The following is a 128,310-nucleotide window of genomic DNA, read 5'->3' as shown; positions in this document are numbered from 1 at the left end:
TTAGATTTCCGTCGCAAAGATAGGGCACCTTTAACATGGTGTAAAAGTACTCCACCATGTTAAAGTATGCCTGTCTTTCCCGCGTCGCTTTTGAATTTTTTTTAAATCTTTTATTTTTCCCGGCGTAAGTCTTTTTTCACGTCGCGATTCACAAAACGTCGGCGCGTCGTAATTTCGCGCAAAGCACGTCGGGAAATTTGCGACGGGAGCATGCGCAGTACGTCCGGCGCGGGAGCGCCTAATTTAAATGGTACCCGCCCCATTTGAATTGGGCCGCCTTGCGCCGGACCTGTTTACGATACACCGCCGCAAATTTCCAGGTAAGTGCTTTGTGGATCGGGCACTAAATCGGAAAAATTGCGGCGGTGTAACGTAAACCAGTTACGTTACGCTGCGCCCGCTGTACGTGAATCTGGCCCATATTTCTTATTTTATTTTCGATATAGTAAGTAAGTAGCTCAGGTACAGGACTCAGGAGGGTAAGAAATTATATTGGGTCTGGCACACACATATGAAACTGACTCTCACAGTGACAATGACAGCAGTGTGCACCAGCACAGATCACCGACACGACATGTCCCCTCCTGAGTCATAGCAACAGTCACTCTCCACGCCAGGTGATCCCTCCAGTCCACTTCAGCTGCCAGCCTGCCTTGCTCCCGACCCGCACATGTGGCTCTGGCCGCTCTGCTTAGCTCCCTTGCACAATGGCATCACAGGACATGCTCAGGCACTGCCTCCGCCAGAGCCGCCCGACAATAGTAGGCATTCGTATGGTCTCGGCTGGCTCCGGACCGAGCCAAGCGTCACAGCTATATTTTTTTACTGGCAACCTTGTCCCTTTACTGGCATTTACTGGCATGAGAAAATTGCTTGTTTTTTACTGGCTGCCAGTAAAAATACTGACGGTTGGCAACACTGGCAGCGAACAATATTTACTAAGCTCTGTACATTCAACAACATAAATACATAACAAAAATACAAGGGGGAACGTAAAAGGGCCATAGCAAGTAGGATGAACTGACCATGGTGTCCCCTATAAGTAGGGAGAGCAAACATATGATTAATAGCTACATCAAAAATGTGTAACCTCTATGAAGAGATATTCAAAATGATAGAACTTTTAGCTTATCTTATAAGATTCAAATGCCGCGTACACACGATTGGAAATTCCGACAAGAAATGTCGGATTTTTTTTCTGACGGAATGTTGGCTCAAACTTGTGTTGCATACACACGGTCACACAAAATTCCGACCGCCAAGAACGCAGTGACGTACAATACTACAACGAGCCGAGAAAATTTAAGTTCAATGATTCCGAGCATGCAGGTTTTTTTTGCGCGTTGGAATTGCATACAGACGATTGGAATTTCCGACAGGAAAAAACAGAGAACCAGCTCTTAAATTTCAGACAGAAAAAGTCAGATGGAGCCTACACACGGTCGGAATTTCTGACCAAAAGCTCACATCAAAATAATCTTGTCGGAATTTCCGATCGTGTGTATAAGATTCTCTCTCCATTGTCATACAGCATTTTAGTCATTTATGGGGGGATACAACTCCCCACTACTGGTAGTTTATTAAACATAGGTAAGGAAAGGCGAAAGGGGGGACTGGTCACAGGACTGACAGTGAAAAGAAGAAAGTAAGGGGAGAAGAAAAAGGGGAAAGCTAAATCTGTCCGGGGATCTATCACCAATTATTCCTGGAGTCAACACCGTGACTGCAAATAGGTGAGCCAAGGGGACCAATTTTTGTCGAAGAGGGGTTGTTTGTCTTGCAAGGTACTCACTATTTTTTTGTCTAACATAATCCATGTGAGTTTGCGTTTCATTAAAACTATTTCTAAGTCTGGACTTTTCCAAGCAGTTGCAATAGCAATTTTGGCTGCTAAAAACATGTAGTACGGTATTTTAGGGTCTGTGTGTGTCTCGGGACATTTTCGACTGGTTTGTTCAGCAGGGCAATGCCTGCATCCTTATTGACCATTGTAACTGAAAAGATGAAGGAATGTACCCTAATCCAGAAGTGGCGCACTTAGGGACAAGTCCACCATACTTTCAGAAACTAACCTATCTGGCCACATCACCTGAAGCAGGAGGCTGACGTGCCAGGATACATTTTTGCAAGAGCAATGTGTACCATGTGATAGCTGTGGGCCAATCAGAGCATCACAATAGTAAATGATGCGAGCCATTCATGACATTTCAAACCATTGCTCTTACAGTGATCATCAAAAAATAAAATAAAAAATCCCTGATCACCCCCCCAGTGTAGTACAGTGTCACTACGGTGACACTGAACTATTTTCATATAATGCTGTTCTGCACTGGTGGAAGTAAATTAAAAATTGATAGGCAGTCAGTATATCAGGATTGCTCAATTTTCAAATCTACAATTCATAGGTTGGACTTGATGGACTTGTGTCTTTTTTCAACCTCACCTACTATGTAACAGCATATACCATAGTTTGTAGACTCTATAACTTTCACACAGGCTAAATAATATACAGTGATTTTGGTTATTTTTATCAAAGAAATGCAGCAGACTACATTTTGGCCTAAATTTGTGAAGAAAGATTATTTGTTTGCAAAATTGCATACCAGAAACAAAGAAAAACAGGTTTTATTTTCAAAAAGAATTCTCTATTTGTGTGAAAATTTTAAATTTCTTTGTTGCATGACTGCGAAAGTGCCAGTTAAAATAGCACATTGCTGAATAGCAAAAAAAAAAAAAAACCCTTTGGAGGTAAAATGATTAACGATGACTGCACAAGTTAAAACACTTACAATAATTAACCATACTAAAATGGAGGCACTCACATTAAATATTCCTGAAGCTCAATTAGACCAACTTAGGCACACCTGCAAATACACAAGGCGCCTACATACATTTATAAATCTGGGAATCAGAGTTTGTCTTACCGCTCTCTCTATGCTGATAATTTCCCCTGTTTTCTGAAGAAAGTCTTTGAAGCAGTGGCCCAAATACCAGCTATGATGACTTTACCCCAAAATCTATAATATTATTTGATCCCTTTTAGCAAGGCCCACAGTTGCACAAAATGATCAACAAATTCATCTGAACAGTGGCGGCTGGTGCTCCAAATTTTTGGGGGGCGCAAACAAACGAAAACAAACAAACAATTGCAGCCTCACTGTGCCCATCAAACGCAGCTACTGTGCCCATCAATTGCAACCACTGTGCCCATTAAATGCAGCCACTGTGCCCATCAAATGCAGCCACTGTGCCATGCCAAACGCAGCCCCTGTGCCAACATTTATTGCCACTGTGCCCATCAATTGTCACCACTGTGCCATGCCATCAAACACAGCCACTGTGCCATCAATTGTCGCAACTGTGCCCATTGTCGCCACTGTGCCATCAATTGTCACCACTGTGCCATCAATTGTCACCACTGTGCCATCAATTGTCACCACTGTGCCATCAATCGTCACCACTGTGCCCATCAATTTTCACCATTGTGCCATCAATTGTCACCACTGTGCCATGCCAATAAACGCAGCCACTGTGCCATCAATTGTCACAACTGTGCCCATTGTCACCACTGTGCCATCAATCATCACCACTGTGCCATCAATCGTCACCACTGTGCCCATCAATCGTCACCACTGTGCCATCAATTGTCACCACTGTGCCATCAATTGTCACCACTGTGCCATCAATCGTCACCACTGTGCCCATCAATTTTCACCACTGTGCCATCAATTGTCACCACTGTGCCATCAATTGTCACCACTGTGCCCATCAATTGTCACCACTGTGCCCAGCAATTGTCACCACTATGCTATGCCATCAAACGCAGCCACTGTGCCATCAATTGTCACCACTGTGCCATGCCAAACGCAGCCACTGTGCCATCAATTGTTAGCTATGCATGATTGCCCTGCTGAATACTCATTCCAAACTTTGCGCTGTTAGTACAGTGCCAACAGGTTGCATCATCCTGGTAAACAGATGGCGAGTGTATGGTTGCATAAACATCTACACATAGAAGATGGACTTTACTGAATGCCCAGTACAGGCTTTTACAACTCTGCCAATTTTATTCTGCTTAAACATACAGAATTCCACATTCAGATCTTTAAACTGAAAAATGTGAACAGGAGTTCCTCCCATTTTCTTGAATTCCTTGTCACTCTGTCATTTGTGCATCCTGTGGAGACTATAAGCAGCCCTGACGATTGCACACTCATGTTCCAACATTATCACCAGGCATCAAGAAGCCAGCCCTGAGCAATGACATGCAACCACCACTGGAGTACATGCATGTAGATTGCTGACATTTAGGATAACAGCAGGACTGATAAACCCCCCAAAAAAAGTTTAAAACAATATTTAAAAAAAAAAAAAAGGGTATTTGTTAATGAAATACATAGAAATTTGATTCTGGAAATAAAGAGTTATCATTATAATTTGTATGTTATAGTTCTGTCACTTATGGGACAAAGTACATGTAGTACCTTGTGCCATGTTTACAAGGGCTTTCTGATCCTAGTTATGAGATCTGACATGCCCCCTCCTGCCATGGCTGATCCAACAACAGCTATGAAGGAGACAGCTGATTCATAATCACTTTGACAAGCAACGGCAAGCAGAATGCAAAGGCTGACACGCCCTCCTCCGTTTGCATCCCTCTTGCTGTTGCTTCTCTCAGGAAAGTACTAAAAATAAAGAGGAGTAAAAGGATGAGAGTGCAAAGCTGTAGGGATTAGTCTGGATCAGTGGTCTCCAAACTGTGGCCCGGGGGCCGGATGTGGCCCTTTGCTTGCTTTCCTGGGGCACCATTTCCTTCACTGACATCAACAAAGGAGCAGAGTTCCATCCAATGACACCAACAAGGGGAGCCCAACGAGACCAATGATGGGGGACCTTTCCTCCCAATGACACCAACAATGGGGCACAATTACTCCAAATGACACAAAAGATAGGGCACAATCCCTCCTAATGAAACAAACAATGGGACGCTATTCCTCCCAATAACATTAACAATGGGGCCCAATGACACCAATGATGAGTCACAATTCCTGCCAAAGACACCATTGATGGGGCACAAATCCTACCAAAGACACCAAAGACGGGAGATTGTTTACTCCATCTGATGCTGGCACTTTTTCTACTCCCGATGGCCACAATCCGGCCCCCCTAAAGTCTGATGGACAGTAAAATGGCCCTTTGTATAGAAAGTTTGGAGACCCCTGGTCTAGATATACAGTTTTATTTGGACCAATTAACCACTTCAATACTGGGCACTTTCACTGTCTTCCTGCCCAGGCCAATTTTCAGCTTTCAGTAAGTAGACTTGGTTTTTCCCTGGGCATTCCCAGGTTTTGTTGTTATCAATTTTCAGCTTTCAGTGCTGCCGCACTTTGAATCACAATTGCGCTGTCATGTAACATGTCATGTAACACTGTAACACTTTCTTTGTTTCTGTTATAAAATTGTGTAAATATTTTCTTTTTCTCCTTTACTGATGAGGCTGCACTGGTGGGCACTTATATGCATCAATGATGGGGCTGATCAACCAAATATTAAGTTAAGGGTGTCAAGAATTTTGACCAGCCCGTTTTTGGAGTTTTTGTGTGACATTATGTCCAATTTGCTTTTTTTCCTCCATATTTTTGTTTTGTTCCAACACACACAAAGGGAATAAACATGTGTATAGCAAAACATGTGTTACTGCAATACTTTTCTGTGAAAAATACTTGATTTTCTGGAAACATTTCTGGGGTGCCAACAATTTGGTCATGACTGAAACTGCGTTTAAAAGACCGCTGCGCAAATACAGCGTGACATAAAATATTGCAATGACTGTCATTTTCTTCTCTAGGGTCTCTGCTAAAATATATATATAATGTTTGGGTGTTCTATGTACTGTATTTATTGGCGTGTAACACTCACTTTTTTACCCTGAAAATAAAGGGTAAACTGTGCCTGCGTGTTATACGCAGGGGCTGTGGAAGGTTTTTTTCCTGAAACTTCCCTCTAAGGCTGCATTCACACCTGAGCGTAGCTTGTTTGGTAATTTTTTCCGGCGTTTTGTCGCGCGTATTCATGCGTATTTGCGCGTTTGCATACAGCGTCGTCCGGCGTTTTTGTACTTCAACGTTTTTTATTTTAGCCAATAGGAAAAATTATCATCTTTTCATCACTTGTTGCTATGTTGGTAGATTTTATTTATCTTCTGCCTAGGTGAAATGTTCTATTGATTAAAGCGACAAAACGCCCGTAGCAAACGCTCGTTGTCGCGCTAGTCGCTTGAATCGAGCGCTTCCATTACTTTCTGTGGGAAATACAAACGCTCAAAAGCGCCCATCTCCATTGAGAATAATGTATTTTTTCCCCTCTAGCGTTTTGGAGCGTCGCGCTTCAGGCGACAAAACGCTCAGGTGTGAATGGGGTCTTAAAGTTAGGGTGCGTGTTATACTCCTGTGCTTGTTATACGCCGATAAATATGGTAATTTTCCAGCGAAAAATACTGATTTGAACTTGTAAGCAACAAGTGTCAGAATAAAGCTTAGTCTTCAAGGGGTTAGTTTGAATGTAGTGGTTACCATGTACACCTGCAAATTAGTTATAGAGTTTATTTTATAAAACACAATTTAAAAAAAAATGGAGATCTGTAATATAATGTTCTTCACAACTTGAGAAAAAGGGGGTTGGTAGGTGGGTGGCGCCTGCTGTGTAGATTTAGATTATACCATAATTGTGCTGATGCTGATAAAGTGAAATATAAAGTGAAATATGTAAATACTTCTTAGATTACATTAAGTGAAAAAATATATACAAATAAAAATATGAAATATATATATTAGTAAATAAATGTGTCACATTTATTTACTAATATATATATTTCATATTTTTATTTTCATTTGTATATATTTTTTCACTTAATGTAATCTAAGAAGTATTTACATATTTCACTTTATATTTCACTTTATCAGCATCAGCACAATTATGGTATAATCTACACAGCAGGCGCCACCCACCTACCAACCCCCCTTTCTCATATTTATATTCCACCCCAGTGGGATACTTTTTTAGGGGCAGCCACTGTAACCGATATTCTTTTATACTTATTTGCATTTATTTGCATTCATTTCATTGTCCTCCCTGCAAATCCTATATACATATATTTTTTCCGTGGCGCGGATTCATACTACCTTTTCGTTCTTCACAACTTGTCTACACCCCTAGATTAAAACTAGCCTTGTTTATCTTGGAAAATGTGATATCTGTGTCAGCCTCCTACTAAATCCAATTAATACGTGAAGAATGCACACATAGCCATCACCTCACAAACATTCAGACAGGTTAGACAATCAAAGAGGTTTGCTAGACCTCTGCAGAGAGACCACAGCTTCCAATTTTTTTGATGAGCTGTTGCCTTATTTAATAACCTTGAAATCTCATTATATTATTGGATTAAAAAAAAAAAAATTACCAATATGTTTGAAGCATTGTCAATTGCATACTTTGATATTTTCCTGACAAATATTTTAATTTTTTAGCTTGAAAATTTCAGATTGCATAATTTTGTTTGCAAACAATGCAAAAAAAATCTTAACTTCTACTTTGTAGCGCACTGTTTATGATACAAAAATGTGCCTATAGGGACTCATTTGTATTATCTGCAGTAACTAGGCTGCTGACCTATTGTATATGAATCGAATAATTAGTGATGTGTTTTTGCTGCTAAACTCTGGGTAAAAAATGGGTCTCAAGCCTCAGCTGACGGTCGGACATTCCCAGACCTGATTCTCAGGTCCCAGGCAGACCCTAATGGGATCCATATTCAAACAGCAGCCCTGAGAAAGGGGGAGTTCTTTGTCCCCCGAAACGCATTGACTACATTCTACCATCTATTCTCCAAATAAAATGGTTTATTTTACAACTGCATTTCGGGCTCTCCTTTACATTCACCTCATTTGTTTGTTTTACAGACAGTACACAGGTACCAGATCTTGACTTCCGAATGTTTTAAACTCCTACAGGAATACTAGAAGCCAGGATTTGTTTACCATACTCATAACTGAAATCACTGATAGATTACTGTATTTATTGGCGTATAAAATTCACTTTTTTACCCTGAAAATAAAGGGGAAACTGGGCCTGTGTGTTATACGCAGGGGGCGGTGTAAAGTTTTTTTCCCAAAATGTCCCTCTTAAAGTTAGGGTGCGTGTTATACGCCTGTGCGCAGGGCCGCCATCAGGGGGGTACAGGTAGTACACCTGTAAGGGGCCCGGAGGTCCCCAGGGGCCCGGATGGCAACCCCCTTTTTTTTTATTATTTTTTATAAAAAATATATATTTTTTTTAATTATTTTTTATAAAAAAATATATATTTTTTAATATATTTTTTTTTTATTTTTTATTAAAGGGACAATTTTTTTTAGGGGTCCGGAGGTTCCCAGGGGCCTGGAGGCCCACAGGGCCCCAGATGGCAACCCCCCTTTTTTATTTATTTATTTTTTATAAAAAAATATATATTTTTTTTAATATATTTTTATTTTATTTTTTATTAAAGGGACAATTTTTTTTAGGGGTCCGGAGGTTCCCAGGGGCCCGGAGGCCCACAGGGCCCCAGATGGCAACCCCCCCTTTTTTTTATTTATTTTTTTATACAAAAATATATATTTTTTTTAATATATATTTTTTATTTTTTATTAAAGGGACAATTTTTTTTAGGGGTCCGGAGGTTCCCAGGGGCCCGGAGGCCCACAGGGCCCCAGATGGCAACCCCCCTTTTTTTTTTTTTTTTTATACAAAAATATATATTTTTTTTAATATATTTTTTTTATTTTTTATTAAAGGGACAATTTTTTTTAGGGGTCCGGAGGTTCCCAGGGGCCCGGAGGCCCACAGGGCCCCAGATGGCAACCCCTCTTTTTTTTATTTATTTTTTATAAAAATATATATATTTTTTAATATATTTTTATTTTATTTTTTATTAAAGGGACAATTTTTTTTAGGGGTCCGGAGGTTCCCAGGGGCCCAGAGGCCCACAGGGCCCCAGATGGCACCCCCTCTTTTTTATTTATTTTTTATAAAAAAAATATATATTTTTTTAATATATTTTTATTTTATTTTTTATTAAAGGGCCACATTTTTTTTAGGGGTCCAGTGGTTCCCAGGGGCCCGGAGGCCCACAGGGCCCCAGATGACAACCCCCTTTATTTATTTATTTTTTATAAAAAAATATATATTTTTTTAATATATTTGTATTTTATTTTTTATTAAAGGGCCAATTTTTTTTTTTTAGGGGCCCAGAGATCCCCAGGACCCTGGATGACAACCCCCCTTTTTTATTTATATTAATTAATATTTTTTTATATATTTTATTTCTTTTATTTTTTATATATATATATTATTATTATTATTATTAAATTTTATTTTATTCTGGGCCCCTGGGGACCACCCGGCCCCTTACAGGTTGGGGAGGGGGGGTTTTGGGTAAAAATGAATGTAAAAAGAGCCATGAAGCAGAGTGACCCCTGCTGGAAGAAAAGCAAAAAGCCTACAGGACCTGGTGGATTCCTTAAGGAGGTCAACAGCCGCAAGCGAACCGTCTCCTATTCCAAGTACTCACCCCAGGCTACCGAGCTTAGCTTCCGTGTACAGATCGAGAACGGGCATATTCAGGGCGTTTTACCCGTAGGCAGATATTAAGTTCGCTCTCAGCCCTATTTATAGCAGGTGAAAATTTGTTACAGTCAAGTTATGGAGAGAACATTTTTTTTTTTTTTTCCGCTGTCATTGCAGGCGATATCTACTAAACTATTACTGGTTCTACTCTCCCCCCTCCCAGAATCATTGTTTTATTATTTATTACTAAGAAAAGATAAAAATTCAAGGAATGAAAGTGTTTTCCTGAAATATGCAAATTTACAATAAACAAGCAACATGATTGGATAATACAGACTCCTCCCCCTATAGATATGGTAACTCCTCCCACAGTTTTTACACTACATAGACAAGTAATATTTAAACTGCGACTGTGCCTTCAATTTTAATATTTCAGAGACATACTATACATCAAAATGTAGGTCTGGGTCTTGTGATTCACACAATATAAAGATATTCGCTGTACGATTTATTTATTTTAAAAAATATCGACTGAAGAAGGACAAGTATTAAAAAAAAAAAGCCAGAATTTCTGGTCTCTGCTCAGAGGCTGCATATCAACAAACATTGGTTTCCTAGGAAACGCTGAGGTGAATAACTTCTCACACACAGCTGTGAAGTGAGTTTTTAGCTCCTCCCACACAAGGCTGAAGGGTTTACATCTCCAGGGGCAATGTCTCCAGTCAGGAGTATTGGTGGAGGCAAGAACACGTCACACAATTTCCCCAGAAATTCTATCTTTTCTACTTGATATCTCAATTGCTGGGCTTTTTTTTTTGTCTGGAGGTAGGGTAAGGCTTTTACTGAAAGAACAAAGATGGGATTGGAATTGCAGATTGCTAATTTACTAGGGTTTGTTTATTCTTCTGTTTTACTATGTGTATATAATTTAATGTGTATTTTTTTATTTTATTTAACCACTTAACCCCCGGACCATATTGCTGCCCAAAGACCAGAGGACTTTTTGCGATTCGTGACTGCGCCGCTTTAACTGACAATTGCGCGGTCGTGCGACGTGGCTCCCAAACAAAATTGGCGTCCTTTTTTTCCCACAAATAGAGCTTTCTTTTGGTGGTATTTGATCACCTCTGCGGTTTTTATTTTTTGCGCTATAAACAAAAATAGAGCGACAATTTTGAAAAAAATGAATATTTTTAACTTTTTGCTATAATAAATATCCCACAAAAATATATAAAAAAAGAATTTTTTCCTCAGTGTAGGATGATACGTTTTCTTCTACATATTTTTCGTTAAAAAAAATCGCAATAAGCGTTTATTAATTGGTTTGCGCAAAAGTTATAGCGTTTACAAAATAGGAGGTATTTTTATGGCATTTTTATTAATATATTTTTTTTACTAGTAATGGCGGCGATTGGCGATTTTTTCTCGGTACTGCGACATTATGGCGGACACTTCGGACACTTTTGACACATTTTTGGAACCATTGGCATTTTTATAGCGATCAGTGCTATAAAAATGCATTGGATTACTATAAAAATGCCAATGGCAGGGAAGGGGTTAACACTAGGGGGCGGGGAAGGGGTTAAGTATGTCCCTGGGTGTGTTATAACTGTAGGGGGAGTGGCCTCACTAGGGGAAACGCTGATCCTCTGTTCATACATTGTATGAACAGAAGATCAGCATTTCCCCCCCTGACAGGACCGGGAGCTGTGGGCCAGATCCACAAAAGAGATACGCCGACTTAACTCGAGTTTTCAAAATTTACACGGCGTGTATTTTTGCGCCCGATCCTCAAAACGAGAAGCGCCTGAAATTCCGGCTTTTCCGTCCTACCTAAAATAATTACACCGGCGCATTCTCGGGCGCAAATTACGCTAGGCACGCCGCTTTTTTTGATAGGCAAAGATGCAAATGAGGGAGATAGGGCGATCCACAGAATTAAGTGTGTGCGCCGTAGATTACGCCCTGTGCGCACCTGTTAGTTTCCCGGTGTGAATTTACACTTTATAAAAGCAGCCCTAATTTTACACATGCCGTCTGAATGTCTGCTGAAGCAACACCATTGAGGAAGAGCTCAGCACACACACACTTTCAGGACTACAATCTGTCTGCCAAAATGCCAGGACCATCAATGATCCTAGCTGCATTAGTGTCTTTAGAGGCGCAAAGAAGGAGGAGGGCACAGAGGAGGAGGAGGAGGGCACAGGAGAGGGTATACCGCCCACGCCAAGATGTGTTTGGCATGCCTGCTTCTGAGGTATTCCGCAACTTCAGATTCAACCGTGAGGCCATCCTGGAATTAACCACAATCCTTCAGGATGATCTCACCAGCCCAACACAACGCTCCCATGCACTGCAGCCACTCATCAAAGTACTGGCAACTCTGCATTTTCTTGCCACTGGCTCTTTCCAACGCACAAGTGGAGGCGTGGCTGGGATGGCACAATCCTCCATGAGCAGGTGTGTGCACCAAGTGGTCCCTGCAATCCTGCGGCGCATGGGAAATCAATTTCAAAAACCCACCCAGGAGGACCAGCGTTTGAAGACCATGACAGACTTCTATCACATTGCCAGATTCCCACACACCATCGGGGCCATTGATTGTACCCATGTGGCACTACAACCCCCCCATGATACTGAGCACATGTTCCGGAATCGTAAAGGCTGGCATTCCATAAATGTGCAGGTGATCGTAGATGCCCATGGCCTCATCTGGCACGTCTGTGCTAAATTTCCGGGATCCTGCCATGATAGTTATATTTTCCGGCAGACCCAGATCTCCAGAGATTTGGACCAGAACATGTATGGAGACAGCTGGCTGATTGGTGAGTGACATGTGTGTCAGGTATGTCCCCCCCATGATGCAGACATCACAAGGGGCACATGCATGACTAATATCCTCCTGTCTTTTCCCTTACAGGTGACTCTGGATATGCCCTGGGACCTCACATGATGACCCCATTCAGGAACCCCCAAACCCCAGGAGAGCAACGCTACAACCAGGCGCACATACGTACCCGGGGAGTGGTTGAACGTACATTTGGGCTTATGAAGTCCCGCTTCAGATGCCTGGATAAGTCTGGGGGTACACTGCTGTATTCCCCAGACTTTGTGTGCCAAATAATTGGGGCATGTTGTATACTCCACAACTTTGCCATGAGAAGGGGACTGCATATTGACTTATGTGATGACCTGACCCCCGACCCAGGCAATACCCCCCCAACCAACTCTACCCGGTCTGCTGAGGGCACAGCAGCCAGGAGACGCCTTGCAGAAGGCATTTTTTCCCAGTAAACGTACATGAATAATGTCACAATAAGAATGTATCTTTTCCCTGTAAATGAACATCAATAAAGTCACAATGATATGAATGTGCACACCACTGTGGTCCCTAGCACAGACACATCACATGCACATCGAATTGGATTAGATCCAAGTACCCCCCCCCCCCCCCGTTTGGGGGGGGTCCAATTATGTCACTGTGCATTCATACACCATTCAGGAACCTGGGATTGCACTTCTCCCTGGTCCTGGGGATCCCTACTCCACCAAAACTGAGGGTGACACCCTTAATTTATCAGGAATGCCACCCCCCCACATTCACACATCATTCACACACATAAATCAAATCATAAGTACAGAAGACCAAATCAAATTGTTGAAAAAAAAAAGTAACATAAACAAAAAAACAAAAGTATCCCTGCTAATTAATTAGCGGCGGCGATTGCTACGCCTTGGCTGGGCAGGGGCACGGGCAGGGGCACGGCCACGGCCACGCCGTCGCGGAGGATGTCCATTGGGGGGGGGGGTGAGCTGGGGAAGGAGGAGCTTCCGGGGGGGGGTGAGCTGGGGAAGGAGGAGCCTCCTGGGGGGGTGAGCTGGGGAAGGAGGAGCCTCCTGGGGGGGTGAGCTGGGGAAGGAGGAGCCTCCTGGGGGGGTGAGCTGGGGAAGGAGGAGCCGCCCCTGCTGGCCTGCCCTCCATGGCCCCTGCAATTCGAGTGAGACAGGCAGTGAGGGCAGCCGCATTGGCCTGGCCAGGCCTAGTATTGTCCTGCACAGCCTGGGTCAGGGCACTCAGCTCATGGGCCACGCGTGTTGTGGCGGTCTGTATGTCGTTCAAGCATGTAATGACCGCCGTTGAGTTGGTGGCCACATCACCGAGTGCCTCCATCATTTCACCCTGGCTGTGCTCCATCTGGGTAATTTTTTCGAGTATTTTCCCAAGAGTGCGGGTCTGCCGGGCATTGTCCTTCACCACACTGGCCGACAGACGCTCGCCCACAGCCACGGTCTCCTGGGTCGGCCCCCTGGCTGCCGCTGAGTCTTGCAGGCCTGGAGGAGGGGAGAGAGTGACCCTTGTGACTGGAGGCCTGTTGGGGGAGAAGTGGGAGGGGCTACCCCTGATGGTGGCCTGACTGGTGCCAGCCTCAGGGGTAGCCTCAGGGGAAGATTCAAAGGTCATCATATCAGTGGCCAGGAGGACTTCCCGGCCAATCTGCATATTTTCGTCCTCCTCCCCCTCATCCTCCTCCCCCTCCTCCCCCTCAACCTCCTCATGAGGGGAGGTTTGGCCAATCCCCTCCCCTGGGGAATCCTGCCCTTCTTGGGACTCATCATCAGCCTGTCTTGGGGGTGGTGCAACAGCCTGGCCCGATGGCCCTGCAACCTCCTGGCCTGCAACCTCCTGGCCATCTGTGGAGGACACAAAACAATCACATGTTTGAGGAACCACACACTTGGCACATCTTCCCTTCCCCCACCTACACATGCTAATCAACAGAGATAAAAAAAAAAAACTTACCTGTCCTCCTAGGAACATCTGACATATAGCGAGGCAGGCCCACCACCTGCTGTGGGTGGAAACACTGCCCATTCCTCCTCCGTCAGTCTGACTGGGCAGGGTCCCCCTCCTCCAGTGCCCCTGGTATGGGCGTCGATCCTTGCCATCTTATTCCGAACGACGCTCCTCAGGTCATTTATTTTTTTCTGTATGCCAGCGGGGGTCCTGGTCTCCCCCCCCCCCCGCCGCATTGATCTGGTCCGTGATCTTTTTAATAAGCTGCCTCCTCCTGGCCGGGGTGGTGCTCTGGCTCTCAGGGCCATGCAGAAATCGCCCATATTTCACAATGCCCCGAGCAAGAATTTGCTTCTCTCCCAGGGTGAAATTAAGCTTCCTGCGTTTGGGGGGCATCACATACACCACCCAGCAACAACAAACACACCCGACAATCAATCTAGAATACACACCCAAAAACCAGACAAAAATATACACCACAAAAAAATAACAAAAATCTAAACACACAAGGACACAGCTAATATAAATTCAAAAACAAACACGCACAAACAAAAAAACAAAAAACAAACACCAAAAAACAATCAGCAAAAACACTAACAAAAAATGTTAATAAAGACACTTCGCAAAAACAAACAACAACTAGACTCTCCAACTCCTCTAACACTTTTCTCACAAACACAACTTACCAACACACAAACAAACAGAGCAGAAGCAAATTGCTCATGGAAGGGAAACAATGGGATATACTTTTGCAAGGGAAGTGTGTGTGTGTGGGGCTTTTTAGACACAGGGCGATCCTCAAACTAAGTACACTTGGCCTTTTACCTATCTCACTGATTGCGCCGAGACCAGTTCTGCACATGCCCAGTGAGGTCCCGATTCGTGCGCGCATGCGCAGTACGGCTGGCGCCTCATTTGCATGGGGGTCACGGCTCATTACAATGAAGCACGCCCACTTCCTTCCCACTTGCAAAAACCCCGCCTTACGCCTCTGAATTTAAGTTACGCTGGCGCAAATTTAGACGCAAATGCGCTGTGGATACGGCACTTACGACACCAACTTAGGGCAACGTAACTTAAATGACATAAGTTAGGACAAACTAAATTTGCACCGCTGGCTGAGGATCTGGCCCTGTGTGTTTACACACACAGCTCCCGGTCCCCGCTCTGTAACGAGCAATCACGGGTGCCCGGCGGTGATCGAGCCCGCCGGGCACACGCACGGGAGTCTGGGGCGCGCCCCTAGTGGCGGCTTAAAGAGCGGACGTTATACTACGTGCTCTCGCCCAGGAGAGCCGGCCTGCCGCCGTAGAATGACGGTGCGTGGTCGGCTAGTAGTTAAATATTCTATATTAAAGCTTTTACATTTGTAAGACATTTAAAACATTTCACCAACATATTTCAAAAGTGAAGTTTTTCTTATATATCTTACATTTTTGTGTATTTTTTATATAAATACATTATTATTGGTAGCTGCCTTTAATGTGGATTGCTTCTTAAAATACACATTTACAGTATATCCCGAATTACAAGTGTGTCGCCGTGGAGATGAACCGTTACATGGAGATGAACCTACATGACTCATCTGGTCTACACCCTACTCTGCAGGGCGGCCATCAGGGGGGTACAGGCAGTACACCTGTAAGTGGCCCGAAGACCCACAGGGCCCCAGATGGCAACCCCCATTTTTTTTATCTATTTTTTTTTATCTATTTTTATTTTATTTTTTATTAACCACTTAATACCCGCACGCTGTCATATGACGTCCAAAACGGGGACCTGTTATCCCGGGTGGACGTCATATGACGTCTTGGGCTTTGCGGGGGGATATCTCAATGATGCCTGCACCCAGAGGCATCATTGAGATATCATTTTTTAGCGGCGGCGATCCTGCGCACCGTAAGAACGATCATAGCGGCGGTTCTGCCGCTAGATCGTTCTTACAGGCGGCGGACATCCCCCCTCCCGCCGCCATCCGGTGCTTCTCTGGACTCTCCCGTCCCATCGGGGGCCCGGAGAGATGATCGCCGTCCGCCGGATGTTTGCCATAGAGATGACTGGTGACCAGATGGTCACCAGTCATCTCTATGACCGTCGGAGGCCCGGGCGCGATGTGATGACGTCACGCCTGGGTCCCCGTAAGTAAACAAACCGCAATTGCGGCTAGTTTGAATGAGATCTGTGAATTTTTTTTCACGATCTCATTCTTTCCAGCCTGGAGGAGAGATGTGGGGTCTTATTGACACCGCATCTCTCTTTAAAGAGGACCTGTCACACACATTTCCTATTAGAAGGGATGTTTACATTCCTTGTAATAGGAATAAAAGCGATTGAAAAAAAAATGTAAAAAAAAAGTGTAAAAAATAAATAAATAAGTAAAATAAAAAATTAATAATAATAATAAAAAAATGTAAATGCCCCTGTCCCTGGTAGCTCGCGCTCAGAAGCGTACGCACACGTAAGTCCCGCCCACGTATGTAAACGTCGTTCAAACCATACATGTGAGATGTCGCTGCGTGCGTTAGAGCGTGTGCAACAATTCTAGCCTAGACCTCCTCTGTAACTCTAAACCGGTAACCTGTAAAAATGTTAAAGTGTTGCCTATGGAGATTTTTAAGTAACAAAGTTTGGCGCCATTTCATGAGTGTACGTAATTTTAAAGCATGACATGTTAGGTATCTATTTACTCGGTGTAACCTCATCTTTCATATTTTACCAAAAAAATGGGCTAACGTTACTGTTTTGTTATTTTTTAATTTATGAAACCATTTTTTTACAAAAAAAAGCCGTTTGAAAAATTATTGCGCAAATACGGTGCAAGATAAAAAGTTGCAATGACCGCCATTTTATTCCCTAGGGTGTCTGCTAAAAAAAACATATATAATGTTTGGGGGTTCTGAGTAATTTTCTAGCAAAAGAATGATGATTTGTACATGTAGGAGAGAAGTGCCAGAATAGGCCCGGGAAGGAGATGGGTTTTAAAGCCCGGTATTGAAGTGGTTAAAGGGCCATTTTTTTTTTTTTTTTTTAGGATTTCGAAGGTCCCCAGGGCCCCTTAATGACAACCCCCCTTTTTTATAAAAAAAAAAAAAATGTTTATATATTTTTTCATTTCTTTTATTTTTTATATATTATATTATTATTATTATTATTATTATTATTATTATTAAAGGGCCCAGAGGGCCCCGGATGTCAACCCCCCTTTTTTATACATTTTTTAAATTTATTTTTTATATTATTTTATATATATATATATATATATTTGTTTTTATTAAAGGGCTCAGAGGTCCCCAGGGCCCCATGTGGCAAACCCCCCTTTTTTTATTTATTTTTTATTAAAGGGCCCAGAGGTCCCCAGGGCCCTGGATGGCAACCCCCCTTTTTTTTAATAAATGTTTATTTTTTTATATTTTTTTTATTTATTTATTTTTTATTAAAGGGCCCAGAGGTTTATTTTTTTTATTAAAGGGCCCAGAGGTCCCGGATGGCAACCCCCCTTTTTTGTAATTTATTTTTCTAAAAAAAAAAATGTGTGTGTGTGTATATATATATATATATATATATATATATGTGTATTTTATTAAAGGGCCCAGAGGTCCCCAGGGCCCCAGATGGCAACCCCCCTTTTTAAAAATAAATACATTAAAATATATATTTTTTATATATTTTTTTCTTTTTTTTCTTTTTATTAAAGGGCCCAGCCAGAGGTCCCCAGGGCCCCAGATGGCTACCCCCTTTTTTATATATAATTTTCTTTATTTATAATTTTTTTGTAAAGGGCCCCCCCCACTTCTCAATTCGTGGCAGCCTCCCTGCTTCTCAATCTTAGGCGGCAGCACCCCCCCCCCCCCGGTTCTCTTCTCCAGGGGGCCCATGCCTGAAGCTGTGTAAGGGGCCCCATAATTCCTGATGGCGGCCCTGCCTGTGCGTGTTATACGCCGATAAATACGGTAAATATAACATTTCTTATTGTCAACTATAAGCATATGGCCAAAACTTTGGAAAAAAAATATGCAACAGACAGGAGCTCTAGTGTTCTAATACTTTACAAATTATATCTGTGTTACTATTTTTTCTTAAAACACGTCTAGCAAAACTGTTGCCGCCAGGACAGGAAGTGAGGGGAAATCTCTCTAGTGTTGCCTTGGAAAGCAGTAAAAAATCTATCAGGGGCCCTAACCTTTCCTTAATTAACTAAAAAATTTTACATACACATATAAATATATATATATGACATACCCTTAGAGCTGTTGTGAGTACTGGAAGAAAAAGTTGTTTGTTGATCATACCAATGTAACTGCATGTACTCACCTATAGGATAATCAAGAGCCACGTTATCTGCTGCGTTCTCATAACGCACTCTAAATAAAGTAAAGGTATCCTCATTATTATGCCAGCTAATGCACACACCCTGTTGGCTGAACTGCTGGAAATGGGTTGCATGCCAACACCATTTAAATTGGTATTTTTCCAAGCTCACATTTAGTAGTAAACTACATGTATGAATGACTGTACTGCAGTAAATATGTGAATACTAAGCCAAGGCCAATATTGAACCTCAAGAGCCTTATTTAGGCACAGAACCTTTGAGTGCTGTAAAACTCAAATGAACCCTCCGTTTATATCAACTAAATGCATTCCAGTTTCACATAAATGGTTGTACAAGTCTTAAAGCGGAGTTCCACCCAAAAGTGGAACTTCAGTTTAAACCACTCCTTGCCCTCTTACATGCCACATTTGGCATGTAATTTTTTGGGGGGGGGGTGGGGGCTTCAGTAGGAGTGGGACTTCCTGTCCCACTTCCTCCTTCCACCCAGGGACCGCTTAGGTGATACGTCATATCGCCTACGGTGGCCCCTCCCTGTAAGCGATCGCCTGGGACAGGTGACAGATCCCAGGCGATCGCCTGACCACTCAGAGTGTAGTGCTGATCGTGCATACGCAGTGAGTGCCCGGCTGTGAAGCTGAAAGCTGTCACGGCTGGGTGCCCACACTAGGAATGAAGACACCTGCCGGAGAGGGGGGAGAGGAGCGGAGATTGCACCATACCTATGCCATGTATTATCTATAAAATTCATATTTTTTTGGCAATAAAATACTTATGTAGCCATTGCCCCATAAGGGTTGCTGAATGTAGTGGTTCACCTGACACCCTGCCCAGCCAGGCATCCATCCCTCAGTCACACAGAGACATAGAACAGTCCATAAGCTTTTTTTTGTTTTTTTATTGACGGGATTCAACTTGGATGGGAAATTATGGAATGCCCAGGAAAAGCCAGTGCAACTTGCTTGAGACTTCTATATACACTCCAGTATAATACACTCCAGTCTTCTCTCCAGCACAAACTCTTGCTTAAAGTGGAGTTGCTGACTTAATAAACAGACACTCACCTGTCCCACTGTCCAGTGATGCAGACGCACGAAGCTTTGCTACTCTCCCCCTCTCCCTACGGGGCCGGTATTGTAACTGTGGGCGCCCAGCTGTGGCTTCACAGCCTGGGACGAGCCACGCTGTGCATTGTGAATGGCCAGGCAATCTTTTGGGACCTGTGACATGTCCCAAAAGACTGTGCCATCTATGCCCACTTTTTCTCTCCATATGGAAGCATTATTCTCTATTTCGAGGTCAGAGAAACCCTATGCTAATAATTAAAGCTAGATCTCACCCATTAGTAGGGAGCATTAGCTTTACTGCACAGCTATAGGTCTGGTTTAGGAAGGGTTATGCCACACCTCACAGAGAAACCAGTACTTGTACACAAGTATGGTTCCCAGAACATCTTGTATTTTGTAAATGGGTTCACAGAATACAAGGCACTCTGTAAATGACCAAGAAGAGTAGGGGGTGGACAGTGCAGTTTGTGTGTAACGGAAGAGCACGTTTCCGGTTGGATCACCTGGAAGTACAGAGAAAGTTATATTTACTGGCATGAATAAAAATGTCAATTGTAAAGAAAAGCCAGTGATCAGTGGCAAACACCTCATTACACATAACTATTTGTAGAAATAAAAACAATCATGGTATGTTTGATTAGGCAAATGATTCAACATTTCCAAGTTACGCTTTCTTATAGCAAAAGGTTAAGGTGTGTTTTGTTCACCTTTAGAAATAAGCTTTATTGTAAAAAGGGCTATTGACTATGGGTCCAGGTCAGGGCCGATCCGCCCTATAGGCTCACTATGCAAGCCACTTAGGGCCCCGCAAAGCTGCGGAGGGCCCCCAAATTACTAGAAGCCCCGCCTGGTGAGAAGTCATTTTCGGCCCCTCACCCAGCTTATCAACTTGCTGGCTGCATGGGAGAAGAGGTAAGAAGTCAGTACCCCCTGATTCTCACTTTAATGTAAGATGTCAATTCTGACAGCAGAACACCCCTTCCCCCGCTTCTCAACTTTAATCTTTAACACATGACATGTAACTGTCAGCGCCCCAAACCAGGGCCCCAGGGAGGTCAGGATCGGCACTGGTCCAGGTTTATTCGCTTCTTCGTACACCGTTTCACTCTGACATCAAAAGAAATCCATACGAAGCTCTTCTTTTTAAAACCTGTTGAAGAGTTGCTTCGACTGGAGTGGCAATTGACACATCTTTTTACAGCAACCAAAAACTCACCATAGCGAGAGCCTGGAAATCCCAAACCCTTCATTTCAAGGTAGTAAAACGCTGAATGAACATTATGAATAATGGGAAATTAACGGCCATTTTGCATGATATTCACAAAGAAATTCTCAGTTTGACAGCCTAGGATTTCACAAACCCAGCCATTGCACTTTGACAATCTCCTTTTGTCGATTTGATGACCATTGATCCCTGAGGCCCTTTTCTCTTTTTCTTTTTTATCTCCTTTCCTTATCATTTTTGCTTTCCATGTTTTTATGCTTTTAAATTAGTGTGCAAGCTTATTAGGCCATTAAAATAATGCCTGGTTATGACAGGGTTTGGCTTCTTTATTGTATTCTCACTGCGGAATTGACACTTCTCTTACTTGACACTTGAAACATACTTACATTTTGTATGTTGTTTAATTGTCTACTTGCCAGCTCTGTTTCTTATGTTTTACAAGTCAGTTTCCTGCTTACTACACTGTGCAGAAGTCAAAGTGCATAGTCATTTAGATATCTAACATTCTACAGTGGTGCCCTCTAGTGAAGGAAAAACATAATGCAACTAAATGCCAGGCCAAAGCTGGTGTGCATACAGGAGGCAGATAAATGTAACCATGTATTATATATAGGGCTGTGCAAGTTAACTTTTAATTACCGTATTTATCGGCGTATAATGCACAACTTTTTCCCCTGAAAATATGGGGAAAATCACGGGTTATACGCCGATACTGTACCTGTGTGTACCTCGGCTCGGAGGGGGAAGGAGGGGGACGAGTGCCGCGGGAAATTATCGCGCCGTCTCTCCTGTTTACTCAGCACACGTCACACACACATTCCCGCTTCCGCCACCGGCATTGGACCAGTGTTCTATCAATCACAGACTGTGTGTGTGTGTGACTGCCGCCGAATGAACAGGAAATGACGGCTCGGCTCGGGTGACGGCTCGGCGATTCCCACGAGAGAAGGTGAGGCTGCATAGGCTGCATATTTGGGCACAGGCTGCATTTTTGGCACAGGCTAGGCTGCATTGAGGCTGCCGATGAACCACAAAATTAAAAAAATGTTTTTTTTCCTGAAACTTCCCTCTGAAATTGGGGTGCGCGTTATACGCCGATAAATACAGTAATCGATTAATCTTTTTGATCGATTAAAATACTTTTGATTAGTACTCACCTCTCCGCCGGCTTCTGGGCCTTCAGGGAGTTCCTTTGGAAATCCAGTAACGTCACGGACACCGGCGGGGCTTGCCGTGTCCATCTGAAGGGCTCCTTTGATGTGCCTTCATATCTGCATGCCGGCGGGACCTTACTATCTGCCACACGCAAGGGCTGTTACACTTCCCTCTATCAACCTGGGATTCTAAAACCATCCACTGGGAGTTGTGATAGTTCCCTTCATGGGACATCTACATGCCGACGGACTGATGTTAACCTCTCCTCATCTGGATTCAGCAGTGGTATCGTTGTACACATTTTTATACCAGTATCATACTTAGCTACACATTTTTATGACTGCTTTTGATACCGTTTGGTATCACTCGCACCATTTTTTACAGTTTATGTAGCTACATCGATTTCATCTCCAGTGCAATATTTATTTGGTTAACTACTTGAAGACTATAAAAGTTTTAATGCTTTTCCCATTGAGCGCTGCCTTTGTGTGTTTTTGTATCCTGCTATCCATTTTTCCAGTTGTTTTGTAGCTGCACTGGGAATCAGCCTGCAAGGAGGAGATCAGCTACAAGTAGTTGGATCTGTATGTGCGTTATAATTAATCGAAATTAGTCGATTAATCGATTAAAAAAAAAAAAGGAGATTAATCGAACAGAAAAAATTTGATCAGTAACAGCCCTAATTATATATAATTGGTATTTTTTTGGCAATAAAATACTTATGTAGCCATTGCCCCTGAATAGTTGTTGAATGTAGTGGTTCACCTGTCACCCTGCCCAGCCAGGCATCCATCCCTCAGTCACACAGAGACATAGAACGGTCCATAAGCTTTGTTTTGTTTTTTATTGAGGGGATTGAACTTGATTGGGAAATTATGGGATGCCCAGGAAAATTCAGTACAACTTGCTTGGAACTTCTATATACACTCCAGTCTTCTCCCCAGCACAAACTCTTGCTTAAAGCAGAGTGCCACCCATTTAAAAGTCAGCAGCTACACTTTTAATATACAGACACTCACCTGTCCCACTGTCCAGCGATGCGGATACACGAAGCCTCGCTGCTCTCCCCCTCCTCTCCATGGCGCGGCATTGTAACTGTGGGCACCCAGCTGTGGCTTCATAACTTGGCGTGAGCCATGCTGTGCATTGTGAATGGCCGGGTAATCTTCCGGGACCTGTGATGTGTCCCAGAAGATTGCAGAGAGGGAGGGGGGGGAGAGATGAACTTCCCTCTGGCGTCAGGGGAGGAAGTGGGAGCCTATCAAAACTGGGTACCCACTCCTCCCCCCACAAGAATTGGATGTAAACCCACAATCATCCTTTCTAAGCTACTGCCATAGTGCTGATCTATAAGGATATACATGTCTCCTGCATGTATCCTTACCTGTCAAATGTTTCCCCTCTATCGGGTATAAGAACTGAAAAAATGCAGATTCTGTGGGTGGATCTGTTGTCTGGAGCTCTGTGGGTAGAGTCGTGATGTCAGTAGACTCCCCACCATCCTCTACACTCCCCTTCTCAACATGCATTTTTTCCTGTGTATTCTTTACACTAAATTCTGCTATGATCACTAACATCCAGTCAAAACCAGAAAAATAACCACACGACTTCAGAAAATGAGTGGGGGTGGGAATTTAAAAAATAATGCCTTTCTCCAGGGTAGTGCATGAGATATGTAAATGAATGAATGACTTGTAAATGATATGTAAATAACCTGTCACTCACAGCAAGGGGTGGAACGGACGAAGGTTTTTCTCTGTAAGTCCGTTTTATTTCACTGAATAAAAGAGGATTGCTCAGAGCTGGATTAACTCTGTGTGGGAAGACTGGGCACAGATGATAGGAAATCTTATACTGTACATTGTGACATCAAAAAAATAAAACATTTCGGATTTACATCCACTTCAATTTCATTGCGGGCTGCATCAGCATTATGGTTGTGCTCAAAGGGCTGGTTGTATCTCTAAGACGCAGAGTTCAGGAGTACATTACAGAGTTCAGGAGTATGCTACGTACAGAGTGCAGGGTTTAGAGGTGCTATGCACAGAAAGCAGGGTTTGGCTCTTTTTCACAGGCTGTCCACATCTCACTTCCACCACTTTTCCCCATCCCTCACCTCTGCACGCCCCTTCCTCCACAGCCCTCACATCTCACCTACTCAGCCTAGCTTTTAGGTGGCTCTGCATTTCTCTCTTGCAGGGAGATCATTGGTCAACATATGCCCCCACCCCCACCATGCCCCAGCCTAAATGTGTGCAGGGATCTGTGACCCACCAAGAGGAAAGCTGACCTTGTAAACAAAATAGTCACAGTGGTGAGGGGGAAGTGGAGGACCAGAGCTGCAGATGGCAGCAGCTGACATGGGGCATCTATGTATCATTAGAAATAGATGGAAGCCATGAAACATTTACTGATTGCAGAACATACAACAGATCACGAAGATCCAAGTCTCTAGACAGAAGAAAAACAAAGTTCAATATGTATAAATACGTTTATTTATTATAGCTCACGTCAGTTTATAGAAAAATCACATGGTCTAGGTTCCATAAAGGAGGAACTTTTTCCATCTAAAAACACCATAATGAATCTAGAAAGAACAAGCGAGTATATCCATTTGGAATAATTATGCAGATAGTGGCAGAACATCAGAGATGCATCAATCTATTATAATAACAGGGAACAGAGCTGCTATGGGCCCTCCAAGTGAAAACACAATCCTGAAACGGGTCACTCTGTGGCATAATGAATCATTGAAGATCTACAGAACATTATTTAAGGCTACACATCTCTGTCTTCTTCACTGACCTCTATGATTAAGGAGGGTGCACACGGCAGATGTCTTTTAGGCAGTCGGGATTCTATTGCTGCCTCTTTCCCCTCAGTTCCTGTGCCAGTGACTGCAGTTTTGGGATGTTACAAGTTTGCTAAATTATCAACCAGTTTTCCGAATCTTCTTTTTGGGGACACAGGCAAGATCTTTGCATAGGAGTTCTCTGCCCTGTCCACCTGCCTAAAAAAAAATTAATTGGCGGCAACACTCTCACTGCCATCCATTTCACATTGTAGAAAACAAGGATCAGGAAGAAGGAAGATTTGTTTCTGGTTTTCTTACAGGTCGTCACAGCTAACACCTCTAGTAGGGATGTCTTATTAACTCCATAAAAGATGTACAAAGGCACACAATCATTCATCCTAAGAAAACAGGTGGCTTAAACATTAATACTACCAACATCTCAACTTCAAAATATCTACAATACCATTGCTGTAGGCAAAACCCAAGACATTTTATCACCAGTTTGAAAAAAATTGCATAGATAAGTATTTGTAGTCTAGTAATAAATCCTAGCATGATCACATGTACATTAAAATTTGATGACGGATTTGGTAATCAGCTGTTATGCAACTGGACCAGTAATCTAATACATAACAGAGATATAGCCAAGTCCGTCCAAAAGTTACAAAGTTTCTGATGATCAAAATTTTTATTAGAAACATGTAAAAAACTGTTTTAGCCTCAATGGCAGATTAATAGAAGTTTGCATGATCAATAAGACACCTGCACAGGTTCTGAAAAGGTTGTAACCCATAGAAGCCACTCAGAAGGATACTCAGAAGGATACTCAGTGCTTGAAAAGGTTGTAACCCATAGAAGCCACTCAGAAGGATACTCAGAAGGATACTCAGTGCTTGAAAAGGTTGTAACCCATAGAAGCCACTCAGAAGGATACTCAGACTTCAAAAGACTGAATAGATGCTGTGGGTTACACATGACATTAATACTCTTGGAATTGCTTTCATAAATAAGCACCAAGAAAAAAAGACTGAAAAAAGTATACATTTCATACAGCCAGATCACAGTTCTAATGAATTGTAAACAGTGGTTTTCCAAAGTGCACAATGTTCATTAATTCTGTACAATAAATATTGCATAGAAAATAACATCATAATAAGTGCTTAGAACAAACTCTCTCAATCCTGTACAACAACTTCATTACACAGGGCACATTAAAGCTCCATTTAGGTAGCTTGTCATTGTAACTACACTTGTCAAAGCGATATGGTCTGTCTGGGCAGACTGAAGTCTATCAGGAAGACAAAGAAGACCCTCTGGATGGACCGGAGATCCTGCAGAACAATCAAGTACTAGGCTGATGTGGTGTCCACGTCTGACTGTCAAGCAATCCCGATGTGGAACCATAGCCTGACGGATATCCCTCAGACACAGCACTCTCCCTAATGTCACCAGAGCCAGGCGATCCGTAACAACACCAACAGAGGGATTTCAGCAGACGGTTTCTGATGACACGAGTGCATAAAACGAACATGATGCAGTTTGCGCCACCCTGGAAGCTATTTCCAATACCCTGCAAATGAGGAAAAATAAAATTGATCAGGACATAGAAAAGTCATAACATTTTACATTGATACATTTACACATGGGAGGAAATAGCTTGCAATTGTTGACTTATAATGTCCATATTATACAATATATAGCACCATACTACGCGTCACGAGTTTCCGAAAGAAGCCGAACGTTGGTGCGGGTCTATACGGCGCCTGCGCACCGACGTTCGGCTTCTTTCGGCAACTCGTGACGCGTAGTATGCGACAGTCGGAAGCCTGTCAATCAGATAGGAACGCCCAGTCCCGCAGAAGACATACCCGGAAGCGGCGGTGAAAATAAGGTATGTACGGGGGAAAAAAAACAAACAGTCGATTGTCATTAGGACAACTCGGATGAATGTAATGTTAAAAACAGATTTTTTGGGGTGAACCTCCACTTGAAAGGCTGTTAAGTCCCTCCCTCATAACATCTCCCGAGTCCCAGCCGAGCCAGCTTACTGGGCTTAGCCTACGGCGCCTCACCTGCACCATTTCTCCTGCACACTTCCTGGTTGCCGGCGCTCGGGCTCGGTACATGTGTATCGGCTGTACCCCCCTGATGGCAGCCATGTATAGCAGTTACCTATTGCGCAAAATCTATTTTCGTGTATCTATACATGAACGCTGGGATCAGTAACATTTGTGACTGATATTTTGTTTAGAAAACAAAAAATAGAAAAAAAGGAAATATACTTGCCTGATCCTCCACTCTTCCCTGGAGCAAGACTAGTCCTTGCAAGTTCTGCACCCTTGCGGCCCAGCACTCTAGGGTCCTGGCATCACCAAAGCAGGGTCTATAGCCCTGTATGGACGACATAGAGGGACAGTCCACCTACAGGAGGTTGGAGAGCCCTGTCTGCCAGGGGAGCAGAAGATCAGATAAGTAAAACTATTTCTCCTCTCCCCCAGACAAAACAAGCCTTTGTTTGCGGTTATTATTTCTCTGCCTGGAATTGGGCTTTGAGTAATTATTATTTTTATTTTTTTAAGTTGTGCTTTACAGCTACATTCCAGGGAATAATTAAAGCGGTTGCAAGGCAGAAGGTTTTTTATTCTATGCATTAGAATAAAAAGCCTTCTGTGTGCAGCAGCCTCCCCAGAACCCCTAAAAACTTACTTGAGGTCCATGAGTCCCTCGGCCATCAGAGACTCTACCTCCTGATTGGCTGAGACACAGCAGAGGCACTATTGGCTTCTGCGACTGTCAATCAAAGTAGGTTAGCCAATCAGAAGAGGGGGGTGAACGGCAGCTCTGTGTCTGAATGGACACACGGAGCTGCAGCTCGGATGTCCCCATAGCAAGCTGCTTGCTGTGGGGGCACACGACAGGAGGGAGGGGCCAGAAGCATCAAAGAGAGACACGAGAAGAGGAGGATCCAGGCTGCTCTGTGCAAATCCATTGCAACAGAGCAGGTAAGTATATCATGTTTGTTATTTAAAAAAACAAAAAAAAGACAGACTTTATTAACACTTTAAAATGCTGCATTTAACCTTCTTCAGACAGACAGCCTATCTGTTAAGGTGATTTCATTTTTCTCTTGCATTCATTTGTTCTTTACTATTTAAATGCAAATAGTTGCCAGTAGCCTTAACCAATCAATGGTCCTATATAGAAATCTTCTCAAATTTGGCTTTCTGGTAGTTTGAACCACCTTGACTGTAGCTTTAGGAGGAGGTTGCGCAGCACACCATCATATAAAAGAAGCTGCCCAGAAGCACTGAGAAACTTGATGGGATTTTATAAAACTCAGATTACAAGTAAACAGGACTTTCAAAAATAAAACAGCTGCAACATTCTCTGGATGTTATTAGTCCAATGATTAATTATCCTCGCCACAGAGTTGCAGTTTACACTGGAATAATAAAACATTACTTACGTGCAATACGACAAGGATGGGGTTGTGCACTGCTGGAGACTCACAAAGAGTCAGGATGAATCGGATGGTGCTCCAGATACGGAGAAAGATGAATATAACAGGGATGAAGACCAGCTTCTTGTCAGCTATCGTTCTGGGCTGGTAGACAGGCGCAGCGGACAGGATTGGACGATATTCTGATAAGGCCCTATGCTGGAGAGAGAAGGTCGCATCATAAATGATACAAACTTTACATGAACATGAGGAACAATCTGTATATGCAGGATGACAATTAAAGTTTTCATGTATAAACTGTGCTGTAGAAAACTGTTCTCTATTATTGCTCATAATTTACAAAAACAAGAAGCTCCGTGTGGAGTCTCAGCTAGTAAAGAAGTAACCACTAGGAGAAAAGTGCAATAACCCACAGCAACCAATCAGAATTCACAATACTGCAGTCAGTCTTTCAATATGTTCGCCTGTCCAGGTGTCAGAATGACGGATTAGTAACTCATAATTCGATTTAACCACTGTGGGAAACCTCACACACAATGATTTCTCCATCCACATGTCAGATGCATGGCAGCGATTGCGACATGCAATTAGTTTATATAACACAATTAGCTGCATAAATAAATCTGTACATTGACACACTGCAAGAGAATAGCAGTAGAAACTGAAGGCTTAAAGTGATTGTAAAGTAGGGTTACCAGACATCCCCGGTTTCAGGGGACAGTCCCCGGATTGAGGACACTGTCCCCAGACCAAGTCTGTCCCTGGTTTTGTCCCCGGATTGGATTTGAACAGGGGCTGGGGCAATTTCAAAGACAGTCAATGCAGAATTAAAAAAAAAAAATAATCTGAATAATCTGTATTTGTTTCCATTATCTGTGCCCCTTTCTGATGATCATGTACCGGTCGGAGCAGAGGGAATATTTCTTTAGTTTTGGGTGCATGCCCATTCAGCTCCGCTCGCATGTTCTTCTGCCTTGGCTCACGTCTCGGCCAGCCGCCTGCCTCTTTATCTCCTTGCCTTCCCTGGCGGAGTGATCTTCCTCCACTCCCCAGAGTGAGACAGGCTGTGAGGGGGGACGGTGGCGGGCAGAGAGTCGCTGATTGCCACCATTACTAGTAAAAAATAAATATGTCCCCGGATTTCATTTAAAAAAATCTGGTCACCTTATTGTAAAGGCTAAATGTTATACTTACCTGCTTTGTGCAATGGTATTGCAAAGGGCAACCCTGAACCTCCTCTTCTGTAGTCCCCCACTGGCACTCTTGGCTCTTCCTTTTTTCTGTGTGCCACCGTATAAAAGGCAAGTCCTATTAGGGCTCCTTCTTGAGTCGGATTACGTGTGTCCATAGACACACAAAGCATGGCTTGGCCTCGCCCCCTGCTTTACTCACAGGATTTGACTGACAGCTGTGGGAGCCAACGGTCTCCACTGCTGCCTCTGTCCTGTGCATGCAGGAAGACAGGAGAGGGTCTCTGCAGATGGGCACAGTGCTAGAGGACTGAGGTATGTATTTGAGGAGGGGGAATACATTAGGGTTAAAAGATGTAATGTCTTTACAACCACTTTAAGGCTAAAATCCAGTCTTGCACAGTTGTACGGGCTTCCTACTTTTACCGAGATAGCTTATTCCGATTTCACTGCACACTATAAGCCATTCAGTGTGTTGTGGCAAGTCAAATAGTGGCCAGCTCAGACTGCAGGAGGTCCCGCAGGGGCATATTTAATGAAAACAGTGGGCCCATGTGAAAGATCAAAAGTGGGCCCTAGGTATGAGAAAAAAATGGCACAGCGGCAAAACAGTGAGTGTGGTTTACATTGCGCTCAATTTTGGGCATGGCTTAAAGGGGGTCTGGACATTGTCAGTAGATCAGTGGATGGTTTCAGTAGTTATTTTTTTTAATTCACTTTTTTTGTGATTACTCTTTGCAATTTTTTTTTTTTTTGCTTTGCTGATATACCGGACATCTCCCCCTTTAAATGATCAGAAGAATGAACAGGCTACTGAGGCTCCGGTTTATTCATAAACTGAAACATCGTAAACACAGTTTACTCTTCTCAGTTATGAATGGACAGTCAGTGATTCATCCAGAAAAGGAAGCGGCCAGTAAATGACATGTTTACCAACCCCTTCCTCCGCTCTCCATCCTGACAGTTTGCTGTGGGGGAAAGAGGGGGGGGGGCGGAGAAGAACACAGGCAGACAGTCGGGGGTGATCGTTGCAGTGGTGAGGGCAGTTACAGGCACCAATCTCCCTGTATACCTTTCAATTAAGCAGCTGACAGCCGCAGGAATGAGAGGATGGGAAGTGGAGATACCGTGTCTGCGGTATACAGGGAGATCGGTGCCTGTAACTGCCCTGCACCGATTTTCCCGACTGTCAGCCAGGGACAGCTCATCCATAGGTGCAGGGTGGGTCAGAGCACAGTGCCCCCCCCCCAACCCCCCTCGGGGCCTGTGTGCAGTGAACACCCTGCACCCCATGGATGATATGCCACTAATGCCCAGCATCTTGTAGCCATTTCCTTGCCACCATTACTGCCCCTGGCCTGCCCTTTCATTTACTGGATTTAATTTCATTTAGTCATGAAGACTCAGCATCAAATGTCTAGAAACACTTACTCTTCCAGACTGACTTCAAGGCACTTTGATTTTTGCATAACTCCTCCTAGGATCCAACCCACTATGTACCAGGGCTGAGGACTCCTAGGAGAAATACTGAGTCAGTGTGCAGGGATGTTTTCACCCATGATCTGCCTGTATTGTATAGTGTAGTAACCCAGTGATAATCTCACTGAGTAGTAAAAATGTTATCTAATAAAAATACAAAGGTTTACATAACAATTTTTTATCAGCATGTTGAATTGGGGGGGGTGGTGATAACCACTTGCCACCTGCCATATAGCAAAATGACGGCGGCAAAGTGGTTTCAATACCCCGACTGGACGTCATATGACGTCTTCAGGATATTGAGCCGCTGCGCACCCCCGGGGGCTCACATCGCGGCGATCGTTGTTGTAGGGTGTCAGTCTGACACCCGGCAACACCGATCTAGGTAAAGAGTCTGACGGAGGACAGAAAGATGATGTTACGCCGCGGAAATCGTGATCTTTATTCTAAGCAAAGAATCGTGCAGCTCTTCCAGTAACATAGGTTAACACATGATGTGGTTCCTATTGATGACCCCTCTGTCACTACCGTGTCCTGTAGTAATGTAGCAGCAAGCAGGCATAGCACCTGCGGGGAGTCCTGACTACCCAACACATCTGGACACCTGGAAGTGGATATCAGTGGTGCTCATGATTATTCCAGAGATCCAAGATTTAACACAATCGTTTAAAATTTGAAGTATTAAATTATTTTCTTTTTTTAAGGATGCTTGTCGTTTTATACCTTTAGAATAGCAATAGGGTCCCTTTAGATTAAAAAAACTATTGAACAAACAAACCTTTCTATAGTTTTTAATGGCAGAGCAGAATGCCATAATTCCACCCTCTGACCCTTCCATCACTATAGGATACAACAGTGACACAGGCATTAGAAGAGCCACAGATTATAGGATCTCTCCTCTTGCAGTGGCCTGACAGTTTGAATTCTTCAGAGACATGCCAGGGTTCCTTTAAACATGTAGGCTTAGTGACTAAAAAGTTACACATAGAGACATTAAGAGCGATGAATGAAGAGTACTATACCGCTCTGCCAATGTGCTTCTTTATTTGGATGTAGAGAAAAGGCAAGACAAGATAAGCCAGGATCTCCCACACTTTTCCGGCCAACAGCATCCATGTGAGCCTGTCCTCCGCATCTATATTGATCCAGCACCACCCCACTGAAACATAGGATGCGTCATAGCCAATCTTCTGCAGGCATACCGCAGCAACGGTTATTACCAGCGGAACGCCCCAGCTGTGGGAGAGAAATAAAAGTATCTGTGAAGTACAACAATCAGCACATCACTATAATACCACATGCATGCTACATCACTGATGAAATAAAAAGTTTCCTAAATACCTGAAAATTCGATTTTATTTGGCTGTGGTACAAGATGGCCACAGCCAGAAATGCTGGGTAGGGAGATTTACAGTGATTTCTCAGCTCAATAAAACATGGATGGATGGATGGGTGAGTTTGCTTTAAATAATAAAAATGAATTAAAAAGGATAAGTTCACTTTTTGGAACATATTATATCCACATTTAGGGAGCAACGTGTAACACGTTATAGATGCCCCAGCTCCTGGTTTTGACATTTTGCAGGGGGATCTTCTCTTCCCACTAGCTGTCACCACCGAAAAAAAAAAAATATCCGGCCACGCCATTTATTCACAGTATTCTTTGAATGGAAAAAATCAAAGTCCTGAAATCCTTTGCCGTGGTCGGCTTGCAGTTCTCAATGGACTACCAGAGCGCTGTTTATTGTTTCTGGTAGTTCACTGAGCTGTCTGTCAATGTAACTGCCTGCCCATAATCTGCAGATCATTATGCAATGCTTTACAGGTGTGTGTGTGTGTGTATATGTATATGTAATATATATATATATATATATATATATATAATAAAATTGTGCGTTTGTTAGAGTGAATTTATCCTTTATTTTAAATAGTGTTTGTGGAGCTCAGATATAGTGTAGTTTGCTTAAATCACACTAGGGGGCGTGTGAACCTGTTATTTCACCATTTGACTATGGAACTGTCCTGTTGTTCCCAGTACTGACAAGGAGTGTACATGTCTTGATTAGCATTGAAAGAAAACAGGAATAGGGGGCTGCATGACAAAAAAAATGTCATGATCACAAGATATTTTTGATGTTTTAAACAGCATAAAAGAGAAAAAACAAAACAACATTAGCAGTCACTGATTTGTTTATCAGGACCTATCCAGTGATCCCGCGCTGTCCTCACCCGAGCCAGTACGTCACTGGTCTTCAGGTCCCTGGCACTGGCCCCATTCACTGTGGGAAGCTGGCTGTGACTCCTTGCAACTACACAACTGGTGTCCGTGCTTTGTGAATGGATCAACAGCCTCCTGGGACAATACGACATGTTCCAAGACGTTGCATGTGGTGGTGTGGGGGGTGAACTTCTGCTGGGACCGTTTAGGTGATTCCAGTGGAAGTGGGAACGGGTACCAGTCAAAACTAGGTATTCGCTCAGCAAAGGAGACATAGGTTGGAACTTCCCTTCTAGATGAAGTTCTGCTTTAACAGAAGTGCAATTGTTATTTAAGGCAGGGGTTGACAAATTTGCTTGGAATCTAGGAGCCAGCTAAAAAAGTTAAGAGCCAGAAAACGCGCCCGTCCCGACGAGCTTGCGCGCAGAAGCGAACACATATATGAGCAGCGCCCGCATATGTAAATGGTGTTCAAACCACACATGTGAGGTATCGCCGCGATTGGTAGAGCGAGAGCAATAATTCTAGCCCTAGACCTCCTCTGTAACTCAAAACATGCAACCTGTAGAATTTTTTAAACAACGCCTATGGAGATTTTAAAGGGTTAAAGTTTGTCGCCATTCCACGAGCGGACGTAATTTTGAAGCGTGATATGTTGGGTATCAATTTACTCGGCGTAACATTATCTTTCATAATATTAAAAAAAATGGGGATAACTTTACTGTTGTCTTATTTTTTAATTAAAAAAACTGTATTTTTTTTCCCAAAAAAGTGCGCTTGTAAGACCGCTGCGCAAATACGGCGTGACAGAAAGTATTGCAACGATCGCTATTTTATTCTCTAGGGTGTTAGGATAAAAAATATATATAATGTTTGGGGGTTCTAATTAGAGGGAAGAAGATGGCAGTGAAAATAGTGAAAAATTATATTAGAATTGCTGTTTAACTTGTAATGCTTAACTTGTAATACCAACGGCCACCACCAGATGGCGCCAGCTTACACATCTGGTGGTAATAACTTGTAATACCAACGGCTCACCACCAGATGGCGCCAGCTCACAAAGCCAAGTCGCCAGGACCCTATTTCTAGTCGCCATGGCGACCTGGCGACCGGGATTTGTCGAGCCCTGATTTAAGGCCAACATAAATCTGAGTTTACATGTACTCTTAGGCCCCTTTCACACAGGGCAGTGGAGGTGCTATACCGTCGGAATTGCCACGGGATTCGGCCGCTAGCGGTGCGGTATTAACCCCCGCTAGCGGCCGAAAAAGGGTTAATACCACCGTGGTTTCCCATCGTTTTAAATGGGAAGTAGCGGTGAAGGAGCGGTATACACGCCGCTCTTCTCACTGCTCCAAAGATGCGGCTTGCAGGAGATTTTTTTCTCTCCTGCCAGCGCATCGTCTCAGTGTGAAAGCCCTCGGGCTTTCACATTGAGAATGCTGGGCAGGAGTCTTTCAGGCGGTATTTAGGCGCTATACCGCCTGAAAAACTCCTCAGTGTGAAAGGGGCCTTAAAGATGAAGAAAAAGAGAATACTAATACCTACAAGCACCTTCCCAGTGTATATTTTTATTTGCACAACATTTCAAATGAAAAGAAAACAAAAAAAACTCAACGCCAACCAAACCTTTATTGGTTTTGAATGTGTTGCATAGGAAGTAGAGCCTCTGCTTTTTGTGTCCCTATTTGGGGGGGATTTCTCCTCACTTCCTGTTCTGGTAAAAAGTGGCGACTAGAACAGGAAATGAGAAATCTCTGACTTTATTATGAGTAATCTCTCAGAAATAGAGACACTGACAGCATCAATAACATTTTGTGGAGCAGGACAGTTAAGCTGGCCATACACTTGTAGCGCTACCCCCTCAGGAGCCGCTGGTTAGATTGGGACGGCATGATTATGTTACCTCTGCGATGTGTCTAGGGATGATGATGATGATGCAATAACGGAATGTCCAAACAGCAGGGTGTTGTTTTCTGTGCTTTTATTTCTCGCCCAACATGGCTAACAGTTAACTTGAGGTAGATAGAAATAGGTTGGTGAAGAAGAGAAATTGCAGATTCAGGCCTAAGGATAACGGAAGCAGTCCTGCCTCCAATTGGACTTTAACTCACGTCGCCACTCCAGCCGGAGTGGGTGAAGTGCACCTGGATAGGCCTCTCACACCGACCCGGCAGCCAGAATGTCGCTCAAACTTCTGAGAAGGAACAAGTCTCTGCCACCGACTTGGCTCTAGTGGAATTTTAATTAGGAGTGGAACCTCTGCCACAGGCCCTTTATTTAGGAACGAAGATAATAGAGCGAATCCTCTCAGTAAATACAATTTGCCTGAATCTCCCTCAGGTAGCTTTTCAAATGGTCACCGACTAACAAATCGACATCGAGCAAACTGTCAGTGTCCGGTCACCGTGATCCCCGATGGATTGTCTAGGCTCCGTTGGATCGCCTGCCTCCGGGCTCACCTCAGACTGACTCCCCATCGAACAGCACAACTTGGGATCTTCCTCATGAAGTGTAGGGACCCAGTAAGTCACTGGGGCCCCTTTGCAGCTTTAGTTGCTCCGGACCATGAGAGCCCAGAGTCCGGAACTCCGCACACCCTAAAGGTGAGTGAAGCACCCGGAACCAGGAACAGTCTGCCTAGAACATGGCGTCTGCTCTAGAAATACCCTCCCCCAGCATGCCCCACGAGGGAAACACTCCTCTGATTGGCTGCTGGAGAAAAGCGCCTCTGCCTGGCCTCCAATGGCGCCACCTGCTATCCAAAGATGGAAACGTATCTTTGGAACACAAGATTAAAAGCGGGGGTTCACCCGAAAAACACATTTTTAACATTAGATTGAGGCTAATTGTGGGAAGCACAATCGGGTGTTTTTTTTTTAATCAATGCAGTACTTACCGTTTTAGAGTTGGATGTTCTCCGTGGCTTCCGGGTATGGACTGCGGGACTGGGCGTTCCTATTTGATTGACAGGCTTCAGACCGTCGCATACATCGTGTCACGAGTTGCCGAAAGTAGCCGAACGTCGGTGCGTAGGCGCCGTATAGAGCCGCACCGACGTTTGGCTTCTTTCGGCACCATACCGCGGAGAACATCTATCTCTAAAACGGTATGTACTGCATTGATTTTTTAAAAAATACCTGATTCTGCTTCCCACAATTAGCCTCAATCTAATGTTAAAAAAAAAAAAAATTTGGGTGAACCCCCGCTTTAACCCACAGGACAGCCTGGCAAAACCCAATTAACTATAACAACGTGGATGAGAGCAAAGTAACTCTCATCACCCTCTAAATTTTAACATTACTGAAAGTACACAGGCGCTACACACTAATAGTTTTTATTTATTTTTTATCAGCCTGCAGGCTAACAGATTCCCGTATTTTTTACAGCCAGTTCCCCCAGCTATCAGAATACCCAAACAGTGACAGCATCCAACTAGAAGCAGTCTCTTTTTTTAGACGACAATTCTGCAGGGTTTCTTCAATTCTTCAATCAAAAGATATGGAACAGGAGGCAGCCAACATTGCCACCCACTGAGAAAAGTTTATATAGTGTATGGCCAGTTTTAGAACCTTTTCTGGGTTAGAATATTGATTGTAAAAGGCTGAAACAACCAAAGTCACTCTTGAATTCTAGCATGACCTTAAAACAAGACCATTCATAATTTGCTTTCCAATAATTGTTTTCTAAACAGAGATGTGAAGGATGGAATAGAAACACACAGAAGAGAACAAGCAGAAGGATTTAGGATTCTCAATGTTTTCCAATCAGATATAAATAGCCTCATCTCATCAGCCGGAGCATCTCAGATTGCGTCTGGTCACACCATTAACCTTGTGTCTGCCCCTAAATCACCTGATGTCAGGACCCGGTGCCAGCGCTGCTGAACAGAATGGACTGGGGCTCCTTTTAACCTTGCCAACTCTGCAACTCTGACCCCAATCGCAAAGACAAGCATTTTTGCTCTTCTAGCTGGCAAAATTTGTGATTCTGTTCAGTAACTTTTGTGATTTATACAGCTCTGTCCCAACCAGAGTTTCCAACCACTTTTTCTATTAGTGTTAAAGTTTATCTAAAACACAAAAGGAAAAATTTAATATATTGCAGGTGATCAGTCCTTCGTTGTGATGGCTGCGTTTTTTACCCCCAATTGGTGAAAATATTTAGCAGATACAGAAAAAAATACGTGTTGCTCTTCCTAGAATTAGTGTAGTTTTCACCTCTTAGGCCCCGTACACACGACCGGATCTGTCCGCTGAAACTGGTCCGACGGACCAGTTTCAGCGGACAGATCCGGTCGTGTGTAGGCCCGACCGGACAATTGTCCAGTGGTTCGGACAGTTTCCAGCGGACAAAAATTTCTTAGCGTGCTAAGAAATCTGTCCGCTGGAAACCTGTCCGTCGGACGTGTTCGGTCGTCGACTCACCGGACACGTCTGACTGACCGCCATCCCTCGCATGCGTCGTACTGATTCGACGCATGCGTGGAAGCTTTGAACTTCCAGGGACGGCGCGGCCACGTCCCCGCGTATTGTTTACGCGCGGATTTCTGTCTGATGGTGTGTACAACCATCAGACAGAAATCTCCGGGCAGACTTGTCCGCTGTCCGTCCGTGTGTACGGGGCCTTAGGCTGCATTCACACCTGAGCGTTTTGTTGCCTGAAGCGCGACGCTCAAATACGCTAGAGGGGAAAAAATACATTATTCCCTATGGAGATGGTTCACATCTCCACGCCAATACGCCTGACGCTGAAAGCTCAAACAAGTTCCGGACCTTTTTTGTCACACGAATCGCGCAGTTTGGGCGTATTTGAGCGTTTCCATTTGCCATAGAAAGTAATGGAAACGCTTGATTCAAGCGACTAGCGCGACAACGAACGTTTGCTACGGGCGTTTCAACGCTTTAATCAATAGAACTTTTCACCCAGGCAGAAGATTAAAAAAATCTACCAACATAGCAACAAGTGATGAAAAGATGATCATTTTTCCTATTGGCTAAAATAAAAAACGTTGAAGTACAAAAACGTCGGACGACGCTGTATGCAAACGCGCAAATAAGCATGAATACGTGCGACAAAACGACCAACGCTCAGGTGGTCTGCAAAAGCGATCTCTCTTTTGTAGACTACTAGTCCTATCAATCCGCCATGTAATGGAGAAAAACAAGAGATAAACATTTGAAGTCCAGCCTTTGTGACAACCATGGCTCCTTGCATAGATACCAAGGAGAAGCAAGCGGGGGATGTAAAAGGATGTAAAATTTGCTATTTTGCAGGTAATAATAAAGGAGAAAAGGCCTGAAAAAGAAAACAAATGCAAACACTACATATGAGGACTAACAAGCTGCAACCTATTATTTAGGGTTTTGGATTTAGATACACTAAGGGGGTCATTTATGAAAGGCAAATCCACTTAGCACGACAAGTGCAAACTAGAAGTGCAAAATGCACTTGAAATTGTACTGGAAGTGCGGTCGCTGTAAATCTGAGGGGTAGATTTGAAATGAGGGGAAGCTCTGCTGATTTTACCATCGAATCATGGGCAAGCTAAAATGCTGTTTTATATTTTCCTTGCATATCCCCCTCGGATCTACAGCAACTGTACTTCCAAGTGCATTTTCAGTGCAATTTCAAGAGCACTTTGCACTTGCAGTGGATTTTCCTTCAGTAAATAACCCCCCTAAGTCTGCATTCACACTTAGCATTGCAAACACACATGAAATTGCAGCGCACAAATTTGTGTTTTTTGAACCACACCCATAGGGCAGCCTATTCATTTGAATGGGCTGTTCTATGCGTGGCCAATTAGCTCATGCACCCCTTTGAGTGTTGAGCTTAGGGCAACTTTTTTGCCACATGTGTGTAAAAAACGCATCTTTTTTCCTGTGTCTGGGGTGCCTTTAAAGCCCTGATGGGTTTTACTTCCTCTTTGTTCCCCTGCAAAATAAAAGCATAACGGGCTAGTATGCATAATGTGGCACTTGCCTGCAAACGAAACCCGCGCTGTCCCTGCTGGTGGCCACATATATCTTCGCCCCTCTTCTTTCCAGGGTCGTGGACTCGGGTTCTGTGACTGGTCATAGCCACGTGATGCCACTCCTGCGCATGCGTGTGGGAGCCATCAGTCACAACACTTATGAGTGAAGAAACGGCACGGAGGGCCGTTTCTTCACAGCGCATGCACTAATTACATCATCGGCAATGTGTCCAGCAGATATTTTCTCCTAAATGGCGCACGTCTAGGAGATATTTCCACTACCTATAGGCAAGCCTTATTCTAGGCTTACCCATGGGCGTCGCTGAAATTTTTTCAGGGGGGGGCGTGCTTCGGCAGCGGCGATACACAATCGCATTTTACCCTTTCTTTGACCGCTAGCGGGGTTTAAAAGCACCACCCCCCACGTTAAAATGTAAAAACACCCCACTGTTCCCCCTGCATCTTTTAATATCTCTTTGTCACTACTGTGTACCCCCTCTCCACAACTGCACCTCTGGACCCCTTTACATTACACAGCACCCTGCACCACTGGATCCCTTTACATTACACAGCACGATAAGAGAGCCGGAGGACAGAAGGAGAGAAGCGCTGCAGTCGCCGCTTAAAGCGGCCCCAGGGCCAGTTCGGCCCTGCTCCTGGCTCTCCCTGGCGATTCCAGGGGGGGGGCAATTGACCTATGGAGCGGACGCCCATTGGCTTACCTATAGGTAAAAGTCACAATCAGAGGTACTTATTCTCTGCACCTGAAAGCATGTTCAGTGTGGATAGCTTACCAGTACAACAAAGCCCTGATAGGCTCAGAGTGGTGCCCCTGCACTGTCCATGCTGTACAAAAGGCTAATGTACACAAAGATTAGGTTGACCGCCGCCCGCGGGAAATGCAAAATGTGGCAAAATCTATTTCGCAGTGCTTTGTGGTCAGCAATCAAAAATGTCCTAACCTTGAACCTCCCGAACTGCAGCAGCTCCCAAACTCTGGTAAAAGCCTGTGTGCATAGAGTTGAGTTGAGTTTAGGAGCTTTGGCAAAAAAAAAAAAAACGCCAAAAGCTCCAAAACTCAAGTGTACCATGAGCCCTATCCTGGAGGACAGATCTGTGACACATACGCTAACTGTATTTAGAAAACTTGTTACATTATTTTACAAATACATAAGCAGATTGTTTTAGTTTTCGAATTGAAATGTAATTTATAAATCATCTAAAAATCAGGGCCGGTAAAAATAGGTGGCTGATCTGAGTTTTTACCGCAGTCTTCCACCCTCATACAAGAGGACTTTGTGCCGCAATTCTAATGTGACATGCAGAATTTAACAGGTGACCTGCCAAACTTTCCCCGCAAGTCAAGTGCTTGGCTCTCAGTTCCAGCATGGTCATGCAATGCAAAAATTGATCAGTAAAATAAAAAAGGCATTGGGAGGCAGCAGTTTCACCTTCTGAATGCCCGCAAATCTCTTTTCATCATCCTCTGAAAAGCAATCTACTGTGGATTGCTTTTTTTTGGGGGGGGGGGGGGGCAAATACTGCCACTAGTGGGAAAAAAGCCTTAGAGCAGGGGTAGGCAACCTCGGGGCACTCCAGCTGTGGTGAAACTACAAATCCCATCATGCCTCTGCCTCTAGAAGTCTGTGATTGTCAGGGTCCTGCGATGTCGCATAGGACTTGTAGTTTCAAAACAGCTGGAGGGCAGAGATTGCCTACACCTGCCTTAGAGTACAAAGAATTTAGATAACACTGTTCCTGAAGGACCGTGAAGTATATTGTTTCTATCACAAGCAGAGTGTAGCCCTGGAAGCTAAATAGTGGAACCTCGGATTGTGAGTAACACTGTTAACGAGCATTTCGCAAAGTGAGCAATTCTTTTTTTTTTTTTTTAAATCCTGACTCGGTTTGCGAGTGTTGTCTTGCAAAATGAGCAGGATTCAACCCTCTGAGGTGTGTAGTACCGCATTTAGCCAGAGGTGCAGGGGGCGCCAGTGACACTCAGCCATTTGGAAACACTCCATTCCTTTTTTTTTTTGGAGCCTTTCCGAAGGTTTCCGAGTGCAGCCGAGCGGTCTGCGAGTATTTCCAAGTCTCTACGGTGCCCCCCACCTCTGGCCACATGCGGTATTGCATGCCATAGAAGTCAATGTGGAACAAATTATTTTTGTTTCCATTGACTTCTATGGGAAAACTCGGTTTGATATCACTTCCGCAATTCCCAGATGGGGGATCCGGATACAGTCTACGCACAGGTTCCGGGGTTAGAATAGGTAAACAACATTAATGATACCCAATGGGAGAAAAAAGGGGAAACTTCCAATAGTGTAGTCGTTTTTTAACCCTTTCCTGACGAGCGAACGCACATATGCGTCTTCGGCTTTCGGGCGTTATACCGGGATGATGCCTGCAGCTGCAGGCATCATCCTAGTATAATTTATAGAGCCGGCGATTGGTTATCCAGGGATAACAACCAATGCTGTTAAGGCCGCTCGGTTGTTATCCCGGAGGAGCGGGAGGGGAATCCCCCCTCCCGCCACCTCCTCCGCCGCTCTTTTAGACCCCCGATCCCTCCATAAAGCGTACCCGGCACCACTTATTTTGCCGTCGTTTGTCAGTCAAAAGTCCGGTTCATGCATGCGCAGCAAGTGTGCATGACGCCCTACGACCGCTTCGTCACAACCAACGTCATCAGGGGCACCTTTGGAGTGCTTTTGATTACAAGCATTTTCCTGGAACGGATTATGCTCGTAGTCCAAGGTTCCAATGTATGAGCTGTGAAGAAACTGGCACTCCAAGAGAGAAGTCACAAAAGCACAGGGAAAACAAACTCCACACAGTGCATTGTTTCTAGTGGGTATTTAACCTAATCCTCAAAATTAGAAGGCAAGAATGCCGTTCTGCCATCATGCAGTTCATCCTTAGTAAGAACGACATTTTAGAAACAATTATTTACTTTTTTTTCAATAGAAAACTAAATGCATTGTATTAACATTCCATTCATTTCCAACAGCTGCAAAGAACTAGAGCTCTCCAATCAGCAGACAAGCATGAGCATTGCTGATTGCACTTATAGGTGTGAAACATCTGCAAAGAGACTACTGCCTCCACACAGAGCAGCAGGGATCCTGCTTTGCAGCATGCTGGCAGGGGACAGGCCTTTCTACTCAGACTGTGGCTGCTTTATGAAGAAAAAGAACTGTAAGCCTTTGTACACTTTTTGTTTTGATGCTTTTAGTGGATTTACACTGAAAGTTCTATTAGGCTTTGAAAATAGGCTTTGAAAATAGTTACTCAAAAACAACTCTTATCAGTTCAGGGTAACATTTCAGGGTAGCCCAGTAGAACAATAGGACATTATTTCCCATTTAGCACTAAAGAATGAATTACCACTAATAGGTCTGAAATCAGCTCCTTTCATGGGATAAATGGGCACAGAGTTTTATTCAATCCTGAGCTGGCTAATCTGGTCAAACGATCAAGCTACAAACCTTGCAAACAAATTATGGAAACTATAAGATCCAATAACAAAGACATCCGAATTCCCTCAGAATAATCCCCCACAGTCTTCCACCTAATGCCATTCTAAGCTATAAAGCAACAGCTGTACTTTAATGATCAATAATCTGAAAATATAAGAAAATAAAAGAAAATATTTGTATAATGTGAAATAGTTTTTTTTCTCAAACAAAGGTCTTTTATTGAGCATGTATAAAATAAATACAGTTTACATTCTCCAGAGCTTTTTAGAACATTGAACATTGCATGGGAGAGTACACATAAAAACCAAGCAGTGTATTACAGTCAAATCCCCAACACCTTGTAAGGATTCCAGGAGACAATTCCCTCCCTATCCCTTCCGAGGCCCGTAAGGGCGTCCCCTATTCAGCCGGCAGCGGCCTTAGAACAGTCTGTCATACACCAAGTCTATTGGGGCCAACCCAGGAACATCCAGCCACTTCGCCCATAACTTTTCATATTTACCGCTCGACCCTCGTTTCTGATATACCACCTTCTCTAATCTAAGAGTGACTCCCATTTGTGTAATCCATTCCTGCACTGTTGGGGGTTCAGTGTCCTTCCAGTGTCTTAGTATCATCAGACGGGCCTGGAACAGAGCCCTGCCTATAGCCTGTCTAGGGATAGCCTCTGCCAGGATACCCTCCGTGATCCCAAGAAGACAGACCTTGGGATCCAAAGGGACTTGGGCCTGAAAGGCCTTATTAATCGAATCCACCACCCCCGACCAGTACAAGTGGAGCTTCGGGCATCGCCACAGAAGGTGAATGAGGTCACCATGGTCCCTGCAGCATCTAGTGCAGCCGGGGTCCACCTCCAGTCCCATCCGCGCCAGCCGGGCCGGCGTATAGTGTACCCGTAGAAGGATGTAAAGTTGTGATAGTCTATGTGCCACGTTCAGGGAGCAGGCGGGGATCGCCTGCAAGGCCTCTTCCCACTGCTCATCCTCAAACGCACCCACATCCCGTTCCCACTGCGCCACCGCCTTATGCGGGGCACCCGGTAGGAAGAGGTTTAGCAACATAGCGTAGCAGTTGGATATAAAACCCTTATATGTGGACACATCTAATAAGTAATTAAATACCGGGGCTACATTCAACGCCCATATGTCATCCTCCTGCTGTGCATCGAATGCATGTTTAAGTTGTAGGTAATAAAATTGCATGGACGCAGGGAGTTGAAAGTCCTCCCTGAGTTCTGCAAAAGGTCTCAGCTTGCCCGCCCTTACAATGTGTGACATTGCGGATATACCATGCCCTTTCCATCTCGATCCGTACGGTATCTTAGCTATCTCTCGGTAGTGTAGGTTATCCCATATGGGGCTGTATTTTGTGAACCCTGTCACGCCTTGCATCATCCTGATCTTGTTCCAGACCTTTTGCATGAGGACATATGTGGGAAACCGTCTGTTGGATTTCGCATACTGCAATGCTTCCAATCCCTCCGCCACCTCTGCCCCGGTCGTGAACCTGAGCAGGCGAACCGAAGAGTCCTTCAGGTTCAACTGGAGGTCCCCTTGGGGGGCAGACACTCTCGCAATATGCTGCGCCTGGGAGGCTAAATAGTAGAGCCAGGGGTTGGGCAATGCCAATCCGCCGGCCTCCTTTGGACATTGCAGTTGTTCCAATTTGACCCTGGGAGGTTTTGCTAACCAGATTAATGAGCGGAAGAGGGAATTAATAATTCTAAATTTTTTCAGAGGGATGACCATCGGGGAGTTATGTAATATGTATAGCAGTTGTGGCATAAGGATCATTTTTATTAGATTCACCCTCCCAACCAGTGACAGTTTAAGTTTGCTCCACACCTTGACCCGGTCCCTACAGCGATTAATCAGCGGGGTAAGGTTGAGTTTAATGTAGTCTAGTGGGCATGCCGTGACTTGGATACCCAGGTACCGAAAAGATTCAGATACCGGGATATCTTGTATATTATTCACGGGCGGGATAGATCGTCGATCAAGCAGTAGCAAGGAGGACTTGGTCCAGTTAATAGTCAGGCCCGAGTAAACGCCGAACCGTCGGACCACCGTCATGGCCTGCGTCAACGACCCGGCCGTGTCCCCTAGAAGCAGCATGGTATCGTCGGCATACATCATAATTTTCTCGTGCAGGTCTCCAAAATGGAATCCCTGAATCAAAGGATCTGCCCGAATCATGACCGCAAGAGGTTCAATGGCCAGGGCAAAGAGGAGAGGCGACAATGGGCACCCCTGCCTCGTGCCCCTGTGCAAGTCAAAAGTGCGCGACACCCTACCACCCTCCCTTATCGCCGCCACCGGGGAAGAGTATAGGAGTCGGACCCAGGAAATGAAGCCCTCTCCAAACCCAAATTTTCGCATCACCGCCCAAAGATACTCCCATTCAACACTATCAAACGCTTTGTGTGCGTCAAGAGATAGTAGGGCTCTGTCTCCCATGTTGTCCGCCTGAGATTGCATATTGAGAAAGAGTCTCCTCAAGTTTATCGCCGTCGATTTCTGCGGCATAAACCCCGACTGGTCAGAATGAATAATATTAGAAATGGCACCATTCAGCCTGACCGCCAGGACCTTGGCGAGAATCTTTACATCGTTCTGTAATAGGGAAATCGGTCTGTAGGATCCCGGGTCAAGCGGGTCTTTGTCGGGTTTGAGGATCAAGACAATGTTGGCCCTGGTCATCGACTTGGGGAGAGTGCCCACCTCCCTTGCGGCATTAAATACCCTCAAGAGGTGTGGGAGCATCAGTTCCCCGTATTGTTTGTATACCTCCGCAGGGAGGCCATCATCTCCAGGGGCCTTGGAATTAGGGAAAAGGCTAGTCGCCATCTGCAGCTCACCCAAAGTCAGAGGTGCCTCCAGCATCTCCTTATCAGAGGTCGACAGTTGCGGTAACAGGACAGGTTCCAGATAGTCCCCCAACGAGTCCAAGGAGTATGTACCCCTGGACTCATAGAGGGAGGAGTAAAACCCGACCAGCTCCCCCAGGACCTGGTCCGGGGAGTTCGTCACCCCCCCACCCGAGGCGCGTAGCGCTCCAATGGAGGGAGACATCTGCTGGGCATGGGCAATGGTGGCCAGCATACGGCCTGTGTGTTCACCCTCCTCATAGTAAGCCGCCTTTTGGAAAAAGCGTTTCCTCTCTGCTCCCGAGGTCGTGACCCGGTACAGGGCATCCTGCGCCGACAACCACGCCTCCCTGTTTGAGTCCGAAGGGTCTGCAATAAATTTGGCCTCAAGGTTTTCCGCCATTCGTTCTACCCCTTCCCTAAGTGCATTTGTCCGCCCCTTAACGGCCTGGATCTCAGTGATAAACAAGCCCCTCAGGACCGCCTTGAAGGCCTCCCAAGTGACCGCCACATCATTAGTGTCTGCATGTAAGCGCCAGTATTCCTCAATGCGGGCCTCAATGTGCTCGTGTGAAGGGAAAAGGCTCAGCCAGAAGGCATTCAACTTCCACGGGGCCTTGGCCACCGTCGAAGGGGGACGCACCTCCAGGGACACTATCAACGGGGAGTGATCGGATACACTTCTCACACCATACCTCATTTCTGAAATATATTTCTCTGCATTATGTGAGCACAGACATAGATCAATCCTAGACAGGGATGAATAAGTTTTAGAAAAGCATGAAAATTGTTTATCCGCTGGGTGTCTAGCTCTCCAGGGGTCTCCCCACCCCACCTCCTCCGCTAATTTCCTAAGAGCCGTCCGGCGGGTCCCCCTCCCGTCCCCGCCCGGTGGATGTTTATCCACCAGAGGGTCCATGTAACAGTTGAAATCCCCGAAGGCATACAGTGGCACCTCCGGGAATCCCACCTGGAACCGAACCAGAGCCCTCAGTACCTGGTTGTTATAAGGGGGGGGTACATACACAAAAGCAAGAATACATTTGAAATCAAACAGCTTGCACATAATAAAGACATAGCGACCATCAGCATCAACCTCAGCCTGTAATTCCTCATAGTCCAATGAGCTGTGTATCAGCACACTCACCCCCCTAGAGTACGAGGTGTGAGTGGAGTGATACGCCCTCCCCACCCACCGGTATCCCATGCAGGACACAGAGTCAGGGGTCAGATGAGTCTCCTGAAGGGCACAAATAGCAGGTAGCTGTTTTCTCATCAGGGACGAGACCATAGTTCTTTTCAACGGGTCTTGCAGTCCCCTAACATTCCATGACAATACCGTTACCTTCGCCATCAGGGGGGTCGTTGCATGTCACCGGACTGGGTAAAAATTCCAACATTACCGCCTCCCACCGCCCCCCTATTAGAAAAAGATGGGTCGCCCCTCCGGGCTGGCAATTGAAACAGGCTGACATGCCAGGTGCAGAGGGAAAGGCTTGACCTCCCATGAGAAAAAAAAGAAAAGAAAGGTAAAAATAAGACAAAAAAAGCTCTGGAGTAATTTGAAGCAACGTAGAGAGCAAAGATAGACATCCGTGCATCCGAGCACTTCGCTAATTTCTTCCGCTGCAGGCCAACCGCCTGGAAAGGGTGTGTGCCCCCCTGCTCCCAGGACCTTTGCAAACTCAAACTGTGGGGTGCCAACGGGCAGCCCCTAAAACCGTGGGACAACAGGTCCCTGTGACCTTCCAGGTAAGCAGCACCAGTGGCCGCCGCCACTGCTCTCCTCAGTACTGGGTGCAACAATAACAGTGTTTCCGAACTCGCATTTCAGAGCAACAGAATAAAGGATGTTGTGTGTTTCCGGCATAACCCTCATCCAAGGGGCAACTTTGGTAATTCGTGTGCTAATGTGAGCAAGTATCAGTCCTCTTCCGCATGGGGCCTCCTAACCTGTCGTAGTGCCCCTTCGTTAGCATCCAGCCAGTCCGAGGCGTCAGCAGGGTGTTCAAAAAAGTGAGCCTGACCATTCAAAATGACTCTGAGTCTCGCAGGGTATAACATGGCATAAGGGGCCTGCACCTTCTGCAGGCGTGTCTTTATTTCTGTGAACCGGGCACGGCTTTTCTGTACCGCCGCAGAGAAGTCCGGGTAGAATGAGACCCGGGTACCGTTAAACTGGACATTCTTCTTTTCCCTAGCCAGCCGCAGTATAATTTCTCTGTCCCTGTAATTCAGCAGGCGGGCCAGGATCGGGCGGGGGGGGTTGCCCGGCGGGAGAGGCCTAGTTGGGACCCTGTGGGCTCTCTCAACCGCATACAAGTGAGTAAAAGAGTCTTTGCCGAACACCTCGGCCATCCATTGCTCCACAAACTGCGTGGGGTCACGGCCCTCCACCTTTTCTGGCAGTCCGACTATGCGAACGTTATTGCGTCTGAGACGGTTCTCAAAATCCTCTGCGCGCATATCAACCGCTCTGGCCAGTCTCGAGGTGTTCTGGGTTTCCCTAATCAATGGGGGCATTCTGTCTTCCAGGTCACTGATCCTCCCCTCCACAGCCGTGGTCCTCTCCCTCATTTTCTGTATGTCATGTCTGATCAGGCCTACCTCCTCCTCCAAACTTCCAAATCTGAGCCGCAATCCATTTACAGAGGCTGTACATTTATTCACTGCCTTTAGTATAGCAGCAAGAGTGGGCTGGTCTCCCCCCTCCACTTCAGGCTCCTCAGTATCCCACTGCAGCCCTGCGCTGCTCTCAGTATGATTCAATATGGCCCCTGCTCCCTGTACATTCTCTTCCTCCTCCATCTCAGTGTCACTGTGTGGGGCACAATCATCCATGGGCTGCGCGCTCGTTTCCGGGGGTTTCCCTGTTAATTTCTGGGCATAGTACCTCATATCTTTGGGGGGGTCACCGGAGCCCTCCTTGTTCTTTTTTGGGGCTTTACTCACAGTTTCTTTCCCCCTGTCCCCTCCGCGCGCTCTCTGGGCTGATGGCGTGGCGGCGCCATCTTGGATTTCCGGCCTCGAACCGTCTTGCCTCTGTCCCCGGGTCATCATGCCCTCCGGGAGTGAGCCGAGCAATGCAGGGTGCTGGGGGGAGGTTCCCCTACCGTCCAGGGTGAAAAAATCCGGGTGTTTGAGGTGCCGGAAACCGGATGATTACAGGATCAGTGCGGAGCTCTGTGAACCAGCGTCTGTTCACATGCCGTGCTGGCCACGCCCCCAATGTGAAATAGTTAGTAATAAAATGTACAATATGTAGTGGACCTGCCAAAAAGGCTCCTTCTCCTCTGTGGATGTAAACAGAGGAGGCGGCGGCTTCGGTCTGCGCCACTGAGGTACACAGCCGCGTGAGGCGAGGCAAGCCAATCAGAGGTAGTGGGCGTGTTAGAGGTGCATGCTGCTACCCACGGCCCCACCTAGCAAAGCCTCTGCTTAAAAGCCACCGTAGCTTCCCATAATTCCACTGGTCTATACCATGAGGTCTGAGAGACAGCCCCCAGTATCCATCTTTATTCTGCAGACATGCATCTGCTCCAAAGGAATCCACACCTATTCAGCTGCATTTCTAATGTCAGCCTATGGAAACATCGCTGGTATATTCATATCCCTGTTAGGGATTTTGTATATTGTGCATACAGATTGTATGTTTTTTCGTTTTATTCAGTTTTACTCTACTGCAATAAAAGTTGAAAAAAGGACCTTGCGCCTGCCTCAATGAGTTGTTAAGGGAGGAGAGTTAGCTGTCTAATTATACCTTAGCCACATATAGTGAGGGCAGAACAGTGACCCTCCAAAGGTCAGTGTGAAGAGGGGAAACCACTCTCTGTGAATCCAAGCAGGACACCACAGCTAACTCTGTAGTAGTGCTGACTACTTCAGTGATTTCCAGTTTCCCCAGCAGTCCATCAGGTATGAGATATCCAAAAAAATGCTGATCTGTCATAAATCCAGTGTGCACCCAACTTCCTGTTTGGGATGACAACACAGCACCTTTTTATGCATGAAAATATAAACCAGTGTCAGCCCTGCTATCTAGACTACAGAACTCCAGAGTCTACACACTACATGCAGGAAAGGAAGGGCTCATGGGTGAAAGTTCTGGAGGCATGCCTACATCAATAGAATTTGACCTCCAAGCAGCTGCCCCTGCTAGAAAATGTACAAGTATGCAGATAACGCACAGAGCAGGTAATAAAAGCGATTTTGTATACAAAGACTGGTGTTGCGCAAACTCTAGAGTTTATAAGTGCATCAAGAGTTATACTTGTAGGAACAGAGTGGGTGGCTGCAGCAACTCCTTTTAAATAATTGTACACTATTTTTTGGTTTAGTTTAAATCTCATGTACACCACATTTTGCACTTGGGTAGCGCAAAGGTACATATTTGACCAATTTCACCAGGTAATAAAAGGGGCCGTTTTAAAAAGGTTTATTTTTTTGGTGACTACAGGAGGGAGGGCTGCACCCGGGCGCCCCTATGGACGGGCCGCCACTGGAGGATGCAGAGATAAACCACCACCTCCCCTAGGGAACGACAACAAAGCCTCTCCCTGAATCCCCCCAGAGGTACTTAAAAATGGATCAATGGAATTAGAAGATGTGCTGTGCCTGTAGGCCCAACAATCATGAGTGACATGTTCCCAGTGGTTGTTTATCATCTATTTGCGTGTTTACCCATGGCATTCAAAGTCTATATTTGTTGCTCTGTGGTTCCACTATCAAAGAGCTCTATTATGAATCTCCAGTTTCAAAACACTGTAGAGTGGCTGTGTGTGCTTCGTACACTGTGTAATCACTGTCATGTGTGAGGTACATGCACTCCACACTGAGTACCACACAACACGGCAGTCAAGAGTCATCTTCAGAACTACATCCATTTCAAAACTTCAGCGCATCTACTTAATGCACACCTTACACCTTTTGTAACAAAGGATAAGTTCACTTTTTGAAAAAAAAAAGCGTTTTTTTTTTTTGCAGGTAAAAAAAAAAAAAGGGGGGGGGGAATTTATTCATTTATTGGAGCCTGTAAAGCAGGGATTGGCAACCTGCGGGCTACACCTGGCCCGCCACCGCTAAACATCAGGCCCGTCATTGATGAATTCACATGCACCCGACCCACGGACATTTAAACCTCTTCACAACGACTGTATGCAAATATGTGGCCTTGGCTTGAAGGGGTTGTACCGGGGTGATGCCTGCAGCTGCAGGCATCACCCAGGTACTGTTTTTTAGACGGTTGGCTTTCTTGGGATAACAACCGATGCGGCCTAAGAAGCTGTTATCCCACTAGGAGGCCTGAGTGACCAGCAGGCATGTCCGCCAGCTGGCCAGAGACCCGAACAAAGCCAGAATTGGCTTCAATAAGTTTTCGGCTCTAGTAACCCAGAAGCGATAGTGAAAATTCTGGATTGCCGCACTCCCATAAAATCACCTTTATGAGCCATGATAGAAAAACGACAATTCATACAGAAATGGGGTTACCAATACAGCACAGCCAACACGTTTCTCACCTGCCCTGGTGCTTAGTCACAGCCCAGCTATGACCAAGAACCAGGGAAGGCGTTAAACATGTTAGCTGTGCTGTATTTGTACCCCCATTGCTGTATGAATTGTTGTTTTTCATGTCATGGATCAATAAAAGGAGATTTTTTGGGAGTGTGGCCATCCAGACTTTTCACTGTGTTTTCTGATGCATGCAGGGCCAGCACCATTTCCATGTGAAGAGGTAGTGGTGTTGAGGGATTTTGTTTCCTGGAGCGATGTATGTCTTCCTCAAAGTAACTCAAAAGTGATGTCATGTGACCTGACTCTCTCTTTGGTCACAAGCAGGAAATGTCCAAGGATCCCGTCAAACATCTGCAACCAATCCTATGTTTTACGTGGATGTTTTGTGTTCACTATACAATGTGATGATCACCAGTGATGAGTAAGTCAGTTGAATTTCTAATAAAATTTGCCTTAAAACATTTGCCTTTAGCAAAAATATTGCAAATGGAAGTGACAAGTAAGCTATATGCAGTAAATGTTAATACAATGTTGACTATGCATTCCATCCACCTCCAAATGTGTGTTCAATATTAGCAGCGCTTTTGAGACTACATACTCTATTACCAAAAATATTGGTAATATGAACTTTAAAGTTTTTTTTTTTTTAAACCACTTAAGACCCGGACCTTTAGGCAGCTAAAGGACCTGGCCAGTTTTTGCGATTCAGCACTGCGTCGCTTTAACTGACAATTGCGCGGTCGTACGACGTGGCTCCCAAACAAAATAGGCATCCTTTTTTTCCCACAAATAGAGCTTTCTTTTGGTGGTATTTGATCACCTCTGCGGTTTTTATTTTTTGCGCTATAAACAAAAATAGAGCGACAATTTTGAAAAAAAAATGCAATATTTTTTACTTTTTGCTATAATAAATATCCCCCCAAAATAGGCCAATACGTATTCTTCTGCCTATTTTTGGTAAAAAAAAAAAAAATCTCAATAAGCGTTTATCGATTGGTTTGCGCAAAATTTATAGCGTTTACAAAATAGGGGATAGTTTTATTGCATTTTTATTAATTGCGTTTACACACAGCTCTCCCCGTTCTTCAGCTCCGGGGACCGATTGCGGGACTCCAGCGGCGATCGGGTCCACGGGTCCCGCGGTCACGGAGCTTCGGACCGACCCACGGCTGGGCACTTAAAGAGGACGTACCTGTACGTGCTTGTGCCAAACCTTGCCATTCTGCCGACGTATATGTGCAGAAGGCGGTCCTTAAGTGGTTAAATAACAGACATGTCATACTTACCTCCACTGTGCAGTTCATTTTTCATCAGTGGCCCCTGATCCACCTGTTCTGGGGTCCCACTGCGGCTCTCAAAGCTCCTCCCCACATTAGATAACCCCCTCTGGCGCGCTCGAGTCATACACTCGGCGTCCATAGACGCCGAGTGTATGACTCTGCCCCACCCCCACGTCATTGGATTCGATTGACAGCAGCGGGAGCCAATGACTGCTCTGCTATCAATCTATCCAATCAAAGCTGGGACTCCGTGGAGAGAAATATGGCGGGGACGCGCCAACGGAAATTTGGGGCTCGGGTAAGTAAAACGGGGAGCCTAGGAGGACTGGACACTGCAAGGTGTTTTTTTTACGGTGAAAAAACATGTAGGTTTCCAACACCTTTAGTGGCATCCCAGTCTTAATCCATAGGGTTCAATACAGAGTTGGCCAACCCTTTGCAGCTATAACAGCTTCAACTCTTCTGTCCACAAGGTTTAGGAGTGTGTCTATGGGAATGTTTGACCATTCTTCCAGAAGCGCATTTGTGAGGTCAGGCACTGATGTGGAATGAGAAGGCCTGGCTTTTAGGATTTGGACACAGCTGCAATTGATGTTCTAGCCAATGGAATCATGTTAAATGTCCGATGTAAAAAAAAGGGGGAGGTGTTAACTTCCTATGTACTGCCTGGGTTTTGTGGAGAGTAGTGTGTTGAAATTTGTACATATCTAATAATTTACATTGATGTCTATGGAGACTAAATTTGCAATGCAACACTGTAAACTCACACAAGACCCTTTTTATTATCACATTCGTAGAGGAATTGCAACGCATAGATGTGAACGACAGTCATTGAAAACAATGACTTTTTGGATGACCTTCAAATCTATTTTTTTTTTTTTTTTTTTTTAAATGCATCACATTTGTTATCAACTCGCACAAGTGTGAAGAGGGCCTAAAGGCAGGCGTCCCAATACTTTTGTTTATGTGTGTGAAATTATATATATATATATATATATATATATATATATATATATATATATATATATATATATATATATATATATATATATATAAATAATTTCATTTATTTATTATTATTGTGTCTTGTTTAGTGCCTGTTTAAAACTACCTCTCACATACTGCAACATGTTTTTAAACATTACATCTAACCTCAATATGTTCATTTTTTTAAGTGAACTTTTAAACTATTCGCATCAATGAAATAATTGTTTCTCATGAGTGGATGGCCGCATTCTTCCTTGCAGCACCAACAGTCAACCCACCAGTCACATGAAGCTCTTCAGATTTACTGTAAGCGATAATCTTACTGCTCACATTTTTTTTTTTTTACAAGTAAATCAAATAAAACTGTAGCTAATGCGTATAATTACAAACACCAACAAAAGTAAAATGTACACAAATTACACAACAAAGGTCTGTTTACAGAATGGATACAAAGCGACACTGTTCCACTTGCTTTTGGGACACACAATGCACAGCTCAACACTTCAGTCCCGAGTGGACTCTGCCGAGCACACTCACCTACTGACATTCATATATTTTTGGGAAAAACCAGCACAGATCTTGCCACGGGGGTTCTGAGCTTTTACCCACCCCCAAGTCTCACTCAGAAGATTCTGTTGTAGATATAAAAACTATCCAATATGTGTCCGTTTCATAAATGGGATCTGGATGACCTCTTTTAGTGGCCTGATTGGGGAAACACAATTCTAAAGGCTGCGGTATCCCAGACATAGAAAGTCACTGAAGGATTTTGTGAGACAAAAATAAATACAAGTGTTTGAAAAACTGTCCTATTAAAGTGTACATAAACCCTTACACAATTAGCCCATTGTTTGTTCCTTTTTGGTCTGTAAAATAAAACATTTGAAGTACATATCTGTTGATCCTGGCAGAAATCTAGTGAGGTGGTGGCTTCCAGGAATCTCTGCCTGTGCTCCAATCTTGCGAGTTAAATTGTTCCCAACTATCTCTATGGGCTACAGAATACACCACCCCCCCATTTTAGAAAGGGAGAAGGGGGTGTTCTGTAGTCCACTCCTATGCTGACACAAATACCGTCCAGGGAGTGAAGGTTGTCACCGGACAGGAAGTGTGTAACTGTCAGGATCACCTAGGTGACAGCATTGTACTGTCACACCCAGTTTATTACCTTTATGGTTATAAATAGAAAAACACTCTTCACACTTCCTTGCCTGAATTAAAGTAGAGATTTAGGCAAAACTTTTTTTTTGGGGGGGGGGGGGTTATAACCCCATCAGATTATTTTTGCCTTTGTGTCCCATTGCGAAGATTTCCCTTCACCTCCTGTCAGTGCCGATCCTGACCTCCCTGGGGCCCTAAGCAAAATGACATGGCACATTAAAAATGAGAAGCGGGGGGGCCCTGGCGACATTGACATGTCACATTAAAGAAAGTTGAGAAGCAGGGGGGAGGGGGTGTTCTGCTGTCGGAAATGACTCAGCCAGCGAGTTTAGAAGCGGGGTGAGGGGGCGAAAATTACTTCTCACCAGATGGGGCCTCTAGTACTTTGGGGGGCCCTAAGCGGCTTTGCGGGGCCCTAAGCGGCTTGCATAGTGAACCTATAGTGAGGATCGGCCCTGCCTCCTGTCCAATAGCCAAAAACAGGAAGGGAGGAAATCCCTGCAAAGTTAGGGAATTTCTTGGGGACCCCCAGGTCACCAAAACAAGTTTCCTCATTAGAAGATGGCCCCTCCATTATTTTTATGGGGACAATTCAAAATGTTGGATTTTCTTTTACTTTCAATGATAAGCGGATGATAAAAGGTACAGATCCTCACAGGGTCCATACATGTGAAAGGGCACTAACGCTGTCATAACAAAGACAACGTTTCTCTCTGGTCTCTGCAGTCACATGGTCATCACTGACCAATGAGTGCTCGCCATTGCTCACATTATGCAGTACATGGTACAAGCAGCAGGAACTGGAAGCAGGCCGCTGCTACAGGACAGGCAAAACAAACAATTGCTTGGGGCTGGCCTGGGGCCCCCAACTTCCCCTTCCCAGGATGTAGTGTGGCCGAGCTCCTCTTCCTTCCACCTGGAGTCCTCTCAGTCCGGCCGGGTACGGCGCGTGGTACAGGAGATTACGTTTCCTGTTCCCGGCCGGACTGACAGGAAGTGCACACTGAGTGCTCACTTCCCTTCAGTCCGGCTGGGAAGACAGTAAACTGAATCTCATGTACCGCATGGTACCCGGCCACTATCTGATAGGGGACTGGGGAAGAGGCAGGGGGAAGAGGAGCTCGGCCATGCTACAGCGGCAGCCTACAGGGAAGAGGGGGAGGTAAGAATAGAAAAAAAAATTGTGCAGCGTTAATGTAGGCTTTGCATGCGGGGGGGGGGGGTTGCTTGGGGGCCCCCCATTTTGCTTGGGGCCCCCAAATTCCTTCAAACGGCCCTGACTGGAAGGGTGTGGAAGATGTTGGGAGTTTATTTATTTTTTATGAAAAGTTAAACAATTTAAAGAGTTTAATTTGGCTTTTAATATGCCTCAATGACCCACAACGTGTTGTTCCTCCAAACACTCCCTGTTCCTGCTAGATTTACCGAGTTCCTTATGACAAAAACCTCAGACAACAATGAACAGCTGCAAGCTGGGCAGGCACCACGGTTCACTAACCCTTCTACAGACTTTTGAAATAACGAAACTGCACAAAAGGTTAAATACTATTGTGCTATTCTTTTTGCTGATACCTAATAGTAAGCATGCTCAGTCAGGAACTCGTGGCAAATCTTAGTGAGCTCACATACTGTAATTGGGTCACAAACACTCCAAGAGAACCTGTTGCCTTAAGAATGCAGCTCGTTATTTGTATTCACAAACATTCATAACATTTCATCTCTTGCAGTCTGCTATATCGAAGTGTATTTAAAGCCTGTTGAAAACCCTTTTTTTTTTTAAACTACGCCAAAATGATCTTACTCTTCAAAGATCCCATTCTCCTTGGTGGGTATACGCTGTACAACTTATGCGGCTCTCATTTACCATGCAACCAACTGTAGTTAGCTAGCACTAGTTCTAGCTTTTCTCTGCACTACGCACGTTCCTATCCATACCTTTTCACCATTTGCAACTCTTTCAACAATATGCAAATGCGGTGTGGCAGTACAGTGATCCAATAAAAGTATCCAGGAAACAAAACATTGTCGCACATCGAACTACAGATGGTACCCTGCTGTTTTTCTTGACACTAAACTTCAAATTCCACAGAGGAAGTATTCACTTGCCTTTCTGCCATGTAATCCTCATATTTTTGCCTTTGGATGCGCCAATTTCCTCCCCAAAAAGGGTAAGTAAATGAACATCTTTCCTAAAATGTGTCTTCACAGAGGCAGTAGATGACAGTAGACTGAACACTCCTCTCGGACTTGAAGAGTTTCTAATAGCGCAAGCATTTATAAAGCACTACGCAATATATCAGGATTATTTTAATCAAAGTCCAATTCCAATGTATTTTTTGTGTTATTAAACTAAATTGACAACCTGTTCTAAAAATGTAAAAGCAGCTCTGACTACAATAGTCCTACGCTCAAACCATCCTCCTCATATCACTGCATAGTCCAGGCCAGGGCTGGTCCTCTTGCTATGCCCATAGTTCAGTGGTCTCCAAACTGCAGCCCTTTGCTTGCCTTTATCTGGTCCTTGGGGCACTTTTCTTTCCACTGATACAAGACACTATTCCTCCCACTGACAATAATGGAGAAACATTCCTACTACAGATATCAACAATGGGAAACTATTTCTCCGAATAAAACAAACAATATGGGACTATTCCTCCACCCAATACCAAAGATGCATTGTTTACTACCATTAACTCCAGGACAGTTTGCACTCCCAATAGCCACAGTCCATCCCTCCGAAAGTCTGAAGGACAGTAAACTGGCCCTTTGATTAGAAAGTTTGGAGACCCCTGCCATAGTCATTCAGCCTACTTTCTGAGGTGCAGGGTATCATGGACCTGCCCTTTATGGGGAAGCATCACCAGGGCACCCTGTACTCATAGTATAAAGGAGCATAGACAATGGCACCGACATCACTGAGCCATTACCGCAGAGCTCCACCCAAAAGGGGAAATTCCGCCTGTTTGCACCTTTCACATTTTGCACTTTTTTGGGGGGGGGGGTCTGGTTTTGACAGGTACTCTTCCAGCTCAGATCGCTGTGGAAATCTACGAGCAGGTGCCGGTTTCCCTTACTTGTAATGCTGGAACCTGCACCCGAAGCCAACTAACTAATCGGCTCAGGTGCCTGGATCTCTGGACAGGTAAGTGTCCTTATATTGAAAGTCAGCAGCTACAGTATTTTTAGCTGCTGATTTTTATTTATATTTTATTTTTTTGGGAGACTGGAGCTCTTCTTTAAGCACCAACCAACCCTGGAGAGGAGGGGGAAGGGGTAAATGATTCTGCCTGTTATGCGATTGGTCGAAGACATCTTAAAAAAAAAAAACCTTGAGTATAAAAAAGACAAGAAATACAATTTCACAGGGGACTGAACTTTGAATAAATATCAGCTTGCCTTTTATTTATTTCTAATGAAGGCTGGAAATTAATATTAATTTAAACACAAGGAGTTTTCCTCAGCATGCAGATTTTTTTTATTGACTTTAGTTTAATGTATTTTTAAAATTCAGATTATATACTTTTACATGAAATAACACGAGTTGACATCAGTTTTACATCAGTTCAATTAATCACCATTAAAGTGGAGGTTCACCCAAAAAAAAAAAAATTTTTAACATTACATTCAGCCGAGTTGTCCTAATGACAATCGGCTGTTTTTTTTTTTTTTCCCGTACATACCTTATTTTCACCGCCGCTTCCGGGTTTGTCTTCTGCGGGACTGGGCGTTCCTATCCGATTGACATGCTTCCGACCGTCGCATACTACACGTCACAAGTTGCCGAAAGAAGCCGAACTCTGGTGCGTAGGCGGCGTATAGAGCCTCACCGACGTTCGGCTTCTTTCGGCAACTCGTGACACGCTGTATGCGCCGGTCGGAAGCCTGTCAATCAGGTAGGAACGCCCAGTCCCGAAGAAGACATACCCGGAAGCGGCGGTGAAAATAAGGTATGTACGAAAAAAAAAAAAAAAAAAAGCCGATTGTCATTAGGACAACTCGGCTGAATGTAATGTTAAAAATGTATTTTTGGGTGAACCCCCGCTTTAAGTATGCAACTTGCTTCCATGCGCAGTGCAGGTAAACATGTTACTTATTTTGTTACCATTATAAACCAAACCAGTTTGTTTGCAATATACTTGTTTTATTACAGCAGATATATAAATTCTTGTTTGAATGAGACCTGTGACACACTTCGACAGATCATACTGGTTTCAGAACAGCAGTTGTATAAAGAAAAAGGGGAAGAACTAAAATTAGACTGTTATTATGGTTAACAGTAAAAAGTTGATCTGTGCAGAGGATCCCAGCATAGCAGATTATGCAAAGATCCAAAACCAAAAATGCAATATATTGCAGCTCACGAGTCCTTAGGCCCCATACACACGATAGAATCCATCCGCAGATAAATCCCAGCAAATGGGTTTCTGCGGATAGATCCTATGGTGTGTACACGCCAGCGGATCTGTTTCCGCGGATATATCTCCCCTGGGATGGATTCCAGCAGATCGGATATTTGCTGACATGCACAACAAATCCATCTGCTGGAATCCATTCCAACGGATGGATCCGCTCGTCTGTACAGACTTACCGGATCCATCCGTCCAAAGGGATTCCCCGCACGCGTCGTAATGATTTGACGCATGCGTGGAATTCCTTATATGACAGCGTCGCGCCCGTCGCCGCGTCATAATAGCGGCGACGGCGCGACACGTCATCGCCAGAGGATTTCAGCGCGGATTTCAATGCGATGGTGTGTACACGCCATCGCATAGAAATCTTCTGAAATCCTCGAGAGGATTTATCCGCGGATACGGTCCGCTGGACCGTATCTGCGGATAAATCCTCTCGTGTGTATGGGGCCTTAGATATGGCGGCTGCATTAGTCTTCTATTTTCACCAGGTGATATTGCCAGCAACACATTTTCTGTACTAGGGTGGCCACACTATTCCTCCATAAATATAGTGGGTAAGTGTTGCCGACGTCTTTTTGCATAAGGCGGGCGGCAAGTGGTTAATTAGATGTCACTGTGTGACGTTTAATGTAAAAAAGGTATTCAAGCCTGAAATTCCTACTGTAGGGGGTGCCTAAAATTTGGCTTGCAGACTTCTGGGAATACGAGTGAGTCAATCACACAAGCAGCCATCTACAGCCCTCTCTCCTCTACATAAAGTACATGGATCAAAGGGATTTTTCTCAGCAATAGAAGGCAGGGACCCGACATCACACACAGCATAGTTAAAGCGCAGAGTTCAGCAGTGGTGGCCTTTTGTTGGTCCATTAGGGGTGCTGCCCCCCCTGTTCTATGTGCCCGACACCTTATCTCCATGCAGGGCACCGGACGCACAGATTTCAATTAGTTTTTTTTTGTTTTTTGGAAGCAAGCGATTAGAGCAAATATTCGCTAAGGTCTTCCTGCTTCTCCTCCCGGTGAATCAGGAAGCAGCTCATGAGTCCCGGGTTGGCCGGGAGTCTTAGGACGGATCTCAGGACCCGCCTCCTGTTCAGCCAAGAGGAGAAGCAACGCCCCAGCAGTCTCTTCTCCCTACCCCAGATGGAGCAGAGCATCGCCACCTCCTCGCACCTCTCCCACAATAAGGTATAGCCATCGATCACAAGGGGGGGGGGGGTTATGTAATGCCAGTGGATCACCCGGTTTTGATCAATCCACTATTTACAGCACCAGGGTGGCCTTGAATAAGCCATTTCTATGCATCGCTCAAATGCCAAGCCTTGATTTACCAATTATAAAAGTTGCCTCCTGATTGGCCATGGTGCTGGGAAGTGCTAAAAGCTGACCACCAGAGAGGACACTCAGGGCTGGATCCCAGGAGCGGTGAATATCACAATGCATATATTGGGTTCTTGGTCAATAACTTACCGAGAAGTGAAGAAAGGTTATGGTCGTCCCTAATTTTGCTATATTAATTGCTTGGTTTGGGAGCCTTTTCTATTGCCATCAACGAAAACCAAGGTTTAACTTTAATATGAAAAATGGTTCCCAGAGTGGACTTAGCACTTTAGCCTAGCAGCAAAAGGGTAGCTGGTTCGAATCCCAACCATGACACTACCTGCCTGGAGTTTGCATGTTCTCCCTGTGTGCAGGGCCGTCTTTAATATTGATTGGACCCTGGGCAAAAATTTTCTTGGGGCCCCAAACTTTCGCTCTCCACCTGCTCTGAGACATACAATAAATAGCATCTAGACATAAAATCAGATAACTGCATCAGAACAGGCAGCGATTGCGAGTGGCTGCAAGAGGTTACAGCATATCATTACCGCTTACTGACTGGTTGCTAGAGGTTTCAGCACATTTTATGTCTCACTGATTAGTTGCTAGAGGTTACAGCACATGATTTCTGCTTGTTGATTGGTTGCTAGAGATTACTGTACAGTAATACTGTTCACTGATTGGTTGCTAGAGGTTACAGCACATAATCTCCTCACTGCCTACACACCATGGACTGGGGAGGTGAGCGGACCCATTAATAGACAGAAAACTCCTAGGGATCCAGCAGCATTCAGTATAGGTGATGGCAAGGGTGGACTGACAACTCATGGGGCCCCCGGGCAATAGAAGATTATGGGGCCCCTGGGCTTACAGATGGCCACCACGCCAGGAGGCAGTGCAGAGGCTGGGCAGCTAAAATCTCAGGATTTTCACATCAAAAGCATGTGGCTTTAAGACATAGCAGGGACAGATGTAAAAAAAAAAAAACACAGATTTTTACATACTGTCCCTGGTTTTATTGAGCCTGGCAACCCTGATGGGGCCCCCTAGTGGCATGGGGCCCTCGGGCAGTGCCCGAAAGTCCCAATGGTCAGTCCGCCCCTGGGTGATGGTGGATATGACCTTTAGGGGGGCATGATATACATATGAATGCCGCCTTTATTTACATATCAATTCCACCAGATGCCACTATTTACATATGAATGCTGTCGCTGTTTACATATAAATGCTGGCTATTTAGATGTAAACACAGGGTCTGCAGGTGAGTCATCCCTATACAACAATAGGGCAGAGTCGGGCAACATTAGTAACAGAACTTCCCACTGAGCTTTCGGGACACAGCACAGAACAAAAACTTCAAGGGACAAGAAATTTCAAACCAAAATAGTTGGCAAGTATGAGGCAGCTTCTTTGGGCCTCAAAACAATGACAGGGCCCAGGGCAGCTTCCCCTTTTGCCCTGCCTGTGTGGGTTTCCTCCAGATACTCCGGTTTCCTCCCACACTCCAAAGACATGCTGGTAGGTTAATTGGATCCTGTCAAAATAGGCCCTAGTATGTTTATGTATGAATGTGTGTTAGGGACCTTAGATTGTAAGCTCCTTGAGGGCAGGAACTGATATGTGCAATACATGTGTAAAGCGCTGCGTAAAATTGATGGTGCTATATAAATACTTGAAATAAATAAATAAATGACAATAATCTGTCTACCACAAGTCATTATATTAACACTAGGTAAGTGTTTATATAAGGTAAATAGCATTTGCAGAATGAGAAGACAACAATGGCAGCATCAGTGGTTCTCCCCCCTTTAAAGGCAGACATATTATGGCTTCTACTAACCTGAATAGATGGAACCAGTAGATCATATGCTCAGCAAGGCTCTGTTGAGAGTGCACAATAGTGATGTATAAGTAGAGGGCAACCGCCATAGTCCAGAAGAAAGAGCTGGTGTTGGAGAAAGTAGACAGGGCACCCTGGGCCACGCAGTCCCATGTTGAGTCCTGAAAGTCACGCAGGACTCCATAGAAGTAGGAGGCAGCTGATAACAGGTCAGCAACTGACAGGAACAGAAGCAGTTGACGTGGACGACTCCGGAGCTCTGGCCAGCGGATGTGGGTAAAGATGATGAGAGCAGAACCCAAGAAGGACAGGGCACAAGACAGCAGAACAATCACTTGCTCGGACAAGTAAAGGTTTTCTCGTGGGATCCCCAGCCAATCCATAGAAACGTATTACAAACCCTAGAAAGGGACACAAAAGTATTAATCATACAGGCATCAGCCTTGGCGGCAAAATACATGGTTTTCTACTCCTACAAATATGGTACTTGCTCGTTTCTATTGATAATTAAAGGCCTCATGCTCACGGGTATATAAATTTATGCTCCAAATATTCAGATTATTTTGTGCTCACACGTGCTGCCACACCCTTAACCACTCAAGACCCAGACCTTAATGCAGGTAAAGGCCCTTGCCAGTTTTTGCGATTCGGCACTGCGTCGCTTTAACTGACAATTGCGCGGTTGTGCATCGTGGCTACCAAACAAAATTGGCATCCTTTGTTTCCCCACAAATAGAGCTTTCTTTTGGTGGTATTTGATCACCTCTGCGGTTTTTATTTTTTGCGCTATAAACAAAAACAGAGCGACAATTTTGAAAAAAAAAATGCAATATTTTTTTCATTTTTGCTATAATAAATATCCCCCAGAAATATATAAGAAAAAGTTTTTTTCTCAGTTTAGGCCGATAAGTATTCTTCTACCTATTTTTCGTTAAAAAAATCCCAATAAGCGTTTATTGATTGGTTTGCGCACAATCTATAGCGTTTACAAAATAGGGTATAGTTTTATTGCATTTTTATTAATATTTTTTTTTTTACTACCAATGGCGGTGATCAGCGATTTTTTTCATGACCGTGACATTATGGCAGACACTTCGGACAATTTTGACACATTTTTGGGACCATTGCCATTTTCACAGCAAAAAGTGCTATAAAAATGCACGGTTTACTGTGAAAATGACAATTGCAGTTTGGTAGTTAACCACTAGGGGGCGCTAAAGGGGTTAAGTGTGACCTCATATGTGTTTCTAACTGTAGGGGGCGGGGCTGGACGTGTGACGTCATTGATCGTGTTTCCCTATCAATGACACTGCCACTGTGAAGAACGGGGAAGGTGTGTTTACACACACCTCTCCCCGCTCTTCAGCTCCGGAGGACCGATCGCGGGACACCGACGGCGATCGAGTCGGCGGGTCCCACGGGCTCGGTCACGGAGCTTCGGACCGGGTCGCGTGCGCACGAGTCACGACACCATGGCTGGGCTTAAAGGACAACGTATAGGTACGTGGATGTGCCCAGCCGTGTCATTCTGCCGACGTATATCGGCGTGAAGGGGTCCTTAAGTGGTTAATACACTACCTCCTAACCACTTCAATACTTTGCCCAGGCCAATTTTTTTAATGACAAATGTGCGTTCATGCAACATCGTACCCATATTACATTTTTATCACTTATTTCACACAAATAGAGCTTTCCTTTGGTGGTATTTAATCAATAAAGACTGAAAACTGAGGGGAAAAACAAACAGGTTTTTCTTAATTTCTGTTATAAAATGTTGCTAAATATATATATATATATATATATATATATATATATATATATATATATATATATATATATATATATATATATATATATATATATATATATATTCACAATTCTTTTTAGCACACTGTGACCAGAGCAGTACAGTGTTACCATATTAACATTGTACTACTCTGGGAAACTGATAAGGTTTTATTTCATTTGTTTTAACACATGATTTTACTGTTAAAAGCAACCATTTTTACTAAATGTTGCTGCCATCAATTTCAAAATGACCTTATTTTTTTCCTAAAATTGTACATTTTCTCAGTTTAAACATTTGAGGCGTTCTATTTTCATGCAAATAAAAAATGGGTTTATGAATTTTGCAAATCATTGCATTATTTTTATGCAGATTTTACACAGTGTCCCAAATTTGAAATTGGGGTTAGTTTATTCTAGGCATAGGAATACATTTACATGTACATGCCTAAATTATGTTTGTAAGCTCCTATCCACACACAGCTTTGGTTAATTTCTTATGCTCCTAAAAACAGATCTAAATGCCCAATGTTCACGACCACCTAGGCCAACATAGAACTGTTTTTAAGGCATAAACAAATATACATGCTGCATGCCTGTAAAAGCAGTGTCTTTTATGCAAATTGTTCGGGATGCAAAGAAAAAGCCACGAATAACTTCAGGTGAAATACAGGACTCTCTGAAAACATGTGGTGTGGCCGTTTCAAGATGTACAATAAGGAGGCACTTATGATGGGCTGCATGGTCGAGTTTTCAGAATAAAGCCATTTCTACGCAAATGCCACAAAGTATTCCGCTTACAATACGCCAAACAGCACAGAGACAAGCCTCAAATCTTCTGGCACAAAGTCATTTGGAGTGATGAGACCAAAATTTAGCTTTTTGGCCACAACCATAAACACTTCATTTGGAGAGGAGTCAACAAGGCCTGAGATGAAAGGTACACCATTCCTACTGTGAAACACGGAGGTGTTTTGCTGATGTTTATGGGATGTGTGAGCTACAAAAGGCACAGAAAATTTGGTCAAAATTTATGGCAAGATGGATGCAGTATATTATCAAAAAATACTGGAGGAACATTTGCACTCATCAGCCAGGAAGCTGAGCATGGGATGTACTTGGACATTCCAACATGGCAATGATTCAAAACACAAGGCCAAGTTGACCGGTAATTGGCTACAGCAGAATAAAGTGAAGGTTCTGGAGCGGCCATCTCAGTCTCCTGACCTCAATATCATTGAGCCACTGAAAACTGCAGTTCATGCAATACAGCCCAAGAATTTACAGGAACTGGAGGCTTTTTGCCAGGAGGAATGGACAGCTTTACCATCTGAGAAGATAAAGAGCCTCATCCACAAATACCACAAAAGACTTCACGTTGTCATTGATGTTAAAGGGGGAAATAAAGGGGGTAATACACGGTATTAAGAACAGGGGTATTAAGAACAGGGGTATGTAAACTTTTGATCAAGGTAATTTCTGTAGTTTTTTGTGATTACGCTGGGCTGTGAGTAAAGCCGTGCAAGTTCAGCTGAACAATTTCACTCCCGCTTGTCAGTCCCCATTTCGGCCGCGATTACAGAGACATCTGTGTGGTTTCTGCACAGATGTCAATGTTAATTGTGGGCTGAAATCGCAAAAAGTAGCACAAAAAAGGACTTTTTGAAATCAGTGTAGCACCGGTATCGCACCGATTAGGACGGTGCCATTGCCAGCAAATGTCCCAGATTGACATGCGATTTGACATGTCAAATCGCACCAGTGTGAACCAGGGCTTAAAAAGAATAAACAGTTGATTAATAATAAATGGCTTCAGCCAAACACTAACTATGAGTTAAAAGTTTTTGTGTTATTCATATTCTCTGAAAAATGGCCAAAATGTTATACTGTGTACAAATAGCCAGGAAAGCATAAATTCTGCCAGAGTATGTAAACTCATGAGCACAACTGTATGTCCTTTATATTAGTGATGACATGTGTGGTTAGTCAAGGAAACCTTTGCAACCTCTAGAAGAACTCTGGTTGAGAAAGGCTGATCTACAGTTAGCCTGGGTTCACGTTAGATTGCGGTGTGTGAAACCCACTATCTTTGTGTGTTTCCTGTACCACATTCAAATCGCACTGCCTCTGCAATCTGCAATGGGTGTCAGTGCAATCTTATCAACATCCCAAATACAAGCTGCAAAAGCAGTGCGTTTGCCTGCACCAAATTGAATGGTACAAAATGATCATATGGTAATATGGTTTCAGCGCAGTTCAAAATTGGTGCATTCCTAAAAATTATTTTTATTATTACTTTAGGGGTGGGTTATTTTTTGCTTGGGGGGGGATTAATGGATGATGTTATATGTGTATGCCTACTGTATCTGGATTTTTCGAATGTATTTTGAATGTAGAATGCTTTCATTTGTATACGATGTTGAAAACAATAATATAAAAATACTGAGTTAAAAAAAAAAAATATGATTTTGGTGCGACGCGGTGCGTTTTGAGTCCATTCAAAATGCATGTGAATTGCACAGGAATGCAGTGTGGTTCCTGTGCGATTCATATAGAGTGAACTGGGGCTTAAAGTAGGTATTTTAGCTCATCACGTGAAATGCAGGGCCTGACCAATGACCAATCATTACACGGGGGAACCTGAATTTTATTTTAATTTTTTTTAAATCCTCACATTAAAAATTTATAGCAGGAGTTTGGAATTCACACACTGTGCCCAGCATAGAAACCATTACAGACAGTACAAGGGTACCAATGGCGGAGTATACTCTAGGCACAGGGTCGATAAGGGGATGAGAGACACAGGGCACGGGGATGAGAGACACAGGGCACAGGGATGACATGATGTCTGGATTTGTCAAGTATAATATAAAAGATCCATTCTTTATGCATAAATCAGTAAAACGTTTTCAACATTTAGAGAGTGCCTAAGGAGAAGTATCTACAGAAGAAGCCATTTCCAGTAAACTGGTCCTCCTGCAATCTCTAGTAGCGTGTGATCTCATGTGCTGAGCCAGCAGAAAGGACAAAAGGAAGGAGCAGGCTGTAGGAGATAAGTGGTTAATATCCTGAGTAGGGAATAATACACAAGATGGGGCGTCCAGCACACTAAGCGCATCACCTTTTTTTGTTATTCGCCAATTCCTCCATGGTAATCCCAGGAGCAAAAACAGACTCCTTACTGGCTGACAGATGACACACCGGACACAGAATGGAAGCTTTGTGTGCGTCTGGGCCATTTCTACACCGCTGATTATTACAGGCATTTATATAGTGCTGACAACTCACTCAGCATTTACATACTGCACATTCATATCGGTTCCTACCCTTAGGAGCTTACACTCTAAGGTCCCTTTCCCACATGCATACATACACATGGCCAGGGCCAGTTTTGATAAGAACCAAATTTACCTACTATATACAGAAAATAAGTTGTGAATAAATGTTAACAGGTGATAAAAGTCCATCCAATAAAGTGACATCCAACGTGACTGACAATATATATCAGTGCACTGCAAGAAAAGTGACGTGCAGAAAGATGGCTTCCACCTCTGGGCCTACTGCCGTTGGTACTTTGATACCGACGGAACAGACCTTGCACCAGAGTCTACCCCATCTGACTATCCAAGAGCTAGCACAACTGATGATTTTATGCTATGGAAGCTTTTATTCCTTCTTGGGGATCCTGTTTTCATTGTGCTCTCATTGGGTGGTGAAAGTCCATAAAGATGCTGTTGCTGTGTCCATTCAAGGCCCTGGCTGGTAATAGAGCCGAAAGCGCTTATGATCTCCCATAAGAAGAGATCATAGGGAGTCGGTAAGCGGCAGTATGACCCGAGGTGGAAGCCATCTTTCTGCACATTACTTTTCTTGCAGTGCACCGATATGTGTTTGTGGGAGGAGTCTCGGAGGGCTACTTAAGCCTCCTCCCCTGTTGGGTCTGGGTTGCTGTCACTTTCTGGGTTCCCACCCACTCGTTTCCCCCAGATTTCATGCATACTCATAGTATTTTTCTTATTCTTACATTCAGGGTATGCCCTCTTTTCAGGCATACCGACCAGCTAGGCCAAGGCACACCTCAGGCCTTGGTTGATTAGGATTATCGCATTTCTTACTTGAAGACTCTGATTTCAAATATATCGTCACGTTGGATGTCACTTTATTGGATGGACATTATCACCTGTTAACATTTATTCAAAACTGTTTCCAAGCGCAACTTATTTTCTGAATATTGTTTGTTACCATTTCACAGGTAGTTGCTGCTCTTTTTCGCTCGTTAAAGAATTTATGACAGCGCAGTAATATTTCCCTTTTACCTACTAGTAAGTCTTTAGAGCGCTGCAAGCTCTATGCAAATTGTGTCCTAGACAGGATTCGAACCAAGCACCTCAGTGCTGCACGGTAGACGTGCTAATTACTAAGCCAGTGTGCTTAGTCATGTACAAAGACTTTATGTTTACAAGATCTGATGTTTAATATGCTGCATGCCAGGAATCCCAGTATCACTGTATCAGAATTCAATATGCTCCACATTCTTCCACAGCAAAAAATAAATAAAAAAACAATTGTTGGATAATATTGTAGGAAATATAGGCGCACATTAATGACTTCCTTCTGAAAATGCTGGTGATCTGGCTGCTTTAGAGCTTTCTGAGTCACAGACCTAGAGCAAGCATGTAGCAAGTGAAGTCAGGCATACTTGTTGCAGGACAGACACAAACGATTTAACTCAAACGCAAATTCATATAGAGACGCAACAATATTAATGTTTTTATAGTAACATTTCTAATGATTTTCAATGCTATAATTCACACTGTGCATTTACCTGTGTTCAGGTGTATTAGTTCAGCTGCGTTTATATGATAAGGGCTCATTAACATGGGTGGTTTTTGGCTGCAAGGGGGGTACAGTGTACAGCTCACTGGGGTAGATTCAGGTAGCTGCGCTTTATGTTACGGCGGCGCAGCGTATTGTATTTACGCTACGCTGACGCAACTTACAGGAGCAAGTGCAGTATTCACAAAGCACTTGCTCCGTAAGTTGAGGCGGCGTAGTGTAAATGGGGCCGGCGTAAGCCCAAGTAATTCAAATGTGGAAGGGTGGGGCGTGTTTTATGCAAATGTGTTATGACCTGACGTGATTGACGTGTTTTACGAACGGCGCATGCGCCGTCCGTGTACATATCCCAGTGTGCATTGCTCTCAAGTACGCCGCAACGACGCTGAAAACGACGGTAGCGCCACCTAGCGGCCAGCGTGAGAATGCACCCTAAGATAAGACGGCGTAAGAGACTTATGCCAGTCGTATCTTAGGCTAATGTCGGCGTATCTTGCTTTCTGAATACAGAAAGAAGATACGCCGGCGCAGATTTGAATTTACGCCGCGTATTTATAGATACGCCGGCGTAAATTCTTTCTGAATCTACCCCACTGTTAGCAACTGTGTAAATCAATGACAGGCTGAAATACATGGCTGGGTGCTGTTCTGATCAGTACTTATGTATAGGGCCTTGTGCAAATGGTGGAAATACAGAAAACCTGTTTTTGGGGCATATTCACCTGAACACACACCACTGTGCAAGTACCTTTTGGAATAGTGTCCAGGTTTCAGAAATTTCAGCTAGTTATTGATTTAAAACAAACTGATCGCAGCAAACTACCCCTGTTCCTCCCTTGCAGCCAAACAAAAGCCCAGTTTTACACATACAAGTACATGAGCCCTAAACAGAATTGAACTTTTGCACATTGCATGTAAATGCGCAAAAGTTCATTCAAGGGTTGGTTCACACTCGCCACTGCAATACAGCGCAGCGGCCGGTGTGCAGTGTGATCTCACTTTTTATTAAACTTTATTGAGATGTCACATAGGCATCTAAAAAAATTGAATTGCCAGCTGGGTGGTGCAAGGCAGTGGATTGCCTTGCATTGCACTGAAAAAAAGTACTGCATCACATGCAGTAACACAGTGGTGTGAGTCAGGCACATAGGAGACCAGGCATTTTACCTTGTCCATGGGGTTGGCCTGCACTGAAATACCTAACCAACGCAGTCCCACCACATCTGGTGTGAACAAGCCCTAAGCCTCGGTTCACGCTATAAACCGCACCACATTCCTGATCAATGCACATTGCCTTTCAGTGTTGTGCGATTTGAGCCCATTCATTTTGAATGGGCTCAAATCGCACCAAATCGCAAAGTCACTCCACTCCACACCAGGGAGAAAGCCTTGCATTACGGTGTGGAGTTACAGACAGAAGAACAGGAAGTGAGGATTTCTCAGAAGAAATAAAGACATTTAAAAGCAAAATGGAAGGATGAGGTAAGTGAAGGAGAACTGCACTAAGGTGAAGAAAGCCATTTAGGAAAAAAAATAAAAAAATAAAAAAAATTGTACCTTTACAACCCCTTTAATAGTTACAAAAAGTGTGTAACAATATAGAATATACACACTTTTGTAACTTTTAGGCTGGGTTCACACTGTGTGAGAACCACAGCGATTCCTGTGCGGGTTTCCACGCCACATCAGAATCGCAGGCAGTTCACACTGTGCTCTGTGAACCTCACTCTGCGAACCGCTGTCCGTGTCAATATAGAGTTAATGACACCCCAAATCAGTTTGCAGAAAGCAGCGCTAACTTGCATGCAATCCGATTCCAGTGCGGACAAAAAAAAAAAAAAAAAAAGAAGAAGAAGAGGTCCTGCACCATTTTGCTGCAAATTCGATGCGACTTCAGCCATACAAACTGTATGGCTGAATTTGCACCGCATGTGACATGCACAGGAATGCGGTGCAACTCACATGCAATATTTGCAATCGCATCAGAATGACATTAGGCTGTTTTTTTCTTTTTATTTATTTTATTGCCATACATACCGTATTTTCACCGCCGCTTCCGAGTATGTAATCTGCGGGACTGGGCGTTCCTAATTGATTGACATCCTTCCGACCGGCGCATACAGCGCATCACGAGTTGCCGAACGAAGCCGGACTGCGAGTCAGCTCTATACGGCGCCTGAGCACCGACGTTCGGCTTCTTTCAGCAACTCGTGACGCGCTGTATGCGCCGGTCGGAAGGATGTCAATCAATTAGGAACGCCCAGTTCTGCAGATTACATACCCGGAAGCGGCGGTGAAAATACGGTATGTATGGCAATAAAATAAATAAAAAGAAAAAAACAGCCTAATGTCATTCTGACAACTCGGCTGAATGTAATGTTAAAAAAAAAAATTTGTGGTGAACCCCCGCTTTAACTTACATTTATTCCTCAATATTGGACAGCATCGCATCGTTTTTTTTTAACCTCTTCTTGGACAGGATTGTCCTAAATCTTTGGCTACTAACTATTGCTCAACTTCAGGTTCATACAGCTGCATCTGATACTCGTTGGTCCACCCGGCTTCTTAGCACTTAGCCCTACTCTGTATTTTATCTTAATTAGCTCTACTTTCGTAAGTTGTGAAGCGTCGGAATTTTATTTGGAACTTGGCGCAGGCGCCACAATGTAAAAAAAGCGTTGCATTTTAGAACTCCCGGAATCAAGTGTAGGAGTCGCTGTCAGGACCTAAACAGTTGCTAAATTACTAACAAGAGCAAAAAAAAGTGGTGCAGCGGATTTATCGCATTCCCCCCAATGTGTTTCTTCTGGATAATTTGTAGATTCGATCAGATTGGGCGATCCTGTGAGCAGATTGTTAGGTGTGTGATCACCTTAAAGGGGTGGTTCACCCTAAAAACAACTTTTTTTTATTACACTGCCCCCCCACATTACAATACGATTAAGGCTATTAATTTTTTTTTTATGCTGTACATACCTTTGTACAGCATATTCACCCGTGGCATCCGGCTTGCGAGTCCCGCGGGAGTGGGCGTTCCTAACATGTCTGTGATTGACGTTTGACCAAAAACGAGCTCCCCCCCCCGTCGCGTAAGCCGCGTCACGATTGGCGAAAGGAGCCGAACGGCGATGCGCATGCGCAGTATATCGCTGACTCGCCGTTCGGCTCCTTTCGCCAACCGTGACGCGGCTTACGCGACGGGGGGGGGGAGCTCGTTTTTGGTCAAACGTCAATCACAGACATGTTAGGAACGCCCACTCCCGCGGGACTCGCAAGCCGGATGCCACGGGTGAATATGCTGTACAAAGGTATGTACAGCATAAAAAAAAATAATTAATAGCCTTAATCGTATTGTAATGTGGGGGGGGCAGTGTGATAAAAAAAAGTCGTTTTTAGGGTGAACCACCCCTTTAAGAAGATCATCACAATATATCCAACCCCCAACTTCTTCTACATTGTTATATATTTACAGAAGAAGGAGTGTTTATAAACATAAGAAGGGAACATATAAGAAGAATCTAAACTTAAAACAAAATAATATTTCTAGAGGTAAACAAACAAAAAAGTGACAACATCAACAACTGGAGCTCTTATAAGATACATAAAGCGATTCCTCCATGGGGGGGGGGGGGGGTTGTGTAGAGACAAGCAGTGATTGATACATTGTATAATACGGAGGGAGGGATTGATACATTGTATAATACAGAGGCAGGGAGTAGAGGGAACTGACCTGGTCGGCTCTCCCTCCAGCTCGGTGTCGGCGGTGTCTCCTCTCAGTCCTGTAGGGGGAGGAGCTCTCAGTCGGGACATCCGGAAGTGGAAGGAGAGATCTTCTATCTAGATGGGAGAAATCTTCACCCGGACCGAGAGACGGGAGAGCCGCACACTGCCCTCCACGTAGCGCCCCACTGCGCCCTCTACTGAGCGCTCTGTGTACACACCCTGCCTGGGATGGCTCTAATGTCAGGGGGGCTGATATAAGATTTCCTTCATTTTCATAAAAAAAAAGTAAACTCAGTGATTGAAACGCCCTATAAATGTTTTAGGGTCCAAAAGTGGTGTGCACTGAGCACTGAGCACAAGTGAATACTCATGCATTGATATGCACGCTGCATTAGGTTGTGCATTCTGGAAGGAAATGCATGTAAACGATAAGTTGTGCTTGCAGTGCCATTCATTGTTAAAGAGGAGCTACAGGCTCCTAGAGGAAAAATAAATAAAAGTCAGCAGCTACAAATTCTGCAGCTGCTGACAGGGGCGGACTGATCATCCGGGCACTGCCCGAGGGCCCCATGCCACTAGGTGGCCCCATCAGGGTTGCCAGCCTCAGTAAAAGCAGGGACAGTATGTAAAAATCTGTGTTTTTTAAAAAATCCCAAGATTATAGCTGCCCCGCCTCTCCAGTACCTTTTTCAGTGTGTGTGTATATACTGTCAGGCCCGTCGCTACAGGACAGGTAAAACAAACAATTGCTTGGGACCCCGAGCTGGCCTGGGGCCCCCAACTTCCCCTTCCCAGGATGTAGCGTGGCCGAGCTCCTCTTCCTTTCACCTGGAGTCCTGTCAGGCCGGACTGACAGCTCACTGAGTGCTCACTTCCTTTCAGTCAGGGAAGACAGGAAACTGAATCTCCTGTACCGCACGGTACCCGGCCCAGCCCGGGCACTATCTGATGGGGGACTGGGGAAGAGGCAGGGGGAAGAGGAACTCGGCCACGCTACAGCGGCAGCCTACAGGGAAGAAGGGGAGGTAAGAATAGAAAAAAAAATTGTTTGCTTGGGGCCCCCAAATTCCTTCAAACGGCCCTGTATACTGTGTGTCTGTATGTGTGTGTATACTGTGTGGCCCCATAATCTATTGCCCGGGGGCCCCATAATCTCCTATTGCCCGGGGGCCCCTTGAGTTGTCAGTCCACCCCTGGCTGTTGACTTTTATTAGGACACTTACCTGTCCAGGGATCCAGCTGAGTGTTCACCAGGTTGAAAATGCCCCGGCGGTGGGGGAAGGAGGAGGGGGGCTGAACTTCTCGATGAGTTTGTTACGGTGAAGTTAGCCGGAAGTGGGAGCGGGTACCTGTCAAAACCATGTACCCGCTCCCCCCAAAAAGGTGCCAATTGTGGCAGCAGAGGGGGGAGGAGGCAAATAAGTAGAGCTTCCCCCTTTGGACAGAGCTCCGCTTTAATGGAACCTCATATGCAGGGGCGTCGTTAGGCCCGGGCTAGGGGGGCTGGAGCCCCGAATGTGACCCCGAAAAGCCCAGAGTCTCAAAAAGGCACCATACAATATTTAGCCCCGAACGCCGCCGAGCAGGGAGCGATCTGATCCGCCGAGTGTGGCCGAGTCACAGGTCCCGCCTTCTGGAGCCTGCAGAACATATGATGGACGTCCCAGTGGTCCAATGCTGGGACCGTGGGATGTGTGACGTCCATCGTACGCACCGCCGGCTCCAGAAGGCGGGAATTTCCAATCCCGCAGCCACCGCCACAGCCACATCACAACACTGAGATCCCCGCTCGGCGCTGAAGTGGGACTCAGGAGAGATCAGATCAGGGCAGCGGAGGAGCGATCGGGCAAGTCCGAAATCTGCCACTGACTGCACCGATGAAGAGGAGGGGGATGAGGAGGAGCCCGCTGCACTGGGGTGAGTGTTGATTACCTGACCTGAGCTGTGCTGGTGCTGGATTGTTGGCAGAGTGAAGAGCTCGGTGTGTCTGATCATGGGCACCGGAGTGTGGAACAGGAGGCAGAAGAGTCTTCTCCATACCACCTTGTGCCTGCTGGCCGTGCAGGCGATGAAATCCAAGCAGTCTCCTCTCCTCCTCTGGCTGTCTGCTGTGACACATGCTGCACACCGCATACTACGGCTGAGGCTGAACTGAACTGCAGGACACCTGGACACACAAAGTCTGTCTCCTGGTCAGGTAGGTGAGGTCAGTGTATGTATGTCAGGTAGGTGTATGTAGGTCAGTGTGTCAGGTAAGTGAGATTAGTGGTCAAAATTTATGGGCACTGCTAAGCAACCAGCAAGTGAACTTACCCCCAGCCACACAACCCCTCCGCCCAGCCAAAAAACCCAGTGCTACAGCCACCCTGGACAATCGCGCCTTTCTCTTTACTCCAGCCATTGTCACACAGGCTTCAGCTTGTATATGAACAGCAAGCTTTTACAAGGCATGTGCAGAGTTTTCAGCAAGCTTTGCTAAAGCTTTAAAAGCAGCCTTCAGCTCCAGTTTGTAATTGCCGAACACAGATCCCTAAAGTGAGTGGAGATTGCCACTTTAAATAAGCTGCTAGCAGGCTTCAGCAATACTTGAAGCTTGTTGAAATCAGCACTCCCAATAAGATCTGTGTATAAGGCCTGTTTCACATGGGCTTGTATAAGAGCAGTGTGAACTGCAAGCTTTGACAACTCATTCACAGAGTTTTCAGCAAGCTTTGTTGAAATGTTTAAAATACCATCCAACTCTAGTTTGTAAATGTTGAACACAGGTCCTAATGGGTGTATTGATTGCTACATTAAGCAAGCTGCTAGCAGGCTTTCAACAAGCTTTAGGCTGGGTGGGTTCACACTAGAGCATGGAGCGGCTCACAGCAGGTGGTCTACATTCACCGTTTCAGGTCCAATTGCAGCCCACATTTTGGGCTGAATTTGGACCTGAAACAGACCAAAAGACACACAGGGCGTACTACTAGTCTTTTTTTTGACAATTCACATCCACTGGGGATACCTGGCATAGACAGAGAGGGTGAGCTAACAGGGATCCAGATCAATCACATGTATGAAAGTACTTTCGGTGAAAAGGGGGATGTAAAAGATCCATAAAAAAATCCCATAAGATGTACCAATAAAAAATATGTGGCAAAAATAAATTATAAATATAAACCCTTCGTAAAAGGGACAAGCAAGTGGAAGCCATGATTCTAAGGCCTCATGTACACTACAGCTGCTAAACTGAAGTTAAGGAGAAGTTGCGCATTTTTTTCAGCAGCCCCTCTGTTATCTTATGTATACATTTAGGGCCAGATTCACAACCAGCGGCGCAAATTAAGTTAGTCAAAACTTATGTCATTTAAGTTACGGCGCCCTAATTTTTTCTCGTAAGTGCCGTATCCACAGCGCATTTGCGGCCCAATTTGCGCAAGCGTAACTTAAATCCAGAGGCGTAAGGCGGGGTTATTGCAAGTGGGAAGGAAGTGGGCGTGCTCCATTGTAATGAGCCGTGACCCCATGCAAATGAAGGGACGGTCGTACTGCGCATGCGCGCACGAATCTGCACCCCACTGGGCATGCTCAGAACTTGGCTCAGCGCAATCAGTGAGATAGGTAAAAGGCCAAGCGTACTTAGTTTGAGAATCGCCCTGTGTATAAATAGCCCCAGACAAACACACTTCCCTTGCAAAAGTACATCCCTGTGTTCCCCTTTCCTAGAGCAAGTTGCTTCTGCTCTGTCGTTTGTTGGTGTTGGTGAGTTGAGTGTTAGAGTAAAGTTGTGTAGGAGTAGTAGAGTATATTAGCTGTGTTTTTTTTCTAAGTGTTTTTTCTGTTTGTTTTTTCTGATTGTTTTTTTCCTGAGTGTATTTTCTGTTTGGTTTTTCTGATTGTCTTTTTTTTCTGGTGTGTTTTTTCTGTTTGTTTTTCCTGTGTTTGTTTTTGAATTTGTAGTAGCTGTCTGCTTGTGTGGTTAGATTTTTGTGTTTGTTTGTTGTGTGAGTATTTTTGTTTGTTTGTTGTGTGAGTATTTTTGTTTGTTTGTTGTGTGAGTATTTTTGTTTGTTTGTTGTGTGAGTATTTTTATTTGTTTGTTGTGTTTGTTTTTTGTTGTTGCTGAGTGGTGGGTGGTATGGCTCCGAAGCGTAGGAAGTTGAACTTTTCTACCATAGAGAAGCAGATTCTTGCTCGGTGCATCGCCCAATATGGGCGTTATTTACATGGCCCTGAGAGCCGGAACACCCCACCGGCCAGGAGGAAGGCGATAATACAGAAAATAACGGATCAGATCAATGCGGCGGGGGGGGGAGGGGGGGAGACGAGGACCCCCGGTGGGATACAAAAGAAGATCAACGATCTTAAAAGCCTGGTCCGGGACAAGATGGCCAGGATAAGTGCCCATGCCAGGGGCACTGGAGGAGGCGCACCCTGCCCCATCAGGCTGAGTGAGGAGGAATGGGCAGTGGCCCGGTGTTTCCACCCACAGCAGGTGGTGAGCCTGCCTGGCTATCAATCTGATTCTCCTGTGAGGACAGGTAAGTTTTGGGCTTTTCCATCTGGTGATTAGCATGTGTGGGTGGGGGAAGGGAAGATGTGCCAAGTGTGTGGATCCTCCAACCTGTGAATGTTTTGTGTCTTCCACAGATGGCCAGGAGGTTGCTGGGCCATCGGGCCAGGCTGCTGCACCATCCCCAGGACAAGAGGCTACTGAGGAGTCCCAAGAAGGGCAGGAGTCCCCAGGGGAGGGGAGTGGCCACACCTCCCCTCATGAGGAGGTTGAGGGGGAGGAGGATCAGGGGGTGGAGGATAAAGATATGGACATTGCCAGGCATGTCCTTTTGGCATCGGATTTGTTTACCCCTGAGGCTACCCCTGAGGCTGGCAGCAGTCAGGCCACCATCAGGGGTAGCCCCTCCCACTCCTCCCCCAACAGGTCTCCCCCACAAGGGTCCCTCTCTCCCCTCCTCCCAGGCCACAAGACACGGCTGCAAGCAGGATGGCGACCCATGAGACCAGGGGGGTGGCCGAGCGTCTGTCGGCCAGTCTGCAGAGGGACAATGCCCGGCAGACCCGCCAGCTGGGTCAGATCAAGCAGACTCAGAAGGAGAACAGCCTGGGTGCAATTAAGGAGTCACTCACTGATGTGGCCACAAACTCCTTGGCGGTCATCACATGCTTGTGTGACCTGCAGACCACCACAACAGGCGTGGCCCAGGAGGTGAGTGACCTGACCCAGGCTGTCCAGGCCAATACCCGGGCTGGCCAGGCCAATACGGCTGCCCTCACAATGTGTCTCACCAGGATAGCAGTGGCCTTGGAGGGCAGGCCAGCAAGAGGACAGTCACCAGGGGAGGCTCCTCCTACCCCTGCTGACCCCCCCCCATGAGACTCCTCCTACCCCTGCTGACCCCCCCCATGAGTCTCCTCCTACCCCTGCTCACCCCCCCCATGAGTCTCCTCCTACCCCTGCTCACCCCCCCAGGAGGATCCTCCTTCCCCTGCAGACCCCCCCCAGGAGGCTCCTCTGGTTGGCCGTGCCCGTGGGCGGCCCAGGCGTAGCTTACGCCGCCGCAGATAATTTATGGGGGTACTTTTGATTTTTAATTTTTTTTGGTATACTGTACTTATGATTTGTTTAATGTGTGTGAATGATGTATATATGTGGGGGTGGCATTCCTGATTAAATAAGTGTGTCACCCTCAGTTTTGGTGGAGTAGGGTCCCCAGGACCAGGGAGAAGTGATCCCAGGTCCATGTGAAAGGTGTATGAATGCACAGTGACATAATTGGAGCCGTGGCGGGGCGTTACTGCTCCCAAGTACCATTGGGGGTGTACTTGGATCTAATCCAATTAGATGTGCATGTGATGTGTCTGTGCTAGGGACCACAGTGGGTGTGCATTCATGCATTCTCATTGTGACATAATTAATGTGTGTGTTTACTGTGCAAAGATGCATTCTGCGAGGCGTCTCCTGACTGCTGTTCCCTCAGAAGAGGGGGTACCCTTGGTTACTAAAGTCACTAGTCTAGCTATGCGAATGGATGCCCCTGGCATGTTGGCATACAGATTGTTGTCCTGCAAGTGTGTGTGCTCAGCTCTTCCTTAATGGTGTTGCTTTAGCTGACATTTACACAGCATGTGTAAAATTAGGTCACCTTTTATAAAGTGTAATTTTACACCATGAAACTAACAGAAGCGCACAGGGCGTAATCTACGCCGCACACACTTAATTTTGTGGATCGCCTTATCTCCCTCATTTGCATCTTTGCCTAGCAAAACAGCGGTGTGTCTATCGTATTTTGCGCACAAAGAAGCGCCGGTGTAATTTTTTTAGGTAGGACGGAAAAAACTAGATTTCAGGCGTAACTCGTTTTGAGAATCAGGCGCAAAAATACGCGCGGCGCATCTTTAAATTACGCCGCGCATCTCGAGTTAAGTCGGCGCAAGTGCTTTGTGAATCTAGCCCTTACACTCAGTAGTTTATAGTAGTTTAGAGCAGTTGAGGTAATAGGCATTTTTTTAAATGCAGAAAAATCACATTCAGCACTGTAGTTTAACGGCATTTCAAACGTCAAATGCTTGTAACGGCGTGTAACCGCAGTAAACTGTGTTTATGCATGTTGCGTTTATAAGCGTTTTTGAAGGGGGAAAAATATCTGATACTTTTTGAACCTATAAAAATTTTGAAAAAACACAAATTTCACCACATGCTGTTGCCTGCATCAATGGAGGAGTCTAGTCGTGACGAACTCTGGTCCTCTCACGCAATTTCCTACGCCTTCGGAAGCCTCAGGAACAGCAACATCTAGAAGAATTTCCTCACATATTTTCATAGTGAAAACACAAAAATAATATCGCTATCTACAAGCACACTGCTCTCTCTGCTGCTGCTCTGTCTTCTCACAGAATGGTTGAGAATGAGATAGTTAGTTAATGATTTACTTGTTTTTCATGCACTGTGAGCATTTAGGTGGGTCTCCTGAGGCTATCTTTAAAAAATGCTTCTAACCTTAACTGCTCATAACCAGGTGGCCTGCCCATTGGGGGAGCAGGGGTGCCGCACCCCCCCCCCCCAAAGCTACTCATCATAAAAAATTTTTATAAAATAATGGCCCTTTAAGCGTCTGCAGGACGGCGGACACACAGGTATATGCAAAGCATGACGTGCTGCAATCACTGACAAAAATAAATAAATAATGGCCCATTAAGTGTGTGCCGGGCGCCAGACACACATCTGCTATGGGAAGCATGATGTGTTTGCAATCACGTGATTGCCAATAAGAAGCTCTATTGGCTTCCTTTAGAAAGTCCTCGGGGCGCTGAGCTCTGCGCCCAGAACACTCCTACTATAGCATTGCTCCCTGCTGTGGTGTGTGATTGGCGGGTCCCGTGCCATCACTACAGCTTCTCTGACTCATCCTGGCAGGTCTGAAGGTGGATGGAATGTGACTTGCTGTGAGTACGGGGGGGCATCTGATGTAAAAAGGGACTCTGATGGGGACACCTGATGTAAAGGAGGACTCTTATGGTGACACCTGATGTGAAGGGGGACTCTGATGGGGACAGCTGATGTAAAGGAGGACTCTGATGGGAACATCTGATGTAAAGGGGGACTCTGATGTAGACATCTGATGTAAATGAGGACTCTGATGAGGACACCTAATGTAAAGGGGGATTCTGATGAGGACACCTGATGTATAGGAGGATTCTGATGGTGACACCTGCTGTAAAGGGGGGCATCTTCTGTAAAGGGGGACTCTGATTTGGGCATCTGATGTAAAAGGGGGCTCTGATGAGGACACCTTATGTTAAGTGGTTTTATTTTATTTTACTTGAAATGTGGATGTGATTGGCCTACTAAGACTGGCAAAGTAAGGCTGCATATGATGGGCACAGTGAGGCTGCAATTGATGGGCACAGTGAGGCTGCATTAGATGGGCACAGTTTTATCTAGCAGTAATGATATATAATCACCTGATAAATGGCTATTTACAGATCTGCATTACTAACAGTTACATTTTTCAGTTTGTTTGCCCCCCCCCCCCCAAAAAAAAAATACAAATTTGATGGTGCTAAGTATTGTAGGAATTTCCTTTGATACTAAGCTTCATCGAATGGCCTAAGTCGGTACTTTACATTTTAGAGAAAAACATGCAACCAGCAAAGGTAATAGCCTAATATCATTCAGTTACTCTAACAGAATGGATGTATATGTACCTTCACTGGGTAGATTGTTATGCTTTTTTCTTTTTATAAATACAGCCATTGGTATATATAGATAGATCAATAGTTATTTTGTCATCACTGATTGACAGGTTGGATTGATTCTCTCTCATAACCATACATTAAATGAACCATACATTTATAAATAAACTGTAGGGCAAATGCCAGCACATCTAGGCCCCTCAAAAGTGCCTGGATTTGCCTGCCTTTTAAAAATATGTCCTAAGTGTCTGAAAATGGGCCATTAGCACTATGCTGGCTCCATTACAAAGTTGGCTTATGCTTGTTGCTGTTCTACTTTGTTTGAGAGCTGCTCCACCTAGTGGTGAGATTTGATTATAACAAAAACTCAGCATAGTCATGATAAAAATCACTAGAAAACTTAAATCTGGTTATTTTTTGCCTCTTCTGTTTCCTCCTTCCTCCCTCATCAACACGCTAATGATGTTTTCATGACATACCTTACTTTGGACCCAGTTACCTCCACTCTTCCAGAATTATTATTATTATTATACAGGATTTATATAATGTGAATGTATTGCACATAAGAACTACCTGAACTTGTGGCAAACATTTGCAATAGCAAGAAAATTGTCACACTCCTTTCATAAATTTGTCACAGGACTTTTTAACGTGTTCAAATATTGCAGATCCTCCGATGAAGGGCCCTGTGTATGTTTTATTCTGCTTCAAAAATCTCCTTCAGACATTTCAGATGAGAAGGCGTATATTTTGTGAAAACCTTCTGAATGTGGAAATATGATAATGCTTATTACCGTTCTTTTAGTGTTTGTAGAATATTTTGCCTATGAGTAAAATAATGACTAGTATGTGACGGGTACATGTGTAACGTGCAGAGGTTCAAGACCTATGTAGCACCCTGATGTTTAGGCAGGGTTGCTAGCACATTCTGTCTGATGTACACACCATCAGACAGAAATCCGCGCGGACACGATACGCAGTGACGTGGCCGCGCCGTCGCCGTGACGATGACGCGGCGACGTGCGCGCCCCTGGAAGGTCAATGCTTCCACGCATGCGTCGAATCACTTTGACGCATGCGAGGGCTTTCGGCCGAGCGGACATGTCCGGTGAGTCTGTACAGAGGACTGAACATGTCCGACGGACAGGCTTCCAGCGGACATGTTTCTTAGCATGCTAAGAAACATTTGTCCGCTGGAAACTACTGTCCGATCTGCCGGAAAATTGTCCGGTCGGACGTACAGACGACCGAACATGTCCGCTGAAACTGGTCTGCGGATCAGTTTCAGCGGACATGTTCGGTCGTGTGTACGGGGCCTTAGTGTGTTGGGGTGCATTACCATATTGTAGAAATGAGTATCGGGCAAATCTACCCACAGACATGAGGTTCCATTTACCCAGTTGGGCTGACAATCTCACCTTTTTGGGACACTCACCCAGTGATTGCACATCTGATATTGGGAGGAACAATCTATTTGGAAAATTACACAAACATAGATCTATGGTGTCCATGGATGAGGCGAAAACCTGGGAGACTTTTTTCCAAAAAGCACATACAACAGTGCTTGATGTATTTTGCTGCACTTAGTCATAAGCCTTATAAGTACTATATGGGTATATGGGCAATACTATATGGGTTCCCTTAGAGCTGGTTCACACAGGGGCGACTCGTCAGGCAACTTAGTCGCCTGACAAGTCGCGCTCCGCTCTGTACTATGGAACCTTTCTAACTTGAGTCGCTCCGACTTAGAAAAAGGTTCCTGTACGACTTTGGGACGACTTCAGGGCGACTTGCATTGACTTCAATACAGAAGTAATTTTGCAAGTCGCCTCTGAAGTCGTGGGCAGATCGCCTTGCCGAGTCGCTCGGAAAGTTGTGCTGCCCCAGTGTGAACCGGCTCTTAGGGTCTGACTATAAACATTCAATTGTAATCAGTAACCAAAACTTTAGGATCTAATAATATCTTCAACCTTTAAAAACAGGAAAAGATTATGCACTGCAAGGAAGTGAGATCCAATGGTAAAACCACCAAACTCCGGATCATTCCATTAAATTGTATTAGTAAGTTATGTTTTCCTTTAGGATTTAGTAATTGTGTGTGATGATTCATAGCATAGCTATCTATGAGCGGGTGACATCACAGTAACGTCATCCCTTTACTGCAGAGTTTTTAAACTTTTAAGTATGTGTGTCCTTTTTAAAAAAAAAAAGCCAGTGTTCACCTTCTAGTACACCTAGTGGATTCACCTATTTTCTAGTATCTGCTGGCATAAGTAGAATTATTATCAGTAACCTGTAACTTTGCATAAATGTTTTTCAAGCAATTTTAAAAAGGAACTTCAGGCCCATTTTTGTTAAGCCCCCCCCCCCCCCCCACTCCAGTGCTGCCATATTTGTTATTATGGTACACGTGTAGATGCGCCAAAGAGCGCTGCCTGGCCTTCGGGTCCCAGCAGAGCCCTGTGGCACATCTTTGCACACATGGGTGATTTTCTATTCATGTAAAGACAGAAAAACTCTGTTAAGTTAAAAATATATATATATTGGGGTAGATTCAGATAGAATCGTCTATCTTTATGCCCGGCGTAACGTATCTCAGATACGTTACGCTGCCGTAATTTTGGGCGCAAGTTCTGTATTCAGAAAGAACTTGCGCCCTTGGTTACAGCGGCGTAACGTATCTGTGTCGGCATAAGCTTGCATAATTCAAATGTGGATGATGTGGGCGTGTTTTATGTATATTAACTGTGACCCCGCGTATTTGACGTTTTTTTTACGAAAGGCGCATGCACCGTTCGTGAAACAATCCCAGTGCACATGCTCGAAATTCCACCGCAAATCGTCATTGCTTTCGACGTGAACGTAAATTACGTCCAGCCCTATTCGCGAACCACTTACCCAAACGACGTAATATTTTCAAAACTCGACGTGGGAACGACGGCCATACTTAACATAGGATACACCTCATATAGCAGGGGTAACTATACGCCGAAAAAAGCCTAATGTAAACGACGTAAAAAAATGCGCCGGCCGGACGTACGTTTCTGAATCGGCGTATCTAGCTCATTTGCATATTCCTCGCGTAAATCTATGGAAGCGCCACCTAGCGGCCAGCGTAAATATGCAGCCTAAGATACGACGGTGTAAAACACTTACGCCGGTCGGATCTTAGAGAAATCTATGCGTAACTGATTCTATGAATCAGGCGCATAGATACGACCGGCCGGACTCAGAGATACGACGGCGTATCTGGAGATACGCTGTCGTATCTTCTCTCTGAATCTACCCAATTATATTCATATTAGTGGGATAATGGAGAAAAAAGGGGAAAATATATGTCATGATAAGATAAATATCAGGAGAGAGAGGGAGCAGGGTCAGCCGAAGCTCCGTCTCTGAATGGACACAGGGAGCTGCAGCCCGGCTTGAGTGCCCCCACAGCAAGATGCTTGCTGTGGGGGCACTCAACAAGAGGGAGGGGCCAGGTGCACAGAAAGGGGAAACAAGAAGAGGATGGTCCGGCTGCTCTGTGCAAATCCACTGCAACAGAGGATGGAAAGTATAACATGTTTGTGTTATAAAAAAAAAATTACTTTAACTGAATTACTTTAACCGCTTAAGGACCGCCGCACGACGATATACGTCGGCAGAGCGGCACGGCTGGGCATAAGCACGTACAGGTACGTTGCCTTTAAGAGCCCAGCCGTGGGTCGCACGCTCGCGACCTGGTCCTGAGCTCCGTGAGCGCGCCCGTGGGACCTGCGAACCCGATCGCTGCCGTTGTGTCCCATGATCGGGTCACAGAGCTGAAGAACGTGGACAGGGAAGTGTGTTCTTCCTAGTGGCAGTGTGAGTGATCGTCTGTTCCCTGTCATAGGGAACGACGATCAGTGACGTGTCACACCAGGCCACGCCCCCTACAGTAGGAATCACACACTAGGGCACACTTAACCCCTACAGCGCCACCTAGTGGTTAACCCCTTCACTGCCAGTGTCATTTTCACAGTAATCGGTGCATTTTTATAGCACTGATCGCTGTAAAAATGACAATGGTCCCAAAAATGTGTCAAAAGTGTCCGCCATAATGTCGCAGTCATAATAAAAAACGATGATCGCTGCCATTACTAGTAAAAAAAAATTATTAATAAAAATGCCATAAAACTATGCCCTATTTTGTAGACGCTATAACTTTTGCGCAAACCGATCAATAAACGCTTATTGCGATTTTTTTTTTACGTATCAGCCTAAACTGAGGAAAACATTTTTTTTATAGATTTTTTGGGGATATTTATTATAGCAAAATGTAAAAAATATTGATTTTTTTTTTAAAATTGACGCTCTATTTTTGTTTATAGAGCAAAAAATAAAAACCGCAGAGGTGATCAAATACCACCAAAAGAAATCTCTATTTGTGGGGGGAAAAAAGGACTCCATTTTGTTTGGGAGCCACGTCGCACGACCGCGCAATTGTCAGTTAAAGCGGCGCAGTGCCGAATCGCAAAAAGTGGCCTGGTCCTTTAGCTACAAAATGGTCCGGGGCTTAAGTGGTTAAATTGTGCCATTTCAAAGCTGCACTGGCGTGAACCAGGGCTGATTGGCTTACTCTTATTCTAGCATGGTCGAAACTCAACTGGCCTTCACAAAGCCCTGACCCCAACCCTGTTAAACACCTTTGGGAGGAATTGGAATGCATAAGCACCTGACCTACAAAATACCCCATAATCTTGTAAAATGGCTTCCCAGAAAAAGTGAAGCCAAACATTAGTGTGTGTGATCTAATATCAATCCCCATAGTTTTGAAATGAAATGTCCAACAAGCTCACGTAGGTGGGATGATCCGGTGCCCACAAACCATATAATGTATATGAATAATGATTTGCTAAAACTCTAAACTGTTATGATGAACTTACCATAAGATACAGAAGAACACCGGATCCCAACTGTGCCACTGAGGTCTCCTAGAGATCTGCACGTCCTCATAAATATCACTCAGTAAAATTGTCTTTTTCATCCCTCACTTAAAGTGGAGGTTCACCTGAAAAGTTAATTTTTAACATTAGATTGAGGCTCATTTTGTCTAGGAGAATCGGGTAGTTTTTTAAAAATCGAAGCCGTACTTACCGTTTTAGAGAGCGATCTTCTCCGCCGCTTCCGGGTACAGGCTTCCGACAGGCTTCCGACGGTCGCAAAGTTCAGCAAAGTTATACCTACTAAACCTAAGATATTCCCAAAATGATCTTCAAAACATAGAAATACATCCTACAGTATAAACAGTTAAGGATGTAATAATAATAATAATAGTGGCGGTACTCTCTCAGAACAGCAGCAGTTCCTTAACACCCCATTTACGCATTTGTGCAAATTGTCATAAAATGTTTTTTGAAATTTTTGATAAAAATTTCATATGGGTACTGTAACGGGAGGGCCGTGGGACCCAGAAGCTCTTACACAGATTGAGCCAGGAAATAAGGGACATATGTTGGATTGTTTTAACATGGGTCTGTAATCCACAATATATTCAAGAATGTCTGCAAGAGCTATTTACAGGTTGTTGATTCTGAACCCAACAGGTCAATAGAAGAGTGACTCATTCAATGTGAGAACATAGACTGTTAAGGTGGTAATTAAGTCTTAGTCTGGCTTCTAAGCAGGGGCGTAACTAGAAATCACAGGGCCCCATAGCAAAATGTTGTATGGGGCCCCCCAGAGCCGCCCTAGTGTCAATGCAGCGTGACCTGTGCCCCATGCAGCGTGACCTGTGCCCCATGCAGCGTGACCTGTGCCCCATGCACCGTGACCTGTGCCCCATGCAGCGTGACCTGTGCCCCATGCACCGTGACCTGTGCCCCATGCAGCGAACGTGCTCGAACGTTCGAATTCAAAAAAGTGCTCATTTTAAAGCCCAATATTCAAGTTATTGTTGGAAAACGTCTTTGAGAACCCGGGTCTTGCCCCAGGGAACATGTATCAATGGAAAAAAAACGTTTTAAAAACTGTAGTTTTTTCTTGAGCAGCGATTTTAATGATGCTTAAAGTGAAAAAAAAAATCCTTTAAATATGGTACCTGCTGGGTGTCTATAGTAGTGGCACGTGTTTAGAAATGTCCCTTCACAACATGAGATTACTATATATATACATACACACAGCATATGTATGTTTTATGTACTACTTTTTTAATGAATAAACTGCAATATTTATTGTGAAGCGCCAGTTTATGAGTTGAGGACACATCTAACATTCACATGCATTAAACAAATAAATATAGCACAGATGTAACAACAAAATAATTTAATCTGTATGCTATACTAACAATAAAACACACCACACTGTGTGATAATGGTTCCCTCGCAGGGAATTTCTAAAACAAGTTGCAACAACTGGGACTCCTTCTGCACTATATTTCTATTCAGGCTCCAATGTGTGGGACCCCTGCTGCCCCAATGCGTATGCACACATGTGTTAATCTGTGCAGAAGAGTAAGTTTGGGATTGCTGAGTATGCCGGCTTGTGGCCCCTCTCCTCAGGCTGCCTGCCCTGGGCCACTCACTCCTCAGTGCCCATCAAATGCAGCCTGATTAGTGCCCATCAATGCAGCCTTGCCAGTGCCCATCAAATGCAGCATGATCAGTGCTCATTATTGCAGCCTTACCAGTGCCCATACAATTCAGCGTGATCAGTGCCCATCAAATGCAGCCTGATCAGTGCCCAGTAATGCAGCCTTACCGCCCTACCAGTGCCCATCAAATGCAGCTTGATCAGTGCCCATCAATGCAGCCTTGCCAGTGCTCATCAAATGCAGCTTGATCAGTGCCCATCAATACAGCCTTGCCAGTGCCCATCAAATGCAACCTTACCAGTGTCCATCAAATGCAGCCCGATCAGTGCCCATGAAATGCAACCTGATCAGCGCCCATGAAATGCAGCCTTGCCAGTGTCCATCAAATGCAGCCTAATCAGTGTGCAGCAATGCAGCCTGATCTGTGTCTAGCAATGAAGCCTGGCATGTGTCTGAATCTGGGATTTGAATATCCCAGCGCCATCCCGTCCTCCCCTCCCTCAGTCCACCTCCTCCTCCTCCAGTGGCCGCTGTAACAAAGTCCCGGCTCCTATAATTTACATCACATTGATTCAATTTGCCAATGAATCAGTGTTCACCCATCACTAGAGCTGGGACTTTGTAACAGCGGCCGCTGGAGGAGGAGGAATAGGAGGACCAAGGTAGGGGAGGTCGGTGCACCTTGACAATGAGAACGGCATTCCTGCTGTGGAAAAAGTAAAGGAACGTTGTTCCCATGCGTTCCCGCAGGACTTGAGCCCTGGGTGTTCACACCCATGTGATTCAATTCCTGTCCGAATTTGCAGATCGCACTGCGATATGCGAACTGATTTGGGGGTGCCATTAAGTTTTAATTGGCACTCCCAGCAGTTCATATGGGGCAGTGTAAACTGCCGACAGGAGACATGCGATGTGGGAACTGCTCTGCATTTGCGATTCCTGTGCGGGCTGCGACTCCAGAAATGGTGGAGGGTCCTTTTGACCTTTTCTTTGTATTTAAGGAGGCACAGCAGCCCACACAGTATAAATGGGCTGCCATGCCCACACAAAATACACCTTGCAGAGCCACATTAGTGTGAACTAAAGGAAAAAATCCCCCCCCTCTACTGCTTAAGAACCCCCACAAGCAAAACTCCCCACTGAAAAACACCACCCTCCCTCATATATCCCCACAATATTAACCCCCCTGTCTCTGATCACACCTCAAGGCAAAAATATCTCCCTCATATCTAATGCTAAATAATATCTCCCTTCATTTAACAAACTTCCCACCCAGAACCAAATCCCTGCCAACCACCCCCTGTAAACTTCTCTACAAGAAACTTACAGGGGGGAGGGGGGTCCTTCTCCAAAAGCAAACCCACCCCCTTTCCTTAACCTCCCCACTAAAATAAACTGCTCCAGGCAGGAATTCTCACCCCCTCCTTCCTCCACATAGAAAGCCATGCTTCTCCACCTACCTGACCTCATCTTCAGACATCGGCACGGCACAGAGGCAGGAAATGAAATCTTCTGCATCCCCGGTCTCCCTTCGGCTGTGTCAGAGCTTTGAAGTCTCTAGGAGATCCCTCGGAAGTGTGCTCTCATTGGCAGAGCGTGCCTGGAGCAGTGTGTGTGTGTAAGCAGCCACAGCTGCTAACGGGAACAACGTTCCTGCCGGGCCCCCCTGATCCTCACTCGGCTGCGGGCCCCATAGCGCCCGCGTGGGTCGCTATGGTGGTAGTTCCGCCACTGCTTCTAAGACCTTTCATTGAGTTATGCTAATTGACACTGTATTGTGTGAAAGTTCTATTGATGATAGATGTGTATTGTGAGTTAGCAGCACAGTCTAAAGGTCAGATGTCTGACTTATGTCTACTAAAGGAATGTGTATTGTATAGCAGATGAGAGAAGCCGGAGTCATGATGTCTGACTTGTCAGCTGTAGCTAATTAGCTCATGTGGATTGTGTCAGAAAGTCTGACTAAAAGATTTGTATTGGGCTCATTGTATAATGTGAGTGGAGTTGGGTCATTGTTCATTGTGGTTTCTAACTGTATATAAGAAGCCTGAGTTTCCCATTAAAGTGTCTATCCGTTTGGAAACAGAGAACAGAGCTGCGTGTCTTGTTTCTGGGGAATCCTATGGGTCATGTTCGTCTGCTGGATTGTGGAGTGTCGATAAGCTGTCGTGGGTTGGTGGAATGGAATATCGTAAACGGCGTTAACCCCTGACCGTTACAATTGTTGGCAAGCAGTGGAATGATTCCCATCGCCAGAAGAACAGCTACAAGAGGACACAGGATAATGAAGGCACAGTAGGAACGGCTAAAGCTCTCTACCCTCAAGGACTTACTGGAGAACCGTGGCAGACCGGCCAGCAACTGTAAGAAGAGGGACATGATCACAGAACTAGTCCAAATGGATGGAGCTGAAAGACCCAACTTAACGGAAAGGCCCGGCGTAACAGACAGGACATCCGAGGAGGCAAGTTTTGATCGGGCTGTTAAACTAAGACTGGCACACTATGGTCCTAACCCTCCACCGGAGATCATAGACCGAGTTATAGCTGCTGTGGACGCAAATTGGCTACGGCAAAAAGGTTTTGCAGCAGCAGAAGTCACAGCAGGACCAACTGAAAGGAGAAAGATACATTTTGCTGCTTTTAAGAATTTCATTGAAACTGAAGGGGAGATTGATGGGTACCTTGCTGACTTTGAACGGCAATGTGCCCTACACCGGGTGCCCACAGAGGTATGGGCTACCATTTTGTCTGGGAAATTGTCCGGCCGAGCCAGTGAAGCGTTCAGGGCCATCCCAGACAAGGATATTATGAACTATGGACTGGTAAAAGAAGCACTTTTGGCCAGGTATGCCGTCACACCAGAGGCATACCGGAGGCGGTTCCGAGAGACGAGCAAGCAGACTGGAGACTCATATACCGAGTGGGCATGCCGCCTACACCGCACAGCATCCCACTGAGTCGATGGATGCCAAGCAGAATCCGGGGAAGAGGTGCTGCAGGTGTTCCTGCTGGAGCACTTCTTTGACAAACTGTCCCTGGAAGTCAGAGAGTGGATCCGGGACCGAAAACCTTTCTCCTTGTCTGAAGGAGCTCGCCTGGTGGACGAATACACAGACGCCCGCAAACTGGATAACTCTGTGGTCAAGACAACAGCTCGGGTGGATTATCGATCAGCGGCACCCCCGCTGGCTATTGCCTACAAACCCCAGTCGGACCGTCCTACAGCACCACCTCCAGCAGCCACTTATCCTCAGCAGTCTAGGTTCAACTCCCAGGGCTACTCACAACCCATCAAGTGTTTTGGGTGTAAACAGCTAGGACACAAAAAGCTAGACTGCCTGTTTGAATCCACCCAGGCAGTCACCGTCATGGAGACAGCCAGAAAGGGGGAACCCCCACACATCCATGCCTGCGGCCCACTGCGTTGAGGAGGAAGAACATTGGGGCGTCCTGCACGAGGCAGATCCAATACAAGCAGCTAACCAGGACAACAGGCAGCAACACAGGCAGACTGTCTGGGTCAATGGAATGGTAGCCAATGGGCTACGTGATACTGGCGCTACCATGACCCTGCTACAGAAGAACCTCATCCCAGAGAGCCAGCACACCGGAGATGCTGTAGCCGTAAGAGTAGCGGGAGGCACCGTCTAAAAACCTGACAAGTGTTCTAATCCCCCTCAACTCTATCTCTAAGTCTTAAAAAAGTTTTGCCTTTGGTCATACTTTAACTGTTTGCCGACCAGCGCACGACTATATACGTCGACAGCATGGCACGGACAGGCAGAAGGATATATATATATATATATATATATATATATATATATATATACATCCCCTTTAAGATTGTGGACGTGCGTATGCCGCGAGCTCCGTGAGCCTGACTGCGGGTGGACTCGATCGCCGCTGGGATACCCGCGGACTCGATCGCCGCTGGGATACCTGCGATCATCTCACAGTGAGGAAGAACGGGGAGATGCTGATGTAAACAAGCATCTCCCTGCTCTGCCTAGTGACAATGACAGTGATCACAGCTTTCTGTAATCGGAAGCGGTGATCACTGTCTTGTCACACACAGCCCATCCCCCTCCTACAGTAAGAATCACTCATTAGGGCACACTTAACCTCTACAGCGCCACCTAGTGGTAACCCCTTCACTGCCAGTGTCATTTTCACAGTAAGCACTGGTCCCAAAAATGTGTCAAAAGTGTCTGATGTGTCCGCCATAATGTTGCAGTCACAATAAAAATTACTAGTAAAAAAAAATATTTTGATTCTTAATATATATATATATATATATATATATATATATATATATATATATATATATATATATATATAAACTTTGTATAGCAAAAAGTAAAAAATATTGTATTTTTTTTTTTTAAATTGTCGCTCTATTTTTGTTTATAGCGCAAAAAATAAAAACCGCAGAGGTGATCAAATATCACCAAAATAAAGCTCTATTTGTGGGGAAAAAAAGAACGTCAATTTTGTTTGGTAGCCACGTTACACGCAATTGTCAGTTAAAGCGACGCAGTGTCGCAAAAAGTGGCCCGGACTTTGACCAGCAAAATGGTCCGGGGCTGAAGTGGTTAAATGTCATACATATGGTTCACAGAGAGTGACATAATTGTGTTGAACTGCATGAAATATATAATTCATGATGCATCCTTATAAATTGCACTAAAATTAAATCTGGATACAAGCGGTGGTAGTTCCAAATAGGGATCGAAAGCAAGGAAGGGTAGGGTTAGGGAAAGTCACAAAAATGACAGATGGACTGGTGAGCCTTATACTGATGTTAATTAATTTACAAAAGGACAAACACCTTTTGCGGTTGATGACGTGTACCTTTCATTTGAGGTAATGTATACAGTGATTCGGAATGGCTGCATTGGGAGGAGTGAAAATAGTTGCTAAGCTTGACTACTTATGGGTGCTACTGTTGGGGAAGATTGGGCAGCATGAAGGCCAAACAGGGTGGGGGTGCAAAAGAGGCCACCAGCAGCAAAGGATATGTGGGCAAGAATGGGATTGAAAGTGTGGAGAGGGAAAAGGCAGGATAGTGTTTAATTTCATTTTATAGTTTTAATCATTTGGAGTCCACTCAAGATTCTGAAGTCTTTGGTCCTTGAAAGGTGCAAGAACGATGGGAGTGTTTGTACACTCTTTTATGAGGAAGAAACTGTTATGTTTAGTGCCCAATTCCGACGGGAAAAAAGACAACCAGTTCTCTTTTTTTTTGCCGGCTGTTTTTGGCAGTTTTCCCGTCGAAAAACCTGCAATGGAGCATACACACGGTCAGGATTCCCGGTCAAAAGCTCTCATCTCATTTTTCCAATCGGAAATCCCGGCCATGTGTACGGGGCATTAGAGGTTTACCAGCAAAAAGCCAGTGAAAGTAGAAATTCTATGCCAGCCAAGTGTATATGTGGCGAGGCCAGGCCACTAAATAATTTTCTTCTACACAGTATAGAAGAGACTGACAGTGTCAGGTCTGTAATAAGTGGCCTGTCATTTCTCTGGTAACCAAAAAATATTACAAATGGGAGTTGGTGTGCTCTCAACTATGTCTGATTATGTCCATAAGGGTAATCTGTTTGTAGGGTGTAGCGATATTAAGGGTGTAAATCCGCATGACGGCAAAATATTTGTCTATGGTGGAGACGCTGAGTTCTGCTTACAATATATAGATATAATACCATACTTGCCGGAGTTTATTTGACATGGTCTGCAGTGTCAAATACGTTTTAGAATCTTATTCATGTTCAATATGTAGGCTATGACTGGGCATAGGCGTGCGCACGGGGTGCCCTACTGCCCTGGGGGAAGGGGCCGGTAAATATGTAACTTACCGGCCCCTTCACTTTCATCGTGAGTGATCGGTACTATGTGTTTGATCTTTGGGGTGCAAACCCTAATGCAATAGGCTGCGCACTCCTATGTGACTGGGTATGAGGATATGCAGGAACCTAAGGAAATAAAGCAGCTTAGGTAGATATGCAATTTTGGGCGTATCGATCCTGCTAATCCTGGAAAATGAGGGGGATTGCCATGTTGTGAATAAGCGGGTAAGCTACTCAGGTAAGGCAAACTGGCAGTCCAGGTGAATTTGTAAATAGATTGGATATGTCGGAGAGTAACCTGTTGGAGAGTGACAGTCAAAGATTTGGACTTACTTTCATTAATCAAATCGGAGATTTCTGCAAAGGTTCTTCTGATTCAAAGCTCATGTATTTGAGAGCGGCTGAGGGATTGGCATAAGAGGGCAGAAACTCAAGAGAGAAGGTTGATGTCAAAGCTTCATTTGCAAAATGCGAAAGACATATACTGCCATGATATGGAATCAAATGTGAAGAGATGGTAGCATTGTTAGTATAGGATGGAAATGGTCTGGATGAATAAAATATATGTCAATTTTAAGGCCTCTCCTGCCTGTTGAGAAGGTATGAAGTCTACTTTAGGGTGACCAGACATCCCCAGTTTCAGGGGACAGTCCCCTGATTGAGGACACTGTCCCCGGACCAAGTCTGTCCCTGGTTTTGTCCCCAGATTGGATTTAATAGGGGGCAGGGGGAATTTCAAAGACAGTCAGTGCCGAATTAAAATAAAAAAATTTGAATTGCACACCCCCGCTCCGCCGTGCCTACCAGCATAGGGGGGTATATTTTTTTTATATTTTGATGATCATGTGCTGGTCGGAGCGGAGGGAATATTTCTTCAGTTTCGGGCGCATGCCCATTCAGTTCTGCTCGCATGTTCTTCTGCCTTGGCTCAAATCCTGGCCAGCCACCTGCCTATCTCCTTGCCTTCCCTGGCGGAGTGATCTTCCTCCGCTCCTTATCCAATAGTAGCCAGGGCCCGAAGAGTAAGACTTGAGAGGCTGTGAGGTGGGCGGCGATGGGCAGAGAGTCGCTGATTGTTGCCATTACTAGTAAACAAAAAATATGTCCCCGGATTTCATTTTAAAAATCTGGTCACCTTAGTCTACTTGATCCTTCTGGATAAGCTGGCCTAGAAAGTCGTTCATTTTGTATGCCAGAATCTATGCTAGGAGTCCCATGTCAGTGTTGAAACGTGAAATAGGCCTGTAGGTTGACCCTGAGTGTGAATGGCTTGGGGAGCATGACTATGTTTGCTTTGGATGACTCCCCTTAAAAATGTGTGTGGCCTTGTTTGATATAATTACAGGCAGATGTTAGGTGGGGAGTGAGAATGCCACAGATTTTTTTATAGAATGAGGGTAGGAAGGTTGTACAGATGAGTCAGTTGGCTTATAAACTCCTTTAGTATTACAACAGGAATGTTTTCTTGAAACTTTGGCTCTAGGTAACAAAGCCTCTTGGCATGCATCATTCTTGGTTTATTGCTTTGCGCATAGAATTTTTATTTTGCCCAATGCAATTTCTTATTTGAGTGTTTATTTAAGCACAGGTTAAGTTCTCTTATGAGTTGGTCGAGGCTGGTGCAAGATAGAAAGGTTGTGTGTGTTTTGTGGATGTGCAATATTTTATACAACTTTTGTTTTTATCACATTGCCAGTGGCATTAAGAAGCTATGAGGTGTTGGGGACACCTGATAGCACGGTTTTGTAGGCCTCTCAAAGCGTGATCAGGTAAAAGACAGAACTGATGTCATGCTGGAAGTACTCTGTAGATATATGACTGAGCTGGTCCATTTTTTCAGGAAGGGAGTAATTTGACAACCATGATTTCCCTTTAGGTTTGTATATCCGGGGATCATAGAGGATTATTGAAGAATCATGGTAGGTCCACGGAACCAACGCCACAAAATATTCTAAAATTTGTTTGGAGCTGGCGAACGAGAAGGGAAGCAGTCTAGTTTGGGGTTGGAAGCAAGGTTAGAGGACCTTGCCACCTTTAGGAGCTCAGCAAGTAAGTTAAAAACAAAAGCTGGGAAGAATTAGGGGAATAATATGCATTGAGCCACTTTGGAGAAGGTACCGTCCTTGTGGCCTTCTTAAAGAATTTGAACCTCCTGCTGTTCAAACAAAAGGATTCCAGACCCATAATAACTCCCCTGTATATAGTAGAGGCAGAGAACAAAAAACGTTTTATTTGGAATTGAAAAATTTTGATGTAAAGGTGTTCAGGAGATGGGTTTCTTGTAGACAGTCTATGTTTATTCTGTGGGAATACAGGAAATCAAACATGGTGGTACGCTTGACAGAAGGGTTGTGGCCCTGCCTGTTCAGTGCGAGGAGTTTTCCTGTATCTAAAAGTTATTTTTCAGAAATGCTTTCCCATCCAGATTTCTGTAAGAAAGGGAAGGGAAAAGAACAGGGAAGGGATGAGAGATAAAGAAACCCAGAACGGGAGCTTAAAAGTAACAGCAAGAATAGTGAACTATGAGAATATGTGCATAATTCAGGAAACGATAATTTCCAACCCAAAGGGCATATCTAAGTATCCAGTACCTGTATTGGATAAGATAAATAGACAATCAGGCAGGAAAGCAACTAGCTGAAGGCATAAGCTTACCAAAGACCAGAATGTGCCCACAGTTTAAAGAAGGAGTCACTAAACCACACAGTCCCAAATGCATCAGCCCTTCTAGCAGGTGATAATGATGGCAATGAACGCAGGGTACATTACCATCATTGTCACATGCTAGAAGGGCTCCATCTTCTGTAGCTCAATGTATTAACAGCGTGGCCTACATGGCTCCCGAGTAGGTTGCGGTGTAAGGAAAGGTGCATTCCTGTGCGCTGGTGCAGAATACCAAGAAGCCCTGTCCGTGGACAACTTGCAGGCGTGCTAACACGTGCGCGAATGGGTGCACGAGTGCACACAGGGGCCAGGCAGGCTATTTAAACTGCACTTTGGCCTTGAGTCATTGCCGTTTGGTCTACTATGTTTCCTGAGTTCTGTTACCTGTTCCTGTGTTGACCTCCCGCTACGACTCAAACTGCTCCTGACTGCCTGAACACTGTCTGTACCAACCTCTGGCTTGTCTTTGAATTTCGTCTCTGCTTACTCCTTCTGCTCTTCCGCCTATCTGCCTCTTGTTACCGAGCCTGGCCTGACCTCTGACTACTCTTTTGCCTGCTGCATGTAGTTGATCTGCTCGCTAATTGCTGACCTAGATTGCCTGACCCTGCTTACGGATTTTTACCAAGCCTGCTGATCTGTGCCAGTCTCCTGCTCCAGTTTACCTACCAGTGCAGCTTTCAGCCTGTCTTCCGGCTGTTCTGGGACGCACAGCCCACTCTTCAGCATCCATCAATGGGAGGACCAGTCAAGCACTCGTGCTCTGGCGCTCCCTGTTACCTTACCAGGGCTCTTGAGCCAGAGGTGTAAGATAAGCCTACCTTTGCACGTCAGGCTCCACCACCAGGTAGATTACACCAGTATTTGGCATCAGAGAAATTTTCCCCAATGGGGTTTTTAGGCAGCTCAAGTAAAAAATGTTGGATGCAATGTGTATAAAAGGTTTTATTTGGGATAACACAAAGAGGGGAAAAGGAAATAAAATTAAGATATGAGTTGCGGTATTACAAAAGCATTAAAATTTCAATATGAAACCTTTTATACACATTGCATCCAAATTTTTTTACTTGAGCTGCCTAAAAACCCCATTGGGGAAAATTTCACTAATGCTACTTTTCGGGGTGAGCAGCATCTTCTCTCTACCAGATGTGTTTTGTCCTTTTTTCATATACACCAGTATTTGGCTTACTACGCCGGCATGGCTTTGCGAAGATCACGCACTAATGATTGCTGCCACTAGCGCAGTCCATTCAGTGATTTTTAACTTTCTTCCTTTCAAGCTACAGTTTAGTTCATTCTGTGCTTTGAGGAGATGTCTGAGTAAATAAAGGTTTTCCTGGCTGGGGGGGGGGGTGCACAATAAACCAGGAGAAAAATTTGTGTGCAGAATCTCAGGCTTGGGATTGCATGTTATAGAAATATCAAGCTACAGGTGACCGTAATATACATTTTTTTCCATGGATGACTGGAGTGTACCTTAAGAGCCGGTTCACACTGGGGCGGCACGACTTCAGGGGGCGACTCGGCAAGGCATCCTGAAGACGACTTCAGAGGCGACTTGCAAAATGACTTCTATATAGAAGTCAATGCAAGTCGCCCCCAAAGTCGTACAAGAACCTTTTTCTAAGTCGAAGCGACTTGCGTCGCTCCTATTAGAACGGTTCTATTGAATAGAATGGGACGCGACTTGTCGCCTGACGAGTCGCCCCAGTGTGAACCGGCAAACCACCCCATGCCTATAAAATACAATGTAAGTATAAACAACAAAACACCTAAAATTAAAAACGCATGGAATAAAAGTGACCATTAGATGTCGGTACCTAACTTTTTTTTTTACTGGCCAGTCCTTGAGAGCCTTTAGAAAAGACATATTCAAATATGACTTGTGGAACACTGGATCACAGCATGCCTCCTTCGGCATCCCACATAGCAATGATTGGGATTCTTGAAAGGTTGCTGAGGACTTGACATTGCATTATGGGATGCTGGTGGGGGTTTGTCTATGCTCTGACTTTTAGAAGTTACATAGGCAGTTGAAGGGCTACAGGGAGTTAGCCAGAAAAAAAGGGTGAACAAATGTATAGGTTCTTCTGCTAATTGCGCTTTTATCTGCGTGTTGGTATCCAATGTTTTTTTACGAGCAAAACAATTATGGGCCAGATTCACAGTGGACTTACGACGGCGTATCTCCACGTACGCCGTCCTAAGTCCAATGCAAAGTATGGACGTCGGCAAGCGTATCTTTTTACGTTGTTTACGTAAGTCGTACGTGAATGGGGCTGTGCGTAGGTTACGTTCACGTCGACTAAACATTGAGCCGGCGTAACTTAGAGAGAAAATTCGATGTGATACTGAGCATGCGCACACATGCGTGCGCATGCGCCGTTCGTTAGGTGCGTCATTTACGTGGGGTCACGATTCATTACCATACAACACGCCCCCTACCAGCCTAGTTTGAATTAGGCGGGCTTACGCCGGCCCTTTTACGCTACGCCGCCGTAAATTAGGGCGCAGGTTCTTTGTGAATACTAGACTAGCCTCTCTAAGTTACGGCGGCGTAGCGTATCTAGGATACGCTACGCCCGCACAAAGATACGCCCTCCTACGTGAATCTGGCCCTATGTCTTTTCTCTGTAAGCAAACATTAAGGCATTGGTCAAGAGATTATGTTTACTTTATACACAATGAACAAAATTTACCAATGTTTTTGGCATATAAATATAGAACTGTATTGCAAATGTCTGCATCACTCTATATTCCCCTAAGTTTCCAAATGTGAAGTAGGAATAATTGTGCTGGTTTATTCATCTTTGCTGATGTTTCTTTCATTTTCATCTTTCATACTTATAGTGCAGTCTGATACACTGTTTAAACATTTTGGAGCCATTTACTCTCCTGCTTTTGTTCTGGACACTCTACTATGCTGTACATCCAATGTCTTCCACAGTGACATGATCAATGGATTACTATAATGTAGCACTACCCCCATTGGGACCGCTGCTAATAGCTGGTTCTTCCCAAATAGTACAAAGGCTGCCCATCCCCAAAAGCACCAGTCCAAGCACACTGGCTCCAATATCTCAGTCTAGGGGATGTATTTTTGAAATGTTTTACTCAAGGAACTTTAACCCCTAATGCCCTATGCGTCTGTCCATTGCATTTTATTGTCAGGCGTTGGAGCCCGCAGATACAATTCCTCTGCTTCCTCCACCGCCCGACCAGCATCCCTAGCCCACTGCCTGCTCCTGGTTTTAATTCTATTAATTTCCCTAATGCACATCCCTCTGATGAAGACCTTCAGCGCGTCCCACACCACCCCAGGCGCAGCTGATGGTTTATTGGCTTTCAGAAAATACTCAATCGCATGTTTTCTGGATCAGTAAATAGCTGGATCCAAAAAGGGTTCATCTTCCAGTGTAGTGGAAGACGTGCCCTTTGAAAGTTTAGACTAAGCTGCACCGGGCGAGTGATCGGAGAGGCTCCTGGCCAAGTACGTCACTATTCCTAATGCCCTGTAAATTCCGACAGCAAAAGTCCAATGTGAGCTTTTGAACGAAAATTCCGCCCATGTGTATGCTCCATCGGACTTTTGCTGTCGGAATGTCCGCCAACAAAAGATTATGAGCTGGTTCTTAAATTTTCTGGCGGAAAAAAATCCTATCGGAAAATCCGATCGTCTGTAGCAATTCCGACGTATGCTCGGAAACAATTCAACGCATGCTCGGAAAGCATTAAACTTCATTTTCTCGGCTCGTCGTAGTGTTCTACGTCACGGCATTCTTGACAATCGAAGGTTCAGAAAACTTTTGTGTGACCGTGTGTATGCAAGCCAAGCTTGAGCGGAATTCCTTGGATGTTTTTTCCAATGGAAAATCCGATTGTGTGTACGCGGCATTAGAGGCGGCACCTTTAATGCCGCGTACACACCATCGTTTTCTGCGATGGAAAAAAACGTCATTTTCAAAAACGTCAATTTAATTGACCGTGTGTGGGCAAAAACGTCGTTTTATGTCTTCTAAAAAACGACAGAAAAAAATTGAAGCATGCTTCAATTTTATGTGTCGTTTTTGGCCGACGTCGTTTTCTGTGTTCTAAACATTGACCGTGTGTACGTAAAAACGTCGATTTAAGCCCGCGCATGCTCAGAAGCAAGTTAGGAGACGGCAGCGCTCATTCATGTAAAACGACTGTTCAGAATGGAATCAGCACATTCGTTAAGGTGTTTTTCAGCTTATAGACAAGAAAATAAACCGCATCTTTAACCCCTGCTTTTAACTGCTACCCAGAAATGGACGTTTGTTGCGGCTGATCTTGTTGCATAGTTATGACAAGCTTTTAATTAGTTTCTTTCTTGTTTGATAATGTTTATGTTTGTGTTCTGTTATTTAGTTGTATCTTCCATCTTAAACATTTTAAATATATATATTGGTCCACCTTTTATTTTTTTTTAAAATTTTTCTCACCAATTTGATTAGTAATCTCTATTATTTTTTTATTTAGGAGTGTGTGAAGTGTATGCAACAACCTAATTTTGTAGTTTACTCACCCACAAGCATGTTTTTTTACCTTGTTAATGTTTTCATTATTTTTTTTGTCATGGGTCTGCCCACTCAATACTGATCTCTCAAATCTACAATAAAGAAACATGTTTAAATTTGGCTGAAAATTAAATTTTTATTTTAGTCTTCATAAAAATTTAGAAAAAAAAAAAGTGGCAAACCAAAAACACAACATAATAAAAACAAAGATGCCAGGGTAGGCAGCACTTTAGAGCATGCTTGTTTTTTTCTGAAAACAAGGGTCCCCGAAGCCACAAATACAGCCTGTGAGTCCACATAAAAATTCCATCAGGGGCACCGTATTATTTCTTCGCCCTTTTCTTCCCAGCAGCCTTCCCTGCAGTCTTCCCTGCAGCCTTCCCGGAAGCCCGAGTCCTTGGGGGCTGGGTTCCTGGAGGAGATGAGGTGGCAGGAGCCATAGCAGCCTCATGAGGTGGAGAAGCAGGAGCAGGAGCAGGTGCAGGAGCAGGAGCAGGAGCAGGAGCAGGAGCAGGAGCAGGAGGAGCAGCAAGGACAGGAGGAGCAATCCGCACAATGTGGGTGTCGTCATCGAGCTGCCCCAGGGATGCCATGGTTATGGCTTCGAACATGAGGAGTTCGCAGCGCACACGCTGGCTCTGCTCCAGATTGTACAGCTTGGCTGCAATGAGCGCTGCGAACCCCTCAACTTCACTGGGTGGCTCTCGGATGGCTGCAGTAGCTTGGCGAAGCAGGCCCTGGGTCTCCTCCTCCATCTGTCGCATACTCCTGAGCCGTTTATTGGGATTGCGGAATGGAGGGATCCGGGAGATGGTATCCCGCCGGCGTGCCTCCTGGGTCCCACTGGGGCCTGCCACCTCCTGGCTCCCAGTGGGCTCTGCCACCTCCTGCCTTGCAGTTGGCCCTGGCTCCTCCTGGCTCCCTGTGGGCCCTGTCTCTTCCTGGCTCACTGTGGGCCCTGGCTGTTCCTGGCTCCCTGTGTGCCCTGGCTGTTCCTGGCTTGGGTCTGCCTGTGTATGAAAAAAAGGAACATATGTTATTTGTGTTTGTCATTAATCACACACATTTTTACAATCATGAGTGATGCAAATTGAATGTCAATATATATTACACACAGGGTCGCCATCCTTAATTATGTGGCCCCTTAAACACCTTCAGACATGGTCCCCCTGGAATTATGTGGGTTGTTGCAAGCCTAATTTAGTAAATAAGTGGCCTTTTACCCAAAAATTAGGTTAATCAATTTAGTGTCAACTAGATAGTACTCAAAAAGGGTGTCTTCCATCTGGGACCCCTTGCAGGTGTATTGCGTTACTCCCCCCCTACTGGCCTATCTGAAAATGCCACCCACTCCTTCATCAACATTATTAATTTGCCCATTTTGACCCCATCATGTTTTCCCACTACTGACTATTGATCCTATCCCTAAACTTTACGAGATTCACATAGAATTTAGAACAATAGTAACATACATTTACCATTATTACTATACTTGTCATATACTAACTAAATTCAAACAAAAAACACATACCATTCTCCACGGCTCACAATTGGGGTCCTCCAGGAACTCTTCCTCTTCCTCCGAGCTTGTCTGCTCTTGTCTGCAGGGAAGACTGGAGGATTGGCTGCTGGGAAGCTGGGAGCTACCTCTTGGGGGAAGGGTAGACAGGGATGGCCTGGTCTCTATGTGGTCGTCCAGGAACTGCAGCTGACTGTAGTACCACAGGGTTGGTTTGTAGATGGAGTCAGCTGCAGCCCCAGACCTCATTGAGGCCAGGACTTGGACCCGTTGGGCCCTGTAGGTGCCCCTGATGGAATTGATTTTATTTTTCACAGTGGCTGTTGTGGCGTTGGGGACCCTTGTTTTCACAAAAACAAGCATGCTCTGTCTAGCTTTCTCCCTGGCATCTTTGTTTTTATTTAGTGTGCTTTTGGTTTGCCACAGAACTGGATGTTCTTTCCATTTTTGGATGAAGTCTGTGAGGAAGTCCGCATCCTTGAAGGCATCCATTCTTTCTGCACATGAAACAGAAGCCAAAACATAATGTAATTAAAGGCACTAGCTTACTTCCCCTAACTAGCCCACAAACTCATTCCCTATTCACTATAATAAAGTCGGAATTAAAAACTTACGTCTCGTCGTTATTAGGAAAGATCGGGAATTACGACTTCTTCCACAGACTATGCAGGCCGTTTCCAAACACGTCCCATCCCTTTTACACTACGCACGCGTGACGCTCCGCACGACACCCCGCCCCTGACGTTCGGTATCGTCCTTTCCACGCCCCTTCTCTGTCGTTTGGTGAGGGAGAAAAGATGGACAACATGGAGGTGTATTCCAGCTCAAGCCAGGAGGCAGGCCAGGCCCAACCACGCCGCAGATTCCGCTGCAGAGCCTCCAACATGTCATTTAATGAAATGGTGGAGATGGTCACCATATTGAGGAGGGAGGACTATGATGCCAAGCATGGCCCCTACATGCATCCCAATAAAGTAAAAGCACAAATTATGGAGAAGGTCATCCGTAGGCTCCAGCGGAAGTTTGGTAAAACCAGGAGCAGAGAGCACCTGCGCAAAAGGTGGTCGGATTTGAAAAAAAGGGAACCCCACCAACTTTACCGAATTAATAAGGTGATTCGAAGAAGAAGTAAGTTTTTTCCATGTGTATTTAATTATTTTTGTGTGTTCTTTGTGCCCTTTTTTTTTTGTGCCAGGTTGACCATAAAATGAATATTATGAATGTGGACGCATGATGCAGTCGTCGTAGTCGTCGTTCATTCGGTGACTTTCAATAATCCAAGACCATATTAACGAGAAATGGCATCATGCCTAGTTGGCATGTGCAAAGGGGAGTTGAAGCACTGTATCTGATCAAAAATCGTAAATTGAGGAATTGTGGGCGAATGAACGACGACTCCTATGACCAATTAGTCGACACAAATATGAAAGTTGTGACATTTTTGGGGCTTAAAAAAAAGGTGTATTCAATTCTGGACTAGATGGAAATGTGTTTCAGCTTATTTTAGAAGAAACGTAAATACCTTGAGATTCACAAAAAGGAGCGTTTGCTACTCCTTTTTTTATTGAACATGTGTACTCAGTAGCACAATTGTTTGTCACAATCACAACCTATGTTGGGTCACACACAGGGGTGAGCAGATCCAGGGGAGACTTGTTTAGCTTACATATCTAAACGTAAAAATTGTGTTAACTGATTTGAGATTACTTTGTGAATGGATTAAATATTGGTCTATTTTATTGATAATTGTTTAAAAATCAACAATAGTGACCTTTTGTTTAGCATTTTTTAATTTTTGGGTGTCATTTCAGGCCGCTCTTAATGGTTGAACCTCATGTTTTCCCTTTCTTCAATCTTGTAGGGCACAATGAAGCACAAAGGCAGGAGGCACAAGCCAATCAAGCCACACCCCCGAGGGATGTAGAGGAAGAGGAACCTGCCTCAACATCCGGTAAAGTAACATCTACCACATTTTCTGTGAATATAGATATAGGCATACAATCTTTTAACACATGTTTTGGTTCCACATTTCAGGAGGAAATCGGGCTGGTCAGGGACTGGACACGTATAGTGCCCAGCTCCTCATCGGCGAGGTTCTCACCGGCAGGGCCCAAGTTGAGGACATACGTCTGGCCTGCCGTGAAATACGCCACAAAGCCAAGACGCTGGAACGGCAGCTAAAAAATTTTATTAATGTTTTGGGGAGGGTTTAATTTTTGGTGTATTTTCTTTTTTCCTTGAATTTAAAAAAAAAAAAAAAAAAAAAAAAAAAATATATTTTCTAATAATCAAAAAAGACCAAAAAAAATAAAAAAAATATTATATTTTGTAATAATCAAAAAAGACCAAAAAAATAAAGAAAATATATTATATTTTGAAATAATCAAAAAAGACCAAAAAAAAAAAAAAAAAAATTATATTTTGTAATAATCAAAAAAGACCAAAAAAAAAAATAAAATGATTTGTTGTACTAATCAAAACTAAAAAAGTAACAAATAAATAACATTTTGGACTCCAAACAATTTGTGTGTAGTTATTGGTATCAATGCAGACTCATTAAATTAATCAGGCATATTTGTAGAGTTATTAAGATTTAACACTCATGGGAATTTATTACATCCCAAACACATGGCTGGATGAGAACCTACGAAAAAGAAACATTACCCCCCAAAACTTACAAATAACTAAAATCAAACAAATAAACACTGTTTCATCAAACAAAAAGTAAATTTATTTTTTTAAACAAGATCAGGCATTGCAATGGCCCCCCTCCCCATAAAATAGTCCACATAGGATTGACGCACTGCACGTGCGGTTTGGGGGGCCAAGCCTCTATGGCTAGCCTGATGTCCCGGCTCCGGAGCCACAAGATCAGCCTCATCAGGCAATACCGTCAGGTACGTTTGAGAATTTCTTTTCAAAAAATTGTGCAAAATGCAACAAGATAGTATAATATAATTCCACTTGTATTCCGCCATGTTTATTGCTGTTAAAAACAATCTGAATCGGCTGGCCATGATTCCAAAGGCATTCTCTACCACACGTCTTGCCCTGGCCAGCCGATAATTAAAAACCCTCCTCTCATGGGTGAGGGTGCGTACGGGAAATGGCCTCATGAGGTGGGGACCCAAACCAAAAGCCTCATCTGCTACAAACACGAAGGGCAGACCCTCTTCGTTCTCCTCCGCAGGTGGCAATCCTAGGTCCTCCAACCGAAGCCGTTGTGCGAACTCCGTCTCCGCAAAGACACCGCCGTCCGACATCCGGCCATTTTTCCCAACATCCACGTACAAAAACTCGTAATTTGCTGAGACCACCGCCATCAAAACAACACTGTGGAATCCCTTATAATTGAAGAAATGGGATCCACTATGGGGTGGGGGCACAATGCGGATGTGCTTGCCATCAATGGCTCCTCCACAGTTCGGAAAGTTCCAACGCTGGGAGAAGTCCGCTGCCACAGTCTGCCATTCCTGTGGCGTGGTGGGGAACTGGATAGAAAGAAAAAATAAAAAACATTAGAACAAAGATTTTAAACAGAATATAGCTAAAATTACAAGGGATCCCACCAACAATTCAACAAAAAAGGTTAGTATTAAAAAAAAAAATGTGAACAATTAAGCATATTAATCACCCCCCTCTGATGTTTAAAAAATATATTTAGGGGGAGTGGGGCTCAAGATGAGATGAGAAACAACCCCCCAAAAAATATCTAAATAAGAAAAATAATTATTAGTATGTATTTCAAAAATCTAGGGGGGGGGGTTTGGACAATGGAGGCCACAAATAAACGGGGATATAGGGACACACAAAATGCAGCACTACAATGGAGGCCACAAATAAACGGGGATATAGGGACACACAAAATGCAGCACTACAATGGAGGCCACAAATAAACGGGGATATAGGGACACACAAAATGCAGCACTACAATGGAGGCCACAAATAAACGGGAAGATAGGGACACACAAAATGCAGCACTACAATGGAGGCCACAAATAAACGGGAAGATAGGGACTATGCTAGGTGGGTTTGCCCACAACATAGAATGATGGACAGGTTGGCTAAATTAAATAAACATGTAGGGCTTTACTAATTGTGTAGAACAGCATACATAGAGACAAAGTGAGCATTCTGAGCATATTAGAAAATTATTACTTTTTTTTTTTTTTTTTTGGGAATTAGTTTGACCATTGAAAGAACACCACTTACCTTAACATAGTCCTCCTGAAGAACCTGAATGATGGCCGAACAGGTCTCAGGGATTATGAGGCCCAGAGCCTGGGGGGAGATGCCCGTCGAGAACTTCAAGTCCTGCAGACTTCTCCCTGTTGCAAGGTAGCGCAACGTAGCAACTAGCCTCTGCTCAGCAGTGATGGCTTCCCGCATAACGGTGTCCTGCCTGGTGATATATGGCGACACCAAAGCCAAAAGCTGCTGAAATACGGGGTCAGACATCCTAAGAAAATTCCTGAAATCATCAGGGTTATTTTCTCGGATCTCCCGCAGCAGAGGCATATGAGAGAACTGGTCCCTGCGTAGCAACCAGTTCTTGGTCCACAACCTCCTCCTCACCCTGTTCATGGACCGTCGCTGGGATGCAGCACACATCCTAACAACAAGCACAGCACGATCTCGGCGACGAGTTCGTACCCGCAACATGGCTAGAAAACGGTCGTCAAATCAGATCAGACTAAAAATTACGCCCTGAAGTAAAGAATGGCCTTTGAAGAACGACCTGCTAAACAGCACCGTGCACACCAAACGTAATGCCTAAACAAATACGTCCTTAGTACAAGCACTGTATCACAGATCCGACAACAAATAGACAAACTGTACGACAGAAAACGAAATTTAAAGCACAGTCACTGAAAATCACGAATCGTATCTCACCAAACTTTTACTAACACGCAGCAACACGATATCAGCAAAAGAGGCCGTCTTCCGCATGGAAACGACCCTTTATAGTGACGTAGTGCGTGATTGACGGAACTGCGCTGTGCTAGAGCGTTGTGAAAAAGCGATGGTGTGTATGCTACGTCGTTGTTCAAATTGAAGTTTGAAAAATGACGTTTTTTTAAAGCACATAAAGCGTCGCTTTTTTCCATCGCAGAAAACGATGGTGTGTACGCGGCATAAGGGGTTTAGAATGCTGTGAGTCGGAGGGGACTTATAACCACGTTGGCTATCACGGCGGTCACATGATCGGAAAGCAGCAAACTGGAGCTTTCCGTTAGCTGCCATTAATTGTGCCAGGAGCGCACAGGGCATGCGCACTTGGCTCAGCTCTATCGGCACGATTGCACACAAATATGCGGCCGCCCTTTTCCAAGGCCCGGCTGCCGAGAGGCTGCATGTTTGCATGTGCTCGGCATGAAGATGTTAAAGCTGATTTCTGATTTCTAATTTTCACTTTAACCACTTCCATACAGGGCACGTATACACCTTCCCGCCCAAGCCAATTTTCAGCTTTCAGCACTGTCGCACTTTGAATGGCAATTGCGCGGTCATGCTACACTGTACCCAAACAAAATTGGCGTCCTTTTTTCCCCACAAATAGAGCTTTCTTTTGGTGGTATTTGATCACCTCTGCGATTTTTTTTTATGCGCAACAACTAAAAAAAGACTGAAAATTTAGAAAAAAAATTAAGTTTTTATTTTTTTCTGTTAATTTTTTTGTAAATAAGTAAGTTTTCTCTTTCAATTACGGGCACTGATATGGCGGCACTGATGGACATCGATGAGGTAGCACTGACGGGCACAGATAAGGTGGCACTGATTGGCGGCGCTGGTATGCGGCACTGATGGGCACACATAGGCGGCACTGATGGGCACACATAGGCGGCACTGATGGGCACATAGGCGGCACTGATGGGCACATAGGCGGCACTGATGGGCACTCAGGCGGCACTGATGGGCACTCATGGGCGGCACTGATGGGCACACATAGGCGGCACAGATGGGCACTCATGGGTGGCACTTATGGGTGGCACTGATGGATACTTATGGTTGGCACAGATGGGCACTGATAGGTGGGCACTGGGCATGGATGGGCACTGTGGGGTGGCACTGATGGACACTGTGGGTGGCACTGATAAACACTGTGGGGTGGCACTGATGGACACTGTGGGGCGGCACTTATTTTTCCTATGTTGCCAGTCAGTGCCCATTTGTGGGCACTGATTGGCATCTTTTTTTTATTTTTAATGGGTTTTTTTTTAACTTTTTTTTTTTTCGAGACTTTTTTTTTTGAGACTTTTTTTTTGTTTGTTGCCCTTCCCTGGTGGTCCAGGGTGGGCTTCCCTGGTGGTCCATGTGGCGATCCGAGGGGGGGCTGCGCTGATAAACAATCAGCGCGAACCCCCCTCTGTCAGGAGAGCCGCCGATCGGCTCTCCTCTACTCGCGTCTAAGCCATCGACGGCTCTTCCAGTTTACATCGTGATCAGCCGTGGTTGGACACGGCTGATCACGTGGTAAAGAGTCTCCGTGAGAGACTCTTTACCGAGATCGGTGTTGCGGGGTGTCAGACTGACACCCTGCAACAACGATCGCCGCGATGCGCGCCCCCGGGGGCGCGCAGCGGCTTAGAATCCTGAGGACGTCATATGACGTCCAGTCAGGATTCTACAACCACTTTGCCGACGTCAATTTGTCATTGGCGGGCGGCAAGTGGTTAAATAGTTTGTTTGGACCAAACTGGTCCAAACATACTATTTCCATCACTAAGTGCTGCAGTGTCTCTAAGCACAGTATACAGTGCATGTAGCTTCAGCCACCTATCATACACAGTGCCGAGTTCTGAACGTGAGACACAGACTTCCCACCTTACACTCATAACAATGCAGTGTCAGTTTAAACGGCGCTCAGCCATTCATAGGCAGCTTTGTATTTTGTGAATGAATACAAAGCTTCCTCTGGCTGAGTCGGAGGGCCTGGCTTATGACGTTATGCTTTCCGACTCAGCCAAATGGCATACAAAGCTGCCTATGAATTGCTGAGCGCTGCTCACACTGACTTTGCATTACTTAGGTGGACAGTATCATACCTCCCAACTTTTGAACTTGAGAATGAGGGACACTTGGCAACAAGTGGGTGTGGCCCAATTGTTAACAGTTTTCAGAGATACTCTCCATCCAATCTGACAGTCATCATCTGTTTAGTTGAAACGCGTCGGGTGGACCCATTTACACACATCGCTCTTGCACTTTGTTATATACCTTTGATGTTCTTCCAAATGTGAGTGTTCATTTTTTAATCTTTTTAATAAATACTACCTTGTACGGTATCACACTGTGTGAGTTTTTTTCCATTACGCATGTTATGTGGTTACCGTATCTCTGGCTCCAAACAAGACTACATGTATTTACACTTCCTGGTGTTTACTGGAATTTGCAGTCCCGACTGATATGTGGATTCAGGACCAGCTGGATACATCTTGCTGACCGATTTATATAAGCCTGTTTTGACTTGGGTGGTATAAACCTCACCAAGTCAACACCATATGGTAAACCTCCCCCTTACATCGGTGGTGATGTCTCTATCCTTTCACAGAGAAGGTCACATCCATGTGGGACTCTTCATTTCAACCTTGCATTTTTTTCTACACTTTTGGACTGTTATTTGTGTGTGGTCACAATAGAGGACTGCTTCCTTTTTTTTTTCACGGATCACATTCACTTGGTGTCACTGAAATTAAGATTTCATATGTATGTATGTTTACAACATTTGATATGTGTTATTAACCTCCCTGGCGGTATGATTCTGTCTGGAATTACGTACCAAAAGCGGTACATTTATTTTGCAAGGAAATTTGGCGTTTTATACTGTAGGCCTGTAATTTTTAGAAATAACTCACTTAAATCTGACCAAGCAAGAGTCTTGTAGGCATCCCGGGTATGATTTTTTTTTTTAAAACAAAATTATAAATTATAATATAATAAATTCGCACATTTCTGCAAGTGATTATAATTTATTATCGCTGTTTTCTAGCTGATCTAAAACCATTTTTGACATAAAGGGACACTTTTGGACAATCTACAGTTTTTAGGCAGAAATGACATTTTTTATTTTTATAAAAGTACATGCAGGACACTGGGCAGACCACTAGGGACAAGGGGGTGTGTATTTTTTACATACAGTACTGTAATCTATAAGATTACAGTATACTGTATGTAAAGTGTTTGTTTACTTTTTTGATTTTGGCGCCGTTCTCCGCTCCCGTGCGTCGTAACGTCGCAGGGAACGGAGATCGGCGTCACACGGGGACTGTGAATCGAGCGAGGAGGTCCCGCTCGCTCACACAGCGGGATGGCATCGCTGGATCCAGGGACAAGGTGAGTAATTTGCCCGTGGATCCAGCAAAAGGTAAGCCGCGCCGCTGCACGTCCACCCCGAGCGTGACTCGGGTATACCGATTTTAGCATTGAAAACCAACCCCGAGTCACGCTCGGGTTTACCGTCAGGGGGGTTAACTGACTTTTTCACAAAAATAAGCGCTACATTTTTTCATATTCACCAGTTTTTGCTGTGTTGGCAGCTAATTTTTGTGTTCACTTATTGCACAGCGCAGTATATCCCATATATCATTTTTTGCAAATCTTACCCCCTGCATGTGCAGAACGGAAATGGGCACTCCAGTTGATTTCTCGATCAGCTGGCGTGACGTCACCATAGTGCATGCGCACATCGTAGGAGGCTTTTTTCGAAGGGAGATACCATTTGACGGGCACAATTGAATGCTATGCAAACAGCGGAGGGACACTGTATTTGTCATATTGTGCCTCGCTGTTGCGCCGTGGGTTTACAGTGTGCTCAGGGTCCGGTTTTGTCTGTGTTGCATGGTGGGTTTCAGCACAGGGCCAATCAGCACTGTCCAGACAGAGGATCAGGGGAAAATGAAAACTCCTCCTTCAACCTTTAATCAAAGACCCTTTTCACATTAGTGCAGTGTGGTTTTCAATACCTCATTTCTATTAGCCAGATTCATAAAGAGTTACGCTGGCGTATCAGTAGATACGCCGTCGTAACTCGGAATCTACGCCGTTGTAAGTTTAAGTTTATGCTCAAACTGAGATACATTTAAACCTAGCTAAGATACGACGGCCTGCACCGTCGTATCTTAGGGTGCAATATTTCCGCTGGCCGCTAGGTGGCGCTTCCGTTGAGTTCGGCATAGAATATGTAAATGACTAGATATGCCGATTCACGAACGTACGTGCGCCCGTCGCAGTAGAGATACGCCGTTTCCGTAAGAGGTACGCCGGCGTAAAGATAAAGCTGCCCCCTAGTTGGCCTAGCCAATGTTAAGTATGGCCATCTCGTTCCGAAATTTGAAATTTTTACATCGTTTGCGTAAGTCGTCCGTGAATGGGGCTGGATGTAATTTACGTTCACGTCGAAACCAATACGTCCTTGCGGCGTACTTTGGAGCAATGCACACTGGGATATGCACACGGACGGCGCATGCGCCGTTCGTAAAAAACAAATGCACTTCTGGAAGAATGGTCAAACATTCCCACGTCGAAACCAATACGTCCTTGCGGCGTACTTTGGAGCAATGCACACTGGGATATGTACACGGACGGCGCGTGCGCCGTTCGTAAAAAACGTCAATCACGTCGGGTCACCACCCATTTACATAAAACACACCCCCCTCAACCTCATTTGAATTAGGCACGCTTACGCCGGTCCCATTTACGCTACGCCGCCATAAGTTAGGAGGCAAGTGCTTTGTGAATACAGCACTTGCCCCTCTGACTTACGGCGGCGTTGCGTAAATACGATACGCTACGCCGCCGGAAAGATGCGCTGCCGTACCTGAATCTGGCTACATGTGCGTTTTACTTGTTTTAAGGTGCTCTGCCATTAAACTCTATTAGAACACATCTGCTCATGAAAGTGCATCAAAATCCTGCATGCTGCATCTTTGATGTGCTATCAGAAAATGCACATTCTAATTGAGTTTAATGGCAGCGAACCTAAATACACAAAAATTAAAAATTCACTGCGCTGATGTGAATCTGGCCTAAATCTCTAAGCAGCAATAAATTAAAATCATTTCTGTAAACATATTTGCAAACAAAGAGGAAAGGCTGGCAAGGAAGGTCACTAAAATGAAGGATAGTAAGATACTGCTAGTCCCAGAATGATAATGGCAAGGGTGACCTAGTAATTCCCCTCTAGGGAAATAGTATAATGTTAGTCCACATTCCAAGGTACAAATGTCAAACATATGTGGCCTACTCCCCCACGGAATAGGTCAAAACAAGAGAAGTCCCACTGGAAACCCCTGGGAAATCTGCCAAGGTTCCTAAGAAAAACAAATGACTCTACTATTAGGTTTCTTAATGATCATCATTTATTTTGTGTTATTTTTAACCAAAGGAAAGGAGTCACCTCTAAGTCAGACGTAGCCAAGATCACCCTCAATCCAAGCACCATCTACGAAACGAGCTTTCCTATGTCTATGGCACAAGAATCAGAACAATGGTGGCGTTGGTATCAGAAAACAGTGACACTCCTTTTGTTTCTTATAGAAATCACTTAATGCTATAATTTTCTGGGAACTAGACAAATTCTACCTGATAAAATAAAAGCCCCAAGCTACCCTGTAGCCTAAAGGGTTAAATTCACATGTTGACTCTGTGCAGGCAAGTCAAGTTCCTCCACCCCGAACTCGCTCATCCATGTCTTTATGGACCTTGCTTTGTACACTGGTGAGCAGTCATGTTGGAACAGGAAGGGGCCATCCCCAAACAAAAATGAAATTGCCCAAAATGTCTTGGTATGCTGACGCCTTAAGGGTTCCTTTCACTGGATCTAAGGGACCAAGCCCAACCCCTGAAAAACAACCCCACACCATAATCCCCTCCACCAAATGATTTGAACCAGTGCACAAAGCAAAGTCCATAAAGACATAGGCCCGGATTCACGTAGCACTTACGCTGGCGTATCTCGAGATACGCCGCGTAAGTGTCAATGTGCGCCGTCGCATCTCTGCGCCGTACCCATAGAACTAGATACGCCTGAAAATAGGCTTCCTCCAAACCGACGTAACTTTCCTACGCCGGCGTATCTTGGGCGCATATTTACGCTGGCCGCCCCATTGCAAATATGCAAATGAGGGAGATACGGCGATTCACGAACGTAGTTGCGCCTGGCGCATCATCTACGCGGTTTACGTAAGGCTTACGTCCGGCGTAAAGTTAAGCCTCATAAAGCAGGTGTAAGTCATGTTAAGATATGGACCAGGGAACATCCGTCGTATTTTACGTCATTTACGTAGTAGTACGTGAATAGGGCTGGGCGTAGGTTACGTTCACGTCGTAGGCAGTGATTCAACGTATCTTAAGGAGTATTTCCGACGTGATTCTGAGCATGCACACTGGGATGCTTCCACGGGACGGCGCATGCGCCGTTCGTTCGGCCCATCATTTGCATTGGGTCACGCATCATTTAAATCACGCCCACTTCCACCTACTTTGAATTAGGCCGGCTTACGCCGAAGAATTAACGTTACGCTGGCGCAACGTTGGGAGCAAGTGCTTTGTGAATACTGTGCTCGCCGTTCTGCGCTACATCGGCGTAGCGTATATTCGATACGCTACGCCGGCATAACTATGCGCCAAGGTACGTGAATCCGGGCCATAGATGAGTGAGTTTGGGGTGGAGGAACTTGACTGGCCTGCACAGAATTCTGACCTCAACCTGATAGCACACCTTTGGAATGAATTAGATTGGAGACTGTGAGCCAGGCCTTCTCATCTACATCAGTGCCTGAACTCACAAATGCACTTCTGGAAGAATGGTCAAAAATTCCCATAGACACACTACTAAACCTTGTGGACAGCCTTCCCAGAAGAGTTGAAGATGTTATAGCTGCAAAAGGAGGGCCAACTCAATATTGAACCCTACGGACTAAGACTGGGATGCTATCTATCTATCTATATATATCACACACTGTGGGGACAATTAACTACAGGAATGGAGTTTGACCATAAATTAGACAATCTGATTGTATGATCTCCTTTAGAGCTGCCATCAACTATGTCTTATAAAGCCCTGTCTAATTTTATACCAATTGCATGGAATGTTTAAAGTAGGTTTGTCCTCATGTTACATAGTAAAAGAGATTGTACAGTGTATGTCAAGCTTTAGTAAAGTGAATGTTAATTAAAGATGAACAACCTTGCACTGTAAGTGTTAAATGCTCATTAAGGGATAATGGAATTAGATGTAATACTTATGTTATTCCTCCTATCTGACCCATCCCTCAAAGACTCCTTTAATGCCTATGATCGCAAGCTCCATCTACTGGCCAAAATGCCATATGTTTTTCTCATTGAGGAAGTTCAGGAGACGCAACCTTTTGGCCAATAGATATGATCATAGGAATGAATCAAAATACACCATAAATATGTCCAGCCTGCATGAATGTGTGACATATGTCCAACTAATATTTAACCGCTTCAATACAGGGCATTTTCACCCCCTTCCTGCCCTGACCAATTTTTAGTTTTCAGCACTGTCCCATTTTGAATGACAATTGCGCAGTCATGCAACACTGTACCCAAATTAAATCTTTATGTTTTTTCCCCCACAAATAGAGCTTTTGTTTGGTGGTATTTGATCACCTCTGCGGTTTTTATTTTTTGCGCTATAAACAAAAGAAGAGCGACAATTTAAAAAAACAAAACAATATTTTTTACTTTTTGCTATAAGATCCCTAAAAAAATATATAAAAATGTAATTTTTTCCCCGGTTTAGGCCGATACTTCTACTTATTTTTGGTAAAAAAAATCGCAATAAGCGTTTGATTGGTTTGCGCAAAATGTATAGCGTTTACAAAATAGGGGATAGTTTTATGGCATTTTTATTAATATTTTTTTTTTTACTACAGCGATTTTTTTCGTGATTGCATCATTATGGCGGACACTTTTGACACTATTTTGGGACCATTGTCATTTTCACAGCGAAAAGTGCTATAAAAATGCACTGATTACTGTGAAAATTACACTGGCAGTGAAGGGGTTAACCAGGAGGGGCGTTGTAGGGGTTAAGTGTGTTCTGAGGGAGTGTTCTTACTGTGGGGGGCATGGCTGTGCATGTGACATCACAGATCGTTGTTCCCTATATCAGGGAACAGACGATCACTGACATTGCCACAGAGAAGAACGGGGAAGGTTTGTTTACACTCACCGTTCTTCAGCTCCTGTGACCCAGATCGCGGGACACCTACAGCAATCGGTCCCGCGGGCGCGGTCGCGGAGCTTCGGACCGGGTCGCGAGCGCGACGGCGCGCTCGCGATCCACGGCTGGGCTCTTAAAGAGGACATATATATACGTCCATGTGCCCAGCCGTGGCATTCTGTTGACGTTAATAGTCGTGCGGCGGTCCTTATGTTGTTAAATAGGCGATAACCATCACTAGAAAATACTGAGACTGATTCACTTGGCAATAAATATGTAATTACCTCTTTTAAAAGGAAAAAATAAAAAGGCTGAAAATGTTCTTGTTTAACAGCACTGTATTTATATAGTAAACAGGCGTGAGCTCCTTCAGGGCACCATGGATACAAGATTGGCATTTCTTGGTTACATTGTATGAAGATTAAAAACAAAGAACGACGAATGATATATGAAAAAATACTTTAATTGTGTGATTACATCAAAACAAAGTAGCAGCAAATATACCATTTCCTTCCTGCTGTATTTCCCTTTTATAAGTATTCTAATATTTATTCTATCCTTCCATTGGACGCATGTGATCCTATGACTTGGCTTACTATTGGCTGTAGAGTGACAGGGGGCATTTTGGTAGGGCTATTTTACTGCTAGTTACCAAAAATGACAAGAGGCCATCAATTGATGTAAAGTAGAACTAAAGGCAAAAACTTTTTATTTTTTTTCATTTTGACTAGAGAAAGGGGGTGGGTGTTATAACCCCTGTCCGTTTTTTATTTTTTTGCCATCTGTGTCCCATTCGCAATATTTTCCTTCGCTTCCTTCCCCAAAGCAAAAAATGAAGTGAGCGCAAATCCCTTCAAAGTGAGTGATTTTTTCGTTGTAACCATTGGGGTAGATTCAGTAAGATATGCGCATTTTTTACGTAGGCGCAGGGCACCGTTTTTGCCCTGCGCCCCCGCAAATTTTCTGCGCTACCCTCGATTCACGGAGCAGTAGCTCCGTAAATTGTGTGGGCGCTCCGGCAAAATGCCCGGCGTAAGCGCGCGCAATTTAAATGATCCCGTAGGGGGCGGGAATCATTTAAATTAGGCGCGTTCCCGCGCCGAGCGTAGGGCGCATGCTCCGTCGGGAAACTTTCCCGACGTGCATTGCGGCAAATGACGTCGCAAGGACGTCATTTGCTTCAAAGTGAACGTGAATGGCGTCCAGCGCCATTCACGATTCACTTACGCAAAGAACGTAAATTTCAAATTTCGCGACGCGGGAACGACGGGTATACTTTAGCATTGGCTGCCCCTGCTATAGAAGGGGCGGCCTTACGCAAAAAAACGACGTACGCAAACAACGTAAACTGCGTACGCAGGGCTCGCGTAACGTTGTGAATCGGCGTTAGTATGCAATTTGCATACTATACGCTGACCACAACGGGAACGGCACCTAGCGGCCAACGTAAGAATGCAGCCTAAGATATGAGGGCATAAGAGCCTTATGCCACGCATATCTTAGGCTGCAGTCGGCGTAACGAGCTCTCTGAATCAGGAGAACTCGTTACGCCGGGGCAAGTAAGCAATTGCGCTGCGTAACTATGGTTACGCAGGCGCAATTGCTTTTTGAATCTGGGCCACTGTTACCAAAGTTGGTGTCCCCACTGGAGGAATTTCACTATATTATTATTGTTCTGGTGACAATCCAAAATTTAGGATTTTTTCTTCCACTTTCGCTTTTGGTGATAATGGTAAATATGAAAAATAGGGAACCCAGTGGTTAAAAAAAATAAATCCCTGACAGGTGTTCTATTCCCTCTATCCAAAACAATAAAAAAAAAACAAATTGCCTTTAGCCCTGGTTCACATTGATACTACTTTCACTTGAAGTCGCGCGATTTCAAAGTAGCAAGGTCAGCGGGATTTCAGGTGCTACTTGATAGGCAACTGTGTGGCTTCATACACAGATGTCTATTGAAGTCGCACCTGAAATCGGCAAAAGTAGTGCAGGAACTACTTTTGCGAATCGGTGCAGTGCCATAAAAAAATCGCCGCCGCACCAATTGGAACAGTGCCATTACCGCCAATAGGCTGCGACTTGTCATGTGATTTGATCTGTCAAATTGCATGACAAATCGCTCCAATGTGAACCTAGGCGTAGTTATACTTTTAACCACTTAAGACCCGGACCAAAATGCAGCTAAAGGACCTTGCCCCTTTTTGCGATTTTCGCACTGCGCCACTTTAACTGACAATTGCGCAGTTGTGCGACGTGGCTCCCAAACAAAATTGGGGTCCTTTTTTTTCCCACAAATAGAGCTTTCTTTTGGTGGTATTTGATCACCTCTGCGATTTTTTTTTGCGCAACAACTAAAAAAAGACTGAAAATTTTGAAAAAAAATTACGTTTTTATTTTTTTCAGTAATTTTTTTTGTAAATAAGTAAGTTTTCTCTTTCAATTACGGGCACTGATATGGCGGCACTGATGGGCACCGATGAGATGGCACTGATGGACATCGATGAGGTAGTACTGACGGGCACAGATGAGGTGGCACTGATTGGCGGCGCTGGTATGCGGCACTGATGGGCACACATAGGCAGCACTGATGGGCACACATAGGCGGCACTGATGGGCACACATGGGCGGCACTGATGGGCACTCATGGGCGACACTGGGCACTCATAGGCGGCACAGATGGGCACTCATGGGTGGCACTTATGGGTGGCACTGATGGATACTTATGGGTGGCACAGATGGGCACTGATAGGTGGGCACTGGGCATGGATGGGCACTGTGGGGTGGCACTGATGGACACTGTGGGGTGGCACTGATGGACACTTGGGGTGGCACTGATGGACATTGTGGGGCAGCACTGATCTACCCATGTTGCCAGTCAGTGCCCATTTGTGGGCACTGATTGGCATCTTTTTAAAAAAAAAAATATTTTTTTAATGCTTTTTTTTTTTTTTTGGTTGGCCCACCCTGGTGGTCCAGGGTGGGCTTCCCTGGTGGTCCAGTGTGGCGATCCGAGGGGGGGCTGCGCTGATAAAGACTGACACCCCGCATCACCGATCGCTGCGCGCCCCCACGGGCGCGCGCAGCATGAAATCCTGCAGGACATCCATGGACGTCCTGTCAGGATTTCAGAACCACTTCCCGGACGTAAATCGGCCATAGGCCGGGCGGGAAGTGGTTAAGCAACACAACCTTGCCCAGCCTATGTTTAGACAATTAATGATCACACTGATAAAGGCCATCCTATGCTCTTCCATCATGTTCTTGGCAGTACAGTACAAAGCATAGAGTCCTAATTGGTGCAGATAGTTGACCCTCCCATGCTGATTCTCTCTCTTCCATCGTCAATGTAGCTGTGCAGAAGTCTTCAGGAGCCCACCATCGCGAAAGATTTTGGGGTCTATGCTAGCTGTACGTAAAAGTTGAACTAATACTGTATATACCTGGAAAAAAAGACTGGTTAACATCTGTCTGAAGTTCAGCTTTAAAGGGATTGTAAAGGAATACATTTAAAAAAGTGAATAAATAACAAACATGTTATACTTGCCTGCTCTGTGCAATGGTTTTGCACAGAGCAGCCCTGATCCTCTTCTTTTTGGTTTCCCTGCTGGCCTTCTGGATTCTCCCCCTGCTGAGTGGCCACAATAGCAAGCCTCTTCCTATGGGGGCGCTTGAGCAGGCTCGCTCCCGAGCCACGCTCCTGTGAATGGACATTGTCCCCGCCCCCTCTCTCTCTCCTCATTAGCTCACTGGTTGTGACTGACAGCAACTGAGAGCACCGCTGCTCTCATGTACATCGCTGGATCGAGATGGGGCCCAGGTCAGTAAAAAAAAAACGTCTGCCTTTAGAACCACTTAATTTGTTTGGAGTTGGTAATTTTTTTATTACACTGAAGTTATAACCATTTAGGCCCAGATTCTCAAAGGGCTTACGACGGCGCAACGCCATTTGCGCCGTCGTAAGTCCTAATCTGGGCCGTCGTATCTATGCGACTGATTTTTAGAATCAGTTACGCATAGATATCCATTAGATCTGACAGGCGTAAGGCTCTTACGCTGTCAGATCTTAAATGCAATTTTTTTTCCCGCCACTAGGTGTCGCCTCCGTCGTTTTCCCCGTCGTCTATGCAAATTAGCAAAATACGCGAATTCCCGAACGTACGACCGACGCAGTGAATTTACGACGTTTACGTAAGATTTGCGACGCGTAACGTTGCCCCTGGGTCTATGAGGCGCAGTCAATGTTAAGTATGGCCGTCGTTCCCGCGAAATTTTTAAATTTACATCGTTTGCGTAAATCGTCCATGAATGGCGCTGGACGCCATTTACGTTAGCGTCAAAACCAATGACGTCCTTGCGACGTCATTTAGCGCAATGCACGTCGGGAAATTTTAGTAACGGCGTATGCGCAGTACGTTCGGTGCGGGAACGCGCCTAATTTAAATGATCCACGCCCCCTACCCGGATCATTTGAATTAGGCGGGCTTGCGCCGGAGGATTTACGCTACGCCGCCGCAACTTTACAGGCAAGTGCTTTGTGAATCAAGCACTTGCCCGTGAAACTTGCGGCGGCGTAACGTAAATGAGATACGTTACGCCGCCGCAGTTTAAAGTGGCTCTACGAGAATCTGGCCCTTAGGCTTCATGCACATGGAGGCCTAAAAAAAAACAAAAAACGCTTATATGGGCATCGGGCTAAAAAAACTAACAACAAATAAATGCTTATACAGGCGTTTAGTGATTTTTTTTTTTTTATGTCTGTGTCCAAATACATAGGGGTTTACAGGCGTATTGTGAAGAGGAGCATTTACAGGCAGAAAAAAAACGCGCCAAAGGCATGATCCGAGAGGAGCTTTTGAGCACATAAACGCGTGCGTATGCACATGAATGTATTCCAATGCCCACAATAAATGAATATTGTGACAATTATAATGCATTTACGCTCAAACACCATAGGCACGTAAATACGTACATAAAGGAGCGTCAATGCACATACGTATTGTAACATTAGAGGTGTTTTTTTTCTGGCAGAAAAATACTACTTATATTTATAAACCCATGTGCATGAGGCTTTATAGGTATCATTTCTGCGTGATAAATATATTTCTATACACTATGGGCCAGATTCACATCCGATCGCGTATCTTTGTGCGGGTGTAACGTAGCTGATTTACGTTACGCCTCCGCAACTTAGACGGGCAAGTGCAGTATTCTCAAAGCACTTGCTCCGTAAGTTGCGGCAGTGTAGCGTAAATCATCCGGCGTAAGCTCGCCTAATTCAAATTTGGAACAGGGGGGCGTGTTTTATGTAAATGTTGTGTGACCCGACGTGATTGACGTTTTTCCCGAACGGCGCATGCGCCGTCCGTGGAATTTCCCAGTGTGCATTGCTCCAAAGTACGCCGCAAGGACGTCATTGGTTTCGACGTGAACGTAAATGACGTCCAGCCCCATTCATGGACAACTTACGCAAAAGATGTAACTTTTTCAAATTTCGACGCGGGGACGATGGCCATACTTAAAGCGGTGGTTCCCCCTTAAAAACGACTTTTTCTTATTCCACTGCCCCCCCACATTCCATCACGATTAAGGCTCTTATTATTTTTTTCATGCTGTACATACCTTAGTACAGCATATTCACCCGTGCATCCGGGTTGCGAGTCCCGCGGGAGTGGGCGTTCCTCACATGCTGTTGATTGACGTTTTGCCCAAAAACGAGCTCCCCCCCGTCGTGTAAGCCGCGTCACGGTTGGCGAAAGGAGCCGAATGGCGAGTCGGCGCTATACTGCGCATGCGCATCGCCGTTCGGCTCCTTTCACCAATCGTGACGCGGCTTACGCGACAGGGGGTGAGCTCGTTTTTGGGAAAAACGTCAATCAACAGCATGTGAGGAACGCCCACTCCCGCGGGACTCGCAACCCGGATGCACGGGTGAATATGCTGTACTAAGGTATGTACAGCATGAAAAAAATAATAAGAGCCTTAATCGTGATGGAATGTGGGGGGGCAGTGGAATAAGAAAAAGTTGTTTTTAAGGGGGAACCACCGCTTTAACATTGTTACGCCGCACTTACGCCTCATATAGCAGGGGTAACTATACGCCAGGAAAAGCCTAGCGTAAACGGCGTAACTTTACTGCGTCGGCCGGGCGTACGTTCGGGAATTCACGTATCTAGCTAATTTGCATACTCGACGCGGAATTCGACGGAAGCGCCACCTAGCGGCCAGCGTAAATATGATCAGACTAAGACTGGGATGCCTTTAAAGTTCATGTGTGTGTAAAGGCAGGTGTCCCAATACTTTTGACAATATAGCATATCTCTACCCATTAATAATAAACCTGTTTGGCCCACAAAGATCTGGGGTCATGGAGTTGACACATTAAAATCCTTTTTTCAATTAGTGTCGGTTTTCTAGTGTCTTTTCCCAATTCCCCGCCGCCCCTGGTGTGGTTTATCCACGCAGCTGCTTTCTGGTCTCCCATTGGACTTTTACACATTGATACCAGGGATATTCAGTCCCAGCCCCCCCTGGTGCCAGACTTTATTATTGCTGTTACATTAAAATTGATTACTAGGGCAAATCATTGATCCAGTCATTTATAGGTAGCATTTATTCTTCTCCTCTGACCTCTAGAAACTCTATACTATAGAGTCTATAGCAGTGGCGGTTTGTCCATAGAGGGCGCTGGAGCGCCGCCCCCTCTGGCTCTCGCACAGCCACTGAAATACATAGATTTATGCATTGCATGAATCTATGTATTTTCGCCACTGCCGCCCACTATTCAGATGGCCGGATGCTGAGCGCCGGCCATCTGAATAACGGCAGCTGGTTGGCTGTGTGGAAGTGCCTTGATAGGCTTTCCGAGTACAGCCCTCAGACTGTAGTCAGCTTCCTGAATGCTTATCCTCGGGACGTACCAGCGGTGCGTACCTTGGATAAAACTGACAGGCGTCTCAGCCAATCAGGTTCACTGGTTCTGGTTACCGGTAACCTGATTGGCTGAAGCGTCATCGAGGGCGGGAGAAGACATAGAGGGACGGTAGAAGCACGGCTGACCCCAGAAAGGTTTTTTTACAGGTCACAGTGGCGACAATTGCGGGGCACAGTGGCGACAATTGCGGGGGACAGTGGCGACAATTGCGGGGCACAGTGGCTACAATTGCTGGGCACAGTGGTAACAATTGATGGCACAGTGGTAACAATTGATGGGCACAGTGGTAACAATTGATGGCACATACAGGTCACAGTGGCGACAATTGCGGGGCACAGTGGCGATAATTGCGGGGCACAGTGGCGACAATTGCGGGGCACAGTGGCGACAATTGCGACAATTGCTGGGCACAGTGGTGACAATTGATGGCACAGTGGTAACAATTGATGGCACAGTGGTAACAATTGATGGGCACAGTGGTAACAATTGATGGCACATACAGGTCACAGTGGCAGCATTTTACTGGGCACAGTGGCGACAATTGCGGGGCACAGTGGCGACAATTGCGGGGCACAGTGGCGACAATTGCGGGGCACAGTGGCGACAATTGCGGGGCACAGTGGTAACAATTGATGGCACAGTGGTAACAATTGATGGCACAGTGGTAACAATTGATGGCACATACAGGTCACAGTGGCAGCATTTTACTGGGCACAGTGGCGACAATTGCGGGGCACAGTGGCGACAATTGCGGGGCACAGTGGCGACAATTGATGGCACAGTGGTAACAATTGATGGCACAGTGGTAACAATTGATGGCACAGTGGTAACAATTGATGGGCACAGTGGTGACAATTGATGGCACAGTGGTAACAATTGATGGCACAGTGGTAACAATTGATGGCACAGTGGTAACAATTGATGGCACAGTGGTAACAATTGATGGGCACAGTGGTAACAATTGATGGCACATACAGGTCACAGTGGCAGCATGTTACTGGGCACAGTGGCGACAATTGCGGGGCACAGTGGTGACAATTGCGGAGCACAGTGGCGACAATTGCGGGGCACAGTGGTAACAATTGATGGCACAGTGGTAACAATTGATGGCACAGTGGTAACAATTGATGGCACAGTGGTAACAATTGATGGGCACAGTGGTAACAATTGATGGGCACAGTGGTGACAATTGATGGCACAGTGGTGACAATTAATGGCATGGCGTAGTGGTCACAATTGATGGCACAGTGGCTGTGTTTGATGGCATGGCACAGTGGCGACAATTGCGGGGCACAGTGGCGACAATTGCGGGGCACATTGGCTACAATTGATGGGCACAGTGGTAACAATTGATGGCACAGTGGTAACAATTGATGGCACAGTGGTAACAATTGATGGCACAGTGGTAACAATTGATGGCACAGTGGTAACAATTGATGGCACAGTGGTAACAATTGATGGCACAGTGGTAACAATTGATGGGCACAGTGGTAACAATTGATGGCACATACAGGTCACAGTGGCAGCATGTTACTGGGCACAGTGGCGACAATTGCGGGGCACAGTGGCGACAATTGCGGGGCACAGTGGCGACAATTGCGGGGCACAGTGGCGACAATTGCGGGGCACAGTGGCGACAATTGCGGGGGCACAGTGGTAACAATTGATGGCACAGTGGTAACAATTGATGGGCACAGTGGTGACAATTGATGGCACAGTGGTGACAATTAATGGCATGGCGTAGTGGTCACAATTGATGGCACAGTGGCTGTGTTTGATGGCATGGCACAGTGGCGACAATTGCGGGGCACAGTGGCGACAATTGCGGGGCACATTGGCTACAATTGATGGGCACAGTGGTAACAATTGATGGCACAGTGGTAACAATTGATGGCACAGTGGCGACAATTGATGGGCACAGTGGTGACAATTGATGGCATGGCATAGTGGTGACAATTGATGGCACAGTGACTGCGTTTGATGGCATGGCACAGTGGTGACAATTGATGGCACAGTGGCTGCGTTTGATGGCATGGCACAGTGACTGCATTTGATGGCATGGCACAGTGGTTGCGTTTGATGGCATGGCACAGTGGTGACAATTGATGGCACAGTGGCTGCATTTGATGGGCAGAGGGTTCAGCATTACATTAATATGGGTCCTCTTGCCCTCTAGAACTCCTCTGCAACAGCACAGGATTCCCAGGGGGTGGAAAACTTTCCATGCTGTTATTTTTTTAACAGGATAAGAGGTAACTTAATGTGTATGCCTGACACCGCCCTCCAAATTTATATCCACTTAATAAGCATAACCACAAATAATTACCTGTAGGCTTTCTGTCCTCCTAATATTCACAATGGAAGCCCGATCCTGGCAGCAGCATCATTTTCTCAGCTTATAAATGTGTCGAACTTCTAGGGCGGTATATTTGCTGATTGCTACTTCAATGTCACAACAACCAGCTAAGACACTGCCAAAGAAACACTCACAGACAGCAAACAAGTGTTGGATCTCTTCCCGCCGCGTTGTTCTCTTTTCCGGAGAGTCACCCCTACAAAGAAGGAAAACACGCAATGCTTTTGACCTCTATCAAGGAGCCAGAAAATGAATCACTTCCAATTGTGGTTTACAAGCGGCGCCTTATGGGCTGATCACTGTTATAACATTTGTAGTTTCAGAGATTAAAAAAAAAAAAAAAGCTATCGAGAAAGTTGATATTAAATTATTGTGGTTTTTGTGCCAAACATATAAAAAATATTTAAATCAACTCTGAAATATGTGTATGATTATATAAAAAAACAAACATTTGAAGATAATTCATTTAGCCAAAGTAAACTTTACCAGGAACTAAGTAAGACATTTGTCCAAAAGGTAAAAAAAAGTTTGGCGCTGGGAACAATTTTCAGTTCCAGTGACCTAAAATGCTTCAAGAAGTGTCAATCACTATTTACACAGTCGGGATACAGAACCATTAGCTTTATAGTGATCCCTCCACACATTACACTATGGGGCAACCGCAGTCAGTGTCGATGGGGGAATCCCTCACGTAGAGCTATTGGGGCAGATTCACAAAGCGAGTACGCCGGCGTATCTACTGATACGTCGGCGTACTTTCAAATTTCCTGCGTCGTCTTTTTGTTTTGAATCCTCAAAACAAGATACGACAGAATCTGGGTTAGATCCAACAGGAGTATGTCTTCCTACGCCTTCAGATCTAAGATGCAATTCTTCGGCGTCCGCTGGGCGGCGTTCACGTCGTTTTCCGCGTCGAGTATGCAAATTAGCTATTTCCGACGATCCACGAGCGCCGTCGCATTCTTTTACGTCGTTTCCGTTCGGCTTTTTCCGGCGTATGTTTAAAGCTGCTATTTCGTGGACTAAAATTACACCAGCTATGTTAAGTATGGCCGTCGTTCCTGCGTTTTATTTAGATTTTTTTTTTCGTTTGCGTAAGTCGTCCGTGAATCGGGATGGACATAATTTACGTCCACGTCAAAACAATGACGTCCTTGCGACGTAATTTAACGCAATGCACGGCGGGAAATTTAGGAACGGAACAAGCGCAGTTCGTTCGGCGTGGGGACGCGCTTCATTTAAATGAAAAACGCCCCCTACTCGCCGCATTTGAATTCCGCGCCGTTACGCCGCTTGAGATACACTACGCCGCCGTAACTTACGGCGCAAAATCTTTATGGATTCGATTTAAAGCCAGGTAAGGTACGGCGGCGTAGCGTATCTCAGATACGATGCGCCGGGGCAGATCTTTGTGGATCTGCCCCATTGTGTTCTCTCGGCAGGTGGTGTGGGGAGCCGTCCCTGCTGGGAGAAAACAGTGATTTTTGCTAGCAGCTATAGCTCCATTACCATTTATTAGAATGGTACCCCAACATACATGCCAGTTGTAGTGAGGTACATTAAAAAAAAGGGTCATTTTCTAATTTGTGTCTGTTGACAAGTGTTGGCAGTCCATTCATTTAACCACTTCAATACTGGACTTTTTTCAGCTTTCGGTGCTGTCTCAATTTGTATGACAACTGCAAAAAATGCAACACTGTACACAAACTAACTACACTTTTATCATTTTGTTCACACAAATAGAGCTTTCTTTTGGTGGTATTTAATCACCAGTGGGTTTTTTGTTTTTGCTAAATAAATGAAAAAAGACTTAGTAAATACATTTTCTTCATAAATTTAGCCCAAAATGTATTTTGCTACATTTCTTTGGTGAAAATAACTCAAATTAGTGTATGTGTGAAAGTTATAGAGTCCATATACCATGGTATACCGTATATATTCAAGTACAAGCCAAGTTTTTCAGCCCTTTTTTAAGGCTGAAAATACCCCCCTTGGCTTATACTCGAGTCAGTGTACCTGAAATTATTGACAGGCTGTGGGCGTCCATTGTTTAAAAGTCGCGGTCTCCTCCTGGTCCCTTCTGTGATAGGCGTTTCTCAGCACACACAGTTCCGCCTATCATGAACGTTCTCTCATCCTCAGACTCAGTTTCCCAGCAGACACTGTGTTCAGTGTTCCGCAAATCACAAACGCCTTTTCATCCTCGGACAAGAGGACTTCCATGATTGACGGAACACTGAACACAGTGTCTGCTGGGAAACTGAGTCTGAGGATGAGAGAACGTCCGTGATGGGAGGAACTGTGTCTGCTGAGAAACGCCTATCACGGAAGGGACCAGGAGGAGACCGCGACTTTTAAACAATGAATGGACGCCCGCAGCCTGTCAATAATTTCAGGTACACTGACTCGGGCACAGTGAGGCTGCAATGGGCACAGTGAGGTTTGACACAGTGAGGCGTGCAAATGGGCATTGTTGACCCTCTTTTCCATTTACAGTAGCTGCTGAATTCTCACCATCAGCCTAGTTAATACGTTTTCCCATTTTTTTTTTGTGGTAAAAATTAGGTACCTTGGCTTATACTCTGGTCGGCTTATACTCAAGTATATACGGTATATCTGAAAATGTAACAATCCTGATATACTGATGACCTATATAATTTCTCGATGCCTTAAAATGCCAAGACAATAGAAATACCTACCAAATGACCCCTTTTTGGAAAGCAGACAGTCCAAGGTATTTAGTAAGAGACATAGCGGGCTTTTAGAAGTTTTATTTTTTGGTCATAATTTTTTTGAAAATTAAGAAGTATGTAATTTTTTTTACATACTATCACCAGTGCAGTACAGCGTCATCATATAACTGGTGTGGCGGTGATCAAGGACACTGACTTGTGACAGTATGAAAAAAAAAAAAAGTTAACATCTTGCACACACTGTGACAAGAGCAATATAATGTTACCATAGTAACATTGTACGACACTGGGGAAATAATCGGTATTTTTTTTTAATTTACATTGCTATAAGCAAGCATTCTACTGGATGAAACTGAATCATTTACGCTGGGTTCCCCGTATCCAATTCGCAATCGCAGGAGAGTTTGACCGACTGTCTATGGAGCTGGTTCACGTGTCTTCGCTGCAAATTGCACAGGAGCCATGTCCGTCTTTTGTTCCATTTCAGGTCTGAATTCAGCCAAAAATTCAGTCTGAAATCGGACCTGAAACAGTGAACGGGGACGCACCGGACCACCTGCTGTGAGCCGCATGTGAAGATAGTGTGAACCCAGCCTCTGTCTGTTTTGTGATTAGTCAAAGCTAATCACATGGTTCAGATAGGCTGTGATTGGCCCGTGTGATCAAACTAACCAATCACAGTTAGCAACACAATTAAACACAACACAATTAAACACAATGGATGACATGAAAGGAAGCCATCCATTGTGTAAAACTGTCATGTAACCTGCAGTGATTCATCACCGCGGTCACATGGTATTGGCACAGAGTCGGTACTCTGATCAGTCATCAGCTGTGTCCCGCAGACACGGCCGGTGACAGATTGGCCCCACAATGGGAGTTTCCAGGGAGAACATCATAAGACGTCCACTAATGATCAGAAATCCACTGTCATTTTTTCTATAGGCCCGGCGGGAAGTTTTTTAAGCTGGGAACATATTGCAAGTTTTTCTTTGTTCAACCCAGCAGCATAAACAAAACAGATCGCCATACCAAAAAAACAATGTTGATGTCGCAATCTCCCTTGCTGTGCTATTGTATTCTAACAGGGGGACCCCCGCCAGAATACACTGATCAGGATGCTGGTTTTCCAGCATGTCCCTTCAACAAAACCTTTCTGTCAGACAGACTGCTGTACACACTGACTGGTTCCTGCTGAACTGGCTGATTTTCAGACAGTGTGTACCCAGCTTTAGACTTGGCTGGCTTAATGCAATGCGCATTAACACTGGACATAACTGCTGGAGAATTGTGAAGGGATCTGACAAAACTTTATCCAAAACTTAAAAAGTAT

The 128,310-nt window shown here is 44.8% G+C and overlaps 1 protein-coding gene and 1 long non-coding RNA gene across 5 annotated transcripts in view; both read right to left on the bottom strand.

Moving 5' to 3' along the window:
• Nucleotides 1-24,651: 24,651 nt before the first annotated feature.
• GPR157 (G protein-coupled receptor 157) lies at nt 24,652-85,701 on the bottom strand. Of its 2 annotated transcripts, none has more exons than XM_040325936.1 (5): nt 85,594-85,701; nt 62,150-62,550; nt 32,121-32,334; nt 28,436-28,627; nt 24,652-26,539 (listed from the first exon to the last, which is right to left on the bottom strand). In XM_040325936.1, exons 2-5 carry the CDS (start codon nt 62,530-62,532, stop codon nt 26,312-26,314), a joined length of 1,017 nt encoding a protein of 338 aa, XP_040181870.1. In that variant the 5' UTR covers nt 62,533-62,550; nt 85,594-85,701; the 3' UTR covers nt 24,652-26,311. The 2 variants fall into 2 exon arrangements, with proteins under 2 accessions (XP_040181870.1, XP_040181869.1); XM_040325935.1 differs by lacking the exon at nt 85,594-85,701 and adding an exon at nt 72,501-72,709.
• Nucleotides 85,702-118,258: 32,557 nt separating this feature from the next.
• LOC120915434 overlaps nt 118,259-128,310 on the bottom strand; it is a 26,203-nt gene continuing 16,151 nt past the window's right edge. For 2 of the 3 annotated variants that reach the window (XR_005743878.1, XR_005743876.1), the window contains exon 3: nt 123,998-124,480. This is a non-coding gene — a long non-coding RNA (uncharacterized LOC120915434). Of the gene's footprint in view, nt 118,438-123,997; nt 124,481-128,310 lie in introns of those variants that run through there. The other variant, XR_005743877.1, reaches the window with a different exon arrangement.

This window comes from Rana temporaria, chromosome 10 (assembly GCF_905171775.1).
Source record: "Rana temporaria chromosome 10, aRanTem1.1, whole genome shotgun sequence".
Lineage (NCBI taxonomy): Eukaryota > Metazoa > Chordata > Amphibia > Anura > Ranidae > Rana > Rana temporaria.
This window is presented reverse-complemented; position numbering and strand designations above follow the sequence as displayed.

Excerpts from the sequence above, each read along its gene's own strand:
- GPR157 (XM_040325936.1), bottom strand. The coding sequence starts at position 62,532 with ATGGATTGGCTGGGGATCCCACGAGAAAACCTTTACTTGTCCGAGCAA. Across the intron at positions 32,335-62,149 it reads TACTGGTTCCATCTATTCAG|CTGGGGCGTTCCGCTGGTAA; the intron begins GTTAGTAGAAGC and ends TCTCTCCCACAG. Across the intron at positions 28,628-32,120 it reads AGAAGCACATTGGCAGAGCG|CATAGGGCCTTATCAGAATA; the intron begins GTATAGTACTCT and ends TTCTCTCTCCAG.